The sequence below is a fragment of the Carassius gibelio genome, chromosome B3 (assembly GCF_023724105.1).
Source record: "Carassius gibelio isolate Cgi1373 ecotype wild population from Czech Republic chromosome B3, carGib1.2-hapl.c, whole genome shotgun sequence".
NCBI classification, from domain to species: domain Eukaryota; kingdom Metazoa; phylum Chordata; class Actinopteri; order Cypriniformes; family Cyprinidae; genus Carassius; species Carassius gibelio.
The window spans coordinates 35,396,320-35,540,498 of record NC_068398.1 but is presented as its reverse complement, the minus strand read 5'-3'; the positions used below and the strand labels follow the sequence as shown (position 1 = coordinate 35,540,498).

At 39.1% G+C, this 144,179-nt stretch overlaps 4 protein-coding genes and 1 pseudogene across 8 annotated transcripts in view; 2 read left to right on the top strand and 3 right to left on the bottom strand.

Moving 5' to 3' along the window:
• Positions 1-492: 492 nt before the first annotated feature.
• LOC127953029 (cytolytic toxin-alpha-like) lies at positions 493-5,182 on the bottom strand (annotated as a pseudogene).
• Positions 5,183-28,628: 23,446 nt separating this feature from the next.
• On the bottom strand, positions 28,629-34,344 carry LOC127953444 (uncharacterized). Its single transcript, XM_052552694.1, has 3 exons — positions 32,488-34,344; positions 29,716-29,824; positions 28,629-29,605 (listed from the first exon to the last, which is right to left on the bottom strand). The coding sequence occupies exons 1-3, from the start codon at positions 32,589-32,591 to the stop codon at positions 29,201-29,203; spliced, it is 618 nt and encodes a 205-aa protein (XP_052408654.1). The 5' UTR covers positions 32,592-34,344; the 3' UTR covers positions 28,629-29,200.
• Positions 34,345-49,104: 14,760 nt separating this feature from the next.
• LOC127953380 (gastrula zinc finger protein XlCGF57.1-like) lies at positions 49,105-125,745 on the bottom strand. 5 transcript variants are annotated; one of them, XR_008153153.1, is made up of 3 exons: positions 125,377-125,745; positions 110,900-112,796; positions 49,105-50,155 (listed from the first exon to the last, which is right to left on the bottom strand). XR_008153153.1 is itself a non-coding variant. In XM_052552609.1 (3 exons), the coding sequence occupies exons 1-3, from the start codon at positions 125,564-125,566 to the stop codon at positions 54,108-54,110; spliced, it is 1,683 nt and encodes a 560-aa protein (XP_052408569.1). In that variant the 5' UTR covers positions 125,567-125,745; the 3' UTR covers positions 53,775-54,107. The 5 variants fall into 5 exon arrangements, 4 of the variants coding, with proteins under 4 accessions (XP_052408569.1, XP_052408571.1, XP_052408570.1 ...); XM_052552609.1 differs by lacking the exons at positions 49,105-50,155; positions 110,900-112,796 and adding exons at positions 53,775-54,795; positions 54,880-55,684; XM_052552611.1 differs by lacking the exons at positions 49,105-50,155; positions 110,900-112,796 and adding exons at positions 53,775-54,711; positions 54,880-55,684.
• LOC127953365 (piggyBac transposable element-derived protein 3-like) lies at positions 113,480-116,370 on the top strand. Its single transcript, XM_052552592.1, has 2 exons — positions 113,480-113,648; positions 114,253-116,370. Exons 1-2 carry the CDS (start codon positions 113,517-113,519, stop codon positions 116,086-116,088), a joined length of 1,968 nt encoding a protein of 655 aa, XP_052408552.1. The 5' UTR covers positions 113,480-113,516; the 3' UTR covers positions 116,089-116,370.
• Positions 125,746-134,586: 8,841 nt separating the features above from the next.
• LOC127953420 (uncharacterized) overlaps positions 134,587-144,179 on the top strand; it is a 12,905-nt gene continuing 3,312 nt past the window's right edge. Inside the window, exon 1 of the mRNA XM_052552666.1 lies at positions 134,587-135,501. Within this exon, the coding sequence (XP_052408626.1) occupies positions 134,725-135,501 (777 nt within the window). The 5' untranslated portion in view covers positions 134,587-134,724. The remainder of the gene's footprint in view (positions 135,502-144,179) is intronic.

Sequence of the window (144,179 nt, the reverse complement as noted above, 5' to 3'; positions counted from 1 at the left end):
ATGTATTTGTTTGAGTTTATTAATCCACTTGCAAAGCACTTCAGTTCACCAGTGTTTATTTGCGCTTCAGTTTCATCTGAAATGCAATGCTCTTTGGGTTATTTGAGATACTAATAGTCCTTTTAGATGATCCTTTTTCCAAAACATTGGTGATATTATTAATAACTCAACAGTGTTATTTTTCCTCATCATATATTTCAACAATAGGCATATGTCCTAATTAAAACCATTCTCGTCATGGTTTTGGAAGCATGCAGGTATCTGTATATCTGTAAAATCTTTAAAAAGTAGATTCAACTACAGCTTTGTGCAACATGTGCAGCGACAGTCTGCCATATAGTTCTAGTTCTTTTATTTATAAAGCACATTTAAAACAATCACATGACTGACCAAAGTGCTGTACAACATATTGATCATAGATAAAATAAAATATGCTACAATTAATGCTATGCAACAATTAATTAGCAAATGCTTCAGAAAACAATTGAGTTTTCAGAAGGGATTTAAAAACCGATAAAGATGGAGCAGCTCTAAGGGGTGAACAATCCTGCAGCGGATCAGGTAATGCTTTCCAGACTCCAATTCTTCATATGTGTCAATATGAGGCCATGGTTCCTCAGCTCCAGAATGTGGTTTCACCCGCTTGTATTCCACTCTGTACTGCACTCTGTCTCTAGGTGAAGACTTCTGCAGTTTAAGGTACACAGCTTGGTCCCATACATTTTTCACTATTGGTGGGGGTGGCGGGGTTGGACACAGACTTGAACTGTTTTTCTGTCAGTTTCCCTTTTTCATAGAGATAGATGGAGGAGCCTGCAATGTTGGGATTGGAGATGGCAGAAATAATGAAGTGGATTCTCTTTTCATATTTATTGGCCTCTGCAAACCACCTGAATTGAGACAAGTTCTCTCTTATGTTCATTGAGACACTGTTATCATTGAACCACTTTGTGACAGATTTCACAGAAAACCCAGTATCACTCTCACTGCGTTCATTAAACCACTTTAACCCAGCATCACTCCAGCGGTGTTCATTGAACCACTTTTGAACAGATTTAACAGAAAAAGTTTTACTCTCTTCTAGCTCTTTAAACTTGTCAGATTCAATATACTCCTTCAGGCTTGAAATATATGAGTCTTTATACTTCAGACATGTGAAGGTCAAGCCCACCACTGCATCAACTTCAGGATCAAATAAGGTGGTAGTGAGATCAACTGAGTATTTGATATCGATCCCCTGTAGCATCTTGATGTAAGAACTCAAGATGAGAAGTTCAGACCTTGCATCATTTAACCACGACTTAAGCATATCAGCACTGAATGGGGAGCTCCTGTGGATCTTCAGGATGTCTTCCAGAAATTTTCCTCTTCCATTCCTCTTTGAATAACAGGCAAGACCCTGCCGACTGCTTCTATGAACATTGTCTTGTACATGCAAAATGATTTATTAAATAATTGCAGTCTCTCTTTGATGTCACTGAAAGCATTGACCAATTCACAGGTCATTGTGTGTCCTCTCTGCCTCTCCAAGCTCCTTGATTATATGATCAGCGTCAGAAATCAGACTTGTGGTCATTTTTCTATCGAGCCGAGCTGCTTTGTTCTCTAACAGATGAAGAGGATGGAGCCAGACTTTTATTGGAACCATATTCTGTGGATTCTCCTTCAGCAGAATGCGGAGCTTCTTGTATATCTCAATGGATTCCATGTATGTGGTGGGGTTCTCCTCAAGTAGGACATCCCCATGAAATATGCAGGTGATTTTCTCAGCCTTTTTCTTTTCATGTTCTTTCATACTGCCAGATGCTTCTGCATCAATTGAAAATGAAGGGATGTTCTTGACCATGATATTCAGTTCTCCCTCAATCTCCTGCTTGTTCTCGTCTTCTGAAAATGTCCGATCAAACACCATGAGGGCCTGAGCTCCATACTGTACTGCCGTGACCACATGAGTTGCAGTTTTCTTGTCAAACACCTCAGGGTAGATGAACTGGCCCAGCTGGGACATAGTGAGCTATTCATATTTTGCGGTTTCTCTGTAATACATTGTAACTCTGGACTATTGATTTGAGGATTTGGTGTCATGCAGGAACTTGCCAGATCCTCCCACATCCACAAGCCCCCCCAAGAAACTGGCCTTCAGGGAAGCACTTACACCCAGGAGGTTGGACTTACTAGAGAGAGAATCAGTGCTACTGAACAGCAGATTTGTCTGGGTCTGTTGACGAGTGTCCAAATTTTCACTCAATGATTTCTTATCCCAGAGTGTAACACCTGAAATTAAAAATGGCTTTAAGTGTTATTTTATGTATGAGGGAGTGATGTACTGTTGTAAATGTAAATGCAAATGTGCAGGTATTATAGTTTTGTTTCACAAGGACTGGTCATGATTAAACATTTGGTGAAAAGAAAAAAAGGTATAACACTTTATTTTGATTGTCCACTGTAAACATTCTAGTAACAGTAAGTAACTTTGCAACTATATGTCAACTAGCAGTCATTAGACTGTCTGCTTAATAACTTGCCATGGTATAACAGTAATACTCACTCTCTCAAGAAAGAAACTCGTAGTCTTGAACGCAAATGGAGAAAAAACTAACTTGGAAGTTTTTAGAATTGCATGAAAAAACAGTATGTCCAGCAATAGACAGGCTCTAAAAACTGCTAGGGCAGAGCATATACACAAACTCATAGAAAATAACCAAAACAATCCAAGGTTTTTATTTAGCACAGTGGCTAAATTAACAAATTACCAGACGCCACCTGATTCAAATATTCCACCAACGTTAAATAGTAATGACTTTATGAATTTCTTCACTGATAAAATAGATAACATTAGAAATACAATAGCGAATGTAGATTCTACAGCGTCTAACACTTCAGTTTCATCCATCGCACCCAAAGATAAACTACAGTGCTTTACAACTATAGGACAGGAAGAGCTAAATAAACTTATCACTGTATCTAAACCAACAACATGTTTATTAGATCTGTACCCACTAAATTACTGAAAGAGTTGTTACCTGTAGCCGAAGAACCGCTTCTCAATATCATTAACTCGTTGTTATCTTTAGCTCACGTCCCAAAACCATTCAAGCTGGCGGTTATCAAGCCTCTTTTTAAGAAACCAAAACTAGATCCTAGTGTACTGGCAAATTATAGGCCTATTTCAAATCTTCCATTTATGTCAAATTTTTTTGAAAAAGTTGTGTCTGCTCAATTGAGCACCTTCCTGCATAAAAATTATCTGTATTAAGAATTTCAGTCAGGTTTCAGGCCCCACCATAGCAAAGAAACTGCACTTGTTAAAATTACAAATGACCTGCTCCTTCTGTCAAATCAAGGCTGCATCTCATTTCTAGTCTTACTTGATCTTAGTGCTGTGTTCGACACCATAGACCATGACATACTCATAGATAGATTACAAAACTATACAGGTATTCAAGGGCAGGCTCTAAGATGGTTTAGATCCTAACTGTCCGATCGCTACCATTTTGTTTACTTAAGTGGGGTGTCATCTCATTTATCATCAGTAAAATTTGGAGTGCCACAAGGATCCGTCCTAGGTCCCCTTCTATTTTCAATATACATGTTGCCCCTTGGTAATATTATTAGAAAATACGGAATTAGCTTCCACTGATGATACTCAGCTATATATCTCAACGAGACCAGTTGAAACTTCTCAATTATCTAAGCTAACAGAGTGTGTTAAAAATGTAAAAGATTGGATCACAAATAATTTTCTCCAATTAAATTCGGATAAGACGGAGATATTAATTATTGGACCAAAAAACACTACACAGAACTAGACGGATATACTGTTACTTCCTCTACAGTCAGAAATCTGGGTATCATATTAGACAGCAATTTGTCTTTTGAAAATCATATTTCCAATGTTACAAAAACTGCATTCTTCCATCTTAGAAACATTGCCAAGCTACGAAACATGTTATCTGTTTCTGATGCAGAAAAGCTAGTTCATGCATTCATGACCTCTAGACTGGACTATTGTAATGCACTTCTAGGTGGTTGTCCTGCTTCTTCAACAAACAAGCTACAGGTAGTCCAAAATGCAGCACCTAGAGTCCTTACCAGGTCAAGAAAATATGATCATATTACCCCAATTTTACAGTCTCTGCACTGGCTACCTATTAAGCTCTGTATCAGTTACAAATTATCATTACTTACCTATAAGGCCCTAATTGGTTTAGCTCCTGCGTACCTAACTAGCCTTCTACCACGCTACAACCCATCACACTCCCTAAGGTCACAAAACGCTGGACTTTTGGTAGTTCCTAGGATAGCAAAGTCCACTAAAGGAGGTAGAGCTTTTTCACATTTGGCTCCCAAACTCTGGAAAAGCCTTCCTGATAATGTTCGGGGTTCAGACACACTCTCTCTGTTTAAATCTAGATTAAAAATGCATCTCTTTCGCCAAGCATTCGAATAATGTGTCTCTTAAATTGTGAGTGTAGTTGCATCTGATCAAATGTGCATTTTTATTCATTAGCTTGGGTTAAACTAATTTTACTTTGTTGAATCAGCAGCTATGCTAATGATGTCTCTATTTTGTTTCTATGTTTTGCCACGGGTAGCTAGGATTTACACAAGCTTCAGTCTGGACCCAGAACACCTGAGAAGAGATGATGCTGACCCTCAGAGGACCCCAGATGATGCTAACCCTGAATCACCAAACAGAACTAACAATTATTGCTACATGTTTGACTGCATCATATAACAATTATTAATTAATATTATTAATAATGTTCATCGTCTAGCTGACTACGTCTTGTATACATTTTTTCTACAAATCCTGTCAAACGTGCACAAACTGATAGTCACCACCATAAGCTACTACTAAATATTGTAGAAACATTATTTTCTGTAAAGTTGCTTTGTAACGATTCATATTGAAAAAAGCGCTATACAAATAAACTTTGAATTGAATTGAATTGAATTCTAACACTTTATTTTGATGGGTCCACAACATACAACATACTGACTATGAGAAACTTTGCAAGTATATGTCAACTTATTCTACTAACCCTAAACCTACCCTAACAGTCTACTCTGAGAGTTAGTAGACTTGTAGTTTCAAATGAATGAGAATTAGTTGATATAGATATACCACCTGGCAGTCGTAAAGCATACCAATATACAGAGGTCTTCCCAGGGCTGCCATTTCCATTGTCTTTGATTCTATGGCCATAATAAAAAAGAGAAATAATGTTTTTTAAAAAACATTTTTCAATCTTAATGGTAATGACTAATGTTTAATGCTGTAGAAATCATTATAATAAAAATATCTTCTAGCTCATTGCACAACAAAATGTGTTCAGAGGGAATACAGAATCAAACAAACAATCGTCCAATAAGCACACAAAATCATATAACATTCAAGATATTTTTAATATGAAGACATAATTTTATGTTCAACAAACCATTTAGGATCATATTAAGATTCAAACACAAAAAACTCTGAAACTTAGGCTAGTACTTTCCATGCTACGCTACCAGTGTTATGTTGATAGTGTTATGTTATCTTATGGAAAGATAAACAGTTGTTTTTCTGAAGCTATTACGGTCAAAAACCTTACTCCGAATCAAATGAATGAGTGAATGATTAATTATTAATTGACATCAGCTAACATCTAATGCAATGTAGAAAATCATACACTGATAATACACACTAATGCCAAGGGGAAATTGTCTCTGGAAAGAGGTTTGGTAAAGTGATATTTAATTTTGTTTGTATGTCATACACTGGAGGGCAGGAGTTGGATTCTGTTTACACAGCACTGAACACAAAGTACTGTTCGTTTTGCACAAAACAGCGAAGTGTATGCATGTATGTTCCTTTTCCAGTGTCAAAGTAGGAGTCCTTTTCATAATAGGAATCTCTAGTCACAGAGCTTCACTGTGACAGTCACATTAAAATAATATAGGAGTAATAATAATAATAATAATAATGTGAACATCCAATCCAAAAAGATCTGATCTGTGCAAATTTTGCAGTTGTGTAACTTGTAAAAAGCGTGTTGGTTTTCAGTTGGACAGTGACTAATTATCATGACTAAGTATAACTGAATTTTAGGTTAAAAAAAAGGCAAAAAATCTAAATATTGCCCATGTATCTTCCCCCACTGCTGTAACAATTTGAAATGACAACTAGTTTGCATAGCAATCATCCTAAAATGTTATTTTTATTTTGATTGTCAATACAGATCTTTTCCTCATTTTTATATACTTTTATACAGCATTTTCCTCTTCTTGTTTACACACAGGAAGCTCGCTATCAATAACCTCCCTGTATAATGATGTTACAAAGCCATGCCTCCAAATCACATGAATGCGCTCAGGGAGATCAAAGACTAGTCTAAGTCTCAGACGCATGTCTCGCATTCTGTAACGTTCCACCTGGAAACAAAGATGCCATGACGCCAAACCCCCTCATGAAAGAAGAAAGCCATCACGTTTATGACCGCTTATCAGGATCAACAAAACGCTGGATTTTCAGGTTTCAGGAAATTCAGGTTTTCACCAGCAGTCGTGAAACATTTATATTCAAGGGCCATAGAAAGTGTATTGATTCAGTGTATCTCAGTGTGGTATGGGAAGGGCTCCAGTCAAGACTGCAAAGCCCTGGAGAGGGTTGTGCGCTTAGCTGAGTGCATCTCAGGGTCTGCTCTTTCCTCTCTGCAGGACATTTAACTCTAACGCTGCACAAGCAGAGCTGTAAAAATAATAAACTACTCTAACTACCCTGGTAACTGTCTTTTCACTTTGCTGCCATCTGGTAAGCTCTTCCATAGCCTGATGGCAAAAAACTGTGAGACTTAGGAGGAGCTTCTTGCCCCAGACCTTCAGACTCCTAAACTCAAACTCAGTCTCTTAACTTCTACATTACTTCACTTAATTATCAGCAAGATACTTAATAAACTGATATTGTCACTTGCACACAGGAATATATGCAATTTTTATTTAGTTACTTTTTTATTGCTGCCATGTAAATTCCCTGTACAACCTGTTTGCACATTCTTCTATTGTACATTCCTGCTCATCTTAATATTTATTAAGTCTAAAATGTACTGTCCTGTGCATTTTATCCTTATTTCTTATCTTACTTTTTCCATACCATATTTATATATAATTTCCTTATGTTTGTATTCTGTAATAATTGCACTGTCCATGGAGCAGACCTGACTTACATTCACTGCTGGTCATATGCTCTCCATATAACCATGTATGTGACAAATAAAAATCTTGAACTTTGTCCTCATTTGTAAGCTGCTTTGGATAAAAGCATAAATAAAATGACTAAATATAAATTTAAATACTTAAGTACTTTATTTCCTTCTAAAGACATTGAAGTGAAACACATTCACATTTTGTAACACCATTCGCAACTTACCTTCAGTATTTGTTTCTGTTAGGGATTTTATGAAATCTGTAAATCCAAATCCAGCATTTGCCACAGTAAGGGTTGTCAGCCACATAAATGCACACAGGTAGATGAAGTTTGGTTGCTTCAAGTACATCAAAAGAGCCACCATCTTAGCAAAGCCAGCGAGACCTATTTGAAAAGAAGTCACAGGAGAAAGGTTCCTGAATTTGTGCTACACATGCTGACTAAGTATTTGAAATCTGAGCAGTGAGCTCTTTGGCTACTGATACAGCAGGAGTCAATCAGCTGTAACCTATAGATTATTATGTGATTGCAGATTGATTTAAGGAATTAAGGCTTTGTCATATGCAGGCCCAGCACCAGGATGCACAACATGGGGGCGTTAAATTAATTGAGTAACACTTTGCAATGATTAACTAACACTTTAATACATTAACATTAACTAATGGAACCTTATTGTTAAATGTTACAATTGTTTGTTTTTAAAGCATATACGTTCCCAAAAATTTGGCATCATGGCATGGCAGCCAATACACACGTGGGGAAGTTGTGGCCTTATGGTTAGAGAGTTGGACTACCAATCGTAGGGTTGTGAGTTCGAGTCTTGGGCCAGCAGGAATTGTGGGTGGGGGGAGTGCATGTACAGTGCTCTCTCCACCCTCAATACCACGACTTAGGTGCCTTTGAGCAAGGCACTGAACCCCCAACTGCTCCCTGGGTGCCTAAGCATAAATGGCTGCCCACTGCTCCGGGTGTGTGTTCACAGTTTGTGTGTGTGTTCACTGCTGTGTGTGCACTTTGGATGGGTTAAATGCAGAGCACAAATTCTGAGTATGGGTCACCATACTTGGCTGAATGTCACTTCACTTTTCACATAATTAATAACGGTTTCCTTACCTAAAGCCTAAAGCATTTGGACCAGGCTCGGTTGCAGAATCACATTACTTTGTTACTAATCGAGCATCGCGTTAGTTCAGTCAGGTCATGTTGGTCATGCTTGCATCAGCTGACATTCAGCTGTTCCTGACGTGTACCAATCCAGTCTCGACACCTTTCACCTGCGGTCTATTTAATTGCCATTATTTAGTGCCTCTCCATCGCATTGCTGCTTGCAATTAACTGATCATATCGCTGCTTGCAAATCAAACTGTTGCAGATTGTTTCAGAACATCTGAATTCCGCATCTAAGATAAGTGAATGCTTTTTAATCCATATTGCTGTGTATGTTGCCTGGTGGTTAACATGGTTTTGCATCGGTTGCAGGAACGAAAATGAAGCATATTTGCAGCAGCATTTATACATCTGTGTTCATACACCTGGAGCAATACGCAGCTAGAGCATGCAATCGCTCTAAGGACATGCCGATTAAGCCATGAGAACAGGGTTAAACGAGACCAGCATTCTCGTGCAAGCGTTTCAACGGGGGTTCGCTGTATTTAGCGGCAAAATATCAATGTCACTGGTGTTTATTTCTAAGGTTGAGGTCACATTAACTGTGTTTTAGATGCACGCAGCTTCAAAAGCAGGCATTTATCGCTCTATGGCTTCTATACATTAGGGTTATAAGAACGTGACAAAAATAGCCATGTTTAATTGAATTTTATTTCTTCATCCAGATTTAAAGATTCGGTGGACCACATGAGACATTATCTAATCTGATGCGATGTTTACATGTGCTCCTGCTTCGATTTTGGGACATAAGTGGCAACGATGACATGCAAATTATCAGAGAGAAAAAGCATAAAGAAAAAAAAACGGGGTTGCATTCATATTTTTAATAGCTGCTCGCACTTGCTCGGAATTAACAGACTAATATTGAACCTCTAGTGTTCATTCGTGTGCTCAGTGTTTAAGTGACCATGTTCAAGTCACATGACCAAGGCCATCTTCTATCGTACCACTGGTGTGGTCGGGCCATTAAGTGTATACCCACTTGTTTTGTTGCTTCGCAAAATCTGTAATTTACTATCAGGAATCGTTCCCTTTAATGGTGTACCATACAGTTGAGAAACTAGTGATTCTTTGTTGTAATTGGTGCATTATCAGTTCTGTCATCTCACATTTCCCCGCCCACCATCTACTGAGTGCGCGTGTCCGCTGCAGTGTGAGAACTCCGCTCAAATGCCCTCGGGTGCACCGGGACATTTCTGGTCTGGTTGAGTGAGAGCTGATTGCCGAAGCGAGGGAGTTCTCCCCCACTTTAGGCACCGTTTCTAAATTACACCAAACTGAAAAAAAGTTTGAGGCGCCGCTACGCACTGCATCCGCCGGCTGCATGCAAGAGCAGTCTTCCGCGCAGTGCTGCGTTTGCGCAACAATGTAAAGTGATAAAACGCTCATCCATTCAGATGTTGCACAGAATTATTGATATTGTCTTGTGACCCATGAGAACATTAAAGGTTCTGTAATGTTGCTGGCTGAAAACATCCAGAATAATGTTAATGGCATGAAGAGGAAAACTGGGAAACACCAAGGCTTGTCAGTTCAGCAAGGGGAAATAACTTGAGCCTAAGATCTTCTTTAATTCAGCTCTGAAATGAACTGTATTATATATATATATATATATATGTGTGTGTGTAAAAAAAAAAAAGTCAATTTAAATAGTAAAATAGATGATTCTCTCCAAGTTTTGTTAAAACATGTATCACAAGGGGGGCAGCTTATGAATGCAGAGTGCTAGCAATGAGCTATCTTACAACATTTACAAATGGGTTTATGAATCTGTAATAATTCATACAATAACAGGCAAACTTTGGTCAAGTGTATTCATTGAGCTATTCACTATCATAGGCTGCATACGAAAACTGAAAATGCTGCCTTCGGAGGTCGCATTCCAAGGTAGGAAGGCTTCAAGGAACGTCCGATATCAATGTCCGCTTCATTTCCTGTCTCCTGAGATGACTTCATCTGGCCGGTTTTGAAGGCAGCATAGATGTATCCTTATAAGCCCTATTCGGACGGGACTAGTTTCACAGGGGGTCGTTAGAGAAATTTGCGTTTCACAGACGTACTTGGTGATTTTAATCCCGTCCGAATCTGCCACGTCTGTGTTTTTCTCACACAACCTCTGTGATAATTCCAGAGCAAATTACCTACCGTTTTTTTCAGCAAACTCAGTGATCCTCTGAGAAAACTAATCCCGTCCGAATGCGAATGTCTGTGATTGCCGGTGATATTTTATTTCACAACGCGTTTCCTTGTGTGTTTTGGCCAACGTGAATTACCGTGGATGCTCTTACCGCGCGGATGTTTGATATATTTGCTTAGCGGCAAATAAATAATAATAAAAAAATAATACAAATAATAAAATCAAGAGCAAGATCGCATAAACTGTTAATACCGGTGTTCTGTCGATTTGTCCTACGCTGTCAGATTTTCCTACCTCCCACCAAAACAGTGGGTAGTACAATTCCACAACGAAAATTCTACTGTAAAGTTATGGTTTATTAATGTCTACACCTATCACAACCCTAATCATACCCTTACAGTACTGCAAATACAGTAATTATGTGTTATATTCGCGGTTGTAGCTAAAATGGATACAGTTACAGGAAACCAACAATAAATATTATTTTCTACCAATTAGATTGCGTTTTTATTAAAGTCTACAACTACCCCAGCCCTAAACCTACCCTTACAGTAATGCAGATACATTAAATATCGTTGTTTAGCATGAGACAAAGTACGCGATATTGATGTGCGCGTGCGCAGTAAACCCGCGTAGGAAAATCTGACAGGGTAGGATAAATTTTCAGGACACCTGCTATTGTAATATCAGCATTAGGTAAGATTACTCACGTTCATTTATGTACTCAGTTACATAATGTTTTAAATACATTTAATAAAAAAAAAAAGGAAAACAAGTTAAACTAAAGGAACCACACATTAACATGGTTTTTCTATACTAGCCATTTAGTATTTATTGAGTAATAATACTAAGGCAATCATTCTGAATGAATGCAATGCACGCATACAGAGCGCGTGATCTCTGTGACGCCCAGATGCACAAATCAGACCCTCCCACCTCTGTAATAAACACGGAGATGTTAGTCCCGTCCGAATTGGTACATGAAAATCACAGACGTCAGGTGGTGAGAATCGAAACTCAAACGTAGTTTAGAAAACTAGTCCCGTCCGAATAGTGCTTTAGCTGCCTTTGATATTCCACAATCCCGTGCATTCCATTCTGTGACAGTTAGCCAAAAAATAAAGATGGCATCTGAAAGTTGCGGTCGGTGTTCAGTTTGTGTGTAAATGTATGTTTCTGAACAACGTTTTCCACTTAAGTAATTTCTAGCGAGAAATTAATATTGCAGTAATGAAATATCCACTTAGATATAACCAAAGCTCTCTATATTTTGATGTAGATCATTAAACCATTATTCCGCCTCAGAAACCTGTCCGAATCCGTTGCATGAGGTGCCTTTGGGAAAAAACGCTGCCTGCAAAGTCATTGAATGATTAGACAGCAAGACAGCAAGTCATCTGCCTAAGTTTTCAGATGCAGTCATAGTGTTGTTTCTAAGCTGAAATGCAGTTAATTGTGCTTCACGTATTACATCAGCTTTCTGCTCTGGTCATGAGATTCCAGATTCCATTCTAATGTGTGTTATTGTATAACTGGAGTTTTATTATCTTTGTCCATGATTTCCCAGTCTCTACTGTAATGTCAGTTTCTACTATTCACTGAATGCACAGCGTTGCCGACATCACTTTCCCATTCTGATGACCGACTATTGATGCGATTACTTGGGTACAAGTAATCAGTTAAACATGTTTACATGGCAGGATTTAATTTAGTTCATTTCTAGAAGGTTAACCTACCTCTCAACAGATTACCATTTCAGTTTAGGCATTTTTATTCTGACGGAGGTGTTTCTACGGAGCATTTTCATTCATACTGGATGCCATTCTAAGTTTCCGAAGGGTGTATGCTTCCCCTGCTGGACTACCACCCTCCATTATGCAATCTACAGCATTAATGCATATTATGTGTGCCTCATGCCGCAGCAAGGGGTCGTATGTATCACACGTTTGCTTAAAGGGGGGCTACAATGCTGTTTCATGGATTCAGAGTTGTTCAGTGTTAAAGAGATGGATTTTCATGCTAAACATGGCCAATTCGGATGAGTGGAGAAATCTTATTTCTGGTTGGTACAAGTTTAGGTAGTTTTCGATGATGGGTCTATGATGTAGACGATGATGGAACTCCTTATGAGCATTTCTCTTGGGAAAGAACGCCCATGCACATCTCCCAGAGGAGAGCGAGTCCTCGCCCGTAAACACACTTCATCAGGAAATCGTTGGCAGCGTTGCATAGGATTGTTTGAGAATGTCTCCAAATAAGTGTGTTTTGGATGTGAGGGGAAAGTTTACCACGTTCAGCTTCTCAAAAAACCTAGCATTACATGGACCGTGGATGCAGTTGCTTTTCTGGGGCAGCAATGGAGTGTAGTGTTGTTTTCGTCATTTCAGTGATGAATGTTTTATAAACAAGACCAGGTTGACGCTGGATTTGCACATAATTTGCTATTAAAACATGGAGGAAGACCCCAGTCAGGTAAGTACAACTGCTTCCGATTCTGTCTTTTGTTGGTAATCAGCACATAAGTGAATATATGTTATGGAAAAAACACAAATCAGTATTATAGCTCCGCCCACAACATGCCTACAGGAAGCTGTATTTTTGTTTTGCAGATATGACCAGGCTGGGGACTTTTGGAAATGGGGATTCATACTGCTCTGTGGGTAATCAGGATTGGCACGAGATTTAAGCATTTTTAAGAAACATGCTTGTTGCACATCCTCAGTTGCTTAACTTGGGGTGACGCTTCCCCCTTTGTGATTTTTACAGTATGGTAGATGCATAAAATTGGATGTTTTGGTAGATGCATAAAATTGGTGTTTAGGACAACCTAAACACCTCTGATTAACCATTGATTTGTAGAAATGTCACATACAAACATGTATGTGATTGTGATTGCTGCCCTCTGTGAAAATGTATTGTAAAATCATTTGACGCTTTCCAAAGCAGAAGGGCAGACACACTGGATTGTTTGCCAAATATATGTTGTTATGCTATTATTATGAAGAATACAGATCCTTAACCAGGACTATTATACAAGCTAAACTAATCTCTGGCCCCCCTATCTGGTGCCAGGCCGTGCTGGGACTGGCCTTATGTATGTATAGAGGCTTCTAAAATTGTGTATTTTTGTGAACTACTTTGATTTAACTTTAGTGTGCAATTGTTTTCAGAAACAAAAGAGTTATTAAGTCTGAAAACACTCTTGTTGTTGTTTTCAACAAGGTACTTATTAATTTAATTGACATCAGAGTCTCGGAAGTAAAGATGGGCAAAGACTCTCCAATCTGTAAAATAATGCATAAAAAGACTGGAATACTTTAAAAACTCGTCTCTGTGCGTAAGAGACAAGGCCAAAGACCTTTGTTATATGCCTATTGTCTTCGGCCCCTCAGACAACACTGCATCACTCATTGGCATGACTCTGTCATTGACATTACTAAATGGGCCCAGGAATACTTTCAGAAACCACTTTCAGTAAACACAATCCTCCATTCTAACTAAAGCTCTATCATGCAAAAAGGAAGCCATATGTGAACATGGTCCAGAAGAGCAATTGTGTCCTGTTGTTCAAGGCTCATTTAAAATGGACTGTTTCAAAGCGCAAAAGTATTCTATGGTTGGACATACTGTAGGGCTGGGAATCGATTCCAAAAAGAATAGATTCCGAGGCGTTGGGAATCGAGATTCGATTCCAAAGGTTGGAATCAATTCCATCAAGGGGAATCGACTCCTCATTCAGAGTCTTTTTCAGTTCAACAAAGCTTATCTATAGGAGTCTTTCAAACGGAAGGCTACATCCTACAGAGGCTGCACACATTTAAATTCATGAAAATAAACAGAAAGAAAATGAGTCGGTACCGATCATTTTAATTTTAGGATGTAGCCTTCTGTTTCAGAAGCACAATTCATCAAAGCCATAATTACCACAGTTGTGAGATAAAAGATAATTAAAAATTTTATATAAAAAAAAAAAAAAAAAAAAAATTAAAAGGTTATTTTACGCTGGAACTGACTTGTCCACAATTGAGGGTCTTGATCTTATTACCATCTAAAATACTGTTTTTAAAAACATTTCTATTTGCCAATGATAATTATAAAAGAACACGTCACAAATATTTTGTTTCAGTGTACAGTTGGTTAATATTGTGCAAAGTATACAAAGTAAACTTCATCATTCAGCTGAACTGTGCACAATTATTTTAGACACTTCATGTCATGGGCGTAGGTTTGGTCTCAGCTTTGGTGGGGACACCACCATAACCCCCAGTTACTTGCTAACGTAGCATTCTATCATCCTGGGTAATACTATCGCCAGTTAATACTATTTTCCACAGAATATGCATTTGAAAGCCTGGTCAGTCACTACTGCTAGTTTATTTTTGTGGCTAGCTAGTTATTTTGCCTACTTACACTCTGACTCTGCTTTATGAAAAAGCTTCTTATGTCCCCTTTCTTCTTCTTGGGTGCCTTCTATAAAGTACAAAAAGGGGCAAAAAACACCCCCGGAATATTAAAATGTTTTTACTCTGGCCTTTGTATGTGGCAGAAAGACAGCCCTTGTACCGTCGGCGTTGTCAACATGCGCGCTCACACACACCTCCCGCTCGCTGCTAGTGAAAGCACAAAAGTAGTCCCGCTCCGCGCGTGTAGCCTGTCAGATACCCCCCGCACCAATTAAATTGCGGCGTTTCTTGTACTATCGTCGTCCTGGCCATTAGAATCGATCCAAATAGCAGTGCAAAGATCCAAATAGCAGTTCAAAGGAGCTTGCTAAATATTGGTGGGGACAAATTTGTCATCTCAAAATATTGATATGGACTAGTACCTAGCACCCCCCCCCCCCCCCAAACCTACGCCCATGCTTCATGTCTTATTTAGTTCACGCGATAAATGCATGTCCCTGCTGAGCTGGGCTATGACTAATTTCAAGGGCAAAGCAGATAAAATGTTAAATTTTCAAATATTAAAATTTTTTAGGTTCATATTATAGGAAGGATACATTATACGACCTATCCTGCAGTTATCATGGTGAGATTAGGTTCCTTTAATCTAAAAAAAAACAAGATTTGGAAAAGAATCGAAAACAATATTGAGGAATCAATTCTTGGAATCGATTCCCATCAATTCCAGGACAAGGATTGGAATCGGAATCAATTTCATAAATTGTGGAATCGAACAGCCCTAGTCGGACAACATTCTTGCTGTCATTCTTGAATTGGGTTGTACCCAAAAATTCCAACCAGATAGCTCTGATTATTTTATATTTAACTTGTACTCCGTTAATTGAAAAATATAATTAAATGTGTTTTTCTAATTTGTTCATTATTTTATACATGGGTTAATGACGGGACGCTAATATTTTGTGTCCACATGGTTTAATGAATTTTAAAAGGGTTAAATTTTTTAAATACATTTGCAAGTTACTTGCATACAATTTGCAAAAATGACAATGTAGTGTAATCGTAAAAACTGTTCAAAGTAAATTAACGGGTTTAAGAAAAGGTGAAATTCTCAATAAAACGCCATATCAGCTAGTTTGGCATAATCTTACATTAGACCTGTTTAATAGTAAATAAAGGTAAATGGAGCACCATTGTTCTGAATATTATAATTAATTTGGGGAAATACAGTATGTGACACAAGGCAAATTCCTTAGGAGTCAAGGTGGTGTAACCACCATTCAAGGGGCCATTTTTTAAATATTGTGCAGAAGACCATGTAACAGGAAATTGTTTCACAGAGAAGGACCCCCAAATAATACTAACTGCTGCATGCAAAGGTTATTAACTCTCTGTAAAATGTGAGATAATTTGACATTTTTAAGATATGGTTAGGTATGCTTAGGTGTACATGTCAAATGTTAAGACCCCAGGAATACATTGATAATTATAAATAAAATGAGTGTTAACTTTATTAATTACATTTGAAATGTTCCCAACATGGCCGTGTGCTTACATAGGTGCCCATGATAATGCCTGTCAAAATTGATTTTAAATTGAAATGGCAAATGGTGTAACTTGTTCCTTTTACAAGACTTTCTGTTAGGGGCCAATTTAGTCATATATAAAACTAGTTCTAATGCTGATTAAAGATGTAATATAAACTAACCTACTATTTGTAACTATTTCCAAGTGTTCAATGTTGTTGTTTAAGTGTTTTTCTGAGAAAGTGGTGCTTTAGCCACGACTTAATTAACTAAGCTCTGTAAGCCTAGTATAAAATAATTATGTTAAACAGCATGACTGTTTTTGTTTTATATAATAAACGTTTGGCTTTGATGCATATTTCTATTCCATTCACCTAATATAATGTAATATAATCGTATAATCAGGGGTGCACATTAGTTTTTCAGCCTGCTTCTCATATGAGAACCTGGGCCCAGTTGTTCAAAAGTAATCCAGTGGGATTTCAGATCATGAATTGTATCAAATCATTTTTTTTTTTTTAAGTTTAAAATTGTCCCGCTTACATTTAAAACTTTGTATGGTCTGGCTCCTAACTATCTTTGCAACCTGCTATTTCCCTACTCTCCACCTCATTCATTGCTTTCCTCTGATTCTCATCTTCTCACCGTCCCTCAGTATATTGCCTCTCTTCCATGGCGGGCAGATAGGGTGACCACCCGACCTGCGTAGCGCGTGCGCGCACAACGTTTGAAGCCCAATTCATGCGTCCCGCAAATTGAGACTGTGTCACACATAATCAATGCTTGCTCAAAAAAAAGTTGATGGCTCTATATCCTCGAGCACCAGGCAGCCAAACGAACATTACTTGACAGTTCAGCACGTTACTGCAAGAGCGGGAGCGAGCGAGTTTGAATGACAGATGAAGTTTACATCTTTGTTATTTCTGTTTTAACGGTTTTCCTACATTATTTATATTAAAATATGTTATGTAGGCAATAACTCAGTTTACTATTTGACTAATTTACTGAGGTGGCATCGTTGTTAACTTACAAAAATGATGATAATTTGGTGGATAATTTACATTTTTCCGTTAATAACAGGTAGTGTATTCTCATATAAAATTAACAGTCGCCTGAGGACACTCAACAACCATCTTATCTGAGCTCAAAACACTGCTTGAGCAAGTGTCAAGATACTAAAAGTAATAAATACATAATTATGAACATTTATGTGTGTTTATTATTGTTCTCAGTACATTATTTTAATAGCAATTAATGATTATGAACATAAAAGCATTACAAAAAATATATATATATATATTATTGCTATATACCATCGATGAGACCACAAAGCTGACGCGGGAGGTATGTATAAATGCAATATAAAGTAAAGTAATTAATTAATATAAAGTAAAGTAACTTTCAATAATCTATATTAATAATACAGCCATCAATTGTATGTCCCAATGACCACAGTCCTACTGATGATCTTATAAATCATAAAAGCACATATTTTTCTAAGAATATAGTCAGCATGTTTAGTTTTGCTTATAGCTTCAACTTTACCTGAAGGTTCCTGCTCTGACTCAGAAGCTGAACTGTCCACCCCATATCGTTCAACAGCACTAGTGCTACTGTTGCTTCCTTCATCACCTTCAAAATAAATAAGCATTGTACAGTAGAAATTGAACGCTAGAAACTCTAGAAATGAAAAATCATTTTGGCACTAAAAAAATACTGTATCCCCATATGTAAAACAGTGTGCTAGTTTGTCATTAAGATGCTCTTTTAAAACATCTATCATTACACACACACACACATACATATATATATATATATACAATAGAGTAAAGATACAAATAAAATAAACTGACTTTCAGGTATTTTTTTGGAAGGTCTTGCATTAGTTTTCAGGTACAGAAATTGAATAAAGTAATCATATGTAAAACTGCATAGCATTTTGTACTATAAATGAAAGATAATTCTTCATTAAAGTTAAAAAAGCTTTTTAATCAAGAGCAGTGAGTAATTTCTTTGTTGCTGCTGTTCGATTAATATAAAGACTGTCACTTTAAAAGAATGCACTGATACAGTGTTCGTATTAATATTGAATGATTTGTCCAGGTTTTTTTGTTTTTATTTTCATCGCTGTTGTTGTAATGTCTGGGAAACCAGAATGCGCATCCATCAACAGAAACATACATTAGCTGAACCCTGTTTGTTTTACATGTTATTTATTTAAAACTTATTACAGATGCTTTGTCAGATTTTAGTTGAACAGCGGTCCCAGCGCGTGCGGAACAGTGTGTGCTATACTGAACGGATTGTTTTTTTCAATGAACCGTCCCATCCCTAGCTGGGATTTTGCAGCAATTTGCTGCGTCTGTGGCCAGGGCTTTTCTCCTTTTTATATGTTCCCTATCTGATTTTCCTTTGCGTTTACGCTCAATTTCTTGTGCAATTTTCTAAGATAAAGCCTGCCTCTGGATATAGCCAATTAGGCAGTGCTTCGCTGATGTTTGGTCATGTAGTGGTGTCATTTTCATGTTATCCTCAAAATTCTTATGTTTATCCCTTACGAAAATTAACCATGGTTTTACTACAAATAAAACCAAAAAACCATGGTTACTGTAGTTAAACCATGGTAACCACAAATTAACCATGGTTTTGCTATACTAACCATAGTTTTACCATGGTATTTGTAGTAAATCTGTGGTTTTACAAATGGCAGTCAATACGCCAAAAAACCATGGGTTACTACAGTTTTACTATAATAAAACCATGGTTATTTTTCATAAGGGATTGTAAAGTGTCCTTGAGCTCTGGAAAGGTGCTGTATAAATAAACGTATTATTATTAAAAATATTATCCACCTGACCTCCTATTCTACCATAAGTCCTGTCCTGCACATGACTGGAAGCAGTTTTGAGCACATAAAGCCTGAAAATCTTCAGTCACAATGATCCTTTTTATCTCTGGACAGGAATAGGACTTAATTGAAAACAAGTCAAAGCACACACTGGGTCCTAAACACACATGGTTTGGCCTCTCTCCCTGTGTTCCACCCCCTGGGTTTTTGTTGCCAGATTTTTTCTTTACTGCCAACTGTAAATGCAATACGAGACATGAGTTCACTGTTCAGCTCTCTGATGATTTCTTGTGATCAGATTTTTTTTCTTTACTGTATTTTACAATAGGAGACATGTGTTCACTGCTCATCACTATGATGATTTCTTATTATCAGATTTTTTAACTGTTTTTTTTTTATTACACAAGACATGAGGTTACTGTTCATTATGCTGATGATTTCTTGTTATCAGATATTTTTTTTATTAACTGTATTTTTACAATATGAGACATGAGTTCACTGTGCATAAATAATTCTGATGATTTCTTGTTATCATACATTGTTTTCTAACTATAATTGAAACACTAGTTCCCTGTTCATCTCTGTGATGATTTCTTGTTGCCAGATGCTTTTTTTCAGCATAAAGAAAAAGAAAAAAACTTTAGCTGAACTTGTTGACTGTCATGCTTACAACAGTGGCCTAAGGCTGTAGAAACAACATTGTCAGGTGGTGTAACTGGTTTGTGTCAATTGGTGTAACCAATATTTTTTATAAAATATAGAAATATACTTGGACATTAATGTGAAATAAAATGTAATCATCTAACATAGTCTTTAACAATTTTTTTTACACAATTTTCAAAGATTATTTAAAAAAGCAAATGTATTTTCAACATGTGTCTGGCCTAATATTGCAAAAAAAAAAAAAATTAATGTATTTTTAGAGATAACAACAAAAAAATCTAATTTTGTGTGAAATTTTAAAAGTATTTATTTCTGTGAATACATTTACATGCCATCTAGGTGAATAAAATATTAAATATTTAACTTTCTTTGCCAGTTAAACCATTTGACATTTTCAGGTACATTCAGTCTTAACTTTTGTAAAACAAAATTACATTTTTAAGTTACTTGATGCATGCTTTTAAAACAAGTTGTCAGTAGGATAACGCGGCCCTGCAAAAAACCAAGCTATGAGGTCAAAGACAGGATTGTTGCGAGGCACAGATCTGGACTGAAAAATGCTGATTTTAGTCCAATTTTAGGTTTTCACAAAAATAAGTTCATTACATATTCATCTAGTGATCCCAGTGCTCCAAATAGTAATTAAACATCTAAATTACTTTTATTTGTAAATTTTCTGAGAGGAGTACCTTTTCTCTGTTTGCTTCTCACACTGAATCTCATTCGAAGTGCCTGCATAAAGATGACAATGAAGGCATGTGATCCTGATATATATACATATAAAAAAGTACAGAATTTAAAGAGCACCTATTATGCTATTAAGCCTCTCATCAAAAAACACAACTTGACCACAAAGAACTACTTAATTACAGAATGATCTCAAATCAACCTTTTCTGTCCAAGACACTAGAAAAGGTAGTATCCTCACAATCATATTCCTTCTTAGAATTTTTTTTTATCCGTAAGGATTTCCAGTCAGGATTTATATCATAGTACTGAGACTGCTTTCCTTAGAGTTACAAATGACCTGCTCTTATCATCTGATCATAGTTGTATTTCTCTATTAGTGCTATTGGTCCTTAGTGCTGCATTCGACACTATTGACCAAAACATTCTTTTTCAATCGACTTGAACACTTTGTTGGCATTAATGGAAGTACATTAGCATGGTTTAAATCGTACTAATATGACCGCCATCAATTCATACCAGTTAATGAAGAGGTATCATATCGATCAAAAGTGCAGTATGGAGTACCTCAAGGCTCAGTACTAGGGACGTTACTCTTCACACTTTACATGTTACCCTTGGGAGATATGAAACATGGTGTTAGCGTTCACTGTTATGCTAATGATACTCGGCTCTTTATTTCTTCACGGCCCAGCAAAATATACCAATTTGAAAAACTAATGGAATGCATAGTCGATATAAAAAACCTGGATGACGAGTAATTTCCTACTGCAAAATTCTTAAAAAAAAAAACAAAAAAAAACAGAGGTGTTAACCTAAAAACTCTGCATATAATAACCTAGAACACTGTCTAAGACTTGATGGTTGCTCTGTCAATTCTTTGTCTTCAGTTAGGAACCTAGGTGTGCTATTTGATAGCAATCTTTCCTTAGAAAGCCACGTTACTAGCATTTGGCAAAACTACATTTTCACATCTCAAAAATATATCTTAATTATGACCTATGCCCTCAATGTCAAGTGCAGAAATGTTAATCCATGCATTTATGACCTCAAGGTTAGATTATTGTAATGCTTTATTGGGTGGTTGTTCTGCACGCTTAATAAACAAACTCCAGCTAGTCCGAAATGCAGCAGCAAGAGTTCTTACTAGAACCAGGAAGTATTAGCCCGGTTCTGTAAACTCTGCTCTTGCTTATTACTTTTAAAGCCCTGAATGGTTTAGCACCTCAGTATTTGAACAAGCTCTTGTTACATTATAGTCCTCCACATCTGCTGCGTTCTCAAAACTCTGGCAATTTGATAATACCTAAAATATCAAAATCAACTGCAGGCGGCAGATCCTTTTCCTATTTGGCGCCTAAACTCTGGAATAACTTACCTAACATTGTTCGGGAGGCAGACACACTATTGCAGTTTAAATTTAGATTAAAGATCTTTCTCTTTAACCTATTTTACACATAACATACTAAAACACTTCTAATATCCAAATTCATAAAAGGATTTTTGCATTAATTAGGTAAACCGAAACCGGGAACACTTCCAATAACACCTTGATGTACTTGCTACATCGTTAGAAGAATGGCAGCTACACTAATATTAGTCTGTTTTTCTCTTATTCCAAGGTCACCGTAGCCACCAGATCCAGTCAGTGTCCAGATCAGAGGGTCACTGCAGTCACCCGGATCCAGTACGTATCCAGACCAGATGGTGGATCAGCACCTAGAAAGGACCTTTACATCCCTGAAAGACAGCGGAGACCAGGACAACTAGATGAGCCCCAGATACAGATCCCCTGTAAAGACCTTGTCTCACACGACCACCGGGACAAGACCACAGGAAACAGATGATTCTTCTGCACAATCTGACTTTGCTGCAGCCTGGAATTGAACTACTGGTTTCGTCTGTTCAGAGGAGAACTGACCCCACGACTTAGCCTGGTTTCTCCCAAGGTTTTTTTCTTCATTCTGTCACCGATGGAGTTTTGGTTCCTTGGTTTTAGTATAATGGTCTTCTCATTATAATAGTATGTATATAACAGTCCCGGTCATAGTTAATATTCTGCTTTGTTTTTTGTCCTGCTCGGGCTGTGCGCTGAAGAGATATCACCGTAGTACTACAATGAAGTGCTTAACTCAACCAAATGCATTTTATATCAGGTAAATAATATATCCATGATATATATAAACCGGCTGAAAGGTTTTGAATCACTTGTACGCTACCTGTTCAAAAAAATCCAGTCTCTGCCTGTGTCAGTGTGAGTCTTGGTAAAGTTTTAAATCCCTGCTGCCAAGATGCTCCTCTTTCGGTCACGGATTATGGAAAGTGAAATATAAATCTATACGGGTGGTTGGATTTATTCACGCACTTTAACATTTTAATTTGAAGCTTCTTTCTTTTCAGATTCTTATTCACGTCTTTATCATAATAGGCTTCATATTAACTTATTGGGAGAAAACAGCAAGTTCTATGTGAAATCAGACATTTGAGCTCCCCCATATAGACAGAATGGCACAATCATAACAACCAACAAATATCGAATTGTCGACTATTCGGAGTCACCCCTACTTGACGCAATTTGTTTTTTTTAAAGGGCTATATAAATAAAGGTGATTTGACTTCACTCGTACATATGGGAAGCCAAATGCACTGAAAGTGGGATGAAACGGTGCAATGATACAGAGCTCACGCCGCGCTGACCTGTCACCGAGCCATGTGACCGCGCTTCCAAATGAACAGCATGCGTGAACTAATCTCACAAGTGCGGAGCTGATCAATTCAAATATTTTGAAATACATTTTCATAGCCACATAAACACGGTTAAAATGCAAAGCACCAAAAAGGCCTGAGGCAAATAACTTTAAAAAATAGATGTAATCCACTGTTTAATGGGGAGGCATTCCACGGGGAATGCTTAAAGGGTTAGTTCATCGAAAAATCATAATTATGTTATTAATAACACCCTCATGTCGTTCCAAACCCGTGAGACCTCTGTTTATCTTGGGAACACAGTTTAAGATATTTTAGATTTAGTCCGAGAGCTCTCAGTCGCTCCATTGGAGCTGTGTGTACGGTATAACTGTCCATGTCCAGAAAAGTAAGAAAAACATCAACAAAGTAGTCCATGTGACATGAGAGGGTCAGTTAGAATTTTTTGAAGCATCGAAAATACATTTTGGTCCAAAAATAACAAAAACTACGACTTTATTCATCATTGTCTTCTCTTCCGTGTCTGTTGTGAGAGAGTTCAAAACAAAACAGTTTATCATATCCGGTTTGTGAACGAATCATTCGATGTAACCGGATCTTTTTGAACCAGTTCACCAAATCGAACTGAATCGTTTTAAATGGTTTGCGTCTCCAATATGCATTAATCCAAAAATGACTTAAGCTGTTAACTTTTTAATGTGGCTGACAATCCCTCTGATTTAAAACAAACCAATATCCCGGGGTAATTCATTTACTCAAACAGTACACTGACTGAACTGCTGTGAAGAGAGAACTGAAGATGAACACCGAGCCGAGCCAGATAATGAACAAGAGACTGACTCGTTCACGAGTCAAGAACCGTTTCTGTCAGACGCATCCGATTCGTGAAACGAGGAGCTGATGATACTGCGCATGTGTGATTCAGCGTGAAGCAGACCGACACACAGAGCATCTGAACCGAACTGATTCTGTGCTAATTTTATGATCCCAGGTAAACCGAAGGCTTGAATAAAGGGCAATCATTGCCAATGACGTCATTACGTCGAGTGCAAAAGATTATGTTTTTCTTAGCTTTCTGGACATGGACAGTATACCGTACACACAGTTTCAATGGAGGGACTGAGAGCTCTCGGACTAAATCTAAAATATCTTAAACTGTGTTCCAAAGATAAACAGAGGTCTCACGGGTTTGGAACGACATGAGGGTGAGTTATTAATAACATAATTATGATTTTTCGATGAACTTACCCTTTAAGAGACATTGTTGACACTACAGCTGCTCGAGAGCAGAGGAAATGAAGAACTACAGAAACTATGGCAATCCAGGGTTTAAACACATGATTATTTCCTATTCTTTAAATTTTCAGAGGGCCAGATTTGCACAGATGCTGAGTGCAGCGAGCAAGAGATGTGCTGTGGGGTTACATAATTTATTTTTATTTGTCTACATATTTTTTCTTTATTACAAATCTTGTTTGGTTTATTTTGTATATTTACATGTACAAGTAATTCATATGTAAAATGTGAAACTGCAGTTGTATTCAGAGTCTATAGCATTTTGTAATTATTTGTACAATAATATTTAACTTAAGCTGCTTTGTATCTTTATTATTTAATGCAAAAGTGATTTATTAAAACAGGTTTATGAGAGTCATCTATTTTGTTCTTGATCAAGAACAACTAATGATCAACGAATTGGAGCAGCATCATCTATTAAATAATTTTAAAACGTCAAATCAATTTACAGGTTATAACCGCATCTGTCTCGGATGTAGAGTTGTGAAGATTTATTTTAATGCGGATCCCATAAATAAATGTGTTCTATTACAATTCATATGCAAGCATTTGTGCGGGAAAATTATTAATGCGTATGCTTGATAGGGAGGAGCCCTTGCAATCACTTGAATTTATTCCTGATAATTAAATAACTGATAATAATTGGGGTGCCTCACACACATGAGAAATATGTCTACAGAAAGCTTGAAATGACTACTTTAAAATGAACCAATTTAAAACGCAAACAAATACTCCGATTATGTAATCTGTGAAGGTTATTTTTCTCTCTAAAGGTGCATCTAGTCCACTGTGGAGATGAAAGTCAGCACTGTGAATTTCATTGTGCAGCCGACAAGAAAACATTAGTTTATTAGTGTTCCTGTAGCTCAATTGGTAGTGCATTGTGCTATCAAGCGCAATGTTGGGGGTTTGATTCCCCGGGAACACATGATAGGTAAAAATTGTTTGCCTGAATGCACTGTAAGTTGCTTTGGATAAAAGTGTCTGCTAAATGCATAAATTTAATTTAGTTTTAATTTAATTTATTAATAAATAATTACAATTTCTCCTTTTTTATAATTATTAGGCTATACTTCTGCCTGTGCTTTGTAGCCAGCTTAATGCATGTGCTTGAGCGTGGAATAAATGAAGGTTCATTATGGTTTAGTTGACTTACAATGTGTGTAACTAAAGCAATTACCAATACAACTATGTATCAATGTAACTTACTTTATAATACAATACAAATAAATAAATAAAAATGTATTTCCTCATAAATATGGCTAGTTAATTCATTCAATTCGTTAAAATTATGATCCAAAATTATGAAACCAAAATACCTTTTTTCCACCCTTCAGTTCCAAGTGATTTTTTATAAGTATAATACAAGTGATCACATCTGAATGTTCTGCTGAGCTCTAAACAGCACATTCACACTAACATTACCTGTTAACTTAAATTGATTTAATGATGTGTTACCTGGAGTCTTTGTGTGTTCTTGGGAAGTTCAGAGATGAAATCTTTTGGTAAAGTCTTCAACTGAAGTCTCAAGCTCACTGGATTTCTGTAGTGATATTTATACTCAGAAGAAACTGTCTCTTTGTCCTCATGGACCCAGACTCTGCTGTCCCCTGAGAAGAGATTTTAGATTGGCACATCACAGCATTGTGAACCTTAATTTTAGAGTTTAAAATTAAAACATTAAATTAAACTGACAAGCATTAGTATAAACTGTAAAGCATTTTGTTGTGGGTCTAACATTACATCTCAGACAAGAAACAGATTTAATCATCATCTATCCAGACATTCTCAACATTTAGTTTTATTATAAACAGTTATATTTTCATTTTATTATTCTCACATTTTTATAGTTCAAAAAAAGAAATGATACAATTAATCACGAAAACTGTATTCTTCGTGTTGTTCAAGTTGATGCCATCAAACTATCACATTTGGGTGAACCTGGAACAGCCCATGTGTTGATTGAAATGTACCCCTTCGTTGCCTGAAGGAATGATTTTTGCAAACCAGCAGCTGTCATGACCTGGTTGAGAAGAGGGCTAGACATGTGGATTATTAGATGCTTTGTGATACGGTGATGCCTCATTGCTGATATGTATCTTGACATATGTATCATGACATTATACATCAGAGTTCCTCAAATTCAGTCCTGGAGGTCCGGCGTTCTGCAGAGTTTAGCTCCAGGCCTAGTCAAACAAACCTGAAGAAGTTCCTCAGAGATATTAGACTTCAACTCAAGATTTGAGGAACTATGGCCTGCGTCTAGTATCATGAGATAGCAAACAAAACCTAGCACTAATATAAGCTATACACTATGTGCAATCCTCAAGTACTAAGTACTGTTAAACTGTTACATTAATGTTACATTAATGTTGTATGTTAGTTTTTTTGTTTGGTTTTATATGCTGCAAGTTTAGCTTGGATTTATTTATTTATTTATTGATGGGGGAATTTTCCTATTTACAGTATGTTGCCAACCAGACTGTGCTTTCCACTGATTCTGCCGCATCTGCAATGTGCATTTGCAGTTGTTGACTGCTGAGTAGTGCTTTAACCACAAGTTATCCAACAAACATCACAACATCACGTGTTCTGCATTGTTTAAAATATTAGAGTGGAAGATCAGCACTCTGTGGCGCTTGATGCCGGGTGCATTTTATCGGTATACATATTTTTTCTTCTTTACAAATTTATTTTATTTATTATTATTATTATTATTATTATTATTTAAATCAAGTCAAATAGCCTTCAATTTACCGATTATAACTGCATCTGACTCGGTTATAGAATTGTGAAGATTTATTTTTAATGTTAATCCCATATTGTAACCTAAAAGAAATGAGCTCTTTTACTATTCATATTCAAGTGTGCTGAAAATTATTAATGTGCATGCATGGCAGGGAAGCACCCACGTGATCTTTATTTCTGATAATGAAATAGCTTAAAATTGGGGTGCCTTACATACATGAGAAATATATCTACAGAAAGCTTAAAATGTCTACTTTTAAACTAACCAATTCAAAACAAAAGCAAATACTCTCCGATTATGGGCATCCTGTGGACATGAGAGTCAGCACAGTAAATTTCATCCTGCAGCCGACAAGAAAACATTAGTTTATTAATTAATAATTAAAATGTCTCCTTTTCCACAATTATTAGGGTACTTCTGTGGCAAACTTAATGCAAGTTCTTGAGCTCATTATGGATAAGACTGTTAATTTAGTATAAACGTGTGATTAAAGTGAAGTGACATACATCACTCAGAATTCATGCTCTGCATTTTCCCATCCAAAGTGCACACACACAGCAGTGAATACACACACAGCAGTGAACACACACCCGGAGCAGTGGGCAGCCATTTAAGCTGCAGCTCCCAGGAAGCAGTTGTGGGTTCAGTGCCTTGCTCAGACTCGAACCCACAACCCTAAAGCTGGGGAACAATATTCTGTTAAGGAGGGGGAAGAAATGTAAGGAGAAAAAGGGAAAAAATTAGGAGAAAATAGAAGAAAGGAAATTTTTTGCCTCTAACCTCCGAAGTAATGTTTTAAGCAGTGTATGCTTGCAATAAATTACATAAAAATATATATATATTTTTTTTTTCCTATACATCTATACGGAGGAAAGGTTGATCACAAGGTTGCTAGTTCGAATTCCACTGTTGCCAGAAATTGAAGTTGTTACTTAATTCTGTAAATTGCCATCTTTCAGTAAAACTCACATAAATGATGTCCACATTAATGAAATTAGTTCTGAAATTACAAATGAACATTTTATTAACTCTATATTAATTATTGTTGATATGTTATTCACAGTTCTGAGTTGTTGCGTTTTTAGTATAAATATATTTCTGTTACAGTTATTTTCTAAAAAATTATAGTAAAAAATAGTCAATTTATTTCCGAAAGAATTCTTAAATTTCTCAACATTTTCAGTAAAACATACAAAAAAAAAAAAAAAAGAGTTAATCATGAAAAAACTTTTATTTTTCAACCAGTAATAGACAATTATTGTAATTATAATTTTATAATTGTATTATTTTAGTTATAATGTTGCATATGCAAAAGAACAGAAAACAGCAAAATACACATGAATAATTTTTTTAAATATTCATGACTCTTGTGCATTCTTTGCAAGTGCAAAAGAACAGAAAACAAAACTATATACATACAACTTTTCAAATGTCCATGGCTCTTGTACATTCTTTAAACAAATAAAACTCAAATAAATAAAACTCAAAAAAAAAGGAAAAAGAACTATACACAAATAATTTTTCATATTCATTTTTTTTTTAAATCCTCCAACCATTGCTCCTTTGGCACAGTCTCTACAGAGACAGTTGTCGCTGGGTTTGAGGTCTCTCAGCTGGCGGTGACAAAACCACTGTGGCTGAAGGTTTTTTCCTCTTCCTCTTTGTCTGTGCCTGGCCCTCGGTGCTACTGGCCAGGTGGTATTGGTGAGCTGAGCCACAGCTGCGTGCACATTGGCAGGGAGTAGAGGGTCAGCCGCCATAGACAAGCGGCTAGGCAGTTGCAGCCCTTGCATCAATACTGCACTGTCCTCCCTTTTAACGCTCTTGTTGTGCTACTGAACCAATGTTGTGTGACTCACATCTACCAGCTGCAGGGTGGTCTGCTGCATAACAGAAGCATTGGCCAGAATGCGCTGCCTGATTTTCTTGTTGTCCTCCAACATGAGGACCCACCTGGACACTGTGCTTGTCCCCTTCTTTTTGGGAATCTTATGGATGTTGCAGCGCTTTACAAAAATGGTCTCTATCAGGCGACAACAATCTGGCCACTGGGCAAGTAGGGCTGTGGTGGTGAGAGCGTGCCTCTTCACATTTTCCACCCCTGGAGTGAACTCCTGCCTCTTCTTGGAGGACCTGAACCTCGCTGTGTCCAGCCTGCTCTGGTGTCTGGCATCAAACACCACCTTTTGCTTTTCATAATCAAGCAGGTTCTGCCAAAGAGCAATTGTATTGCTCAACTAGGTAGAGAGAACATATAATACATGGCATATGAGTAAACAAAACATGTGCAAGTGTTAATGTATAACAGGTCAAGGTGGGAAAGTAGAGAAACTTGAATGTTCCTTACCTGCTGGTTGGTGAGGACCAGAGGTCTGGTTCCTAAGCTCCACCAGATACTCCGCCAGGCTGTCGACTCTGTCCATGCCTGGCCCTGGCATACCAGCACTATCCAAAGCCTTGAAAAACAACAACAACCAAAAAAAAAAAAAAAATCCCCAAAATGAGCAACATTATGAGGACGGTTAAGTGGGACAAAAAACAAATACATATATACATATTTCAAGATGTCTTTTTGTTGACAAGCGTCAACTTCAGAAGATACCATTTTCTTAAACGACCTAGTTATAACCGCTAGCTTTGCCTAACCGCTGCACGGTTCTTCTTCGCTGCTCAGAATGCATTGACAACACAGGAAGTTGTGCTGTGTTGCCACAAGCAATCAATGTTTAGAGCAGCGAAGAAGAAATGAAAACGCGTTAGCAGCACTGATCTATATATGACTGGATCGCTCATCGCATTCTAAACTGCCAACAGACAGTGAAGACGCTTCTATATTATAGATCAGTGGTTAGCAGTATGTCCGCTGTTTATCAGTATTTCAGACTGGACCAACCAGACAGTAAAACGGTGACTAGGGATGCCACAAGTACTGGCACTTCACTACCAAGTCGGTGCTGAAAATTAAAAAATGTGATGATACCAGCGTCTCTGTAGAACCGGTAGTAAGTTTGAGTATATTCATTATCCGCAGCTGCGTTCAGTCGCTTCCGTGTTAGTCTAAGCGCAGGGCTCCAGACTGTAGCTGAATAGATTGAGATTGAGGAGTCACGTGCCGATTTGGGTTGATTTGGGAGGGGTCTGAGCCCGGTCGGCCCTGATGGCAGGATACGCTATCTGTTGCCAGGGGCAATGCCTTCAGAACTTCACTGAGGCGCGACTAAACATTTCAGGTAGAGTTGTTCCGATTCCGATACTAGTATCGGAAATATCTCCGATACCACAACAAATTCTGGCATCGGCATCGGCGAGTACATGAACCCATATACCGATCCGATACCATTTTCTTAAAAAATACCTAGTTATGACCGCAAGCTTTGCCTAACTGCTGCACGGTTCTTCTTCGCTGCTCAAAATGCATTGAAAACACAGGAAGTTGTGCTGTGTTGCCACAAGCAACCCCTGTTTAGAGCAGCGAAGAAGAAATGAAAACGCGTTAGCAGCCCTGATCTATATATGACTGGATCACTCATCACATTCTAAACTGCCAAAAGACAGTGAAGCCGCTTCTATATTATAGATCAGTGGTTAGAAGTATGTCTCTGTAGTACCGGTAGTTACAGACTCTCAAGTATATTCAGTACCGGCAGCTGCGTTCAGTCGCTTCCGTGTAAGTCAAAGCGCAGGGCTCCAGACAGTAGCCGAATATATACTAGTGTCTGTGAATATTAAACTGCAAAATACTATTTAAATATTACTCCCGCAAAATCTACATCTCTGTGGGTGACTGGCACAGATGCGCGAGAGCTCGCTGTTTTGTAGTCTCTGCTGTGTGTCATGAGGACACGAACGCATAAACCGTCACTTCATGAGAATTTACCGTTTCATTTGAGAATACTGTCATATCATAAACACAGACACTCAAAGATCTTCATGGCAGCCCATTAAAATAAATGTTTGGTTTACATGAGTAAATTGACAATATATAAAGCTACTGTTGTAGCCTACAGTAATAATAATACGTCTCTATAATAATAATAATTATGCCTAGATGGTTGCTTGTTTTTTACTTGTTTTGTTGTAAAGAGATTATCTGATTAATAGATCTTTTTTTATATTCCTAGACTTATTTGTTGCAGTTTTTTTATACAGTTATATTGTAAAACTTAAATACCTTTTTTAGTTTGCGGTGTTAGATTTTTGGCTGCATTTGAAGTTCTTTTTTGCATATGAAAATAAATAATACTGTCAAATTCATGTTAGATAATAAAAATACTGTAATAAATACAGTAGTTCACCATGTATTTGTTCATGTTTTATTGAGGGATCTGTCTGAAGCACACCATAAAAAGAATTCTAGCAATTTACACAGGGCTAGTAGTATATACAGCTGTATATACAGATACACACCCAGGTATCGGATCAGTACTCGGTATCGGCCGATACCCTGAGCCCAGGTATCGGAATCGGTATCGGGAAGAGAAAAAGGGTATCGGAACATCTCTAATTTCAGGGCGCTTTCATTTTTGCGCATTTATTTTGTCGGCGGAACAGATCGAGACGGATCTACGAATACGCGGAAGAAAAGGAAGAAAGTAGAGCAGTGCAAAAACATAAGGCGAAAGAAAGGGGACCTTACAGGAACAAGCTCAAACCAAGCGCAAAACAGCGGTGTTTGGAGAAGCTCTCAGGCAGCTCCCTGCAGCGGCACGGAGACCTGAACAATTTACCTCAGTGCACACATATGGACATTGGGAATTATACTGTTTACAATGTAAGTCACTTTGCATTCACGCTGTTAATGGCTTTAATCTAACCCGGACATTTACATCTCGCAATCACACATTTAACTACCCTAGCTAACCCAGAACTGGTTTGTCCACTTTGCAGCCCCCAACAAAAAAACCTGGTACAGTATGTGTCATTGGGTTAAAATCAAATTATAACTAAACATACACAGCTTTAGCCTACATCAAAACATGTTGGAAACGTTCGTATACATTGAACATCTCGTTACAATCTAGTGTTCAGCCGCAGTTATTTACTTTGTCATTTTGGTCAAGAAGTGCATTCTAAATACAATGTAATTACAATACGCTAAAACGCATGTGAATAAACTTACTTTGGCCAGTACAACACTGTTTTCTTCACCTGCAGTAGATGGACCCAGCCACAGCAGAAAGCCTCGTAACTTTCCAAAGACTTGTGGCTTTTAAACTCCTGCATTGTGTAGTAACTTTAACTAAAAAATATATAATTCCCAATGCCCATATGTGTGCATGGAGGTAAATGGTCCAGGTCTCTGTGCCGCTTGAGAGCTTCTCCAAATACCGCTGTTTTGCGCTGGGTGTAACTTAAAAAAAAACTGTATTCCATTGTTCCTATGTTTCCCATATGTATCGTGTGAGGTACTGCAGCAGTTTTTAACGCAGCAGTAACTTCCAGGCATGGTAAAACAGTGCAGAATTGCGAGAACCTCCTCTTAACAACACATGTAAACATGTAAACAATCCTGTTTCGCCGATGGTATCCTTCCAACATGGCGGAGACTGTGATATCGAGGGAGGGGCTTTGTGCTATGACGACAACTTCTCATTCTCAATCTAGTGTCTGTGAATATTAAACTGTAAAATACTATTTAAATATTACTCCTGCAAATTTTACATCTCTGTGGGTGACGGGCGCAGGTGCGCGGGAGCTCGCTGTTTTGTAGTCTCTGCCGTGTGTCACTATATGAGGACACAAACGCATATACCGTCACTTCATGAGAATTTAACGTTTCATTTGTGAAAACTGTTCGGTTTAACGTGAGCAAATTGACAATATATTAAGCTACTGTTGTAGCCTACAGTAGATTTAGCTATGTCCATGTAGTAATAATAATAATACATCTCTATTAAAAATAATTATGCCTTGACGGTTCCTTGTTTTTTACTTGTTTTGTTGTAAAGAGATTATCTGATTAATAAATCATTTTTTATATTCCTAAACTTATTTGTTGCAGTTTTTTATACAGTTATATTGTAAAACTAAAATACCATTTTTAGTTTGCGGTGTTAGATTTTTGGCTGCATTTGAAGTTCTTTTTCGCTTAAGAAAATAAATAATACTGTCTAAAAAAAAATTTTTTTGTAATAAATACAGTAGTTCACCATGTATTTGTTCATGTTTTATTAAGGGATAAGTCTGAAGCACACCATAAAATAATTCTAGCAATTTAGCATTTCCCAACAATGAACGTAAAGCAATCGCACAGCTGTGCTTCAAGTGCTTCGTAGGAGTCGCTTTCCGTTTATCAAGCGCTGAAATGTCATCTTATAGATGGTTTCATGGGGCGCATGCGTCTGGCCCTAAGTTAACTTCTGGTCTGTGGTGTGTATATCGGTCTGGCTGCGGTGCCTTCTACAAATGCAGTTAAAGTCAAGGTGATGAGTAGACTGAAGTTGGGCTCAGGTGGTTGTGATGTGGGATGTGTTTCCCATACATTTATTTATTCTTGGAGACTCCCCACGATTTTAAAACTAAATGATTTTCCAAAAGGCTTTGTTGAATAAACATGAGCACGTACTGCACGTTTAATAATAATAATAATTCCTTACATTTATATGTTTAAATATCAAAACGAGACACCGGTGTTTCTATATCACCGAATTTCTGAAGGAAGACTTGCATGTCATATGCCTGATAAAGCAGCATTTGTGAGCTCAGCTCTGCTTTGTTTACAGCTGTTATTTCTTTCATGTTTTATTTTTAATAGTAAATCCCATTTGTTTACCAAAATATAACGTTTGCTTACTTTTCAATATTTAAAAGAAAATCTATGCCTTATGCCTTAATTTGATAAACAGAAAAATTTAAATACACAACAGAATTTCTGAGGGGAAAAAACATTTTATAAGGCTATTTTAAGAAAAATTGAATAATTGCAAATGCTAAAAAAATCAAACATGTGGTGAAGAAAAAATAAAACATTTCATAGGGCCCTAAACATGTAATTTTTTTTTACTCTTAATAAATTGCTGTGAAAATGTATGTTATGATTTAAATTAATTAGACATGCTTTTTGATTAATACAATTAAATTTAACAATTAAAAAGGAGTTGAGAAAAATAAAACAGAAAAAAATGGAATCCAGAAAAATTTAAATGGAAAACAGAATTTGGAAAAATTTAAGTAAAGTAATAAGTAGTGAAGTTACTTTTCAAATGCAGTAACTAGTAAAGTAATCTCATTACAATTTACAGAAGTAAATAGTAACTAACTAATTACATTTTGAGTAACTACCCCGATACTGGTTCAATTATAGTAAACAACTTCAGTTTCAAATGTAAATTAGCAGTACAGAGTATAATACAGTGTCATTAAGTTGTTCTTCAGCAACTGCTGTCGATCTAACTAAATTCTCAATTGTTGTTGAATTTAATTAATAATATTGCTTGTAATCTGTTGCCACAATTTTATTGAGTAGATGTTGGGTTATTATTATTTTTTTTTTACAGAGAAGCGATCGGAACAAAAGAGTCACCACAAATTTAACAGGGCTCGTTTCCCACGGTTGCAAGCAATGACGTTATAAACTATGCTTTTGGGAAACACAGGGCTCGCAAAATTTCAAGATGCCTGGTAGCCCTTCGGGCAGGCTTAATAAACTTCTGGGGCCCGTTCTTCGTACGTCGCTAACTTAGTAAGCTGGATTTGAATGTTGACGATAAGGCATGATCTTGGATCATTTGGTTCTTCGAAGCTCATCCCGGAGCAGCTGTCATAGCAACAGGTCCATAAGCTTAAACCTGCTCGGGAGCAGGCTTATTTCATGTAAACAGGATTAGATCGCTTCTTTTCAACCAGAACTGATACTCAAAATATGTTTGCTACCACCGCTACTTTATTACAAGAGTATCGTACTGATCCAGCGACAATAATTTAAAATAATAATCATTAAAAAAAATATTTAAAAATAACATAAAAATGCTGTGTAGTCCATAACAGCCTACTATAGACACAGCCAGTTTTACTCACTGAAATATTTATTTGTCATAAAATTATTACTTAATAATTGTATTAGAGTCTTACACACATGCTATACAGATAATAGAGTCGTGCATTATTTTGAGTGATGACTGCTATTATAAGAGTGGCTTGATGGAGTGCAGGAGATGCAGATAATATGATATTGAAATGAAATGAATAGAAAATTATCTACATTGAAATAAAAATGTAAAGACTGCTAAACTATTATAAATGGCAAATCTAAATAATTGGAAATCATGAAAAAAAAAATAATAATAAAAAACATGTATCTATTATCTGTTTCATGTATCTATTAACATTTATGAAGTTTTGTTTGCTTGGCCGTTTCCTTATAAAAGTGCAGAAATGTATGTAATTGCAGTGCTCCACTGGATCCAAATTGGGCTTTTTTAAAATGGGGCTTATCACTGCCTGTTTATAAAAATTTGGGACGATCCCAGTGGAAAGTGAAATGTTAATAATTTTGACAACAATAGGACCAAGAAGATCTATTACTTTAACAAACATGGATGTTGGTAATATATCCAATGAGCAAGAAGATGGCTTCATCTTTTTAAGTAAGATCATGAGATCATCTAATGAGATGACAGAAAATTTAGCCCAGGAGCAATTTGGGGTAGCTACCACAATTGGGCTCTCATCAGATGCTTTTACACTAGATTTGATTTCATTCACCTTATTTACGAAATATTTAAAGAAATTATTGCAGTCCTTAATGGTGAAAACAGGCACCAATGGAGTAGAGGGTGAAACAATATTCTGAATAGTATCAGAGACAACTTTTGTCAGGAGAAATGGGCAGGATTCAAATGCGGGTTTACACAAGGCTTTATTTAAAGCAGAGGAGTCAGAGCAGATGAGTCACGTTCACTGGATTACTAGTAGTGACTGGATGAATAGTCGAAGCATATGAATCACAGCTGATGAGTAACGCTCCACGGTAATTCGTCTGACCGCTGAGACCGGAGTGATGAGGACAAGAAGCTTCCAAGAGCTCTGTGCTTTGTAAGAACAGGGGGCAGAGAAATCAGCTAAACACACTGGAGCCTGAGGACAAGATACGACAAAGGTGAGTGCCAAGAACAGCTAGAAGATCCGAGCTATTGAAACGGGTAACAACAGTCTGACAATAGACAGAGAAACACAGGGAATGATAAAGGGAAAAAATTAGAAGAACATAGAAAACAGGTGGCGAGCAATTAAGGTTCACAACACAGAAACAAGGAGGGCGGGGAAAACTCAAACAGGTAGACGCGGTGAGCTGACAAGTGATACAAACACACACACACCAAAAAGGCAGGTGATTAGACCCGAGACCCGACAGTACCCCCCCTCCCAGGAGCGTCACCTGACGCTCTAGGAAGGGCCCTACCTCGATGCCGCCGGAAGTCCTCAATCAACGAGCGGTCCAGAATGTCCCGGGACGGCACCCAGCACCTCTCCTCTGGACCATACCCCTCCCAGTCCACAAGATACTGAAACCCCCTGCCGCGGCGCCGCTCATCGAGTAATCTCTTAACCGTATAGGTAGGAGATCCATCCACAAGACGAGGGGGCGTGGGGGTGGGCCGACTACAAGCAGGATTAAGGGGGGGGAGAGAACACCGGCTTGACCCTGGAAACATGAAACACTGGGTGAACCCGACCAAAAGTTGGAGGGAGCTTGAGCCTGATCGCCACTGGACTAACCACCTTGGTGATGCGGAATGGCCCAATGAATCTGGGTGCCAGCTTACGAGAAGGTGCCCGGAGAGGCAGATCCTTGGTAGAAAGCCAAACCCGCTGACCACACACATAGGCAGGAGAAGAGGACCGGCGACGATCAGCTGCGGTCTTGGTTCGGCCAGAGGTTTGGATCAGAATCCTCCTGACTTTCTCCCAGGTGCGACGGCAGCGCTGGACGAAAGCCAGGGCGGATGGAACCGCTGCGTCGGGTTCCTGTGACGGGAACAGAGGTGGGTTATAACCAACAGAACACTCAAAAGGGGACATACCTGACGCGGCCACCGGAAGAGTGTTATGAGCGTATTCTGCCCAGGAGAGCTGCTGGCACCAGGAACTCGGATTGTTGGATGCTAGACAGCGGAGCATTCTTCCTAGATCCTGGTTGGCCCGCTCACACTGCCCATTGGTCTGGGGATGAAACCCTGAAGACAGACTTGCCGAGGCCCCAATCTGTCTACAAAATTCCCTCCAGAACCGGGAGACGAACTGGGGACCCCATCAGAAACCACATCCACCGGAAACCCATGGAGACGGAAGACGTGGTCCACCACCAGTTGGGCGGTCTCCTGGGCGGAGGGCAGCTTGGGCAGGGGGATAAAATGAACAGCTTTGGAAAAGCGATCCACCACCGTGAGAACAACAGTGTTACCCTTCGACGGAGGAAGCCCAGAGACGAAATCGAGGGCAATGTGTGACCAAGGACGGGAAGGGATAGGGAGAGGGGTTAGCAGACCATCAGGAGGACGATTGACTGGCTTACTTTGGGCACATGTGGGGCAGGCCAACACAAACTGTCTAACATCGGCGGCCATAGTAGGCCACCAGAAACGCTGTCGGATGGCAGACAACGTTCTCCGAATACCTGGATGGCAGACTAACCTGGATGAGTGACCCCACTCAAGGACCTCAGAGCGCAGCGCAGCCGGCACCGGCAATCTGCCCGCCGGGCACTCTCCTGGCACCTGCACCCCTCGACCGGCCTCGTCAACTCGCTGCTCGATACCCCATGAAAGAGCCCCGACCACCACCCCCTCAGGAAGGATGGCCTCGGCCGCAACCTCCCCCCCTGGAGCACCGAACAAACGAGAGAGGGCATCGGGTTTGGTGTTCTTAGAGCCCGGCCGGTACGAGAGGGTGAAGTTGAACCTGGCAAAGAAGAGCGCCCAACGGGCCTGGCGCGAGCTCAGCCTCTTGGCCAAACGGATGTATTCCAGGTTCTTGTGATCCGTCCAGACCAAGAAGGGCTGCACTGACCCCTCCAACCAGTGACGCCACTCACCCAAGGCCAATCGTACCGCCAACAGTTCTCTATTGCCGATGTCGTAGTTACGTTCTGCAGGGCTGAGACGACGAGAGAAGAATGCACAAGGGTGGAGCTTCCCATCATGGAGGGAACGCTGAGATAGAACTGCGCCAACCCCGACGTCTGAAGCATCAACCTCAACAATGAACTGGGCTTCAGGATCTGGAACCAACAGAACAGGTGCAGAGACAAAACGGGACTTTAAAATGTCAAAGGCTACCTGCGCCTCCCGGTTCCATCTGAAGGACACCTTAGTGGAGGTTAAGGCTGTGAGCGGTGCAGCGATCTGACCAAAATTTCTGATGAATAGCTGGTAGAAGTTGGCAAAACCCAGGAATCGCTGCAGAGCCTTCCGGGAGTCAGGGACCGGCCACTGGGCGACAGTTTCAATCTTAGCGGGATCTGGCTTGATCCCCTCCGTAGAAATAATGTGGCCAAGGAACGTAACGGACTCAGCGTGGAATTCGCACTTCTCCGCCTTGACAAACAACTGATTTTCTAGTAACCGCTGGAGAACCCGTCTGACATGCTGGGTGTGTAATTGGAGAGAAGGGGAGAAAATCAAGATATCATCCAAATACACGAAGACAAATTGATTGATCATGTCACCCAACACGCTGTTGACGAGTCCCTGGAAAACGGCTGGAGCATTGGTAAGACCAAACGGAAGAACCAAGTACTCGTAGTGTCCCGAAGGAGTGTTAAACGCCATCTTCCACTCATCCCCCTCCCGAATGCGCGCCAAGTGGTAGGCGTTGCGCAGGTCTAACTTGGTGAAGACGCGAGCTCCCTGTAATAATTCAAAAGCAGAAGACATTAAAGGTAGGGGGTACCTGTTCTTAATAGTAATGTCATTCAAACCTCTGTAATCAATACAGGGGCGCAGGGAGCCGTCCTTCTTCTGAACAAAGAAAAACCCTGCACCAGCGGGAGAGGAGGAATGGCGGATGAGCCCAGCTTGAAGTGACTCACGTATATATTTGTCCATGGCCTCTCTTTCAGGACCCGAAAGGGAATATAAACGACCCTTAGGCGGAGAAGAGCCCGGGAGAAGATCAATGGCACAGTCGTAGGGGCGATGCGGGGGTAGCGAGGTGGCCCGGGCCTTACTGAAGACCGCCCGAAGATCATGGTACTCCACAGGAACACTTGACAGTTCAGAGGGGTCCTCCTGAGGAAGACAAGATACAGAGACAGGAGGAAAAACAGCACCCAAACATGACACGTGACAAGACTGACTCCAGGCTAACACGGAATTGTTGACCCAGTCAATGTGTGGATTGTGTTTCTGTAGCCATGGGTGTCCCAGAATTAAAGGGGCCTTAGGGGAATCAATAATAAACAGCTCAATCAGCTCGCTATGGCTATCAGCAATATGAAGGTTTAACTTGGGGGTGATGTGAGTGATGGTGGTAAGGGGACGGCCAGCTAATGACCATGCTGATACGGGACTAACCAAAGGAATAAGCGGTATTCTCCAACGTTGAGCAGAAGCAGCATCGAGGAAGTTCCCCTCAGCCCCTGAATCCACAAGGGCGAGTCCAGCGTGAGATTGACTCTGGACGGAGAGTTGGAATGGCAGCTGAGTCCGTGCAGCAGGAGAGCTTGAACTAAGAACCGTGCCCACCAGGACGCTCCGCCTCACTGGTGGACCCTGGCCCTTTAACGAACATTGAAGAGCGAAGTGACCTCCCCCGCCGCAGTATAGACACGCCCCCGACGACAGATGCTCCTGCTTCTGTTGTGGTGTAAGCCGTAAACGACCCAACTGCATGGGCTCCTTCTCCGAGGGCTGTCGGCCGGCTGAACTGGCTGAAGAGGACTCTAGGTGGCGCCACGGGGCGGGAGTTTGCCGTTGTTTGCTGCGGTGGCTGAGACGGGCCTCAATAGGGAGCGCGAGACTAATGAGGTTATCCAATTCCCGCGGGAGCTCTATGGCCGCGAGTTCATCCGAAATGGCGAAATCCAACCCCTTAAGAAAACGGGCGCGCAGCGCGCTCTCATTCCAGCCACACGCTGCCGCTAAAGTCTGGAACTGGATGGCGTAATCAGTGACGGAGCTCCTCCCCTGAGTCAGACGCGAAAACTGGGCCGCCGCCTCGTCTCCCTGAACTGAGCGATCAAATAATTTTGCCATTTCTTGACTGAAATCCATGAAGGTTGCACAACAGGAAGCCCGCGATCTCCATACGACAATCCCCCTTCGTGGGCACGGCCCGTAAGAGGTGTAAGGACGTACGCAACTTTGGCCTCTTCATTAGCGTAACGCCGGGGCTGCAGAGCGAACACCAGCAAGCATTGGGAGAGGAACGCTTGACAGGCGTTAGGATCGCCATCATAGACCGGCGGATTGTTGGCATGAGGTTCGGGCTCGTGGGACATACCGGTGTGAAGAACGGACCCGCTCGTTGCCTCTCGCTGAAGACAGTCCACCCGTGCGAGGAGCTCGGAGACCCGGGCAGTGAGAGTGTCCACATTCCGCGCGGTGGTGCCGAGCTGGGTGGCATGCTGTCCTAACAAGACTCCCTGCTGATCGAGAGCCGAGCGGAGTGGATCAGATCCCGCTGAATCCATGATCTGGTCAGACTGTTATGTCAGGAGAAATGGGCAGGATTCAATGCGGGTTTACACAAGGCTTTATTTAAAGCAGAGGAGTCAGAGCAGATGAGTCACGTTCACTGGATTACTCGTAGTGACTGGATGAATAGTCGAAGCATATGAATCACAGCCGATGAGTAACGCTCCACGGTAATTCGTCTGACCGCTGAGACCGGAGTGATGAGGACAGGAAGCTTCCAAGAGCTCTGTGCTTTGTAAGAACAGGGGGCAGAGAAATCAGCTAAACACACTGGAGCCTGAGGACAAGACATGACAAAGGTGAGTGCCAAGAACAGCTAGAAGATCTGAGCTATTGAAACGAGTAACAACAGTCTGACAATAGACAGAGAAACACAGGGAATGATAAAGGGAAAAAATTAGAAGAACATAGAAAACAGGTGGCGAGCAATTAAGGTTCACAACACAGAAACAAGGAGGGCGGGGAAAACTCAAACAGGTAGACGCGGTGAGCTGACAAGTGATACAAACACACACACACCAAAAAGGCAGGTGATTAGACCCGAGACCCGACAACTTTAGGGTTTCTCTTATTCTGGTTTACAAGATTTTAAAAAAAATACTTAGATCTGGCCTGCTTCATCATTTCATTTAGCGAAACAATAAGCTCCTTTAAATGTAGTCTGTGCACTTCCAAGTTAGTGGATTTCCACAAACGCTCTACCTTAGGACATATTCTCCTAGAGGAAGCAATTTCGTCATTTAACCAAGGACAAGGATTTTTAGGAGAAGTTGTTTTGTGCTTTACAGTGATTAACAGGGGGTTCTGCATTAGGTATAATCCTCAAAGAATTTGGGCTGAAAGAAATCTGAAAAATTTTCTATAACTTTTTGATTTATAATACGCCTTTTGGACACCACTGTATGAGCATCACTGACCACATTACAAGACGGCCGTGTTGCAAGGTAAATTTTTTAATGAATATGTGCAATTTGCTTGTTGGTAATAAACATTTAAACTGTTATACATTGTATTTTATGTTGTTGGGTATCACAAAACGGAATATAATACGAAAAAGTAGGTACTATCTTACAGCGGTCTCCTTTCCCCCACAATGCATTGCATCACGTCACGTTGGGGAGAGAATTTACCAAAAGCTGCCTTGAGAGCATTGAGAGTGACGACAGTATTCAGATAGCGCAGAATGCAGATTATAGATAAATAGATAAATACATATATATAGATAGATAGATAGACTAGATACGGTATATAGATAGATAGCGACCCAAACGCACTCGCTTCCCTACAGCACAAGCTTTCTAAGGCAGTTTACATGGGACGGCACCCACACAAGCACCTGTCAAACACAGCGACACACACGCGGCTACTTTTGCAACAACATTTTCACCGGAGCACGAGATAAACGCTTAGAAACGTCCATATAGCTAGCATGATGCCTTTTATTTATAGATGACAAAGACAAAATTTACCAGTTCTACGACACTATGACAAAGGTTACCGGTACTTCTCTGAACTATTACTTCTCTGAACAGTATTATTTGTATGGGCTGTCATTGTTGTTTCGCGTGCTGTGTGAACTCGGAACTCTGAGTGCATCGATCTAGTATGAGACAAGAGTTCACGGGTGCACTTTCATGAAACGCTGGATCATACTAGACTGAGGGCTACCTTTCTTCGACTTCTTCCCAACATGACGTCATCACCGAGTTGCGTAAAAAAAACGTTTATACCAAAAACTTAAAAAATAAGTCTTTAAGCCAATTTTTGAGACATTTTAAAAATGATATACATATCTTGAGTGATTTATGTACCCATTATTTGAAAGTGGTGTTTAACCTGCAACATGGCCTTTAAAGTATATACAGCAATGGTCAGACACATGAATATCCACAACATTAAGGCAGTTTATGTCTAGGGCAAAGGAGAAAACTAGATCTAATGTGTGGCCTTTTTTGTGTGTAGCACCAGAAACATGTTGCTTTAAATTAAAAGAGTTTGTAAGTGTTAAAAACTCAGACACTGCATTACAAAAGGGATCGTCAATGTGGAAATTAAAATCACCAAGAATTAAAACTTTGTCTAATTTAATAATCGTAGATAAAAAAATCAGAAAACTCGTCTAAGAACTTTCGTGCTGGACCAGGAGGTCGGTAGATTAAAATACAATAAAAGAAGTCCGTATTTCCAACCTTTGTCATTTGAAGCTTAAATGAGTTGAAAGGCTCCGACTATGTAAGCCTACAGCGAAAGCAGTTTCTGTGGATGAGTGCGAGGCCGCCTCCTCGCCGCGCAACCCATGGAGTTCCAAGTACGGAGCAGTCCGGTGGACATAGTTCACTTAAATGATAGTATTCCTGTTCCCGCTGCCACATCTCAGTGAGGGCCATGAAATCAAGATTTCCATTTGTGAACAAGTCTCCCAGATAAAGTGCCTTGTTTGATATAGAGCGGGCATTCAGTAAAGCAAACCGGGTTTGCAGCGCGCAATGGACGGGAAGTGCGCGCTTACCAGCGGGACACCTTGGCATAGCCAGAGCATTATCTATTGTGATGGCTCTTGTAACCAGTCTGTAACCAGACGAAGGCACCGCTCGGCTCTGACAGATCTGGACCCGTCGAACCATGATGTTTGACCTCCCTGCTTTCTCTGCCTGGACTGTACACCAGGCCGCGATCCCCTCTTCCTTCTCCTGCCGCGCAGGAGCAGGTACTCCGGTGATGACGTGGCGCATTCCAAAAGTGGGGGGAAATATTCCTTATACCTGTCCCAGGTAACACACACATTTGTCATTTGGTCCTTGATACGAAATAGTGTGTGCCGATCATATTGAATAACAGCAGAGACACAGGATTAAATTGACAGGCTTAATAGGGCATAGTATACCACTAGGCAGAGTGTTCGAGTCGTCAGAGAGGTGGCAAGTGCAATGCCGAACACAGGCACCATCTTGCTATCCCCAGAAGTCTGATGCATTCAGCTATTGTGAAACTCAGGTCTAAAAACTGAAACTGTTGTTGCTGCACTTTACACTTTGGAAAAGTTATATATATATTTTTTAAATATGAGCAGACATACAAGCTGGGATTGGTAATGCTGCACTGTATTCCTAGTTATTTATTTATATTTTTCATTTTATTATAAGATATTGGTTTGAGACAGAGTATTTTATTTATTGGATAACTTTGCAGCCGTATTTTATTTCTTATTCTTTTTTTATCTTATTATAAATTATATTTTATTATTTATTTTATTAAAAAGTATTTAAAATGTGTAAACAAATTGTTAAAAAAGTTTATAGTAAACCAGCAGTTTAATGTTTGCATTTCTTTCCCTTACTGAACCGAAAATGAACCGATCCGTGACTTTAAAACCGAGGTACGTACCGAACCCCTAATTTTATAGCTCCCTCCATTAACAGCATCATCACTTCAGTGCAGAGGACCTTAGCATCATCCGGCTCTACCAAAGCGGGAATCACCCCATGGAAACCCGGTGGTCTTTGTGAGAAACTGCAGTGAGTAGCCGTGTTTTATTATCCCCAACACCCGCTTGGACACTCCGGGGATGGCCTACCAGGCCTCGGCCCACGTGACAAGAGGCTGGATAGTGTCGGATGGCAGGCTGCTGATTAGGGGCCTGAATACTGACTAGTGTGAAAGAGGAAAATTTTTATTTTTGATAATGTGAAATATATGAACTCCAGCGCAACCAGGTTGGCCATAGATCATCCGAGGGCCTGGGCTGTGGCTTTCGTGTTACGCAGGGCCAAGTCCGTGCCGCTGCGGAGGTCATGAAAAGCAGGTTCATTAGGGCTAGACTCATCCAGGGAATGTAGAAGCTTTGCCTGGAACACTTGCAGAATGGCCATGGTGTGCAGTGTTGAAGTGGCTTGGCCCACAGAAGTGTAGTGTCAGATAAGATGTCCTCCAGGGGGGAGAGGGAGAGGTTGGATAAACGACCACTTTGCTGAATCTGAATATAGTGTCTAACTTGATGATATTTGAAGAAACATTTTGAGGGGAGGGAAAATGTATGTTTTAGCTGTTCGAAAGACATGAGTGTATCCCCCTCAAAGTTTTTCGAAAGCTTGAATACCACAGTCAAACCATTGTTTGGTTATGCCATCTTTAAGAGCTGGGGGTAAAAAAAATTATAATAAAATGCAGTGGATCTGAACAAAGTTTTTTCTTAGGTCTATACAAAATTTACAAGTACCAAACGATCAAAGGGTTAGAATTTAATTTCTTTAAGCAATTCAGAGGAACAAAAGGTGTTGCAGCAAGTGCTATACCCTGTACTTTGCTTCCTCTAATTGTTGCCAAGTCGGAAGAGGGGCGCATTTTGATCGCCAAATCCAAATTGAGCGCAGCTGAGCTGCACAATAATACAAATAAAAATTGGGCAACTTTAGTCCACCATTCCAGAATGTCATAAATAGTACACTTTGCTTGACCCATGGTACTTTTCCTTTCCATAAGAACCTCGAAATAATTCTATTAAGCTCCCTAAAAAAGACTTTGGCAAAACAGGGGGGAGTGCCCGAAACAAATATAAGAACTTTGGTAGTATTGTCATCTTGATAGAATTTACCCCACCAATTAATGAAATAGGAAGAGATTTCCACCTATCTATATCCCCTTTTAATCTTTTAAGGCAAAGGGGCATAGTTTAAGTTCTATAACCGAGATAGATCTCTTTATGTTTGTAGTCCTAGATATGTGAATCTATCTATATTACAGGTGAAGGGAAAATTTCTAAGAGGTAATCGAGTAGCAGCTATATTAAGGGGCATTGAGACACTCGACTAAAGGCTCTATTGCTAGTGCGAATGAAAGGGGAGACAGTGGACAACCCTGTCTCGTGCCCCCGTCCAAGGAAAACAGCGTTGAGGTTTCACTATTGAATTATTCACTACATGTCTGAATGAATGCAGTTGGGTGGTTATAAAGCATCTTAACCATTTAAGACCAACAATTCATCTTTTGGAGGACTGAAAGCAGATATAGCCACTCAACTCGGTCAAAGGCCTTTTAGGCGTCTAAAGAAACAGCAATAACCGCAGATAATCCACTTGAAAGGCGGAGAAAATTACATTTAGAAGCCTGTGAACATTGTCAAAAAGGCATCGATTTTGAATAAATCCTGTTTGATCCATATGTACTAATTTTGAAATTATTTTTTCCAATCTTAAGGCAATCTTTTGGCAAACACCTTGTAATCGCAGTTGAGTAATGAAATTGGCCTATATGAGCCACACAGACAACTGCATTTAAAACTGTAATCCAGCAACTCGGCTAAAGCTTGAGGTACTTAATCGGCTCTGCCAGGGGTGAAACATTTCTACCATCCCCTCCATTGAGATATAAGGCATAAAAACAAAAATTAGCAATTCTGGCTCCAACTATCCTGAAACGATGCCAGCGCTCCTCTCGTACCATTTCAATGCAACAGGAGCAGTAACCTGGAAAACCTGGTGGCAGAAGTAGGATATTGAGCGAAGGCGGAGCTCCTCATGCACTTTGGAGGCGTGGCCTTAACTTTGGGATGCAGAGGACATGAATTAATAGTTTTAATTAGTGAATGACTGTATGGTCATTCTTTACAGTCTTAGGCACATTAGCATTTTCACCCCAAAAAAGGGTTTTAAGCCAGGTATTTATATCTTTTACTTTAGCATGTCAGTAGGAAATATCAGTTTACATTTGAAAACATTCATTCTGCCATTCATTTTAACAATAATCTAGTGAGATAGTTGAATGCACAAGCAGTCTAACAACAAACTAAAACTTTTGCACAGTAGTGTATGTATAAAGTACATATAATTAAATTAATTCTATTTAAATAAGTGTAATTAAAGTATGCTTTCATGTGTGTTAAGGGCTGAAGAGAAACTGAAAGACAAGGAGACAAGTCTGCTGCCATTTTCAAATGAAATTTAAGGGGCCTGCTCTGAGGCGAACGTGAATTTGTGTACAGTTTATAGAGCTTAATAATATAGCTCCTCAAAAAAGCCTAGCAACGCCCATGCTTCTTGTGTACATTTCAGAGAACCAGGACAAATATTTCAAACGATTGCTCAGGCATTTAAGAGGCACTGAAATCTGCATTCTTATTCGGTTCAGTGCATACCAGTTCCCTAGGTACTGGTGCCGTTTCGGTACCCAACCCTACTCTTACAGCTGACGACTTTGAAGTTTTCTTCACAAATAAGACAAGAACCATCCGTGACCAGTTCTCCACACTGCAGACTGAGGATAACTCTACAACAACCTTCTCTCCACTCTCAGAGACGGACATTTCCAAACTTATCCTGTCCAATCATCCTACTACTTGTCCACTTGATCTGATCTCCACTCACCTCTTCCAAGCGATTTCTTCTCCAGTCATACCTTCACTTACCCACATTATCAACACCTCTCTTCACTCTGGAACATTTCCCTCAGCATTTAAGCAGGCTCGGTTAAGCCCACTGCTTAAGAAACTTATCTCTTAATCCAGCACTTCTTGAAAACTACAGACCTTCTTCTTTCCTTTCATTGCAAAGACTCTTGAGCAAGCTGTGTTCAACCAGCTCTCAATGTTTCCTCCTGGACAGCAACCAATCTGGCTTCAAAAGTGGCCACACAACTTAGACTGCCCTGCCCTCGGTTACTGAAGCCCTGCAACTGGCAAGGGCAGCTTCAAAATCCTCAGTACTCATCTTGCTGGATCTGTCTGCTGCTTTTGACACTGTTAAATCACCAGATTCTACTGTCCACCCTCATAAAGGTGTACATCTCTGGAACCGCACTCCTGTGGTTTAAGTGCTACCACTCAGATAGATACTTCAGGGTGTCTTGGAGGGGGGGGAAGTTTCTAAGTCACAACAACTTGCTACTGGGGTTCCTCAAGGCTCAGTAATTGGACTACTTCTCTTCTCCATCTACATGACATCAATAGGATCTGTCATTCCAAAGTATGTCTTTGCCTATCACTGTTACACTGCTGATATGCAAGTCTACTTCTCATTCCAACCAGATGACCCGACGGTAGTTGGTTCCAGCTAAACCATTGTTTCTTAACAACTACTCTATAAAGCTGGGTTTGTCAATCATAACTCCTTCCAAGCTTCACAGACCATGTTGCTACAATGACACAGTCCTGCAGATTTGCCTTCTAAAACATTAAGAAGATTAGACCCTTCTGTCAGAGTAAGCCACCCAACTTCTTTTCTAAGCTCTTGTTCTCTCCAGAGTGGACTCTTGTAATGCTCTCCTGGATTTCTTGCATGTACTATCAAGCCACTGCATCGGATCCAGATTGCAGCAGCAAGGGATTGTCTTCAATGAGCCAAAAAAAGCTCACGTTACTCCTCTACTCATCAGGTTACACTGGCTACCAATAGCCACTCGTATCAAACTCAAGGTACTGATGCTTACCTACAAGACGACCACTGGCATGGGACCAACATACCTAAACTCACTAGTTCAATCTTATGTGCCCTCCAGAAGTTTGCAGTCTGCAAGTGAGTGACGACTTGGGGTGCCATCACAAAGAGGTTCAAAATACTCACAGACTAAATCACTCAGTGTGCCCACCCAGCTGGTGGAATGACCTCTCAATCTCAATTTGAACAGCTGAATCTTTTCTTATTTTCAAAATACTTCTAAAGACTGATATTTTTCGCCAACACTTAACCAATTAATACTAGCACTTACCTTTTCTTGTCTATCATATTCTCGAAGAAAAAAAAGAAAAGAAAAAAAAAAACCCTGGCTACGTGTTCTGTGCTAGACTGAGACTTGTCACGGCACTTGTATACTGTTGTTGTTCTATTGTTCTCATTTTAAGTCGCTTTGGATAAAAACGTCTGCTAAATGTTTAAATGTAAACATGCCCCAAAATGACTCGCTGTGAACAGAGCGGTTTTTGATAGGGCAACATTTTTTGTTTTAACACTACAATTGAGAAATTTTAACCAAAGTATGTTATAGACTTTTTATTAAGACCCTAAAGATTCACATCAACTTGTGGAAAATGGGCATCCGATAACCCCCTTTACATTTGTCTTAAAGTCATTTACATGCAAAAGATACTTAGCAAGTTCGGTCCAGTTCATCTTTATTCATTTCCCAAAGGCAATTGGTTTGCAGCAATTAAAGCTGCAGTAGGTAACTTTTGTAAAAATATATTTTTTACATATTTGTTAAACCTGTCATCAGATCTTGACAGTAGAATATGAGACAGATAATCTGTGAAAAAAAAAATCAAGCTCCTCTGGCTCCTCCCAGTGGTCCTATTGCCATTTGCAGAAATACATCGCTCCCATTAAGAAACAACCAATCAGAGCTGCGGTCCGTAACTTTGTGTTAAAAATGTAGAAAAATTTATATAATAAGCGAGTACACCATGAATCATTTTCCAAACCATGTTTTTGGCTTGTCCTGAATCACTAGGGTGCACCTATAATAAGTGTTTATATTCAGACTATTTTAGATTGCTTCAGGGGTACCACGGCGGAGTAACCCAGTACCTTTGTGATTCTTCATAGACATAAACAGAGAGAAGTAGTTCCAGCTACGATGTTCTTCCGCAAGACGCAAGCAGTTCTGTTTATTAACCGCTAGAGCGTCAAGTTACCGACTGCAGCTTTAAATATTTAAAATAAACAATAAAAACACTATACATACAAATAAAACAATCCATTTAATTCCTAATAAGATCTTACCTTATATATTAAAACTTCAAAGTTAAGAGGATAAATGAATATGTAACTGATTTGTCTTTCTAATAGGGGTTTTATAACGAATGCCAGAAGGGAGATGATGAAACTAACAATATGCTCTGGGCTTTCCCCAAAACTTGTCTATGATATAGTCATCTGCTTCCTCCCCATTATTTCACTTCCCTGGTTTACAATCCTCTAAAAGACAATTCTTGTTTTTTTCACATTTAGAGAATTTAACCAGCACAACAGAGAAAATATAACAGTAACTCAATATAGGATCAGTAGAACATGCACATCAATGTTTTGTCAATATGTAAGTTTTTTTTTTATGAAATATCCAAAAACCACTAGAATAGTGTTAAATGTTTCTGAGAATTTTTACATCCAGAGAAATAAACAGTTTTAACTAGTTACCCGGACCATGTCTATAGTGTCAACGTGTCACCTACCAATGACATCACAACCAGGGTTCTAAATTAACTTTTTTGATCACCAGCCAATGTGGCTGGTAACTTTCTAAAGTTACCAGCCAATCAATATTTCCACTAGCCATTTTTTTTTTTCGGTAAAAATAACAAATTATGAGTGCCACTAAATGCATTTGATCATTTTATTAACATTGTTGGCATGAAAAACATCAGTTTATAAACCGTACTCACGAATTCATAAACTGTTACCTTGGTTTAACAAATTGTGCCCACCAGGGCCGTGCACAGACCTTTTGAGGGGCATGTGCTGAAACTGAAAAAGGGCACCCCCCCCCCCCCCCCCTTTTTATATCAAGATTATTTAGTAAGCCTGCATAAAAGGAAGAAATGGTCACATCTTCATGACAAATTCAATAACACAAAATAATAGTCTCAAAAGCTTTAGATTTATTCACGATTAATAACAACCATAATAATAATATTAGATAATTAGATAATATAGATAAACAGGGTTTTAAGGGCTTCTTTAAATCTAATACAACAGCAACCTTCGGTGACCCATGTATCTGGCAAAAAATTTATACTGTGGTGGACCAGGGATGTTGGTCTCTTGAAGGTCTCTTATTCACTACACTTTCCCTAAAATAAGCCTGCAATGAAAAAATAAATAAAAATAGTGTGAAAAGTACAGTTGCAGTGAAAAGCATTTCTGAAGGATCACGTGACACTGAAGAGTACTGAACTGGAGTAATGATGCTGAAAATTCAGCTTTGATCACAAAAATAAAATCACATTTTAAAATATATTCAAATAGAAAACAGTTATTTAAAATTGTAAAAATATTACACAATATTACTGATTTTGCTGTATTTTGGATCAAATAAATGAAGCCTTGGAATGAATCATGAATTACATTCTGCATGATAAAATATAAAGATTTCAGTGATCTTATGTAATTTTTTTTTAAGTTACTACTACATTACTGTAGTAAAACCGTGTTTTACAACATTTTATACAGAGAGTATACAGAGAGTATATCATAACATGATTAGCCTAAATGTTAATAAATTAAGTCTATCAGCAATCATGAATCAAAGAAGAAATTTCTTAGAAATATATGTTATCTAGGTGACGAGGATCGCTCGTCGCTTTGTGTAAGTTCCAGTAGGAAACAGCGGGGGGCGCACCTGTTATGATTTCCCGATGGTAAAAACAAATTATGTTGTTGTATTACTTATCAATATATAGTTTTTGACCAGCGAATGTGTGCAAATGTGATTTTTTTTCTGTCCGTCATTAAAACGGCGACGGTGCCTGCCGCTGCCGGCATCACATTACATTTTCATCTAGGTTACAAACTAGTTTTTTTAGGTATATAGACGGAGCGCTCAGTTTTTCCTGTGGTAAAATGCATTTGGCCAAATTAGCATTTTATAAAAGATGAAATGCAACTGTGTGCACAGGCTATTTAAGTGTTGGCTATGACTAGATGGCAAATGCTAGCCCTCTCTCTCAGGCGACGTCCCACATGTCTCAGTCAGTGAGTCAGTCAGACATCAAATAAATAAAATATGAGCCTTTATAGACAGTGTTTAGTAGTACTTATTCAAACAACAAGATATTTATTTACCCTTCGCAAAACTGTTCAGCTCAGCTGTTGTCTACTGTGCGGCTGCTGTGGAACTTCAGTTGATTCGATGAATATAGAGGGGGCGGAGTTATCAGCTTACTGACAGCTTGAGGATCGAATAAGATTTACACAAGCTCGTTTTAAGAACTTTAATTTGGTAAAACAGACAGACAGGCGTAAAGGGTGACCAATAGCATTGATTAAAAAAAAAAAAAAAAAAAAAACACACCAAAAAAAGGGCACTTCGGAGTGTAAGGGCAAAAAGGGCATGTGCTCTGCACAGGTTGAGCCCTACCTGTGCACGTGCCTGGTGCCCACGAATTTCCAATCCGTGCGCTCAGTTTTTGTAAACCGTACCCTCGGTTTTTGAATCCGTACCCACAAATTCATAATCCGTGCGCACACTTTCGCAATACGTTCCCACGGATCTGTAAACCGTACTCACGGATTCATGCAGCAAGCTCCTGTTAACATACAGTTTTATTGACTATTATTATGTGGAATAGGTTTAATAATAATAATAAAGGAATAATCTTATAATAGCAACTGATTATTATTGTACAATAAACCTGGCATTGTGACTAACTCTGGAGTAAATTTTTCCTGTTTTTTCCTGTTCCTGTTGTAAATTGTTTTGGATAAAAGATTCTTATGCATAACCTGTATAATAATATATAATAATGATAAAAATAAAAATAAAGTTATTTTTATCATTTTAATTTGGCTAAATAAATGATTACAAGAAAATAATTCATGAATTGCTTTATTTTTAAATAAACTTTGACAGTTTTGTAAATGCTTGTCTACAATTCTTTCTTAACATGCATGAAGACTTATTTTTCTGATTTTATTATACTAAGCTCCATCCACCCCACCTGCCGGAGTTAGATGCATGTTTCACTGTTAATGTTTTTAATAAATAATGAGGCCGAAAATAACATTGCATTCAGTTAGAGAGAAAAGGAATGAAAACATAACCGGCATATTATTTGTTTTTTATTGCTTTTTACCCTTATTTTCTTTTTAGCGTTTTTTTTTTTTTGGTCATAAAACACAGGCGGCTGTGTCTTATCCTATTGGTGATTAATATAATAATCACTATTAAAATAAACGCTAAAAAGAAGACTATTTGTGAATGCTGATCGTGGACTCATTGGATACTATGAAAAATAATGTTTAATAAACAGAAATGAATCTGCCGGTGGGGGCGGAGCTACAAATCCGTGTCAGTTTACAAATACAAATCCGAGGGAACGGATTGTGAAAGTGTGCGCACGGATTATGAATTTGTGGGTACAGATTTAAAAAACCGAGGGTACGGTTTACAAAATCTGAGCGCACGGATTGGGAATTCGTGGGCACGGTTTGTTAATCCGTGGGTACAATTTGTTAAACCGAGGGAACAGTTTATGAATTTGTGAGTACGGTTTATAAACTGAGGGGACGGATTGCAAAACCGTCGTCACGGATTGATTTTTTTTTCTCCTACAGGTGACGTGCGGGACTCTCCGTAATATCCTCATCCCCGGCCTCGTTCCTCTTTTCGCCCCCAGAAATCTGTCCCAACCACCGCCACATTTAGTTTAATCTTATTTTTTTTTCTTTAATAGCTAACTCCCTCCTCTTTCAGTTTATGCTCCCTGCTCTGTCTCCATTCATTCTTCTTCCTTGTGTTTTCTGATGGACGCTATTCGTTTCCATGTTTTTTCGCGCTGGTTTCACTGCAAACTGCGTGCAGCCAATGAGCATATGAAACGTCATCACGTAGCATTACAGCACAGTGTTCGTGGGAAATGTAGTAAGTGCTGCCAGGGGGATAAATGACCGAGAACAGAGCCTCATGTCATGCATCACCAGCCAAACTGGCTAGTAAGTTTTAATTAACACCCGCCAAAATGAATTTTAACCCGCATTTGGCGGGTTGGCGGGTGTTAATTTAGAACCCTGGTCACAACGCCTTAATTTTTGGTTTTGTTTTGTAGAAAACATATGAACACCAAAGACACTTTAATATGTTGCATGTTTTAATAGACACAGAGTAGCATTATAACAGAACTTTCAAATGTATCTAGTATGATAAAACAGCGCTGCTTTACTCCACATTCGGATGACTGGAAGGAGCTGACGTGGTCGACTGTGACATAATAAAGCTCCGCTTCTTTCGAGCTGTACTTGTATCAAGTTCTTCAGCGGCATCATTTCGCTTCGACAGCTTTCAGCTTCACCCTGCTTCATTCTATTATGTTAATAAATCATTAGCTCATCCATGAACATGATTTCTGCCCGGGTCCCATCAGATTTCATCGGCTGTGAGGATGAAGACGACTATGATTCCACACTCAACAGCCATTCAGAAAAACTGTGCAAGGCTTTAATGAAGAGTTAGTAACCAAGGGAACCTTGCAGTGTCCTTTCTGTGTCAGTCTTTCCAAACTGAGAGCAGCTGACTTTATCACAGTATGAATTAACATGTGCCTCTTAAGACTTGATTTATGTCTGAAAGTATTTCCACACTGAGAGCAGCTGAAAGACTTTATTCCAGCATGAATTAACATGTGATCCTTAAGATTTCTCTTACATGTAAAACTCTTTCCACACTGAGTGCAGGTGAAAGGCTTTTCTAGAGTGTGAGATACCAAATGATAATCAAGTTGTCCTTTCTTTGTAAATCTCATTCCACACTGAGTGCAAGCGAAAGGCTTTATTCCAGCATGAATTAACATGTGCCTCCTAAGGCTTGCTTTATGTCTGTAAGTGTTTCCACACTGAGAGCAGACGAAAGTCTTTTCTAGAGTGTGAGTTATCAAATGATAATCAAGTTGTCCTTTCTTTGTAAAACTCTTTCCACACTGAGTGCAGGTGAAAGGCTTTTCTAGAGTGTGAGTTACCAAATGATAATCAAGTTGTCCTTTCTTTGTAAAACTCTTTCCACACTGAGTGCAGGTGAAAGGCTTTTCTAGAGTGTGAGTTACCAAATGATAATCAAGTTGTCCTTTCTTTGTAAAACTCTTTCCACACTGAGTGCAGGTGAAAGGCTTTTCTAGAGTGTGAGTTACCAAATGATAATCAAGTTGTCCTTTCTTTGTAAAACTCTTTCCACATTGAGTGCAGGTGAAAGGCTTTATTCCAGTATGAATTAATATGTGGTTCTCAAGGCTTGATTTACGTCTGAAAGTGTTTCCACACTGAGAGCAGCTGAAAGGCTTTACTCCAGCATGAATTAACATGTGGTTCTTAAGACTTGCTTTATGTCTGAAAGTGTTTCCACACCGAGTGCAGCTGAAAGGCTTTATTCCAGCATGAATTAACATGTGATCCTTAAGATTTCTCTTACATGTAAAAGTCTTTGCGCACTGAGAGCAGACGAAAGGCTTTTCTAGAGTGTGAGTTACCAAATGATAATCAAGTTGTCCTTTCTTTGTAAAAATCATTCCACACTGAGAGCAGCTGAAAGGCTTTCTTCCAGCATGAATAAACATGTGCCTCCTAAGGCTTGCTTTATGTGTAAAACTCTTTCCACACTGAGAGCAGCTGAAAGGCTTTTCTAGAGTGTGAGTTACCAAATGATAATCAAGTTGTCCTTTCTGTGTAAAACTCTTTCCACACTGAGTGCCGGTGAAAGGCTTTACTCCAGCATGAATTAACATGTGGTTCTTAAGACTTGCTTTATGTCTGAAAGTGTTTCCACACCGAGTGCAGCTGAAAGACTTTATTCCAGCATGAATTAACATGTGATCCTTAAGATTTCTGTTACATGTGAAAGTGTTTCTGCACTGAGAGCAACTAAAAGGCCTTTTGACTTCTGGTTTTTTAATGCTGCAACATTTTTCTCCATTGACATCACAATCTTTCTGATCCTGATATTTCTCCTCCACCTCATTCAAATCTTGTCTTTCTTCTTTCATTTTCATCAGGCCTAAAATAAAAATGAATGAAAATCAATTGGTATGTTTAAAAAGAAATAATATTAAATATCTGTGCATGTGTTTAGATGAAAATTAGGTCAAAACTGTCGCTTTCTGTAATCTATTTAAATAACATATTACATTCATGCCATTAGGAGAAACAATGTTTAGTTTGGTCACACAGACACACACACAAACACACACAAAAACATTGAACCCTTTTGAAATAAATACAATCTGACAGAACTTGAATAATTACACATCAGAAAACACTGATTACAGAACAGACAAAAAGATAAAATAAACAAGTTTACTTCCATGCTGTGAGAATGCTGTCTGGGATATGTAGCATAAAACAAGTCATAAGGCTCAATTTTTCAATAATTTCAATAATCTATGTATGCATAGGAAAATATTTGGCAGTCATACAGGTATTTGGAATGTATCTGTTATCTAAGTGTGCAAAAACAAAAATCTAAATATTGTAAAAATCACCTTTATGGTCCAAATTAAGTTTGTAAGCACTGCATATTACAAATCAATAATTAAGATTTGATTTACGAAATGTACTAAATATCTTCATGGAACACTGATCTTATTTTTGGCATAAAAGAAGTAATGAATAATTGACGATGGGCCATTGAATTGTTAGAAAATAAATGCACACCAGAGGTGGCGAAGTGGTCATAAAGTTAAGTTTCACCATTACACCTCAGGTGTGCATTATTTTCTAACAATTCAATGGCCTATCGTCAATAATTCCACTTACATGGTTGCCACACCTCAAGACATCGATCAGATGAGATATTTCACAGCATTTGTCTTGTTATTGTAATTAATACTCTTGTGAGTAGGACTAGTTTCTAAGACTGGGTACCGAACTTCGATGCCTTTATGGTATCGAACAAAAAACTTCAATACTACGAAAAATAATTTATCTTTCGGTACCCAATTTCAGTTCCAAAAGCCAAGCGGCCATTTTTGTTTTTGCCAAGTGGCTGTATCTGTGTGAGTTGTAGTTGTTTTTTCTCAAAACGTTTCTGTTTTACATTGCCAAAGAGGTGTAAAGTGTGGCTACACTTTAGAAAAGTGGATGCTGAGTCAGCAAAGTGCAACATGTGCGTTAAGAGTATTAGAACCAAAGCCGGCAATACCACCAATTTAATGAAGCATTTGTTTGGATGAGTGTTTTGCCCTCCCTCCCTGTTTAGTTCTAGTCTACTCCATTGCTTATCTTGAAACATGCCCCCTTTTCACGTCGTCTAAAAAACAATGAGAGAGAGACAGATTTATCCAGTACAACGAATTTCTCTAAGCAGCTGGCCACTGTATACGTTCACTTAAAACATAACCGACTGTGTTTAAGAAAATACTTGCAGAGACAATTATTTTGATATAATTGTGTGTGTATGTGTTCATTCAGAAGTTACGATACGTGAAAGATGAATTCATTCTCTGTACGCGCATTGTCTGAAATGCTGCTCGCAGTGCGTGCTTTGAATGAGTGAGCACAAGCTCAGAATGTGCGCAAATTGTTTAAAACGCTTGAATCAGCAATATTAAAAACAAGTGCAAATGATCAGCTACGATCCGTCACTTCAAGCAAGTGAACAACGCAAAGCAAGTTAGGAATTTTACATCACTATTCACGATAGCCCATCGGACTGGAAAACACAATAGCTCCGGAATGTGGGGCTAACGATTTTGCGAACCTTGCACCTCAGATCAATCCAGTTTGTGAAACACTGGTTTCCACACTGGTTTCGTTAAAAAAAAATATATATTATTTTAAAAGATTGACTCAAAAGAATCATTGTTTCACTAATCGGATCATGAACTTGTATTACCAAGCCAAAGATTATCTATTATTGAACATCTCAAATGAATAAAGACTTCAAGTTCATCTGTAAAGCACATAAAGCAAACGTTTGAGTTTATAAACTTCTATTTCATGCATGATTTGTATGGATCTGTTAACTGAATGCAAAGTTAATAATGTTATTCAATGAGTGTGAAGTGTTACCAGAATTTGTTTTAATTAAGGTGAAAAATAAAAGTTTTGTGTTTAATTTGTGTTGATGTTCAAATGGATTTTAAAACATATGGTATCGAAAAAAATATCGTTAGGAATCAGTATCGAAACTGAGGTATCGAAATTGGCACCGGATCGAAAGATTTTGAACAATACCCAGCCCTACTAGTTTCTCCCCGATCACATCCCGGTTCTAATTCCAAAACTTAATTTTAGACCTTGAGCCGTTGATAGCAGACTAATGCATTTAATAACTAAGCTGATAGAAGGGGGGTGGGGGGAGGACTTGAATTACATCTGAGTCTGTCCATCTCTCAAAAGTGTTTCCCTAATGTCTCTAACGTATGGGGCGGCGTTTATAAAATAAAATGTGTAAGAAAAACTGGTCAGATTTGACTACAAAACTAATTTGTGCTAGATCTACTACATATATACAGGGTTTCTGCAGGCTTTAAACAGTCAAATTTAAGACTTTTTAAGACCTTTTTATGACCATTAGCATTTGAATTTATGACCTACACGAATTACGAAAAATAACTTCAGTCATTAAAATTCCTTTCAAAAGTCTTTTTTATTATTGACTTTCATTGAAAGTAACAAGTTTTATTATTTAAAGAGTTATTCTATTATTTCTTAAGATTAAGAAACTGAAGCCATCGCCTTCTTTTTCTTGAGTATCAAGAACACAGAAACACTTAACAATTGTAACATTATAAAGTAACATTGTAAATTAACAATTATTTTATGGCATTACTTTCCAAAATAACAAGTGTTATTTGTGTTTGTCACAGTATTCAACACCCACAGACAGGGCGTATTTAATTTAATTTGTATGTTCGTTGATTTTTATTTATTTTTGCTATTTACACGTTTACGTTTTTTTTTTCAAGTTTGCAGGTGTCAAGGTACAGAAACTACATAATTAAATGTAAAATAGCACAGGATAATCTTCTATGTAAAAATTAACAATCAAACCAAAATGTATTCAGACACATTGAACATTTCTCACATTATTAGTGTTTATTTGCTATTGCTTCTAAAATGGTTATAAAATATGACAAGAATTTCGAGTTAAACTCTGTCAGAACAAATTCGTCTGGATAATGTCATAACTTTGATAGAAATGTACGTAATGGATTACAATTAGGGCCGGGACTTTAACGCGTTAATTGAGATTAATTAATTACACAAAAAATAACGCGTTAACTAAGATTAATTAATTACAGAAAAAAAAATTCCCGTATTTTTAATAACTTAATTTTGCACCGCGGAACGTTTCTCACTGGATGAGTTTCGGCGGGACCGATTATACTGGAGCACCAACTAGCGTTCGCATATCACCGCAGCAGCACATCCAGCCTCAAGTATCACCTCAACGCAAAACATATAGCAGCTAGTGTGGACTTTACATTTTAAGTTGAACTATGTATTGTTTTGGCCAAGGTTGTTGAGAGTTGGACTTAGTATGTTATGGCCTCTGAAGCAACAGAGAGATGTTTTCTAATAGTCAGTGTTTCCAATGTTCTGAATGTAATTGACAGTATTGTGTTTTACTTAAAAAAAAACACTTTCATAGGTTTCAAGACCTATAAGCTTCCTGAATTTCTGAAATGTTCTATTTCTAAATTGTTTCAAAATATGCTATTGCTACACTTCATTGCAAAAATTGCACTGGTCTGCTAGACTTGGTTGAACAAAAATAAACAATATTTTGTTGCTTAAGCTTATGTATTCAGTCATTATTCAATGGTATACTATAAATCCATGTGAAAATAAATTACTTCTCACTGTTCTCAGGTCAAATATTTATATGCGATTAAAATGCGATTCATTTCGATTAATTAATTACAAAGCCTCTAATTAATTAGATTAATTTTTTTAATCGAGTCCCGGCCCTAATTACAATAAACCAAAACTACAGACAACTGTTATTATGACAATATTTAAACAACTATCAATACTTTGTTGACCAATTACCAAGCAATGCTTCATTTTGTTCAGACTGTGGTTTGAAAAGGTTGCATTAGCAATTCAGAAAAAAGCAATGCATGGTGCTTTATAAGGTGCTGAATAATTTTTGTTCCAATTTTTTATATATATATATATATATATATATATATATATATATATATATATATATATATATATATATATATATATATAAAACATTTATATCTATCAATTTCACTAATAGTTCACTGTATGAAGATTCTTTGGGTATAATATGTCACAGTTTGCTTATACTCTCTTACATAAATGTATTAGTGTCCAGTACCTACTAGTAAAATATGTATATCGAAAATTATATCTGGAGTCTGGATAATTATTGGTTTGACTGTGCATAAATTCTTGTTAAAACTACAAAGTAATGCAGTCAAGAGCAGTGAGTGATTTTTCTTTCATTTTCTTGGATTACCATTACAGTAGCTAAATTAGGCACGGTCACTTTAAGAGACGATAAACGCATCTTTTTCCTCAACTGTTTACTATAACTTAAGAAATAACTGACAAATAACTGAAAAAAAGGTGGGTATTTTAACATATTCTGTATGTATTTGTAGGCACAAGAGCAAAAAGCAAATTCGGTGTACAAACGTTTTTAGACGCCTTTCTCTGCGTGAGCCCTGAACACCTGAACACCGTGGTACTAGGGCTGTGCAAACAATCGAATGCGATTTTCATGCACATCTCATCAGTAAAGACACTCCTGTAATTAGAAGTATATCTCCAGCACATATTCAGTTCAGATCATAGTTGCCAGGTTTTCACAACAAATCCTGCCCAGTTGCTTCTCAAAACTAGTCAAAAACTAGTCAAAATCGCGTTTCCAGGTGGTTCCCCGATAAAAAAAAATGCTTTGTGGGGTTAAATTTTAAGTTTTATGGCATGGTTGCCTTGGTAAAATTCGCATTTTAGGTGCTAAATATCACGTTATTGGTATTGTCGCTTCGACCCGCGGACATGAAAAACAACCACATACTTGACAACATTGGTTAGCATTTACTACACAGAGCCGTAATTCACTGACAACCTGCACTAAATTTTAAAATCGATGGTGATTCTTTGTCGATTTTGAAAGCGATTTTGTGTTAATTGTCGGTAGACTACGGCTCTGTGTAGTAACTGCCACTCCACCTGAACCAGTGTTGCCAAGTCTGCGGTTGTTATCCATGTCCGCGGTTCGAAGCAACCCCAATACCAATAACGTGACATTTAGCCCCTAGATTGCGAATTTTCCCAAGACAACCAGGCCTAACAAAAAAAAAAAACTTCTATTTTAACCCCGGGAAGCATTTTTTTTTATCTGGGAACCTCCTGTATCGCGATTAGTTTTGGACTAGTTTTGAGAAGCAACAGGGCAGGATTTGTTGTGAAAACCTGGCAACCCTGATCTTGTGGAAGATTTTTATTAGTAAGATTTTAATCAATCAAGAATAATCAATGTGAATCAAGCCATTTTTGTTGCTAGTTGTTTTTCCATTATAATCCTATAGGTAATGGAGAGAAAGTTGCCTACACCCTGGAATTTACAGAACTGATGAGAAACATATGGCCAGAAACGGCCTTTCGTTATACAAAAACAAGTAGGGGCCCTCCTCCCTAGGGAGGGATCAAAATTGCATGCATAAGGAAAAGTTTGACTATTTGGAAACGCCCTGTATACGGTATATAATGAGATGCAACTTAGCATTTCGACAGAATTTCTTGCAACAAGCTCTCGACTTTGTTTTGCTTAAAATAAAGTCTTTTCTTCTGAGAGAAAAATCCCTGACTGAGTTTGATCCTTGGGAGAACCGGCAAAATACACCACAATCTGAACACACGTGCTGGAGATAATACTTCTAATTAAAGGAGCGTCTTTACTGATGAGATGTGCATGAAAATCGCATTCGATTTTTTGAACAGCCCTACGTAGGAACTGAATTGGGCTCTTTCACATCCTTTTGTTTGTTCAAAACTGCGATTTGTAGCCTATTTGTTCGTTCATGTGCAGGAGGGACTGTCCGTGATACGCCGCTCTCTCTCTCTCTCTCTGCACCGAACACAGCGCCCGAGTAACCAGCTACTCAGTTCAGCTTTTCCGCTCAGTTCAGCTTGTCGCATCTTGTGTTTGGATGCTTGATAGCGAATGTTAGCGACGGCTTGAGACAGCTACTAAATGCACCATCTCCGAGCCATAGATCGTTAAAGGTACATTTTCCCATTGTGATAGACAGGATGATTTCAATTAAGCGAAGCAGTGACTCAGTATGATACAGAATGTTTGGAATTCACACGGGTTTCTGTGAAAGTCCTGGCAAATCTGTATGCTCAAGTCTGTATGCTGCCGCATGCACCTTGTAGTTCTGGAATGCTGTGATACCAGTGTGATACCACCCAGATTCCTCATACAGAACTACAACAGGCGAAACAAATGAATGCCGTTGCGAGCACATTTTGATGGAAGAACAAATTAATGGACTAGCATATCAATTTAAGACGTGGCTAAATGTTTTTTATGACCTTGTATGGAAAATCCGGACGTTTTTATGACTTTTTATGGCCTTAAATTCTATATGTGTGTGTGTGTGTGTGTGTGTGTGTATGTATATATATATATATATATATATATATATATATATATATATATATATATATATATATATATATATACACACACACACACACACACTGACCTAAAGGTTTATTAGGAACACCATACTAGTACTGTGTTTGACCCCCTTCAGAACTGCCTTAATTCTACGTGGCATTGATTCAACAAGGTGCTGAAAGCATTCTTTAGAAATATTGTCCCATATTGATAGGATAGCATCTTGCAGTTGATGGAGATTTGTGGGATGCACATCCAGGGCACAAAGCTCCCATTCTACCACATCCCAAAGGTGCTATATTGGCTTGAGATCTGGTGACTGTGGGGACTATTTTACTACAGTGAACTCATGTAGGGATGCACCGAAATGAAAATTCTTGGCCGAAACCGAAAACCGAAAAAGAGAAAACCAAGGCCGAAAACCGAAACCGAAACACCGAAATAAATTATGCCAATTATTAGTACCATTGCATTTATTGCTATGACAGTGTACTAACTTTACTAAAATTAAGATATTGCAATTGCATAAATTAATATTAAAGTTTCAAAGATAATTACAATTACATAACTTATAAAAAAACAAACAAACATAAAAATACATAATTACAAATGATGTAAATATTTATTAAACACATTGCAACAATGCACAGTATAAAATAAAATTCAAACTAAAAATTTATCCCACTCATGTGTATATTTAATAATAATGTACAGGCCTACTGGCCTGCAGAAAGGTTTTAAAATGAACAGTTCTCTCATAAAAACAAAGTGCATTTGAAATTTTTCTATGTAGGACTAGAAAGTGGCATTACTTCTCCAGTTGGCAAGACTCTTATCACTTCTGGGGATGGGGAGTTCAGACAGATAACCATCTAGCTGTTGAGCAGTTGAGCTTGTCATCTGCCTGACATTTGAGAAATATTTGAGAGAGTGTATTTAAATAGGGCCAGGGCATAAATAAACATTTTTAGCAAATTAAAGCAGAAATCTAGCAGAAAATCTAGCATATGGCTACAATCTGATATTATGTATGTATATATGTTTGTGTGTGTGTATAAGAACAAAATAGCCAACGTATTATTATTATTTGAGGCACTTTCTTGCAGAATTCCACTGAACATATCAGACAACGATGGTGCATGCCCCTCATCTGGTGCAGAGACCAGTCTTTTTTTCTGCGCTCTGATCTGTCTCCTATGCAGGTGCACGTGCACGTCGCGGTTTCTGTTTGCGTCATCACAACATTTCGGCCGTGTTGTTTCGGTGATAAAAGTCTATCGGCCGAAAACCGAAAAGGCCATTTTCGGCCAAAAATTTTCGGTGGCCGAAATTTCGGTGCATCCCTAAACTCATGGTCATGTTCAAGAAACCAATTTGAAATTATTCGAGCTTTGTGACATGGTGCATTATCCTGCTGGAAGTAGCCATCAGAGGATGGGTACATGGTGGTCATAAAGTGATGGACACGGTCAGAAACAATGCTCAGGTAGGCTGTAGCATTTAAACGATGCCCAACTGGCACTAAGGGGCCTAAAGTGTGGCAAGAAAATTTCCCCCACACCATTACACCACCACCAGCAGCCTGCACAGTGGTAACAAGGCATGATGGATCCATGTTTTCATTCTGTTTACGCCAAATTCTGACTCTACCATCTGAATGTCTCAACAGAAATCGAGACCAGACCAGGCAACATTTTTCCAGTCTTCAACGGTCCAATTTTGGTGAGCTTGTGCAAATTGTAGCCTCTTTTTCCTATTTGTAGTGGAGACCCCATTGGGTTAAAGAGTCAGATAAGCAATCGAAGGGTTGTGAATTCGAGTCTCGGGCCGTCAGGAATTTTAGGTGGGGGCAGTGCATGTACAGTTCTCTCTCCACCCTCAATACCATGACTTAGGTACCCTTGAGCAAGGCACTGAACCCCCAACTGCTCCCCGGGCGCCACAGCATAAATGGCTGCCCACTGCTCTGGGTCTGTGTTCACAGTGTGTGTGTGTGTTCACTGCTCTGTGTGTGTGCACTTTGGATGGGTTAAATGCAGAGCACAAATTCTGAGTATGGGTCACCATACTTGGCTGAATGTCACGTCACTTTTTTTTTTTCCTTCTTTTTTTCCACTTTTTATATGGCGTCAATTGCTTGATTTTTTACCCGAAAAAAAAAAAAAACTCACCATTATTAAATACAGATATTTTATTAACATAACGAATAAAAATACCACCATGGATAGGCTGAAAAAAACAGAAAATCGGCAAACTGTGGAACCAAACAAATAGCCATAGAACGTTTATTGCCCTGCCAATATTAGAACATTTTTACCAATGATACGGTTTGTACTTCAGGGTCACACACACGCGCATCTCGTCAGTAAAGGGGCTCCTAGTATATATCCAACCCGTGCATTTAAGATCAGGATTGTCCGGTTTTCAAAACAAAACCTGCTCAATTGCTTTTCAAAACTAGCATAATCGCGTTTTGTTCCTGGCGATAAATACACTTTTTTTTGCCAGGTTTGCTTTGGTAAAATTTGAATTTTAAGCCGTGTTTCCATCGCAGGAACTTCACCCAGGAACTAGGGACTTTGGCCTGGTGCTCTGTGTGTTTCCACCGCAGGAACCAGGAACTAAATAAAGTTCTGGGTAAAAAAATTCCCCTCAGAAAGTCCCTGCTGGCGAGGTAGTACTTTTTCAAAGTTCCGGAACTTTCGGGGGCGGGACTTTGGGCACCAAACATCCTGATTGGTTGAGTTCAGCAGCATTGTGATTTCAACCACCATTTATTCAGATCAATTTAAAATTATTACTGTTATTGTGTCATGAAATGTAATTTTTTAAGTATTACAGATGAGAATGTAGTGAAACTCAAATCTGTGGTTTATTTATAAAGACAGCGCCTATTAAAAAAAAGCGTTTCCGAGGAGAACAAAAAAAATGAGGTACTGTTATACTGTTTTACTTGCATCCACCGCTAGGTATCAATGCAACCTACAAATGAGGAGGGCTTAATTTGCACCGGAACAAGCTGGATCCGGATCTGGCACCTCCAAAATCCGATCCGGCAACTCATTTTGGCGGATCCCCCCTCCTCCAGGGGCGGCGTTTCCGTATGGCAGACAGAGAATAGCCAGATATGTGCCGTGAAAAATGATCCAAAATTCTTATCTCTTTTATAATTAGTTATTATTACTTTAAAATCAAAGGGTTTTAGAAATATTTAACCAATGATAAGTATTTAAAGGAGCTTGTAAAACATTACACCATTGGATCCTCAAGCTCTGAGCAAAACCTCGTCAGTTCACGCGCCTTCACTCAGATCGACGTGCGCGTAGCCTGGAGAAGACAGATCTCAAGAAAACAATAAATAAAAACAATAAGCAGAGTGATTATTATTAATCGCCTATGCAATTTTTTTGTTTTTGTTGACATTTCTAATCGTAAACACAGCCATGTTGAAGCCTGCAGTAAATGTTTTGCATTATGGCAATCCACTCTGCTTATTGTTTTTCGAAAATGTTGCACTCCTGTTTGTCATTGTACACATAACTTCACGCCAATAAATCATCAGAAATATTGGTCTATACATTTATCTATATTTGGTGTTATTTGCTGTATAAAACTTTAGACATGCAAAATTGATTTTACAATTGATTCAATGAACACTTGTCCCTCAAATCAAACAGGATTTTTTTTTCACAAAAGTGACAACCCAAGAAAGCAAAGTAAACGGTCTCTCATTTGTAGGTTGCATTGATACGTAGCGGTGGATGCAAGTAAAACAGTACCTAATTTTTTTTCTTCTCACCTGAAATTCATGCAATAAACATTTTTCTGACAAAGATTTAAATTTGTTTGTGGTATATATAGCCTGCATCAAAATGAGGTTTGCAATTATGTGCCTGAAGGTGTGGGTTGAAGACCCAGTCAGTGACGTCACGATATGCTAATTTGATAATATGCTAATTTAAAATGATATGCATATCACAATCACAAAAAATTACTTTTTTTTTTTTTTACATTGAAACTTGAAAAAAAAAAGACTGACCTACCGACCCTTTAAAAAAAAAAAAAAAGAAACGTACTGCAACATATTTTTAAAGATGGCCTAATCTAACAGCAATGTTAAATGTTTGGCATAGTCTTTTTTGAGAGGGGAAGAGCACTAACAGCATTTTTTTTTTTTAAATGGCACAAATAGTACCTGGCATTAATAATTAAGACATATTCTATTCATCAATAATTGTTTTATTATTATTAAAAAATATATATAAAAATTAAAGCTGCAAGCAGCGATGAACGGGCCCTCGCAACCGGGCTCACCGGCAGCGAGTGGCTTTAGTTAATAGGTGAACGGTGAGAAATATGCATTTAAACTCATAAATATAAGTAGAATATATCAATGTTTATTCCATATATGTGCCAATCTTCCTGTTGCCAGCAGGTGGCGCTATCATTATAGTGGAATATTGGCCTTCAGATGTGTTCAGGGCAGGACTTTTGTCGAACATGTGAGGTTTGGGGAGGATTGGACATTCTATTCCTGAGTTACAACAACATCCTATTTCATGGCGAAACATCAAAATTTGTCAGGCCGCCATGGACACGCCCTTTAACGAAACCTCAAGATCTCCGCAATTTAACATCGCAAAAGGCTTTAGATTACACTGACCAAGTTTGGTGTTGATCTGAATAAATCTCTAGGAGGAGTTCGTTAAAGTCCAACCCCTGAAAATGGCCAAAACAACACTAATTTTGCAGAGAAAATTCTAAATAACTGACTTCCTGTTGGGATTCGGATTTCGTACCAAGAGACTTTTTCGTAGATATTGGTGTGTTACATGTGTGTACCGATTTTTGTACATGTACGTGAAACATAGCTCGAGGCGCACTCCGTTTAAAGTGTATGCACTCCGTTGAAAGTGTATAGGTGGCGCTATCAAGCCAATTTGCCACACTTGATGGAATATTGGCCTTCAGATCTGTTTAGGCCAGGACACTTATCACACAAGTGAAGTTTGGGCAAAATCTGACATTTTATGCCTGAGTTATAACATCTTTCATTCCCATGGCGAGACATCGAACTTCATCACGGCGCCATGGACACACCTTTTAACAAAAACTCAAGATCTTCACAACTAAACATCACACAGGTCTTTAGATTAGACTGACCACAAAAAAGACATTGATGTCATAAAATTTCTAGGAGTAGTTTGTCGCAGTGTAAAATATGTAACTTCCTGTTGCCAATAGGTGGCGCTATGACTATAAGTGAATATTGGCATGTAGATCTGTTCAGGTCAAGAGTCTTATCCAACATGTGAAGTTTGGGGCAGATTGGACATTGTATGTCTGAGTTACAGCAACTTCCTTTTTCATGGCGAAACATTGAAATTTGTCAGGCCGCCATGGACCCGCCCTTTAACGAAACCTCAAGTCCTTCACAATTTATTATCGCAAAGGGCTTTAGATTACACTGACCAAGTTTGGTGTTGATCTGAATAAATCTCTAGGAGTTCGTTAAAGTACAACCCCTGAAAATGGCAAAAACAACACCAATTTTGAAGGGAAAATTCAAAATAACCGACTTCCTGTTGGGATCCGGATTTTGTTCCAAGAGACTTTTTTGTAGGTATTGGAGTGTTACATGTGTGTACCAATTTTTTTACATGTACGTGAAACATAGCTCGAGGCGCACTCCGTTGAAAGTGTATAGGTGGCGCTATAGAGCAATACTGCCACACCCGGTGGAATATTGGCCTGCAGATCTGTTCAGGCCAGGACTCTTATCACACATGTGAAGTTTGGGGAAGATCGGACATTTTATGCCTGAGTTATAACATCTTTTATTCCCATGGCGAGACATCGAACTTCGTTGCGGCGCCATGAACAAGCCTTTTAACGAAAACTCAAGATCTTCACAACTGAACATCGCACAGGCCTTTAGATTAGACTGACCACAAAAAAAGACATTGATGTCATAAAATTTCTAGGAGTAGTTCGTCGCAGCATAAAATATGTCACTTCCTGTTGCCAATAGGTGACGCTATGACTATAACTGAATATGGGCATGTCAATCTGTTCAGCTTCGGAGTCTCATCAAACATGTGAAGTTTGGGGCAGATTGGTCATTGTATGTCTGAGTTATAGCAACTTCATTTTTCGTGGCGAATCATCGAAATTCACCAGGCCGCCACGGACACGTAGGGGTGTGACGGTTAGTATATAACCGTGAGACCGGCGGTTATAGTTGAACACCGTCATTAGAACTCTATAACCGCCAAAACCGTGTCATTAAAATATTTTTTACAAACATTTTTTATCAAAAATGATTTTCATTTTTTTAGATAGGATCATAAGATTCGCAATATATCGGGAGACATGGTTTTTACCACTTAATGAAGTTTTGTAAATCAGACATGATATTTACCACTTCATTAAATGTTTCTTTGTAGAAAACCTTTCTTAAAAACGGATTTTGTTTTGTAAAAATTTTATCTTAATTTTAATAAATGTTTCATAAACCAATTGCATGTATTTTAATAAATAAGAAGCAAATACAGCAGACAATGATAACCGTGACATGGAAGCACCAGCGCGCCGCGTTCACTTGCACTGCACTGTGAACTAGAGCGCATCTCATCGTAAATGAAACTCAGCGCAGGCCTATGCCTCATACATTAGCATTAAATATCTTTGCTGCATCCTTTCTAGAACAGACAATGGCTTTTTTTGCGGCTCGCATCAGCAAAGCACTGCATCGTCCATAGACCGCAAACCAATCAGCGGATGGCGGGCGGGTGCGGCTTTGAAATTTGCTCAAAAAACGTTGGTGCGGATGATGAGTTTTGTGATGTGGTTGCGGATGAAATAATACCCCATCTGCGTATCTCTATCGATAACAACATTTAACAATACACAAATATTAATTCAATTTTTTTAATTTAGGCGATTAATTTCCCATAGTGACATAGGACTGAGGTGCCGGATCCAATAAAAAATGTTCCGGATCCAACGTCGGAGGTGTTCTGGTTCAAATTAAAACTTAATGAAGAAAGGTAAAGGTAATCTCGTTGCGAAAAAAAATGTTACATCGCCTATATGGGCACATTTCGGGTTTAAACCAGATGGCAACGGAAAACCAGAAAATCTTGATGAGCCTGTGTGCAGAATATGTGGAAAAACGGTATTTGTTACAAATGCCAACACCACTAATCTCCGTAACCATTTGAAGATTAACCACCCTGCGGCCTATGCGGCCCTTGGATTAAGCACTGCTTCTGCTGCCGCTCAACCAATCCACATCTGGCCAGAGGCAGTTGAATATGGCCGAGGCATTTTCCAAGGCGACGAAATATAAAAAAGACAGCGACAAATGGAGAGTACTAACAGATAGTGTGACTCGATATTTGGTAGTAGGAATGGTACCCTTCCGGACGGTGGAAAAAACGTTCATTTAAAGAAATGTTGAATACTTTCGACAAACAGTACGAGTTGCCTGGGAGAAAGTACTTCTCACAAACAGCTGTTCCGGCCTTGTATAGTAAGGTAAAGGATGACGTGCAAAGAGAACTCCAGGAAATCAGTAATTTTGCACTGACAACAGATATGTGGTCAAGCGTGAATATGACCCCATATATGATCCTGACCGTTCACTACATAGCAAAAGACTGGTCACTGAAATCCAAGTGTTTGGAAACAAGCTACACGCCTGAAAGCCACACAGCGGAACACTTGTCCGAATGCCTGCAGTTAGGATTGCACGACTGGGGTCTGGATGAAAAGAAGCTGTCATGTATCACTACCGATAATGGAGCGAACATTGTTGCTGCAGTAAGGCAATTAGGATGGCCGTGGCTAAATTGTTTTGGACATAACTTGCATCTGGCTGTTACCAACGGTGTAAACAGTGAAGCTGCCCGAACCGGCCGAGCTATAGGTCTATGTCGGTCCCTAGTGAGCGTTTTTTCTCAGAGCTGGAAGAAAAAGAAAGAGCTGATAAAGGCACAAACAGAACTTCAACTCCCACAGCACAGCCTTATTCTGGTAAGAATTGTTTTAGCCAATAGTTAACTCTATATTATACTGTTCTATTAATATGCATGCTAAATAAACAGTAATTTTAAGCAATGCTGATATGGGTCTTGCAGATAAGGTTATAATACTAATATAGAGTAGTCTTACTCATTAGATTTTCATTATTATATTCTATTAGTTTTTGCCAGAATTGGTTTTAGATTATTTTTTCATCTGCATATAAATCATAAAGGCAGCAATATGCTATAGCATGGTACTCGTTTTATTTTTTTCTATTACTGTACGTCCTCTTCCAATAATCATATATTTTATTATTTCACAGGATTGTCCGACACGGTGGGGAACAAAACAGAAAATGATAGAGAGAATTTTGGAACAAGAGCAAGCGATCGCACGTGTCCTGGTCTCAGATAGAAAGCACCAGCATCTGATTCTTAAATGGCAAGATAAAGAAGTTTTAACATCGCTTCAAGAATCTCTAAAACCTGTGGCTGACTTCACCGACATTCTCTCTGGGGAACGTTATGTAACAGTTTCTTCAGTAAAGCCTGTCCTGCAACTGTTGACATGCGATCTTTTAAAACCAAACCCCAATGAAACGGATCTGACACAAAATATTAAACGCAAAATGTCCAGCGTACTGGAGGACAAATACAGTGCCCCAGCCACTCAGGAGCTTTTGGCAAAGTCATCTTTCCTTGACCCACGATACAGAGGCAATGGGGGGGATGGATTGGAGGAGACAAAAGATGCACTCCGGGGGGGAACTGTATCAGCTGACGAGGGAAACGGAGGCGGAGTTAGTGGTGCTTCGGAGGCTGCTGCTGCTGGAGATGATTCGGGAGAGGTCTGTGCACCACCCCCTCCCAAGAAGAGAAATCTTGGAGATCTCCTTAATAAACGGAGGTCTGAACTCTCTGCCCCTTTATCGATCGGAGCGCGCGCTGACACGGAGTTAACCCGCTATCTCCAAGAACAACAAATTGATTCTACGGCAGATCCACTAGCATGGTGGCGAGACAATGAAACGCGCTATCCGCTCTTAGCAAAATTGGCATGTAAATACATGTGTATTTGTGCTACAAGCACCGCATCAGAGCGAGTTTTTAGCACTGCGGGGAACATAGCTACCCCTGTCAGATCGTCACTCAAACCGAGTAAAGTGAACATGTTGGTGTTCCTGTCACGGAACTTGGAAGTTGAAAAAGATTAGGAAATTAAAATGTCATTGCACTTTTTTTTTGTTTCCTTTATTTAGTTTAATTAAGGTATTATTAAAACAGTCGTTGTTCGACTTTTTTTCTTTGATAAAGGTATGTAGATTTTATCATTTGTAATTTAGGCCTAGCCTACTCATTCATTTTTATGCTCTTATAGAATTTAAGTAGCCTACTTTTTTAAAAGGTTTTGTTTACTGTGTGTGATTTATTTAAAACAAAGCACGGGCATTGCAAATGTTTTTTTTTTTTTTTACGGATTTGTTCACTGTGTGTGATTCATTTAACGGAAAGCACATTCACTGCTGTTAATTTTAAATAAACGTAAAGCAAGTAGCTAATCAGTGTCTGCTCATTTATTCAAACTAATATCCCCCCCCCCGACGGTTATGTTATGAACCGTCACATTTGACTCACGTCATAACCGTCATCACCAAATCTGAAACCGGCACACCCCTACGGACACGCCCTTCAACGAAAACTCAAGATCTTAGCAATTTAACATCGCAAAGGCCTTTAGATTAGGCATACCAAATTTGGTGTTGATTTGAAGAACTCTCTAGGAGGAGTTCGTTAAAATACAACACATGGAAATGACCAAAATTACACAAAATATGCTCATAATATTAAAATAACCGACTTCCTGTTGGGTTTAGAATTTCGCTCCAAGAGTCTTTTTTGTAGGTATTGGGTGTGTTACATATGTGTGCCAATTTTTGTGCATATACGTGAAACATAGCTGGAAAGCTGTTGATTTCCTTGGTATAGGTGGCGCTGTCGAGCCATTTTGCCACACCCTCTTCTGAATCCTATATCAGACGAAAATTTTCACCAGGTTTGACGCGTGTGCAAAGTTTCATGACTTTTTGAGCATGTTAAAGCCCTCAAAAATGTGATTCATTCGGGAGAAGAAGAAGAAGAAGAATAAACAAAGCAGATACAAGAGGGTCCTCGCACCTCGGGCCCTAAAAATAATAAGATGGAATAAGGGACATAATATTTCTGATGATTTATTGGCGCGAGGTTATGTGCACAATGACAAACATACAAGCCTGTCTAAATGATGAGGGAAAAAACACCAGTGTGGAGGGATGTGTTGATGTGAGTGAGTGCAGGTACAACTGCAGGAGAAATGGCTTGAAGGAGATGAGATGGAATAGGATCAAGCGGGCAAGTTGTAGGGTGATTAGAAAGGATGAGTTTTGATACTTCTGCCTCAGAGATCGAAGAGAAGGATGTAAATGAGTGTAAGGTTGCTGGTGATATGAGTTGGACTGATTGTGGTGTGGAAAGTTGTGCACTAATGTGTTTAATTTCATTAATGAAAAACGTTGCAAAGTCGTCAGCTATTAGAGATGAAGCAGGAGGAGGAGGAGGAGGACAAAGAAGTGAGGAAAATGTTTTAAAAAGCATGCGAGAGTTAGACGAATTGTTAATTTTGTTATGGTAGTATGTCATTTTAGCAGTGGAGACATTAGCAGAGAAGGAAGATAGGAGTGACTGATACATATTAAGGTCCGTAGTATTTTTGGATTTCAAATGAGATCCTTAAAAATTAGGCATTCAAATTAAGAAAAAGCAAATAGTATACACACAAAAATTAAGTACAATTTAGATATACATGTTGTTTTCACTGTATCACAGATAATTATTTTGATTAAACACAAAAAAAATATTTAGTATTAATATTTTTAATTAAATTGAATAATAACATTAAAATAATTAATATGACTTCAGGTATGAATAATAGACATAGACATTTAAGATGAATTACAAAATTCTGCTTTATTGCCAACAAGTCACATTAGCAATGAACATTCACTATTCTCTAAATATTATACTATCCAAGAAAATTGGCCCATTATTGTTTAACATTTACATTATTAACATGTTGTGATAACTATATGTCCCTAACAGGGTGGAACATTTTCAATCTACCCATAATTATTATTTTTGAGTCCCTGAGCTTGACCAATATGCATTCCTAATAGTTAAACATGTTACTATTTTGTTAGAATGCAAAAAAAAAAAAATTATATATATATATATACTTAAAATACTAGCGTAAAATCTAGTTCAGTCTCACATTCTCCGAGTTCAACAGTTTTATGATTCCAAAAAGCAAAAATAAAGTTTAATTAAAATGATAATTAATTTTTAATATCCTCTGTGTCAGTTCGCTCACATTTCCATAAGAATTTCTAAACAATGATTTAGGCTAAGACATTTTAAAGATAGTTAAGGTCTTTTTATTAAATAAAGGAACTTTAGATGTACCACAAATATTCATTAAAGATCAGAATAAACATCTACCTCCTTGTTCCTCGTGTTTTATTCTCCAGGTTTCTGGTTCCTCGTGTTTTATCCTCCAGGTTTCTGGTTCCTCGTGTTTTATCCTCCAGGTTTCTGGTTCACTCGTGTTCTCTTCTCTCTCTTCTTTAACGAACATCATTTTCACAGCAGCAGATCTCATTTCAGATGATACTCCTCCAGATATTGCTTGCTTCAAAACTTAGACACGACTTTTGAGGACAAGAATATTACAGGTATTAAACAAGTATCACAACAAAACAACAGAGAACGGGGTAAAATAAATCTTCTTCTTCTGAGGTTTAAAGGTGTTTGGCGAATAACTGAATGTGTCTTAGCGCCACCTGCTGGACTGGAGTGATAGGCGGCAAGAGGAGGGTAATAAAACGTGACAATTTGTTTTCCTTTGAGAGAAAAAAAAAGTAATTTTGCACAAATAAATGATAAATAAATTACAGACTTGCGTGTTATTTGATCTACACCAGCAGCCTTCGTGAATGATGATTGGTAGAGAAAAATGAGGGAAGTCAATTTTTTCAGTGAAAGTCAGTTGGTTAATGGCCATTCCAACGAATATTTACAATTTGCTTCCAAGATTAAGTTATTTGTTTTTAATCTCTCTCTCTTTTTTTCTTTTTTTTTTAAAGGGCACTTATTAAGTAAAAAAAAATGTTTTAGCTGGAGTTTGGACATAAATGTGTGTGTGTGAACTGTGTGTGTGAACACAACCACCATACATTGATAAAAATCCACCTACTCCTCCCACACCCAATATTTTATCATCTATAAACAGGGGTGTAGGAGCCATGTAATGGGAAAATCATGTGACCTAATGTTTATGGGAGTGTCATTCATTAAGTGGGGTTAAAAACACCTGTGGGGTGTGTGCGGGAGGAAGGGAAGAATGGGGGTGAGTGCTGGAGCACATATTTTGTTGTTTGTACAGGCTTGTACGGTCCTGTACAAATAAAATAACATGTAAGCTTTTAAGGAAACGCGTCACGAAAGTTATTCCTCCACTCAGCTCCTTAGCGGTCTTTGGATTGTTCTTTATGCTCCGCTACAAGGGGGGCACATAATTTTTTCAGCCTGAAAAAAGTGTGTGTGTAGTTTAATTTGTAGAAGACCAACATCCCAGTGAGTCCCGACACACACACATACTCACACAGTCTGGTTACCTAAATTAATAAAACTTTATTTTTTAAAGAAATAAATCACAAAATATTTCTAACATGTTTTAATTTTGCTGTTTTTTATAATTGTATTACTTAAATAAGGATAAAGAATGGCATTGGTATTATTTTTAGTGATAAAGTGTGGGGTTTTTTTATTAGCATATTTTTGTGTTTTGCTTTGGTACCGAAATTGGTACCGAGAACCGTGGATTTTCACTGGTATTGGTACCGAATACTGAAATTTTGGTACCGTGACAAAACGAGTTGCACCTCTCTGGTTGTAGTGTCCTCAGTGCAGTGTTAAACAGGATGGCCTTGTAAGACACACAGGATTCAAAACACATTTGATATATTTTTTAAATATCTGATAAACTTTTGAATGTTTGCAGTTTTTCTTACTAGTCAGATGGTTCATAGTGCCTGGAGAAGTTCTTCAACAAGATGTCCACTCCAACTCTGCTTTGATGATATAGGTGAAATATATTGTGAAAAAAGCATTTTTAGTTATTTAATAATGTTTCTCAGATCACCTGTGTTTCCCATATCTGTATCAGCAGGTCCCATTAGAGGACTTTTTTCTGACACTACTAAAGCCACAATAAATTTTTTTATCAATATTTATCTACTCTACAATGAAAGCAGCGTATAATCAGGAATCATAGAGATGAATTTACTACCTTTTTTACCACCTCCACAATATTTTTTACTACCAACACGACATCAAGCAGCAGCCCTTTCCAACAGAACAACAGGAGACCAGGGTGGGTCAGGGCATTCAAGGATCCCAGACAGTGCAGAACGGGCAGGATTCCAGGGTGGAGCAGAAAACCACCATATCCGTATGGTCAAGACAGAGGCCCACCCGGGAGGCGCAAGGACCGCCACATCCGTGTGGTCGAGACCGAAGTCCCCCAGGCTGGAGCAGAAGACCACCACGTCTGTGTGGTCGAGACCGAAGCCCCCCAGGGTGGAGCAGAAAGCCACCATATCCGTGTGGTCGAGACAGAGGCCCACCCGGGAAGGCGCAGAGGACCACCACATTGGGATTGAATTGACGGGAGAGCAAATCTGGTTGGGCAAGTCTGAAACAGAGAACATGAACAAGTTAATGGTAACCTCCGTGGCCACGACAGGATCAGTCGAGCGCTCAGAGAGTTTGGCTGAGACGTGACGAGGCTCTGGACATTCTGCAGAGGCGAGGAGAGACTCCGGTAGTTCAGCAGTGACATGGGGAGGCTTTGGGGAGAGATTTGAAAATCCACTCCTGTGTCACCATCACCCTCTACTTCACACACACACACACCTGCAACAGCAGCCACGAGTCGCATTGGAGTGACGTCAACTCCCCCTTGGACTGATTGGCTCAGCGCAGCTGTCAATCTAGAACTTGCGGGCCAATGGTGACGCTGAAGCCTACCCTGATTTACATGAAACTCAAATTGCAACTTTTAAAACATGCAAGCGCAGAACGTGGAAACAAGAGCAAAGGGGAAAAAACCACAAGCTCACAAAAAAATTACATATGAGCAGGAAACCTGATTTTGTTTGAGATTTGGAAAATTTTGAATGCATGTTTCAGTTCTGTGCAATAGAATTTTAAATGCGTTTACATTTTAGATGTACGCTTATTATTTTTTCATCCATGACTGCGCTTTTTGTTGTTTAAAAAAAACTGCATGTGTTTTTCGGTTTTGTGCGTTATTATTTTGCTTGTGTTTTTAAATATTTGATCTTTGCTTGTTATTTATTTTTTTGAATGATACCAGTTCCAATTCAAAAGCGGTTGAGGGAATTAAATAGCAGTTTCTATCTTTATGGCAGACATCCCATGTCTCCCAGAAGTTCTGGGACTCTCCCGCATATTGATTGCGGCTCCCTGATGCCCGCAAATTAGCTAAAATTTCCCCGAATCTAGAGCTCCAAACCGTGAAGAGCACACGCAGAAAGGCTGAGGGAGCGAGAGACCTTGCGTGTGTGCTAGTGTGCATGTGTGCCTCAACAAGCGCATGTAAGACAGAGAGCATCCTGATTGGCCTGTTTCGGTAAGTCCACCAATCAATTGTCATTGTGGGCGGGATTTTATCTCTTATGCCCAACCTAATTAATCAGTTAACTGTATCTAGAAACAGGAGTGCCATGGCAGAGGTAGAGTGTCGAAACAAAAATGAAAGTAAAAGACACATTATTTTACTTTACAAGGGGTGGGGGAGGGTGCTGGGGATACCGCCCTGAAATGACCTTTTGCATGTTGGGATGTCTGCTATAGACTAAACTAAAACGGCATGTTGAATAATGTACAACAAAATAATGCTTATAGATCGGTTTATAATTAAACAATTTCATCATAGAGCATGAAGCTGTCAAATGGGCTACTTATTTACCCCAATAACTTTTGGGGATAACTCCCATTTTCATACACAGCACAATTTTACAACACCAGTAACAACAGCCCATGTTCCTCATGAAATGATTGACAAAACACAATGAACAGTGAGTAGGTGAAAGGGACAACACATTAGTCAAGAGAGAATATTTAATAGTTATAGAAGATCATCAAAAAATTAACTAATAAAATTGGTGATGGTAAGTAGATCACCACATCATTTCTGCCTGCATTACACACAAATCAAACATCGTGCAAGTAAAGTGCACACATTTACTACAAATATAATTTCAATGGAAGTATATTAGCTGTTCTATATGTTTTAGTCTTTAGTTTTATTATAACTTAATTAATCTTGACTGATCAAAACTTTGAACAACACGTTACATTTGATACAGAAAGAGAGAGTTAATGTACAGATTTACAGATGACTTAGCTTTAAAAAATTTCTGTTGCGCTTCTGTTTGGGTTGTGAGAGTTGTCGATTTTGGGTCCGTAATATATGATGGATTCTGACTCTATTAAATAGCTTCACCATGTATACAAGAGTGTTTTGCACTTTTCCTTGACACACACAACTTCCCTGCACTCACTGTTGTACACCTCCATGCCGCTATTAAATAGCTTCCTTCCCAGACCAACTGTGTGGATGACTGACCTGATTTTTCTCCTAAAGTTTGACTCCAGGGCTATGATGAAATCTACCAGTTCAGTGCTGGGCACTTTTAGGCCTTTCTCCCCAAAAGTGAGGTCAGTGTATTGTTTTTCTTTCAAAAAAGAGTACCTCAAATCAGGGATAGTGGAAACAGCTGTAGTGAAAAGTGGACATTCATTACTGTCACCAAATTTTCCCACCACCTTACTGCCAATGTAAACAGCCACGTACACCAGCACATTTTCACTGTGTTGAAAGGCAGGCACTGATGACATTGGTGTGTTGCTCAGTACGTCCTCATCTTCAGGAGGGTTGTCAAGCTCCAGGACAGCATTCCTGCTCTAAAAATGATAATAATATTAGCCAAATCTACTGATATAAGTGTGAATATTACACAATTTTTTTTCCACTAGATCTAGTTTTGTTAACCGAAGCAAATTGTTTTTCATAAACCAGTTCTGATTCTGAGTTGTCAAGACCTCATGTTCTTGGAGATAGCTGGTCCTGGCTGAGCCCTTTCCTTGAATTTTGAGATCCTGAGCATTACTAGAGGTAGAAGGCTTGTCCTGGCTGAGGATTCTCTCTGGCTTCTCTGATTTATTGATCAAGGGAAACTCTCTCTCCCTGATCTCAGTGTAATTCATCGTATCTTCTTTATGTATAATAAAATATAAGTAAACATTAATAGTTAATTATAAATGTTAATATATAAAGTAAAAAAAAAAAAAAACATTACTTACCATGGTCTCCATAGCATGGTTTTGTTTGGTGGGGATAACACTGTCTGTGTGTTGAAGGGGGGCCTCTCCCAGCCACCCCACTATCTGCAGCCACTGTAGTCATGTTCTTTCAGGACCATCTCTGTGTCATTGATGAACTGGGGACTCTCCTGGGAGGCATATGCACTGAACTGCAGTAGGAAGGTGTCAAGATCTTGCTCACAGTTGGTCTTTTCAGAGTTGTTGAACATCAGTCCTGTGGCCAACGGCCCGATATTCACATTTAAACTGGAGAGAATCAGGATTGTCACGATTACCGCCACGAGCTGAAACAAACATACACACCACCATGCTAAATACAGTAATTACAATTACAACAATTTTTAATTCCTAAGTGTTTAAAAAAAAGTGTGCCCCAATTCAAACTAATACCAACATTGTAAATTTAGTTTGGTACTGAGAGCATTATATATATACTGTATATATATTTTTTACTGAATACACTTAACCCTTGTGCGTTGTTGAGGACGTTTTCGTCCACTAGGGGGTAAAGTTGAGTCTTATTTTGGCCACAACTCTCTCTGTTTGAGCTAATGGAATGATTTTTGGTGACAAATCTTATTTTGACCCATATTTTGGGAAAATGCTTTGAATTTTTTCAAAAACTCAACGGTACACTCTGGGCAAATTCACTACCCTTTCGAGTTGTTCGTGGATGAAAACATCCACTAAATTAAACTGCTGTAAAAATGTACCAGATAAATATCTTTTTCACATTTTTTTTGCATAAATCTATTAATCAACCTCAGTCCTGATCAAAATTACCAAATGTTTGAAAAAATTCCAAGATTTTAACTTTTTAATTACCAAGTTCATTAATTATGTCACTGATTTTTGAAAAAAAAAAACACACACAAAATTACATATATTCTTTATAAAAAGTGATTGTGGACTGGATATTTTTTTACCTTTTATCACAGTCTTGGGCATGTCAAAGATTAGAAACAAAATTGGCTTTGATGCATTGTTAGTTTTTGTGCAGCATTAGATTAAATTTTTTTCTCCCTAATTAGTTGTTGGTGGCCGTTTTTGCCCCATTGACTTCCATTATAACAACATTTTTTGATTGCAAAGCCATGACACCATATAATCATGCATTCTTGATTGTTTGTGGTTTTCCCTTTTGGGAAGAGGTAATGATTTGGATTTAAAATGATTTTTGGTGACAAATCTTATTTTGACCCATATTTTGGGAAAATGCTTTGAATTTTTTCAAAAACTCAACGGTACACTCTGGGCAAATTCACTACCCTTTCGAGTTGTTCGTGGATGAAAACATCCACTAAATTAAACTGCTGTAAAAATGTACCAGATAAATATCTTTTTCACATTTTTTTTTGCATAAATCTATTAATCAACCTCAGTCCTGATCAAAATTACCAAATGTTTGAAAAAATTCCAAGATTTTAACTTTTTAATTACCAAGTTCATTAATTATGTCACTGATTTTTGAAAAAAAAACACACACAAAATTACATATATTCTTTATAAAAAGTGATTGTGGACTGGATATTTTTTTACCTTTTATCACAGTCTTGGGCATGTCAAAGATTAGAAACAAAATTGGCTTTGATGCATTGTTAGTTTTTGTGCAGCATTAGATTAAATTTTTTTCTCCCTAATTAGTTGTTGGTGGCCGTTTTTGCCCCATTGACTTCCATTATAACAACATTTTTTGATTGCAAAGCCATGACACCATATAATCATGCATTCTTGATTGTTTGTGGTTTTCCCTTTTGGGAAGAGGTAAAAAAATATATTTTTACAGTTGATCACTAGGTGGGACCATTAACCCTTTAGATAGGCCTGTGCAAAAAAAGGCTTAGTTTCTGGCTTGTAAACGGAGTTTTATGGAGTATAACAGCAAATTATAGTGTTTGTGTGTGTGTGCGATTCTTGATTGTTGGTGGTTTTCCCTGTTGGGAAGAGGTAACATTTGTTATTTTTTACAGTTGATCACTAGGTGGGACCATTTACCCTTTAGATAGGCCTGTGCAAAAAAAGGCTTAGTTTCTGGCTTGTATATGGAGTTATATGGAGTATAATAGCAAATGATAGTGTGTGAGAGAGAGAGAGAGAGAGAGAGAGAGAGAGAGAAAGAGAGGGTGTGAGAGAGACCTTTGTGCACTTACCTTGATGTACAGTACCGGTAAAAAAATCCAAATATGCACCTCATGCTCTTAGAACTACATGGAGTAAACAATAAAAAAAGAAGTGTGTTTATGCACATGCTGCCTTTTGATGATGAAAAGTACAGATGGCTTATATGTGAAATGCTCGTCTTTTCTTGATGGTAAAGCCAGTTTAAAACCTTAAAATCCTGTAAAAAAATCTACTTTGCATTAAATTTATGAACATAATGTATTATGAACCAAAATGCAATACCAACTTCAAATAAGCTGCAGCTCGCTGGAGGGGTCACGCTACATAATCATTTCTAGCAGGTGCATAAATACACTTTTGTTTACTCCATGTAGTTCTGAGTGCTGAGGTGTACATTTTGATTTTCTGAAATACATCAAGGTAAGTGCGCAAAGGTTTCTCTCACACACACTCTCTCTCTCTTTCTCACACACACACACATACACACTCAATATAATATGCTGTTATACTCCATATAGCTTCATATACAAGTCAGAAACTAAGCTTTTTTTCACAGACCTATCCAAAGGGATAATGATCCCACCTAGAGATCAACTGTAAAAATAACAAATGTTACCTCTTCCCAACAGGGAAAACCACCAACAATCAAGAATCGCACACACACACAAACACTATAATTTGCTGTTATACTCCATATAACTCCATATACAAGCCAGAAACTAAGCATTTTTTTTGCACAGGCCTATCTAAAGGGTTAATGGTCCCACCTAGTAATCAACTGTAAAAATATATTTTTTTTACCTCTTCCAAAAAGGGAAAACCACAAACAATCAAGAATGCATGATTATATGGTGTCATGGCTTTGCAATCAAAAAATGACGTTATAATGGAAGTCAATGGGGCAAAAACAGCCACCAACAACTAATTAGGGAGAAAAACATTTAATCTAATGCTGCACAAAAACTAACAATGCATCAAAGCCAATGTTGCTACTAATCTTTGACATGCCCAAGACTGTTATAAAAAGTTTAAAAAAAATTCAGCCACAATTACTTTTATATTGAAAATAAGTTATTTTGTGTGTTTTTTCCCCCAAATCAGTGACATCATTTATGAACTTGGCAATTAAAGAGTTAAATTCTTGAATTTTTTTTTAACATTTGGTAGTTTTAATCAGGACTGAAGTTGATTAACAGATTTATGCAAAAAAAATTGAAAAAAATATGAATCTGATACATTTTTACAGGAGTTTAATTGAGTGGATGTTTTCATCCACGAACAACTCGAAAGGGTAGTGATTTTGAACAATGCACAAGGGTTAAATATTAATAAGTGTTTTTTTTTTTTTTTTTTTGAAGAACATCCCCGACTACAAGTAAATAACGTGTAAGGTAAGGTGAATACAATACACTGATATATAGTAGCCTATATATTGAGTACAACATTGATGTTATTTAACTCTAATGGATGAGTATGCATTTTCCAGGCAGGATACATCAGAGAGGGCAGATTTAAGCTTGCGAGAATCCTTGAGGCGCTGGGAGTTGAAGCAGTCAAAGAGGCCATCAAAGTTCTCGCAGAACTTGGCAGCAGCCATGTAGTTTCTCTGTGGTTGACCTTTGAGTTGCTTTATCTGTGCCAGTGTCTTGATTCCTACAGCAACTGTGTGACTCAAGGCCTGTGTAGCTAACTTTACTCTCATGGCGGCAAAAGGAGGGAGATAAACATGCTTCTTTGTGAGATGGCAACACAATCGGATCTCCTGTCTGCTGTCGTAAGCATATAGATCTTCCAGAACAGCCCAGGTGATTTCATCTCCATCCAATGCAAAGCCGCGGTTGAGCCAGTTGTTGCGTATGTTTTTTATCAAATGAGGTGGATCCCACAGGCAAAACACTTTGATATTATCAACCTCAAAGTATGGCTGCTCCTTTGTCACCCCAAGGCGAGCAAGCATTGCAAGATTACCAGCACCCTGGTCACAAATGAAGACTATGCACTCCATTCCAGGCTTCCTCAGCTCACGAATTCCCTCAAGCAGCAATGACTGAAGCCGGGAATGTGGTATGGGCCCACTTGTGAAGCAATATCCAAACAGTTGCTCCCACTTCCAGAAAAGGCCTCTTACATAAAGGCTGAGGCGCACAGTAGTTGGCCACAAATGGACTACGATGACTTTTTCCAAGATCCTCAAAGCCTTTAACTCTATCTGCAGGCTCATCATAATGGACTGCCTGTTTGAGGGACATCTCGTCGGTGATGATGGCACACAGGGGAAGTCGTGGCCTAATGGTTAGAGGGTTGGACTCCCAATCAAAGGGTTGTGAGTTCTAGTCTCGGGCCGGACGGAATTGTGGGTGGGGGGAGTGCATAAACAGTTCTCTCTCCACCTTCAATACCACGACTTAGGTGCCCTTGAGCAAGGCATCGAACCCCCAACTGCTCCCTGGGCGCCGCAGCATAAATGGCTGCCCACTGCTCCGGGTGTGTGCTCACAGTGTGTGTGTGTGTGTGTTCACTGCTCTGTGTGTGTGCATTTCGGATGGGTTAAATGCAGAGCACAAATTCTGAGTATGGGTCACCATACTTGGCTGAATGTCACTTGACTTTCACTTTCATGCCACTTTCATACCTTGTTCCTGGGCGTCATGGTCTCCATTGCCTTCTTTATGGTGGACAGAATGCTTTGATTAAAACCAGGTTTGAAATCAAGAGACTTAATGACCTTCTGCAGTGTGCGGACAGATGGCATCGAAAATACTTTGCAGAGTAGCCGATAACACTTAGGACTGGCATCAGGGATGGAGTGGAGGCTAAACGCACGTAAAAGCCATTTACGCACCTCCCAAAATTCAGAAATATCATTTCCAAAGTGCGTTTATCCATCTCTAAATTGAGTTTATCCACCTCTAAATAGCCTATAGTTCCTATGACATTTTAAACTAGAAAAAAAAGTTTGTTGAGACAAACTTTAAGCATGTTTCTAGCATGACTAGCATGTTTATAGCATGATTAGCATGTTAATAGCATGTTGCTAACATATTGTTATCATGACTAACATGTTGCTAGTATATTTCTAGCATGATTAGCATTTGACTAGCACATTTGCTAACATGTTTCTAGCATGATTAGCATGTCTCTAGCATGATTAGCCTGTTTGCTAGCATGTTTCTAGCATGATAAGCATGTTGCTAACATGCATCTAGCATGTTTCTAGCATGATTAGCATGTTGCTAGCATGTTGTTCACATTTTTCTAACATGACTAGCATGTTGCTAGCATGTTTCTAGCTTGATTATCATGTGACTAGCATGTAGCTAGCATGTTTCTAGCATGATTACCATGTTGTTAACATGTTTCTAGCATGATTACCATGTTTTTAGCATATCGTTAGCATTTTTCTAGCATTATTAGCATGTTGCTAGCATGTCGCTAGCATGTTTCTAGCATGATCCTATCTAATCATGTTAGCAACATGCTAGTCGCAAGCTAGTCATGCTAGAAACATTCTAGCATCATGCTAATCATGCTAAAATTATGCTGGCGACATGGCTAGTCACTTGCTAATTATGTTAGCGACATGCTAGATACCTTGCTAATCATGCTAAGTAAATGCTAGTCACTTGCTAATCATGCTAGCAACTTTGCTAATCATGCTAATGACATGGTGTGACGACTCGTAAGAGAGGAGGAAGCAATTGCAGGTAATTAGAATGGTTGTTTATTGATGGTAGAAAATACAGTGAAACTGAAAGATGAAGGCACAGTCCAGGATGTGGGCAATGGTGACGGAAGGTCTACAGTGGCGTGAGAAGTGCTGGATGGTGAAGTCGGTGGTGACGGTGTAGACGGTCGATGGATGAAACCAGGAAGTGACCGGAACACTAACACGAAGACGACAACACGAACACAATCCAGAACACTAACACGGGAGACGGTAATCCAACAGGGAGACTGCAACATAAGTGAAGATCTGACAACAGACAGAGAGAGAGGTGAGTATATGTAGCTGAGGGGTGATGAGGATCAGCTGGAGCGAGACAATCAACACCCAGGTGACCACAATCAACTAAACGAGCACATGGAGACAACGTAAGTACAAAAACAACCACAAAACATGACACGGAGGAAACACTGGATTTCCTACCGTGACACATGGTAGTCACTTGCTTGTTATGCTACCAATATGTTAATCACTGTCTTTTTTAAACTTCTTAAACTTTTACATCTTTTTAAACTTCACATTTTCAAACTTTTCAAACTTTCTGGTCAGGCTTTCTCAAGCCAATTTAAAGTTTGTCTTGACAAACTTTTTTATCTAGTTATACACATCTGATGGCCTTTTAAACTGGCTGGGGTGGAAATATGCACTGCACACCCTGTAGCTCTGATGGAGCTGCTGGGAGCTTATCCCTGTCAATGAAGCATTCCTCAGGTTCTGCATCCATCTGGCACACCTTCAAAATGTTGTACATAATTTCATTCATTTCACTTTTTGGAGTTGCACCTAACTAACTGTCGGTAACGTTAACGTTAACTTTACTGGAGCTGAAGAAACTTCAACGGGATCATAAATCGGATTATCATAAAGTTGTCAGTGTGGATATTGCACATATGTGCTGTTTTTATGTTTATTAGAGGTTGAATTAAAAATTAAATACTGCCAAACCACCAATACTACCTCTGAATAGGATGTCTACTTCATAAATTGTATGAAAACTATGGAAATATATGGTTCAGATCACTCAAAACATATATGAAAATAGAGGAGCCCTTATATGGTCAGTAAGAAAGCTTGGCTTTCCATCTAGTGAAAAAGTTTTGGTACTATGCCCAAATAAATCTGACTGAAAGCTCATTTTTTGAGATATCAACCTAAAATGTGAAACACAACTTTTTTTTGCTTTCATTTTCTTGCAGTTATGGAGTAAAATATATTTTGTAATATATATATTTTTTAAATAGAATATAAATAATTATATATTTTAATTTGTACATTTTAATAAACTCAAACTTATATAACTTTTTTTCTGTTTCACTTTAATAATTTCACTTCAACAATAACCTAGCAAATGTGTTCTTTAAAACAAGACCAACCATAAGTCTATATTCCAAAGCATTCTTGAATTACAACCATTTTAGTTTGGATAGTGATTTTCATGTTTATGCGAAAAAAGGGTGACAGTTAAAGGGTTAATTTAGTGATAACAGTGAATTAATAAAGCGGTCATTTGCCAGGTCAGGTGTTCATATATCTCTGAAAATATGCGAAAAAGCCCATTTCGAGTCTTGACCCAATTTTGACCAAATACATAACGTTAGCAAACTGTTACTGCGGTCATGGGATAGCTTACATTAACGTTACAGCACCTGTTATCGTTGACGTTAGCTCACTTTAACGTTAATAAAACACTTTTCTATTTTACCTCTCTGAATCTTTGGGGAATCTATGAAATGCTAGTTGCTTGGTTGTACACTGATAGTTGTTACAGTTGATGGCAGAACACTGTTTTCTTTGTTTCCAATTTACAGACATAATGTTGATGCTGCAGTGTATACGGTAGTTCTGCCAACGGTAAAGCCGTTGGTTCAGTCCAAAATGGCGGCAGCGCGATAGCAGTTTTGATTGTTGTCAAAACTGCAACGGAGTTTCCCCTCTTGTTACTTATATACTCTTTGCTGATACACATGACTTTCGTGAACGAGCTGAATGAAGGGATACATGTAGTTCGTGAATGAAATTAACTGGTACATAGTTTATCTTGTTCGTGAACGAAATGAATAAGAGTAAACCGGGTTAGTCTGCCATTTATCATGTCAATTCCGGAAAATGCAAAGCGCAGTTATAGGTACTGTGCACACGTTTTGATATTTAACAACTCTCTGTTTATGTCTATGAAGAATCACAAAGGTAATGGGTTACTCCGCCGCGGTATCCCCGAAGCAATCTAAAATAGTCCAAATATAAACACTTATTATCGGTGCACCCTAGTGATTCAGGACAAGCTAAAAACACGGTTTGGAAAATGGAGTATGGTGTACTCGCTTATTATATAAATTTTTCTACATTTTGAACACAAACAAAGTTACGGACCGCAGCTCTGATTGGTTGATTTCTTACCGGGAGCGGTCCGTAACTGCAAATGGCAATAGGACCACTGGGAGGAGCCAGAGGAGCTTGATTTTTTTCACAGATTTTCTGTCTCATATTCTACTGTCAGGACATAATGACAGGTTTAACAAATATGTAAAAAAAATATATATTTAGGTATGTTACAATGTTTTCACAATAACTTTGATATTGTGAAATATATTTAACTGAAAACTGAATACAAAATACATCACACAATATTTTAACTTTACAGTTCAGTAACAGTGGAGTTGGAAACAACACTATTCATTAAACACTTAATGTATTCAGATGAAAATGTACAATATTAACAAATTCACAAGCAGTGTTTTCAGATCCCCCAGTTACAAGTTTCAAGTTTTAATCAGAACACTAACGTTACAGTGTAGTAAAATAAGTAAAATCTAATTCAGTATTTTTTTATTAAACTAAGTACAATCAAAACCTATCACAAAAGGTCAAAGCATCTCTAGCAGAAGTGACAGTGAAGAATTTCTTACCAATGTTTCAAGAACAAGCTGGATCCTTGATGAATCTACAAGGGGAAAGAAGAAATTGTTTACTGACAAGTTCTTTAAAAAAAGCAGGATTTCATTTTATAACATTTCTTTAAACCAGTGGTTCACAAACTTTTTTATACCAAGGCAAGTACCACTTCAGAAAATATTTGTTATTAAATATTAAGTTCCACCATAATGACCAACATTACATTTCAGCAGCATAGTACTATTCAGCTACAGCTCTACAGTTAAAAAATGAGGCAGTTTTATTCTAATAAGAATATTAATTGTTGTCAGCCACTTTACCATGGTAAATACAGTTTGAACATGTGCTTACATCCAGGTAAATGAAAACTTAAAGTTTAAATTAAAATAAGTTATAACAAAAGTTACATAACTTTACTGTACTTTAACTGTACTTAAATGTAAAAAAAAAAAAAAAAACTTACTCAAAGATTGAATTAAAATGTATTAACATTAATATTTAATTTAGTGATTCCCCTGTGTAACCACTAGAGGGGCCTGACACTGAGAACCACTGCTTTAAACAATCCTAATTCTATGAATTTCTAATGAAATTCATTTTCATTAATATATTAAAATTGTACCGACATTTGCACTTATATGTTTCAGAAAACACTTTGAAACTATTATTAGAATAAAAACATATATAACACACCTAATGCATGGGATTCATATCAGGAAAATGTGATTTCTAAATCTCTAAATGACAGACATTAACACATAACCATACCAGCAACACATTAGGTGAGCATCTAACTTGATCATCTGTGATAAAGCAATGCAAAAATACACACACGGGTATTTATTTATCTTCTGCAGGTTACATGTCCTTTAAGCTACGCATTTGTAAACTCTGGTTATACTTTACTATTTTCAAAAGATAAGAAAGATAGCGATTTTCTTACCACATTTTGCCAGTATGTTTGGAGGTCCTCGCAGAACACATCTGACCCTTCTTGTGGGCACAGTTTTTGTTCTCCATTGACATGTCACGACTCAAATTCGCTCAAAATAAAAAAAAAAAAACAGGCAAACATTAAATAATTAGGGACCGACCGAGCAGTCAGTTATAACAAGCAGCAGCTCACAGTTAGCTGCCTCACTCACAGAAACACGACAATAGACTATGCACGATTACTTTCGCATTGTGTCTCAGCCAGCTCATCTACATCCTGTGCTGTGCCTGTGTGAAGAATTCTGTGGAGACGATGGCAAATTACACTCGGTGTTTACAAGAGCTTCCCGCGATTACGGTGAATGACGTTAATCGTATTGTGAGGCAGTCAGCTGTCACACCCAACAGTACGAAGGAGAAGGGCTTTAAATTATATATTTCGAGCTACATCGACAACTTTGAAGGTGAGTATTCTCTCATTTCATGCTAAATCCGACTAACTTTAGCATTTCCGTTCCTGACCTGTCACACCAGTCTTTGTATTGTTTATATATTTTGTTAAACGTAAATGTATGTTTTACGTGTCTTCCCTTATGCCTAAAGTGCTTGTTTGTGCAGTGTACATACAAATTGTGGAAAACTAATTGTTACTGACTTTGAGTAATTTCTCAGTTTCCAGTAAGGATCAGTTCACAGGAGAAGTCAGCGTGAGGGCGACATGTTTCAGGTCGATGAGGAAGTCAGAGAAGCCCCATAGATTGAGAGTAGGAGAACACAAAAGACAGCTGAACTCTAAATTAAATTTATGTTTTAAACAGAAGTTGTTTGCGGGTTCTACAGCTGTACAAAGATAGGCATAGTCAGTAAATGGGTTCATACGTGCTTCAATTTAATGATAGTAGTAATTACAGTATATGGGTTTAGAATCTATTTACATATAACATTAATTCCTAATTCTTGTTTTTGTTTCATTTAATTATATTCGCAGATTGTATTAAAGGACTCTCGTGCTGTAATACTGTCACAGAGCTGTTGTTCTTGTTGCTGGGACAGCACTGTGCAACCACATTGTTGCACTACTCTACCAAGCAGCCCACTACTCACACATAAGTGCAGTTCCTCCAGTTCACAGCTGTACTGAAATGGAGCAGAGCTGGCACAAACCCAGAACAATGTTAATTTAAATTGAATTTGCATATACAAATTATATAAAAACTGAACTACTGGAAATGCACTAAATTAATAAATGCACTGAGCATCAAAGCTGCGGTAGGTAACTTTTGACGCTCTAGCGGTTAATAAACAGAACTGCTTGTGTCTTGCGGAAGAACATCGTAGCTGGAACTACTTCTCTCTGTTTATGTCTATGAAGAATCACAAAGGTACTGGGTTACTCCGTAAGCCGTGGTACCCCTGAAGCAATCTAAAATAGTCCAAATATAAACACTTATTATAGGTGCACCATAGTGATTCAGGACAAGCCAAAAACTTGGTTTGGAAAATGGATTCATGGTGTACTCGCTTATTATATACTCTTTTCTAAATTTTGAACACAAACAAAGTTACGGACCGCAGCTCTGATTGGTTGTTTCTTAACGGGAGCGATGTATTTCTGCAAATGGCAATAGGACCACTGGGAGGAGCCAGAGGAGCTTGATTTTTTTCACAGATTATCTGTATCATATTCTACTGTCAGGACATAATGACAGGTTTAACAAATATGTAAAAAAATATATTTTTACAAAAGTTACCTACTGCAGCTTTAAGTAGATTTTTTTATTAGCTTTGTAAGTACTATGCATGAACATAAACACTGCTTTTTAGGAAACATACTTTTTCTACATAACTAGTCACTAACTGACACAGCATTTCCGTGGAAAATCTAGTATTACAAATTTTGTTGTAATAATGATTTTATTAATTTTATGCCCCCTGTGTGTTTTCTAGGGAGTCAAGCCTGGTCCTGTCAACAGAATGCTGGTTCTGTCTGCAAGACCGAAAGAGAGGAAGCTTGCTGAGGGGTCAAGGTACAACACAAAAATTCTTCAATGTAGTATTTTACTTATTTTATTTTTTTTACACATTTACACTTCAAAAAGTGTAAACAATAATTAAATCATTGGACGCAAATTGATTTTTGTTGAAAACTTTAACTGTTACAGCAACTATATTATTATATTAGAATTAAGTATTGCAGATAGCCATAAGGAGCAATATTTGCTTCGAAATTGATTTTTAACAGCATTTTAAGGGCATAGTTTTTTTAATTGTATAAAATACACTAACATCTATTCATGTCAAATACTTTAGCTCATACTAAAGAAGATTAATATAAAATGAAACATTTGACAAATTTTAATTTAAAATGAAAAATATGAAAGATTAGACTGATTAAAACTAAGGAAATGTACTTTTTGCTTAATACTTTTATATTTTAATTTCAGGAGTACCCTTTACAAGGGTTTCACCAGTGAGCTGCCTGACCTCTCATTCCTCCAAGTAGCAGTTGCATATAAGGTCTTTGCCAGTGCTGTAGCCCCTTTTGTCAACACTATGGAGATGTCACATGATTATCCTTTGGTTGATTCTGCCTTTGGCAAAGTTCAGTATGGAAGTGTGCTGTCATTCCAGCAGCCAGCAGCAACAACACCCAACATTACTCACCATCAAGATGCCCCACCACCGCCACCTCTGCCACTAGTTGGTCACAGCCTTGACACATCCGTTTGCTTGTTTGTCCATAGTGAACATAGAGAACCACACATGAAGTCACTGGCAGTAAGTTTGGATATGGCACACAAGATAGAGCATGCCACCAAAGAACAGAGTGCATCACTTGATTGGGACTCTGTCCGAAAGCCCCGGGTAACAGCGTCACGTTTTAGGGAGGTTTGTCATGTGCGTGGCCAGAGCTCAGCTGAACACCTGGCTGAAAGAATCTACAAGGGAACTCGCCAGACAGCAGACATGAAGAGAGGTCTTGAAATTGAATCTGCTGCAATTGAGGAATACTGTCTGCTGCGAAAAGTAAACTACCACCCTTGTGGATTCTTAATTCACCCCGATGCACATTGGCTGGGGGCCTCTCCTGATGGGATTATTTTTGACCCTAAAGAGCACCATGTTTTTGGTCTTTTAGAAATCAAATGTCCAAATGTCAAAAGTTACGTGGACTGTCCTTACCTTAAATTTAACAATGGCACACCAGAACTGAAACAACAACATGTATACTATTGGCAAGTTCAAGGACAAATGCTGATCTCAGGATTGGACTGGTGTGATTTTGTCATTTATGCACAGGATGACATGATGGTCCAGCGCATCTACAAAGACCTCAAAATGTTTCTGAACATTCGAGAGAAAGCCAACCATTTCTTTTCTTACTTTTACCTGCCAAGATGCCTACAGATGTAAAAAAAAATAAAAAATAAAAAATAAAATACGGACAATCATTTAATAGTGTTTAAAAAATGTATCAAAGTTTTTTGTATTAACACCAAATCACTGTACAGAAAATGCTTATCAAAGTTATTTATATTTACATGTTTACATTACTGCATTGCAGGCATCACTGTACAATTTTTTTTTATATTTGCAAGTTTACATTACTACATTGCAAATGATCAAAGTTGTATATATTAACATGTTTCTATTTGAACAAAAATAAATCCAAATTCAATCCCCAACCAATGTTATCTCATCTTTAATCCTTGGCCCATGCTTTTAAGGGGCCATTTTGATAATTTACAAGGAGGCAAGCAATGGTGTACAGCTGGTTGATACTCCCTGTGATGGAAAGAGGGATGACTGCGTCGAACAGCTTGTGTTGCTTCACCCTGCGGATGAGATGCTCAACGTGGACCCTTAGCCGAGCAATGGACTGTGTCTCCCTCACTTCATCGGCTGACATCTGTTCCCGATTCGACAGGTAAGCAGGTCTGTAAACTCTGCACGGCACACAGTCATCAACAAGAAAACCTTTGTCGTCCATTATCACCATTACATGTTTCAACAGCAACACAATCCCAGACTGTTTAAAAAGCTCTTTGTCACTGACAGAACCTGCATACAGGGATGACACAAAGGTGATTGCACCATGTGGTGCCATGCCAATTAATCCCTTGAAGGTGCAGTGGGACTTGTAAAGCCCCTTTCACACTGCCATTCCGGCAAATACAGGATTAAAGTGTTCCTGTAATTGTTCCCTGGTCGCTAGATTTGGCACTTTCACACTGCCAGTGATGACCCGGTATATGTGCGTGCTTTCACACACAACCCTTGAAAATCCCGTAACAACACGTGAAATCAGCGCGTGACGTGTAATGTACAAGTCGACAAAGCTTGGCACGTTATACTTTAACTGAAGCAAGCAAACGATCTCGGCGTCAGCGCGGAAAGTGAGGAACTAACTGATCTCTGCTTCATTACAGTTTGCACATATGTTTTCGTTGCGAATGTTGATCTTCCTTCAAAACAGCCGGTAAAAGAGTCGCGCGATAACGCGCGTCATCACTTCGATACGGAATTAGATCTGGCTTTTGTTCACACAAATCCGTATAAAATTCCGGATCGATTACCGCAATGTTACTAGGTCCCCGACCCGGGTTCAATTCGGTAATCAATTCCGGGACGTGGTTGCTTTCACACAGAAGGCGACCAGGCAATGTTACGGGAATATTGCGGGTCCGACGTGCAGTGTGAAAGGGGCTTAAGTGGAGAAGACTTCACTTTGAAGCAGGAGAGAGGATGGAGTTTGGCAACGCAACTCTGTGCAGTAGATCACTTGTGTGACCTGGAACTCATTGGGTAGATGAGCCTTGACTTCCTCCTCAGACATCCAGATGCGGACAGACCCAAGAACGGTGTACAAACGGCTAACAGTAGACTGATGGATGTTGAAACTGTTTTAGTCCAACAGAGAGGTGGACCACGAAGAGGAAGAACTCATCAATGGGCTGCAGAGACTGACCCTGTAAAAATAACAAGATTTGCAATTTATTTACATATAATGTGTTGGCTTCCACTGAAAATGTAAAGTTGAGTTTTCTTCTTCTATTTCTTTATTTACCCATGCACTGCCTGTTGTTCCAGCTTCACTCCTTATTGTAGTTGCTCTTGCTCTTGACACACGAATCATGTTGTGGGATGCAGGCTCAATGAGTTTCCAGAAAGCCATTAAATGGCTGTAAGTCACAAACCTAAGTGAGATGTAGGACATATTTTTTTTACATGAATATAAATCATAAAATCACAAACTAAAATGAATTACTTGAAGGAAAACACACACACACACACACACACACATATAGATGGTTACACTTTATTTTAAGGTGTCATTGTTACAATGTAATTATACAATATTAATAGTAATATTAACGTAACGACACTGTAAAATAGTGTTATCATATATATAATGTATGTGTCTATATATACAGTATATTGTGGAGGCAAAGCACATGGTTACACTGAAAAGACACATTTGTTGCAGTTTACCGTAATAGTAAGTAGCTTTATTGCTAAAACAACTGCATTTGTGTAAGACAACTGTAATTATGTGAAAACGTTCAAGCTTTAGAACATTTGCATTTTCAAAGTAGTCAGCACTGTAGTTAGTAGTCTGCCATTAACAATCAGCAACACCGTTTTCTATGAGTGTCAGTGACCCTTTTTTTTATTTAAGGTAACCAAACATGGATTCAGCAGCCCTCAGGGTAATCTTTGACCACAGGATAGAGAAGCTAACACTGCTATCTGGAATACCAGAGCCCTTGGAAGACTTACACTCAGCTGTCAGGGAGGCTTTCAATATTACAGATGATATCAGTCTTCAGTATATGGATTCAAATTTTGAGGACTTCACTCCACGACTCATATTCGACACAGATCCACCATAAAGGTTGTGACAGTCACACCAATAGTTCTTACTTTGTTTCCATCCAATGAAAGTTTCACTGTGTTATCACAGACCAATCCCTTGATACTACCTCCTCTGCATGTACTACCATACAGGACTCCCATGACATATGAGATTCCTCTGCTAGCACAGTCATCCTGTCTCAGAATAACAATTCCCAGAAAGGAAACAATGGGCAAAATAATCAATCATTCCACACTTCTTTGTGGAGACTGAAATTGTTCTTGAAAGAGCCAGTGAACTTTACAGAAAAGATGGGACAGTGCTAACTACCCTAAAAGTCAAGTCAGACATACTTGAAAAGCCAGCTCAGTCCATTTACACACATAATGCATATCCATCCACTCTGCAGATTCTTTCCGTTGCTGAAGCACTTGTAAAGGCACACCCATGTCTGAAGGATCGAGGGAGCTTTTTAGGCCTTTATGCATGGCATACAAGCATTAAATATAAAATTGCTAACTATCGAACGAAACTCAGAGGTTTTTGCCATTCCTGAGGTAACATGCAATGCTCTAAAATACAAACATCTAGATGACAGGAAGTCTGTGAAAAAATGTTAAAAAGCCAAGAAGAGCTGAAGTCAACTACCTCCCATCTTTCCCAGTAGGTGAAGATGAGAAAACTTTGGAAAAAGAACGAGAAGAGCTGGTGGCAGAATTTAAGAAGAGAAACAATTAAAGGATGGTAAAGGAAAAGATGAACAAAACATTTGCACACTGTTGACATAAAATCATTAATCAATGTCCAAGTGTTCAAACATAAAGGAACGATGGCCAGCCCTGTTTCATTCTTTTCAAGTGAGTTACCAATCATGTTTAGAGTTTAAAAGGAACATAATGTATCTGAAAACCCCTTCCCAAAACATTTTTCTCTCATTCCATATTTCAAGTGATTGCATTTTAACGAATGTGCAGCTCGAAGCTATATTTATATCCTCATTGGACCTTCACACATTCCAAGCTGCTAACACTATTTGGTTTCAAAGGAGGAGCACTTGGAAAAAGACTGAAAACTGAGATGGAACTACTGAAGGTACAGTTTATAATGACGCATGCAAGCCAGTTGGTTTAAAGGTGCCATATGCAGAAATTGAGGTAAAAATATCCATAACATGACCTACACGCATCAAAAGAATGAGAAGAAATAAGGGCGATGATGTCATTAAAAAAATTTCAACTTATAGTGCTGCAGAGATATCAACCTTAATTAGCATTAGCATTACTAGCCCCGGCCCGACAGGTGTCGTAATACCAGTTTCGACCATGGGAGGCGGTATGCGGGCAACATAACCACCAGCCAACCTGCAAAACACGAATAACTCACACGGCTTGTGGGCGTGTACTTGAACCTGATGTCAATCGTGTGGAAAGTACAGCCCACTACTACTTCATTTCAGTTCAGGGAAGAAAGAGAAATGATGTCTCAAGCCCTTGGCAAGAGACCCCTACCACCACCACCCGCTACAGGGAAACAAATATAAGGATCCTAATATTTCGTCCACAACAATATTTAATGAGGTTAACTTATTACTCCTTGTGGTTAGTCTGCACGAGATCAACAAGCTTGTTTGCTTTGCGGCCGCTTTAAATACAAAATAAGCATTCGATCTACGTTACAGCATCTGAGCGCTCACAAATCTTTCTGCAGCATCGTGAGCAGAGCGGCAAGAGCGATTTTTTATGCTCTAGACGCCGGTGGTGTGAACACACATTTAGGCTTCGGCTATGGCTGTAGTGTTGTTGTGAAGGTAGGGGCGGAGCATAGAGACTATGCCGTTTCTCGTTTGTTACTCTAGAGTAGACCAATTCACTTTATTGAGGCATACTGCCCCCATCTGTTATGGAATGTGGAGTATGACTTGATTTTTTTTGCCAAACATTACAGATGGCACCTTTAAGGGTGAGCGGAATTGTTTATTCTTGTTTTTTTCTTTATGATCAGCAGGTAGTACTTCCAAATATACAGTTAAATTAAATATTTAACGTGATAATAATTGGGTTCTCAAACAAAAAATCTTCCAAATGCATGCATTTACAAAATGCATTTACATTATGTTACATTGATTCCTTGAGTTAAATTTATTGGACTTTCAAAGAAAATATTCAACAAGTCATGTTTATTTATATAAATTCAGTGTTGGGGGTAACGGATTACAAGTAACGGATTACAGTAACTATATTACTTTTTTGGGTAACGAAGTAAAGTAACGCATTGCATTAATAATATTGGTAACTACACTACTTTACTAGACTATAGGAACGCGCTTTCCTGCGTTACACATGCCGTGTTTGCCTGTGTGTAAAGTTCTGGGCCGGGTTTCCCGATAACGATTGATCTTATAGTTTCAGAGTTTTTTCTACGAGTAACTTTACGAACGTTCATTATTGTTTGACGTGCATTTCCCAACAATGCACGTAAAGCAATCGCACAGCTGTGCTTCAAGTGCTTCGTAGGAGTCGCTCTCCGTTTGTCAAGTGCTGAAATGTCATCTTACAAGGCTGTTTCATCGGGCGCATACGTCTGGCCCTAAGTTAACTTCTGGTTTGTGTTGTGTATATCGGTCTGGCTGCGGTGCCTTCTACAAACGCAGTTAAAGTTAAGGTGATGAGTAGACTCAAGTTGGGTTCAGGTGGTTGTGATGTGGGGTGTGTTTCCCATACATTTATTTATTCTTGGAGACTTGCCACGATTTTAAAACTAAATGATTTTCCAAAAGGCTTTGTTGAATAAACTTGAGCACGTACTGCACGCTTAATAATAATAATAATTCCTTACATTTATATCTTCAAATATCAAAACGAGACACAGGTGTTTCTATATCACTGTATTTCTGAAGGAACACTTGCATGTCATATGCCCGATAAAGCAGCATTTGTGAGCTCAGCGTTGCTTTGTTTGTGCTTTGTTATGTTTCATTTTTAATAGTAAATCCCATTTGTTTACTAAAAAATAAAGTTTGCTTAATTTTTTTAATATTTAAAAGAAAATTTAAATGAATGTTTTATGCCTTAATTTGATAACTAGAAAAAATGTAAATACACAACAGAATTTATGAGGGGAAAAAACATTTCATAAGGCTATTTTAAGAAAAACATTATATATATATATATATATATATATATAAATATATATATATATATATATATATATATATATATATTTTAAGTTGTTATTTTTTTGCATTTAAATAATTACACATGCTAAATAACATAAATAACATATGGTGAAGAAAAAATATAACATTTCATAGGGCCTAAACATGTCATTTCTTTTTACTTTTAATAAATTGCTGTGAAAATGTATAAGTGTTATGATTTAAATTAATTAGACATGCTTTTTGATTAATACAATTATATTTAACCATTAAAAAGGAGTTGAGAAAATTAAAACAGAAAAATCCAGAAAAATGGAAATGGAAAAAGGATTTGGAAAAATTAAAGTAAAGTAATAAGTAGTGAAGTTACTTTTCAAATGCAGTAACTAGTAAAGTAATCTCATTACAATTTACAGAAGTAACTAGTAACTAGCAACTAATTACATTTTTTGAGTAACTACCCCAATACTGGTTCAATTATAGTATAACAACTTCAGTTTCAAATGTAAATCAGCAGTACAGAGTATAATACTGCTGATTTCAGATTTTCTCTTGTGACCAATATTTAATAGGTTCTGAGGGTGTACTCACACTAGGCACAGTTGCCATGAACCGGACCCGAGTATGATTGTCCCCCCTCCCCCCTCCCCCTCTGGCCTGCACTCACATATAGGGTTTCAGCATTCGTGCCGGAGCACGCTTACGTCATTATGGTGCGACGGTTTCGGGATAAACAGGAAGAACGGCGCTCTATGAACACAATGGAGTGCATCGCTCTGTTTTCTTTGTGGATAATTTTGTGTCGTTTGGTCCACAGCCCTCTCACAGCCTGTTGTTAAACAGATGTGTCGCCTTAGTGGCGCGAAAATTTTCACGTAATCGTGCTACTCGTTTGAGGATGTTTGCAAGGTACCAGCTGAAGTGCAGTAAGGACTTTGCAGTTTTTTAGTTTTTATGCGTTTTGCACCTCTGCCGTAGACCAAAGCGAACCTTTCCCTGCCATGTTGGTTTTGGAGCGTCGCAAAACCGTGACGCAACACGTCCTTTTCCGTGCTCCAGCACGGTTAGCGCTCACACTGCATGCGAACAACGCCCGAGTCCAACTGAACCGTGCCCTGGCCCACCTTTTCCAAGCGGGCCAGGGCCGGCTAATCGAGCCGTGCCCGGGCACGATTCGGAGCACTCGCACTAGTCAAATGAACCGCGCTTTGGTGGTCAAACGCACTCGGGCACGGTTCAAACTGGCTAGTGTGAGTACACCCTGAGTGTCACTGCTGTTTAATTTTGCAGGACAATGAAGACCAGGCAGAAATTGAACAGCTTGTAATGGCAGTAGTTGTGATCAAGACAGGAGCTTCCTGTGGCAATCCAAAGGACATTGGAATTGTTGTTGAGGGGGTTATCCCAGGTGTTCCCAGTGCTTGCTGTGTCCTCCTTGGTTCGACAAATGCACTGAACCTCCATTTTCCCAGGCATCTAAAGTATACCTTTGAGGTCCTTAAGAAACGTTACTTGTAGCTGGATGCTTCAAATCTGTCAAACAGTAACTCAGGTCCAAACTGCTGTCTTAAAATAAGATGGTGGGATCTGTTCTGTGGTTTCATGTTGCCAAACAAAGACCACAGATTTGAACATTTTGTGCCTAGAAAAGGAGAAATGCCAAAAAAAGTTGTTCTGCAAAATTGAGCTGTTCTCATCCCATATGAAAACATGAACAACACATTGATAAAGAATAGTGATGTTAATTTTGTCATTGTGATTGTGACCAAAAAAGCTTCTTCAAGTGACTGTTCATTGGACACTAGAATCAAGTTACTTGTTGTACAACTAGTTGGTAAAACTTCTTACTGCCCTTGAAGGTATTCCCATGGTCTCGCTTTGGCTTGACCTAATGTATGCATTGAGTCTCCATAATCCAGACCTCCAAAAAAAAGGGCACCCAAATGGCTAGCGCCAGCCCTGTCTCCACTGCTAAAATGACATACTACCATAACAAAATTAACAATTCGTCTAACTCTCGGAAGGTTTTTTAAAACATTTTCCTCAATTCTTTGTCCTCCTCCTCCCCCTCCTGCTTCATCTCTTTGCAACGTTTTTCATTAGTAAAATTAAACACATTAGTTCACAATTTTCCACACCACAATCAGTCCAACTCATATCACCAGCAACCTTACACTCATTTACATTCTTCTCTTCACTCTCTGAGGCAGAAGTATCAAAACTCATCCTTTCTGATCACCCTACTACTTGCCCGCTTGATCCTATTCCATCTCATCTCCTTCAAGCCATTTCTCCTGCAGTTGTACCTACACTCACGCACATCATCAACACATCTCTCCACACTGGTGTTTTTCCATCATCATTTAGACAGGCTCGTATAACTCCACTACTTAAGAAACCCACCCTCAACCCATCTCTTCTAGAGAACTAAAGACCAGTTTCCCTTCTTCCTTTCATTGCAAAAAACACTTGAACGAGCCTCTACATTTCTCACACACAACAATCTCCTTGACAGCAATCAATCTGGCTTCAGAAGTGGACATTCAACTGAGATGGCCTTGCTCTCAGTTGTTGAAGCTCTAAGACTGGCAAGAGCAGAATCCAAATCTTCAGTACTTATCCTGCTTGATCTGTTAGCTGCTTTTGACACTGTTAACCACCAGATCCTCCTATCAACCCTACTGGCAAATGTCATCTCAGGAACCACACTTCAATGGTTTGAGTCTTACCTATCAGATAGGTCCTTCAAAGTATCTTGGAGAGGTGAGGTGCCCAAGTCACAACATCTAACTACTGGGGTGCCTCAGGGCTCAGTTCTTGGACCACTTCTCTTCTCTGTCTACATGGCATCATTGGGTTCTGTCATTCAGAAACATCGCTTTTCATACCACTGTTATGCTGATGACACTCAACTCTACCTCTCATTCCATCCTGATTATCCGAATGTCAAGACTTTTTTTCACAACTTTTTTCACAACCACTATATAAGGCAATGGTTTTTCCCTTTGTTGTGTTTTTGTGGTGCTGTCACGCAAGAGATGTCTGCAAATGTTCTAACAAAACGAACGAGCGAGAATCTCAAGAATAGTCTGTGATGGGGGGCTATCTGGATGTGAAAGTAAATGTCTTTCAGGTCCAGCGAGAAGAGCCAGTCCCCGGGGCAAATCTGCGTGAGGATCTGCTTCAATGTCAACATCCTGAACTTCCATCTCATGAGGGAGAGGTTCAGTAGTCTGAGGTCTAAGATGGGTCTGAGAGGTGCTTTGCGTGGAACAACAGTGGGCCCAGGTCGCATAGCAGGCAGGTGAGAGAGCTTTTGGGGTGCTCCGGCAGTAGCAGGACTTTGCCCCTTCCTCTTTCTTCCCCAACGATGGAGGAGGATTTAGAGGGCATTAGGTCCAAAACAATCCTTTGCAGGGTACCCTGACGTCTAGGGTGTTTAGCGCGCTTAGTGGGTTTAGTCTGATAGTCCTGGGGCTACTCGAGGCCAAGCTTGAGAGTTTGAGCAGGAAGTGTGGCATGGCCTGGGACGACTTATGTGCTGCAGTGAAATGCTCTGTGAATCCATCTACGGCCGACCCGAAGACACTGGATGGAGAGACTGGGGCATCGAAAAAGGCCACTTTGTCGCTCTCCTTAATTTCCAGCAGGTTGAGCCAGAGGTGGCACTCAAGCACAACCAGGTTGGCCATAGATCATCCGAGGGCCTGGGCCGTGGATTTCGTGTTACGCAGGGCCAAGTCCGTGGCGCTGCGGAGGTCATGAAAAGCAGGTTCATTAGGGCTAGACTCATCCAGGGAATGTAGAAGCTTTGCCTGGAACACTTGCAGAATGGCCATGGTGTGCAGTGTTGAAGTGGCCCACAGAAGTGTAGTGTCAGATAAGATGTCCTCCAGGGGGGAGTGGGAGAGGTTGGATAAACGACGACCTTGCTGAATCTGAATATAGTGTCTAACTTGATGATATTTGAAGAAACATTTTGAGGGGAGTGTATCCCCCTCATAAAATTTTTCGAAAGTTTGAATACCACAGTCAAACCATAGTTTGGTTATGCCATCTTTAAGAGATGGGGGTAAGAAAAAATTATAATAAAATACAGCGTATCTGAACAAAGTTGGTTTGCATTTCATCTTTTGCCTGAGGTCTATACAAAATTTACAAGTACCAAACGATCAGAGGGTTAGAGTTTAATTTCTTTAAGCAATTCAGAGGAACAAAAGGTTTTGCAGCAAGAGCTATACCCTGTACTTGTGCTTCCTCTAATTGTCGCCAAGCCGGAGGAGGCGCGCATTTTGATCGCCAAATCCAAATTGAGCGCAGCTGAGCTGCACAGTAATACAAATAAAAATTAGGCAACTTTAGTCCACCGTTCCAGAATGTCATAAATAGTGAACTTAGTTTGACCTGTGGTACTTTTCCTTTCCATAAGAACCTCGAAATAATTCTATTAAGCTCCCTAAAAAAGACTTTGGCAAAACAGGGGGGAGTGCCTGAAACAAATATAAGAACTTTGGTAGTATTGTCATCTTGATAGAATTTACCCCACCAATTAATGAAATAGGAAGAGATTTCCACCTAAATCCCCTTCTAAACTTTTAAGCAAAGGAGCATAGTTTTAGTTATATAACCGAGACAGATCTATTTATACTTGTAGTCCTAGATATGTGATCTATCCATATTACAGGTGAAGGGAAAATTTCGAGAGGTAATCGAGTAGCAGCTATATTAAGGGGCATTGAGACACTCGACTAAAGGCTCTATTACTAGTGCGAATGAAAGGAGAGACAGTGGACAACACTGTCTTATGCCCCGGTCCAAGGAAAACAGAGTCGAGGTTTCACTATTGGTCTGAATGAATGCAGTTGGGTGGTTATAAAGCATCTTAACCATATTAATAAATTTAGGACCAAAATTCATCTTTTGAAGGACTGAAAGCAGATATAGCTACTCAACTCGGTCAAAGGCCTTTTCGGCGTCTAAAGAAACCGTAATAACCAGATAATCCACCTGAAAGGCGGAGAAAATTACATTTAGAAGCCTGTGAACATTGTCAAAAAGGCACCGATTTTTTTATAAATCCTGTCTGATCCATATGTACTAATTGTGAAATTACTTTTTCCAATCTTAAGGCAATCTTTTGGCAAACACCTTGTAATCGGAGTTGAGTAATGAAATTGGCCTATATGAGCCACACAGACAACTGCATTTAATATTGTAATCCAGCAACTAAGGATGCAGCAAACCAGTTTACCTGTTAGAGCAGTAACCTGGAACACCTGGTGGCAGAAGTAGGATATTGAGCGAAGGCAGACCATATCATGCACTTCAGAGGCGTGGCCTTAACTTTGGAATGCAGAGGACATTAATTAATATTCAAACAACATGGCAGGGGAGACATCAGTGAAGCCGACAGAGGAATTGGCATTTAAATGTGAGTATGATTTTTAACAAAAAAGGTGGAGGTCTTTCCTAAAAAATGTGACCTTTTAAAATAAAAATTTTACCACTGAGCAGCCTCATTTGTTAGGTAGTTTGAGGCAAAACTTCAAATATTTCAATTGCTTTTAGGGGCAACGAGCAGAAAGGTCAATTAATCAAATTAAGGGGTCAGAATGACCATTTTTTCACAGGGGCCAAAAAGTCAGCCAGCGTGGATTGGAGGTGAGGCCACGACTCTTTCAAAAATTTTCCACGAGGGTCTCTTGTTTATTATAACAATTAGCTGCCACCCTACACAAAGCCCACAATATGGTAACCAGTATAGAAGGCCGTAGTCTTTCACTTTGTGTTTATTTAGTGCCATCATGCAAGATGTCTACACATTTGAACCAAACTTGAGCACTTCAGTATTTTTTTTATGCATGTCCTGATTTTTTGATATATTTTCAGGTGAGGTGAGCTGTCCAAGTCTCAACATCTAACTACTGTGGTGCCTCAGGGCTCAGTTCTTGGACCACTTCTTTTCTCTGTCTACATGGAATGGCATCATTAGGTTCTGTCATTCAGAAACATCACTTTTCATACCACTGCTATGCTGATGACACTCAACTCTACCTCTCATTCCATCCTGATGATCCGACGGTAGCTATTCGCATCTCAGCTTGTCTAACTGACATTTCTTCCTGGATGATGGACCATCACCTTCAGCCCAACCTTGCCAAGACAGAACTGCTTGTGATTCCAGCAAATCCATCATTCCATCACAATTTCACCATCAAGTTAGGCACATCAACCATAACTCCTTCAAAAACAGCTAGAAGCCTTGGAGTTATGATTGATGATCAGCTGACTTTCTCAGACCACATTGCTAAAACTGTCCGATCCTGCAGTTTTGCTTTATTCAACATCAAGAAGATCAAGCCCTTTCTTTTAGAACATGCTGCACAACTCCTTGTTCAAGCTCTTGTTCTGTCCAGGACTATTGCAATGCCCTCTTGGCAGGTCTACCATCCAATTCTATCAAACCTTTACAGAACGCGGCAGCAAAATTAATTTTTAATGAGCCAAAAAGAATACACATCACACCTCTGTTTATCAATTTGCACTGGCTTCCAATAGCTGCTCGCATAAAATTCAAGGCATTGATGTTTGACTACAAAACTACCACTGGCTCTGCACCCATTTACCTAAATTTGTTACTTCAGACTTATGTGCCCTCTAGAAGCTTGCGTTCTGCAAGTGAACGTCGCTTGATTGTGCCATGCCAAAGAAGCACAAAGTCACTTTTACGGACTTTTAAATTAAATGTTCCCTTCTGGTGGAATGAACTCCCCAACTCAATCCGAGCAGCTGAGTCCTTAGCCATCTTCACGAATCAGCTTAAAACACATCTCTTCCATCTTTGTTTGACCCTCTAACTTTAACACTCACTGTAATTATATTCTTAAAACATCTAACTACCTTTCTATGTTTTTGTATTCTATTTTCTTTTCATTTATTATTCAATTGTATATCTATGTGTGTGTGTATGTGCAAAGACCTCTAACTAGCTTGCTCTATTCTTTTTATTATTATTATTCTATCTGTTTTCTTTTTATTTATTCTATTATTTAATAGGGTGAGTGAGAAACCCACTGCTGAAACTTGGTCCTTATTTGTCCTCATGGATTAGATGTTAGGACAGAGGCCCTCAAAAATCCCCCCCGTCTCAACTGCCTCCATCCCTGAGGAAACGGCAGGACCAAGCTCAACAGTGGGTGAATGTAACAAAGATGAGGAGCCAGCACCAACACCAGGTAATAAAAAACGGGGCCGTGAGGATGAGCTGGTGGAGCTACTCCGAGAAGACATCAAATTACTGAGGGAGATGGAGGAGAGAAGAGCCCAAGAGAGTGGAGAGAGAATAGGCCGATTGTTAACCATTTAATCAAGAAGACAAAACCTATTTTAAGACAGTTTGCCAATTAAATAGTCTTATTTCTGTTTATTTTTTTAAGGTAAAAATGAAATGGTCTTTGCATTTATTTTTGTAATTTAATTTATTTGAAATGAGGTTGAGTATTTTTCTTTACTTTTTTGTGTGTGGAAATAAAATGACTCTCCTGTACACCATGTCACCTTATAATTCTTACAAAGCATTCTTAATTTTAATAGAAGCATTCATATTTATTTATGTCTTAAATTGTTACATTAAAACAAATGATTCAAAACATTACTGAAACTACTTAAAAACATAACTTGGGTTTATCTTCTGAAAAACAACATATAGTTGTATATAAAACAGATATAGTATATAAAACGGAACAAAACATTTATTTCAACACCATCATTAAGCTGAGCAGGGAGGCGCTAGTGTAGCTGCTGGACCTGGAAGGGCTGCCAAAATACAGTCCCTGGTAAGGCCTCTTTGCTGGTGGGACATCATCTGGGATGGTCTCCTGAGTGTTTGAGTGAATTTTTCCACTGTCCATGCGTTGTTTACCAACAGGTTTGCAGGGCTGACATAATCAACAGCTGCCATGTCACTAAGATGTTTTCAGAAAGGGAAGAATAAATTAAATTAACTTGCATACTCAAAACAATCTATAAAATATTTTTATGTTCAAAACCGTTTTATGGTCCAATCAACTTTTGTCTTGGGCATCATAGCTTTACAATTGTCTTGCCTGTTACAAATAGTTGTGGTCAGTGGGTACCTCCTCCAGGGTAGACACCTCTGCATACAGCTGGTCACGCCATGGAGCGCTACTGTCTCCAAATCATGCTTCCCCTTCATCCTTTTCCTCAGCCATCCCCTCCCCGTGCTCATCCTCCGGGACCATGATGTCACCAACCCCAAGGCAGATGTTATGGAGGATGTAAAAATAAATCTGTTTATTCTTTTACAGGATTTTTGAAATGTCTTTGCAATTCACTTACATGAGGTACAAAGGTGTGGTGCACCTCCAGCGCTTGCGGGAAGATGGCCCTGAATCTGGCCTTCATCATCCCAAAAGCACGCTCTATAATGGAGCGTGCCCTGGAATGATGGACATTAAAGTGAGTGACATTCCCACACCTTGTACTAGCCACTTATAGGGAGTGATGAGTGTCTGTCGGAGGCATGGATAACCGTCTGCCAGGATAAAGTGCCCTGGAGGAGGGTTAACTGAGATCTTGTAGGTACACTGACCGACTGTGGCAGAGCACTCGTGCATCTTACATTGACCCGGGCCAGCCCACGTAGATGTCAGTGAAGCGGTCCTGATGGTCACATACAGCCTGCAGGATTATAGATGGGAACAGTTTCCTGTTCCTGTAGCACTGACCATAAGGGCCACTTGGTGGCTTGATGCGGACATGACAGCCATCGATTGCTCCAGCAGCTTTCAAGAAAGCTCTGTGTCTTGCCAGCCCTGCAAACCCACGACCAACTGCCTCCCAGTCTTCTGGGGTCTACGGGGAGGTAAATTACTTTGTGGAGAATGGCCACCACCCAGCAACTCGAATTTACCAAAGCCTGCCTTGAGAGCATTGAGAGTGACTAGAGACGAGTGGTAGACGAGAGTATTCAGATTATAGATAAATAGATAAATACATAGATATATATAGATAGATAGACTACATATATAGATAGATAGACAGACAGATAGATAGAGAGATATCGACCAACAGCGACCCAAACGCACTCACTTCCCTACAGCACTAGCTTTCCAACACAGTTTACATGGGACAGCACTGCCCACACAAGCACCTGCCAAACACAGCGAGACACACGCGGCTACGTTTGCAACATAATTTTCACCGGAGGAAGAGATAAACGCTTAGAAACGTCCATATAGCTAGCATGATGCCATCTATTTCTAGATGAAAAAGACAAAGTTTACCAGTACTACAACACTATGACAAAGGTTACCGATACTTATCTGAACTAAAGTCATGATCACTGTGTGTGATATATATATATATGTGTGTGTGTGTGTGTGTGTGTTTGTCGTTATTGTGCACTGCTGCTCGTAAACTAGCTCCAGTGCTCATTGCTGCGATGCTTAATGATAGCAACTCACCAGGACACTTCACCAACTCCACTCATTCTCCTCGGACCATGCATTATAGGCTTTGACGGACATCAGTTCTTGACAATTCCTCATTTGCCCTCTCACGACTGGCTCGATCGAAATTACACGGCTGCGGGCCATCATACATGTTGGCTCTTGCCACCTCTTCCTCATCACAGTCAGTCACGTTCTGATGCTGCGTTCAAACTTTCTAAATGCAAGGAATTGTAACTAGATGATTTATTTTATTGCAACGTTGCATTGACCAAAAATCATTTTTTCAATGTGTACTACTTGCATAAACACTGCATCAGCAGGCAGTATTATTCGTAGGGGCTGTCATCATTGTTTCGCGTGCTGTGTGACCTCGGAACTCGGAGTACATCAATCTAGTACGAGTTCACGGGTGGGAAGTCACGGGTTTGATTGCCGTTCCAGTGCACTTTCCGTGGTTCAGGGTTGGAAAAACGTGGGTTACGTGTTGCCTGGAACGAGGCATCAGACTAGGCTGAGGCTACCTTTCCTCGACCTCTCCCCAACATGATGTATCACAGAGTTAGAGTGGGGCGGGGCCGAGAGACGTGGGAACAAGGAGTGAGGCCGGTGGAATGATTGGGAAATCAGCGACACCTGCGCCCCACCGCCGGTCTCGAGTCCCATGTAGGAGATGGAAGGATATAAAACTGGAGCAACGATACTGAAGGACGAGAGAGGATCAGTCGTCCGTGAGGGACTGATGCGCTGTTTTGTTTGTTTTGTGATTATTAAAGTTTCATTTTGATTGTGCGCCGGTTCCCGCCTCCTTCTTCCCGTTGATTATGGAGATTTTTTTATTACAGTGGTGCCGAAGCCCGGGAGAAGGAGGGACGTGCTGCTGAAGATCCTTCGCCACTGTGGTGAATCTGCTGTGCCATCGAGCTGCAGAGGAGTGTCCCGCCATGGACGCTCGAGGCGGTGGGCTGGAGCAAGTTGCCGGGGACGGGCGAGCTTGCTGCCGGGAGTAGAGGGAGCGAGGAGTAGAGCGCAGTCTCGCAGGGGGGTGCTGGTTGTGGAGTAGAGCGCAGTCTCGAGGGAGAGAGGAAATGACAAGGAACTGGACAGACACAGATATTCTAACAATCTATCGATAAACACACACCTTGTGTCCTCTGTTTATGCTCGAGCTTGCTCGCGCTGCTCCACTGTGGTCTGCGGATTGAAGAGAAACTGAAAGACGAGGAGACGAGTCTGCTGCCATTTTCATATGAAATTTATGGGGCCTGCTCTGAGGCGATTGTAAATTTGTGTACAGTTTATGGATATTAATGCTATAGCTCCTCTAAAAAAGCCTAGCCGCACCCATGCTTCTTATGTACATTTTGGAGAACCAGGACAAATATTACAATCGATCACTCAGGAATTTAAGAGGCACTGAAATCTGCATTCTTATTCGGTTCAGTGCATACCGGTTCCATAGGTACCCAACCCTACTCTTACAGCTGACGACTTTGCAGTTTTCTTCACAAATAAGACAAAAACCATCAGTGACCAATTCTCCATACCGCAGACTGAGGATAACTCCACAATAACCTTCTCTCCATTGTCAGAGATGGACATTTCCAAACTTAACCTGTCCAATCATCCTACTACTTGTCCACTTGATCTGATCTCCACTCACCTCTTCCAAGCGATTTCTTCTCCAGTCATACCTACACTTACTCACATTATCAACACCTCTCTTCACTTTGGAACATTTCCCTCAGCATTTAAGCAGGCTCGGGTAAGCCCACTGCTTAAGAAACTTCTCTCTAAATCCAGCACTTCTTCCTTCCTTTCAACTACAGACCTTCTTCCTTCCTTTCATTGTAAAGACTCTTGAGCAAGCTGTGTTCAACCAGCTCTCGATGTTTCCTCCTGTACAGCAGCCAATCTGGATTCAAAAGCGGCCACTAAACTGTGAATGCCCTGCTCTCGGTAACTGAAGCCCTGTGACTGGCAAGGGCAGCTTCAAAATCCTCAGTACTCATCTTGCTGGATCTGTCTGCTGCTTTTAACACTGTTAATCACCAGACTCTGCTGTCCCCCCTCAGAAATATGGGCATCTCTGGAACCGCACTCCTGTGGTTTAAGTCCTACCACTCAGATAGATAATTCAGGGTGTCTTGGAGGGGGGGGGGGGGGGAGTTTCTAAGTCACAACAACTTGCTACTGGGGTACCTCAAGGCTTAGTACTTGGACCACTTCTCTTCTCCATCTACATGACGTCAATAGGATCTGTCATTCAGAAGGATGTCTTTGCCTATCACTGTTACGCTGATGATATGCAACTCTACTTCTCATTCCAACCAGATGACCCGACAGTAGTTGGCTCCAGCTAAACCATTGTTTCATAACAACTACTCTATAAAGCTGGGTTCGTCAACCATAACTCCTTCCAAGCTTCACAGACCATGTTGCTACAATGACACTGTCCTGCAGATTTGCCTTATACAACATTAGGAAGATTAGACACTTCCTGTCAGAGTAAGCCACCTAACTTCTTTTCTAAGCTCTTGTTCTCTCCAGACTGTACTCTTGTAATGCTCTACTGGATTTCATGGATTTCCCAGATTGCAGCAGCAAGGGCAACCCCTTCAATGAGCCAAAAAAAGCTTGCGTTACTCCTCTCCTCATCAGGTTACACTGGCTACCAGTAGCTACTCATATCAAACACAAGGTACTGATGCTTACCTACAAGACGACCACTGGCACAGCACCAACATACCTAAACTCACTAGTTCAATCTTATGTGCCCTCCAGAAGTTCAAATACCTCCAAAGAGGTTTAAAATACTCACTGACTAAATCACTCACTGTGCCCAAACAGCTGGTGGAATGACCTCTCAATCTCAATTTGAACAGCCGTGTCTTTACTCATTTTCAAAATACTTCTAAGACTAATTTTTCGCCAGCACTTAACCAATTAGTACTAGCACTTACCTTTTCTTGTCGATCATATTCTTTGAGAGAGAAAAAAAAAAACCTGGCTATGTGTTCTGTGCTAGACTGAGACTTGTCACAGCACTTATATACTGTTGTTGTTCTGATTTCTTCTATTGTTCTCATTTGTAAGTTGCTTTGGATAAAAGCGTCTGCTAAATGATTAAATATAAATGTAAACATGCCCCAAAATGACTGGCTGTGAACAGAGCTGTTTTTGATAGGGCTAAAAATTTTGTTGTTTTAACAGTACAATTGAGAAATTTCTACCAAAGTATGTTATAGACGTTTTATTAAGACCCTAAAGAGTCACATCAACTTGTGGAAAATGGGCATACGATAACCTTCTTTACATTTGTCTTAAAGTATAATTTACATGCAAAAGATACTTAGCAAGTTCAGTCCAGTTCATCTTTATTCATTTCCCAAAGGCAATTTGGTTGCAGCAATCCAATGTTTCAAATAAACAATAAAAACACCATACATAAAAATAAAACAACATTTAATTCCTAATAAGATCTTACCTTAAATTTTAACAGCTAAGAGGATAAATTAATGTCTAACTGATTTGTCTTTCTAATAGGGTTTCTATAACGAATGCCAGAAGGGAGATGATGAAACTAACAATATGCTCTGGGCTTTCCCCAAAACTTGTCTATGATATAATTACCTGCTTCCTCCCCATTATTTCACTTCCCTGGTTTACAATCCTCTAAAGACATTTCTTGTTTTTTCACATTTAGAGAATTTAACCAGCACAACAGAGAAAAATATAACAGTAACTCAATATAGGATCAGTAGAACATGCACATCAATGTGTGCTCAATTTAAAAAAAAAATATATATATATATCAAAAAACCACTAGAATAGTGTTTAATGTTTCTGAGAATTTTTACATCCAGAGAAATAAACAGTTTTAACTTGTAACTCGGACCGTGTCTATTATGTCAACGTGTCACCTGCCAATGACGTCATAACCCCTTAATTTTTGGTTTTGTTTTGTATAAAACATATGAACACCATAAGACATTTTAATATGTTGCATGTTTTAATAGACTAGAGTAGCATTACAACAGAACTTTCAAATGTATCTAGTATGATAAAACAGCACTGCTTTATTCCACATTCGGATGACTGCAAGTAGCTGACGTGGTCGACTGTGACATAATAAAGCTCCGCTTCTTTCGAGCTGTACTTGTATCAAGTTCGTTCAGCGGCATCATTTCGCTTCGACAGCTTTCAGCTTCACCCTGCTTCATTCTATTATGTTAATAAATCATTAGCTCATCCAAGAACATGATTTCTGTCCGGGTCCAATCAGATTTCATCGGCTGTGAGGATGAAGACGACTATGATTCCACACTCAACAGCCATTCAGAAAAACTGTGCAAGGCTTTAATGAAGAGTTAGTAACCAAAGGAACCTTGCAGTGTCCTTTCTGTGTCAGTCTTTCCAAACTGAGAGCAGCTGACTTTATCCCTGTATGAATTAACATGTGCCTCTTAAGACTTGCTTTATGTCTGAAAGTATTTCCACACTGAGAGCAGCTGAAAGACTTTATTCCAGCATGAATTAACATGTGATCCTTAAGATTTCTCTTACATGTAAAAGTCTTTGCGCACTGAGAGCAGCTGAAAGGCTTTTCTAGAGTGTGAGATACCAAATGATAATCAAGGTGTCCTTTCTGTGTAAAACTCTTTCCACACTGAGTGCAGGCGAAAGGCTTTATTCCAGCATGAATTAACATGTGATTCTTAAGATTTCTCTTACATGTAAAAGTCTTTCCGCACTGAGAGCAGGCGAAAGGCTTTTCTAGAGTGTGAGTTACCAAATGATAATCAAGGTGTCCTTTCTGTGTAAAACTCTTTCCACACTGAGTGCAGGTGAAAGGCTTTATTCCAGCATGAATTAACATGTGCCTCTTAAGGCTTGCTTTATATCTGAAAGTGTTTCCACACTGAGAGCAGACGAAAGGCTTTTCTAGAGTATGAGTTATCAAATGATAATCAAGTTGTCCTTTCTTTGTAAAACTCTTACCACACTGGGTGCAGGTGAAAGGCTTTATTCCAGCATGAATTAACATGTGATTCTTAAGGCTTGCTTTGTGTGTAAAACTCTTTCCACACTGAGAGCAGACGAAAGGCTTTTCTAGAGTGTGAGTTCCCAAATGATAATTAAGTTGTTCTTTCACTGTAAAACTCTTACCACACTGAGTGCAGGTGAAAGGCTTTACTCCAGCATGAATCAACATGTGGTTCTCAAGGCTTGATTTACGTCTGAAAGTGTTTCCACACTGAGAGCAGCTGAAAGGCTTGATCCCAGTATGAATTAACATGTGGTTCTTAAGGCTTGCTTTATGTCTGAAAGCGGTTCCACACCGAGTGCAGCTGAAAGACTTTATTCCAGCATGAATTAACATGTGATCCTTAAGATTTCTCTTACATGTAAAAGTCTTTCCGCATTGAGAGCAGACGAAAGGCTTTTCTAGAGTGTGAGTTACCAAATGATAATCAAGTTGTCCTTTCTTTGTAAAACTCTTTCCACACTGAGAGCAGCTGAAAGGCTTTACTCCAGCATGAATTAACATATGGTTCTTAAGGGTTGCTTTATGTCTGAAAGTGTTTCCACACCGAGTGCAGCTGAAAGACTTTATTCCAGCATGAATTAACATGTGATCCTTAAGATTTCTGTTACATGTGAAAGTTTTTCTGCACTGAGAGCAACTAAAAGGCCTTTTGACTTCTGTTTTTTTAATGCTGCAAGATTTTTCTCCATTGACATCACAATCTTTCTGATCCTGATATTTCTCCTCCACCTCATTGAGATCTTGTCTTTCTTCTTTCATTTTCATCAGGCCTAAAATAAAAATGAATGAAAATCAATTGGTATGTTTAAAAAGAAATAATATTAAATATCTGTGCATGTGTTTAGATGAAAATTAGGTCAAAACTGTCGCTTTCTGTAATCTATTTAAATAACATATTACATTCATGCCATTAGGAGAAACAATGTTTAGTTTGGTCACACACACACACACACACACACACACACACACACACACACACAAACATAAAACATTGAACCCTTTTGAAATAAATACAATCTGACAGAACTTGAATAATTACACATCAGAAAACACTGATTACAGAACAGACAATAAAATAAAATAAAGTTTACTTCCATGATGTGAGAATGCTGTCTGGGATATGTAGCATAAAACAAGTCATAAGGCTCAATTTTTATAAATTGAGATGTATGCATAATCTATGTATGCATAGGAAAATATTTGGCAGTGATACAGGTATTTGGAATGTATCCTTTATCTAAGTGTGCAAAAACAAAAATCTAAATATTGTGAAAATCACCTTTATGGTCCAAATTAAGTTTGTAAGCACTGCATATTACAAATCAATAATTAATTGAAGTACTGTATTAGACCGCAGTTCTTATCCCTTTAAGGTACTACTCAACCATTTGGTAGACCACACTTTAAGTCACTATATTTCACTGAAAAATATTATATATATATATATTCCACCTGAATGAGCCATCTCTACCGTTTGGTGGAGTTGTGTAATGCTAAACGAATCCACTAGATGGCACTGTGTCTGTGAGCAGCATGCCTTTTCAGTGTTCCTTCAAACCGGAAGTCACACAGCGAAAATTCCCTCATCCTTTGATGACGCAAATTCAGCGGGACTTTTAAAGGTAAGGCTATTTTGTTGACATATTATCATTTCAGATGAGTTGTTAAACAGAGTTATGTAACTTAATTCAACAAAAATAAGTATTATAAGGGTCAAATAATTTTTTCAAAACATGCTCTACCAAACGGTTGAGATGTCATTTTATAGTAGAGACGCTAGCTAATGTTGCTAAAATGAGCTAATGTTGATTAAATTAACTATTTACAATGAACAAAAGGGTTAGTGTTGTAAAAAATATTAATTTAATATTATTCAATTACATATTTGATAAAATATTTTATCAATATACTTTTTTTCACCATTTCTGTACTGTATATGGTAAATATCAAGAATAAAATTGAAGAATTAATACCAATTCTGGTGTTACTATTAATTTCCTAATTTAAAATTGATGAAAAATATTTTATCAGTATAATTTTTTCACCATTTCTGTACTGTATATCGTAAATATCAAGAATAAAATTGAAGAATTAATACCAATTCTGCTGTTACTATTAATTTCCTAATTTAAAATTGACTATGTTTGTGTATTACTATATGACTAGCATTGTAAGAGTACATGATTTGTAATACAAATTGTTTTCTTTATGTTTTCGACATGATAGATGGACGTCAAATCATTTTACAGTTCGAGACCACGCACTTTTCTGGCCCTAGTGCCAGAAAATCCTGAGGACTCAGATGCGGATCGGAGCGATGATGACCCTGTAGAGGATCCAGACTATCTGCCCACACCAGCAGAAGAGGCTTCTTTTGATTCAGTGGATGAGGAGGAGGTTGCCTCAAGTTCATCCTCTAAACCACCATCCAAAAAGAAGAGGAGAATGGGGAAGAACTCCCTGAAAACTGTTTCTTTGGCAGAGCTACAGGACACACCTGAACCATCACCCCCAGATGAAAAGGAAGGCAGAAGAAGATTGTGGCGGCATGAAGACATTGAGACATTCCAGGTTCCAGACTCAAGTTTTAACCACCCTGATGCTGTAAAGACACCCTTTCAGTATTTTAAAATGCTCTTCACAGATGAGATGATTACACATATCTCTGAGCAAACCAATCTCTACGCTGCCCAGGAGCTGGGAGATCCAATCAGCACCAGTCCTGAAGAGATCGAAAAATTCCTGGCAATGCTTCTCTTCATGGGTGTTTTCAGTTTCCCAGCCATCGATGACTACTGGTGCATTGAGTCACGGTTCGGTGTGATAGCCGATATTATGCCAAGGAGAAGATTCAAGCTGTTACGCCGGTACCTTCATTTTAATGACAATCAGCAGTGCGATGGCAGTCCAGACCGGTTCTACAAAATCCGCCCCCTTTTTGACATGCTTCGTCAGCAGTGTCTTCTGATCCCATCCACTTACCAGCACAGTGTGGATGAGGTCATGGTGGCGTATAAAGGCACAAGGGCTGGCTCTCTCCGCCAGTATATTGCCAACAAGCCAGACAAGTGGGGCTTTAAATTGTTCTGCCGGGCCAGCTCATCTGGCATCATTCATGACTTTCTGCTTTATCAGGGGGCATCCACATTCTTCAACGTTGCCCTAACTGAGCAGGAGGAGGCACTGCTTCTAGGGGCCAAACTTGTGACAACACTCTGCAAAACCATCACACTGCCAAGACTTTCAGTCGTCTTCTGTGATAACTTCTTCACCAGTTTCGACTTGGTCCAGAACCTGGAAGAGAACCTGGGCATCAGGTGCATTGGCACTGTCCGACCTAACCGCATGGGTGGAGCAACCTTAAAGACGGACAAAGAGCTGATGAAGGAAGGACGTGGAGCTTTTGACTTCATGTCTGCTGAAGGGCTGCTCGCAGTGAAATGGTTCGATAATAAATGTGTGAGCCTTCTTAGCAGTGCCAGTGGGATCACACCTCTTTCCTCTGTCAAACGGTGGAGCAAAGAGGCCAAAGCAAAGGTCAGTGTTGCGTGCCCTTCACTCATCCTTGCCTACAATCAGCATATGGGAGGCATTGATCTGTCTGATATGCTGGTGCACATGTACAAGACCCCGGCGAAATCCAGGCGATGGTACCTTCCGCTGTTTGGATACATCCTAGACCTCTGCATCTCAAATGCCTGGCTTGTCTACAAGCGGGACTGCAGCTTCCAGAAAGAAACACCGCTGACTCTCAAAAAGTTCCGACTGGCAGTTGCACACACTATGGCTCAAGTCAACAAGCCAGCATCCAAAGTTGGCCGACCTTCATCATCCTCTCCACCACAGATGTGGTCAAAGAAAAAGTCCAATACCCCAAGACCCTCCCACCCACAACCAGATGTACAGTATGATAATTTCGGACATTTGCCACTTCACTCAAACAAGCGGGGGCGATGCAACCTTTGTCCAAAGGGAGTGTCGAGATGGAAGTGCCAGAAATGTAATGTATTCCTGTGCATGAATGGAAAGATGGAATGCTTTGCAGCATACCATCGCAAATGAATGGCCAAAGGCAGCCCTTACTGCACAGTGGAGGCTTTCTTTTTCTCCCACTGACATTAAAAAAAAAAATCTAATCAAATCTTGTGTGAAGTTTTGCACCAGCACAAACACGCATGCACGCACGCACGCGCACACACACGCGCACACACACACACACGTCTGGTCAGCTATCCTTGTGGGGACTCTCCATAGGTGTAATGGTTTTTATACTGTACAGACCGTATTTTCTATCGTCCTTCACCAACCCTACCCCTAAACCTAACCCTCACAGGAAACTTTCTGCATTTTTAGATTTTCAAGAAACTTCATTCTGTGTAATTTATCAGCTTGTTTACCCATGGGGACCTCAATTTAGGTCCCCACCGTGACACAAGTCCCCATGAGTCTGTGTGTATTCAGGTTTAAGTCCCCACCAGAATAGAAAAACAAGTACACGCACACACACACACACACACACACACACACACACACACGATGTGTTTGGAGCCATCAATAGCAGTCATCAGATTTTTTATTAGCCAAGAACTTGCACTTAATATGACTTGTTCTGAATGTTGTTCTTTTATTATGAACAGACATCTCAACCGTTTGGTAGAGGACTGTATCTAAAATACTGTAGGGTCTCATAAAAAAAAAAACTACTGAGTGTTGTTATTCTTATCATAATTGAATAGTAAATGCAAAGAAATAATTTTTCCTTTGCTTTTTTCATAGTGGGTACCTTAAAGGGTTATTCATTCATTAATTATTTTTTGCTTGCATACATCTTCAAATATGCCGTGGAGAATCACAGAAAGTGACAGAATTAGGTTTTATTGTGTACTTTTGTTCTTTCTTTTTTTTATGGCAAGCAAAAATATGTCGAAATTCGAATATCATTTTTATTTATCCAATAATTAGAGCAGAACGAATATTCGAAAGTTCGACTTTCCGTGCACACCACTAGTGATTTTATTGATTTGTGTGCGCATCTCTGCGCAAAAACTGTTCTGTATGTTTATGTTAATTTAATACTGTTTGACTATTGCTATTTGTTGCTAATAAAAGTTGTTAATATTGTTGTGCATGTAATTTTGTTATTGTTTCAGTATTAGTGTTTGTTATTCAGTTTGTGAATGGTTTAGGCACAAGCCAACACTTTGGTGATGCTGTCTCAGCCTTACGTCATCATTTTTTAATTATTCACGGTAATACCGTATACCGAGGTAAAATAAGGAGGAGGTTTGACAGTATCAAAATCTGGATACCGGCCAAGCCTAATGAGTATCGAAAAATTATTTATCTTTCGGTGCCCAATTTCGGTTCCAAAAGCCAAGCAGCCATTTTTGTTTTTGCCAAGCGGCTGTGTCTGTGTGAGCATGTAGCATATGTGCATGTAAGGACCTAAATTCGCTGTGATTGGCTGTCCACCACCACGTGACGTGACGTGACAGGGAGGATTTCTGAAGATACTCGCAGTCACACAACACAAGTGTAGTTGTTTTTTCTCAAAAAGTTTCCGTTTTACATTGCCAAAGAGGTCTAAAGTGTGGCTACACTTTAGAAAAGTGGATGCTGAGTCTGCAAAGTGCAACATGTGCGTTAAGAGTATTAGAACCAAAGCCGGCAATACCACCAATTTAATGAAGCATTTATTTGGATGAGTGTTTTGCCCTCCCTCCTGTTTAGTTCTAGTCTACTCCATTGCTTATCTTGAAACATGCCCCCTTTTCATGTCGTCTAAGAAACAAAGAGAGAGAGACAGATTTATCCAGTACAACAAATTTTTCTAAGCAGCTGGCCACTGTATACGTTCACTTAAAACATAACCAACTGTGTTTACGAAAATACTTGCAGAGACAATTATTTTGATATAATTGTGTGTGTATGTGTTCATTCAGAAGTTACGCTACGCGAAAGATGAATTCATTCTCTGTACGCGCATTGTCTGAAATGCTGCTCGCAGCGCGTGCTTTGAATGAGTGAGCACAAGCTCAGAATGTGCTCGAATTGTTTAAAACGCTTGAATCAGCAATATTTAGAAACAAGTGCAAACGATCAGCTACGATCTGTTTCACCCCTTCAAGCGAGTGAACAACGCAAAGCAAGTTATGAATTTTACATGACTATTCACGATAGCCCATCGGACTGGGAGACACAATATCCCCGGGATGTGCGGCTAACGATTTTGCGAGCCCTGCACCTCAGAACTATCCAGTTTGTGAAACACTGGTTTCCACACTGGTTTCGTTAAACAAAATAAATTATTTTAAAAGATTGACTCAAAAGAATCATTGTTTCACTAATCGGATCATGAACTAGTATTACCAAGCCAAAGATTATCTATTATTGAACATCTCGAATGAATAAAGACTTCAAGTTCATCTGTAAAGCACATAAAGCAATCGCACCCCTTTCCAAATAGCACAACCAGTTGTATTAATAATATTATTCAATGAGTGTTAAGTGTTACCAGAATTTGTTTTAATTAAGGTGAAAAATAAAAGTTTTGTGTTGATGTTGAAATGGATTTATGCATTTAATAACTAAGCTGATAGAAGGGGGGTGGGGGAGGACTTGAATTACATCCGAGTCTGTCCATCTCTCAAAAGTGCTTCCCTAATGTCTCTAACGTATGGGGCGCCGTTTATAAAATAAAATGTGTAAGAAAAACTGGTCAGATTTGACTACAAAACAAATAAATTTGTGCCAGATCTACTACATATATACAGGGTTTCTGCAGGCTTTAAACAGTCAAATTTAAAGACTTTTTAAGACCTTTTTATGACCATTAGCATTTGAATTTATGACCTACACGAATTACGATAAATAACTTCAGTCATTAAAATTCCTTTCAAAAGTCTTTTTTATTATTGACTTTCATTGAAAGTAACAAGTTTTATTATTTAAAGAGTTATTCAATTATTTCTTAAGATTAAGAAACTGAAGCCATCGCCTTCTTTTTCTTGAGTATCAAGAACACAGAAACACTTAACAATTGTAACATTGTAAAGTACCATGTAAATTAACAATTATTTTATGGCATTACTTTCCAAAATAACAAGTGCTATTGGTGTTTGGTCACAGTATTCAACACCCACATTCATGGGGCTAGCGGGGCCCCGCTGAAGGTTGTACCAGTGGGCCCTGTTTGAAATTGTTTAGTTTGTATGTTCGTTCATTTTTATTTATTTTTGCTATTTACACAATGTTTAAGTTTTTATTCAAGTGTGTAGGTGTCAAGGTACAGAAACTGAATAATTAAATGTAAAATAGCACAGGATAATCTTCATTGTAAAAATTAAATAAACAATCAAACCAAAATTTATTCAGACACCTTCAACATTTCTCACATTGTTACAGTTTTGCTATCAAAAATTATATCTGGTGTCTGAATAATTTTTGGTTTGACTGTTAAAACTACAAAGTGATTCAGTCAAGAGCAGTGAGTGATTTTCTTTCTTGGATTAACATTACAGCAGCCAGTAGCTAAATTAGGTGCGGTCCCTTTAAGAGATGATGGACGCATCCAATATAATACACATCCTATTTTTCCTCAACTGTTTACTTTCACTTAAGAAATAACTGACAGTTTTTTCGAGCATAATTTCCAAGGTGGATATTTTTACATATTTTGTATGTATTTGTCGGCACAAGAGCAAAAATAAGCAAATTCGATGTTCAAGTGTTTTGAGACGCCTTTCTCTTCTTTAGCCCTGAACACCAGAACACTGAATTGGGCTCTTTCACATCTATTTGTTTGTTTAAACTGCGATTTGTATTTGTCTGTCAGGTGCAGGAGGGTCTTCGCTGTCCATGATACGCGGCTCTCTCTCTCATCCGCACCGAACACAGCGCGTGAGTAACAAGCTACTCTGTTCAGCTTTTCCGCGTCTTGTGTTTGGATGCTTTAATGTTTAAATCGACAAGCGGTAAGACTTAAAAACATGTGAAAAAGATAAGCTTTCGTGACGACGCACAGCAGTGGCCCATCAACTGTCAAACTGTCCTGAGCATCTTTTTAAGCTGTCCTCAGTCAGTCGGTTATATAAAATATCAAGGTGAAAGTCATCATAGCTCGCTTAGTATAAACCCAGCTCCCAACCCAACTTTGAGAATAGATTAACGGCGATATTTTTTTTAATCGACCGATAAGAGTCTCGCGTTAACTCAGCACGTTAACGCCGATATCGGCCCACTACCACTACTACTAATATATATATATATATATATATATATATATATATATATACACACACACAAACACATATCTATATACACACACACACACACACACACACACTCACCTAAAGGATTATTAGGAACACCACACCAATACTGCATTTAAGATCAGGATTGTCCGGTTTTCAAAACAAAACCTGCTCAATTGCTTCTCAAAACTAGCACAATCGTGTTTCGTTCCGGACGATAAATACACTTTTTTCGCCAGGGTTGCTTTGGTAAAATTGGAATTTTAAGCCATGTTTCCATCGCAGGAACTTTACGCAGGAACTAGGGACTTTGGCCTGGTACTCTGTGTGTTTCCACCGCAGGAACCAGGAACTAAAAGTTCCGGGTAAAAAAATGCCCCTCAGAAAGTCCCTGCTGGCGAGGTAGTACTTTTTCAAAGTTCCGGAACTTTCGGGGGCGGGACTTGGGCACTAAACATCCTGATTGGTTGAGTTCAGCAGCATTGTGATTTCCACCACCATTTATTCGGATCAATTTAAAATTATTACTATTATTGTGTCATGAAATGTAATTTTTAAAGTATTTCAGATGAGAATGTAGTGAAACTCAAATCTGTGGTTTATTTATAAAGACAGCGCTTATTTAAAAATGTGTTCAGTTGAGAAGAAAAAAAACGAGGTACTGTTAAACTGTTTTACTTTCATCCACCGCTATGTATCAATGCAACCTACAAATGAGAAGGGCTTAATTTGTGCCGGAACAAGCTGGATCCGGATCTGGCACCTCCAAAATCCGATCCGGCAACTCATTTTGGCGGATCCCCCCTCCTCCAGAGCCCCTTTCACACTGCACGTCGGACCCGCAATATTCCCGTAACATTGCCTGGTCGCCTTCTGTGTGAAAGCAACCACGTCCCGGAATTGATTACCGAATCGAACCCGGGTCGGGGACATAGTAACATTGCGGTAATCGATCCGGAACGAGCGCTGTGTGAACAAAAGCCAGATCTAATTCGGTATCGAAGTGATGACGCGCGTTATCGCGCGACTTTTTTACCGGCTGTTTTGAAGGAAGATCAACATTCGCGACGAAAACATATGCGCAAACTGTAATGAAGCAGAGATCAGTTAGTTCCTCACTTTCCGCGCTGACACTGAGATCGTTTGCTTGCTTCAGTTTAAGTATAACCTGCCAAGCTTTGTCGACTCGTACATTACACGTCATGCGCTGATGTCACGTGTCGTTACGGGATCTTCAAGGGTTGTGTGTGAAAGCACGCACATATACCGGGTCATCACTGGCAGTGTGAAAGTGCCAAATCTAGCGACCAGGAAACAATTACAGGAACACTTTACCCCTGTATTTGCCGGAATGGCAGTGTGAAAGGGGCTCAGGGGTGGCGTTTCCGTATGGCAGACAGAGAATAGCCAGATATGTGCCGTGAAAAACGATCCAAAATTCATCTCTCTTTTATAATTAGTTATTTTTACTTTAAAATCACAGGGTTTTAGAAATATTTAACCAATGATAGGTATTTAAAGGAGCTTGTAAAACTTTATTACGCCATTGGATCCTCAAGCTCTGAGCGAACCCTTGTCACTTCTCGCGCCTCCACTCAGATTGACGCGTGCGCACAGCCTGGAGGAGACAGATCTCCGCTTATTCGCAAAGCAAGGGTAAATGAGCATTTGTGTAAATGCATTACAGCATTTCTTTACTCAAACACTATGTCTTGTGTAGGGATGCACCGAAATTTCGGCCACCGAAAATTTTCGGCCGAAAATGGCCTTTTCGGTTTTCGGCCGATAGACTTTTATCACCGAAACAACACGGCCGAAATGTTGTGATGACGCAAACAGAAACCGCGACCTGCAAGTGCACCTGCATAGCGAAGACCACGAGCTCCCCGCGACATTCACTTAACACCAGTGAGAACATTCTCTCTCTTCGTATTCCTTTATTCGCAGCACTAAAGCGTCTCCTAACAAAGAGATTAAGACGGACCACGAAGTGAAAACAAAGAAAAGTACAGTCTTATAGAGTCTGTTAGCACACGTCTCACTGAGATCTTGTCGGATCCTCTGCACTTCATCGCGAATGTGCTTGATCCGCGTTATAAAGACCATTACTTGGATGAGGAAATAAGGCAGCACGCATGAGAAATGATCCAGGCGCCGCTGGATGCGGAGAACCCGCGTGGAGACGGAGAAGCGCCAAGCGCAGGAAACAGATCAGAGCGCAGAAAAAAAGACTCGTCTCTGCACCAGATGAGTGGCATGCACCATCGTTGTCTGATATGTTCAGTGGAATTCTGCAAGAAAGTGCCTCAAATAATAATAATACGTTGGCTATTTTGTTCTTTAGGCTACTATATATATATATATATATATACACACACACACACATAATATCAGATTGTAGCCATATTTATGCTAGATTTCTGCTTTAATTTGATAAAAATGTTTATTTATGCCCTGGCCCTATTTAAATACACTCTCTCAAATATTTCTCAAATGTCAGGCAGATGACAAGCTCAACTGCTCAACAGCTAGATGGTTATCTGTCTGAAGTCCCCATCCCCAGAAGTGATAACAGTCTTGCCAACTGGAGAAGTAATGCACTTTCTAGTCCTACAGAGAAAAATTTCAAATGCACTTCACCTAAATGCACTTTGTTTTAATGAGAGAACAGTTCTTTTTAAACCTTTCTGCAGGCCAGTAGGCCAGTACATTATTATTAAATATACACATGAGTGGGATAAATGTTTAGTTTGAATTTTATTTTATACTGTGCATTGTTGCAATGTGCTTAATAAATATTTGCATCATTTGTAATTATGTATTTTTATGTTTTTTTTTTTTTTATAAGTTATGTAATTGTAATTATCTTTGAAACTTTAATATTAATTTATGCAATTGCAATGTCTTAATTTTAGTAAAGTTAGTACACGGTCATAGCAATAAATGCAATGGTACTAATAATTGGCATAATTTCTTTCGGTGTTTCGGTTTCGGTTTTCGGCCTTGGTTTTCTCTTTTTCGGTTTTCGGTTTCGGACAAGAATTTTCATTTCGGTGCATCCCTAGTCTTGTGTGTGTTTAAAGACTGGAGAAGTAGGTTTTTTGACATCTAGCCAATATACCTTTGTACGTTTAAAATATCCTGTGCATAAGTGCCTAATTGTTTTATACCATGAGATTTTGGCCAAGTGTATTAAACAGCAAAAGAAAAAAAAAAAAACTCTATATCCTAACCTGTAATAGGTGATGGCATATAATGCACTGCACTTTCCTCAGATGCGAACAAAACACAGATCTCCTCATTCGCCAGCAAAAGACCTTGTTAAATCTGTTTGAGCTTGTTTTTCATATAACCGGATGTTAATTGCAAGTGTCTGATACAACGCCAACACTGACGACGCGGTGTTGTTTAATTATTGATTTGTTCCACCTATTCTCCCCCCCCCCCCCCCCCCCCAGTATTTTTTAGTAGTGTGTGCCATGAAACGGTTTTATTTGTCAACAACCATCAGACATCATATTGTTTGTATTTGGTTGATTAAACTCAACAACCTATGAAAAAGAACTTATATAATACTCGCGAGGCGGCTTTACACGTGAGCTTTGGATGTGACTGTGAGGGCACATAATACAGCCTTTGGAGCCTTTGGTGAGTACCAAATGGCTTAAAATTCTAAAAAGGTGTGAAAATTATACATTTTTGGGACAATGCAACCCGATTAGTCAAGTGACAGTTCTGTCAGCTGTCCCGATCTAAATGCGAGTGAGTCTTGTATCGCAGCGTGCAGGTCACAGATGAGCTGATGAGAAGCGCGCTCTGAGAGAGTTCATGGATTCAAATGACTCATTTAATCTCATTTAATTTAGACTTTGTGTGGATTTATTTTATTATTCAAACCTACAAGCTATGTTGAATAAATGCCCTGCTTTATTCCGAGACCTCTCAATTGACAAATTAAGCACTGCAAATGAGAGACCGTTTACTTTGCTTTCTTGGGTTGTCACTTTTGTGAAAAAAATCCTTTTTGATTTGAGTGACACATGTTCATTGAATTGATTATAATCGATTTTGCATGTCTAAATAAGTTTTATATGGCAAATAACACCAAATATAGATAAATTCACCGACAACAGGCAGGACGAATGTAAAGACCAATATTTCTGATGATTTATTGGCGTGAAGTTATGCGCACAATGACAAACAGGAGTGCAACATTTTTGAAAAACAACGCGCCTGGTGCGGGTTGAAGACCCGGTCAGTGACATCACGATATGCTAATTTGATAATATGCTAATGTAAAACGATATGCTCATCACCATCAAAAAAAATAATACTTTTTTTTTTTTACATTGAAACTTGAAAAAAAAAAAAGACCGAACTACAGACCCTTTTTTTTTTTCTTTTTTTTATAAATACTCTTACTAATTTAACAGCAACGTTAAATGTTTGGCATACTTTAGTCTTTTTTGTGAGGTGAAGAGCACTAACAGCATATTATTATTTTTTTTAAATGGCACAAATAGTACCTGTCATTAATAATTAAGACATATTCTATTCATCAATAATTGTTTTGTTATTGTTCAAAAAAAAAAAAAAAAAAAAATGTATATATATATATATATATATATATATATATATATATATATATATATATATATATATATATATATATATATATATATATAAAAAATATGGAATAAGGGACATATAAGATCCAAGAAAATTGGCCCATTATTGTTTAACATTCACATTATTAACATGTTGCGATAACTATATGGCACTAACAGGGTGGAACATTTTCAGTCTACCCATAATTATTATTTTTGAGTCGCTGAGCTTGAACAATATGCATTCCTAATAGTTAAACATGTTACTATTTTGTTAGAATGCAAAAAAAAACATAAAAAATTGTTTTTATATATATATATATATATATATATATATATATATATATATATATATATATATATATATATATATATACATAGGCTTTAGGATTTAGGCTAAGACATTTTAATGAAATTTAAGTTCTTAGTATTAAATAAAGGAACTTTAGATGTACCACAAATATTCATTAAAGATCAGAATAAACATCTACCTCCTTGTTCCTCGTGTTTTATTCTCCAGGTTTCTGGTTCCTCGTGTTTTATCCTCCAGGTTTCTGGTTCCTCGTGTTTTATCCTCCAGGTTTCTGGTTCCTCGTGTTTTATCCTCCAGGTTTCTGGTTCACTCATGTTCTCTTCTCTCTCTTCTTTAACGAACATCATTTTCACAGCAGCAGATCTCATTTCAGATGATACTCCTCCAGATATTGCTTGCTTCAAAACTTAGACACGACTTTTGAGGACAAGAATATTACAGGTATTAAACAAGTATCACAACAAAACAACAGAGAACGAGGTAAAATAAATCTTCTTCTTCTGAGGTTTAAAGGTGTTTGGCGAATAACTGAATGTGTCTTAGCGCCACCTGCTGGACTGGAGTGATAGGCGGCAAGAGGAGGGTAATAAAACGTGACAATTTGTTTTCCTTTGAGAAAAAAAAGTAATTTGCACAAATAAATGATAAATAAATTACAGACTTGCGTGTTATTTGATCTACACCAGCAGCCTTCGTGAATGATGATTGGTAGAGAAAAATGAGGGAAGTCAATTTTTTCAGTGAAAATCAGTTGGTTAATGGCCATTCCAACGAATATTTACAATTTGTTTCCAAGATTAAGTTATTTGTTTTTAATCTCTCTCTCTTTTTTTTTTTTAAAGGGCACTTATTAAGTAAAAAAAAAAATGTTTTAGCTGGAGTTTGGACATAAATGTGTGTGTGTGAACTGTGTGTGTGAACACAACCACCATACATTGATAAAAATCCACCTACTCCTCCCACACCCAATATTTTATCATCTATAAACAGGGGTGTAGGAGCCATGTAATGGGAAAATCATGTGACCTAATGTTTATGGGAGTGTCATTCATTAAGTGGGGTTAAAAACACCTGTGGGGTGTGTGAGTGCTGGAGCACATATTTTGTTGTACAGCACGGTCCTGTACAAATAAAACAACATTTAAGCTTTTAAGGAAACGCGTCACGAAAGTTATTCTTCCACTCAGCTCCTTAGCGGTCTTTGGATTGTTCTTTATGCACCGCTACAAGGGGTGCACATAATTTTTTCAGCCTGATTCTCAGGAGATTTGGTTTGGTCCTCACACTGCATGTAGTGTTACCCATTCAATATAATTATAATAAAATGTTATTGCACTTTTAATTTAGTTCTTTAAAATTATATATATATATAATCATAACTTTATTAAGTTGGAAATAGTTTCCGATAGCATGTGATGACAGCAGAGAAGTTTTCTCGCTCAACACAGTGGCATGAATTGTTTTGTTAACTTTGCTGTTATAATGAACACTTTACCGAATTCAAATAACTGTGGCCACTTAGAGGATTAGAATTCCAACACAAATTGTTCCCGTCTTCAGATTTATTAAAGGTGCAATAGTTGTGCTTATTTGTCTTTGTGGTTGTTTGTGTGGTTCTGTAAAGAAAACTATAAGTAAAATATACCCCAAATAAACAGTAGTTCTGATGCACTCACAAGGAATATATGTAAAAAAGCCTTTATTTAAACTTGGCTATCCAATAAAAACATGGCAACATGTTTCGGTCTCTGTGGCCTTCTTCAGTGCAAATTCAAAATGGCAATCTCTAGACCGCATGCTATATATCTCTATGTGGTCACATGACCTAGAAGCACAGGGGCATGTTCAAGTTCAAAATGGTGCACAACGTTTTGCTACGGTTTCCGTGTTGAACGTCATGTTTCCTGGAAACGGCGTGCACCGGTGTGCAACGGGGTTTGAGATGCGTTTTCTCTTGTTTGGTGGGTGTGTCAGAACTGCAGGCCAATCAGCAGCAACATGTATATAAAGCATGCGGTATTAAAGTGAACTCGCACAATGGCTTCAAGGAAAATAATGTATAAATTTGTTCGTTGCAGTTCGGTATACGCAACAACTGAGGATATTAGAAGACATGTTTGTCGTAAGTTTTATTGTAAAAATATAGGATATCAACATAATGACGTAGTTGTTTATATTTTTAGCTTCATTGCAAGTGTATGACATTTGGTATAGAAATAAACAATGGTAATTAAGTGCTTTTCCTAAAAATTAGAAAGAAAATACAGGGTATTAAAACCATATGAACTACAAATAAAGTCAGTTAGTGAGGCTAAATAGATGGCTCCCAAAATTCTTCACAAAGAACACAAAGAATGGCCTTCTCAGCTGCCATAGTTGTAACTCTTGCGTCATCAGAACAGTGTGTTCAACGCATCTCCCTTTCTGTTTAAAAAACGGTGTGCAACGTTTTGTCGGGGCTGAACGCAGCCCAGGTGTTCATCTGCACAGGTATCACCTGACAAGAAGCAATTATGACATGGCAAGAGGTAACCACCCATACACATAGATCGAAATATATTTCAAATAAGTACACTTTTATATATTGAAATATCTTAAATTTAAATAGAAGAAAATACGTTTTTTAAAATGTATATAAATATATTTTAATCTTTTTGCTTTTTAATATTTTCCACATATATTAAAACATATGTAAATATATTTTTATTGGAAAATGTACATATATTTATTTCCCATATATGTAAATACATTTAGGTATCAGACTATGTACATATATTAATTTGCAATATATGTCTACGTATTAATTTCTAATATTTGTTAAAATATTACATTTAAGTACATGTACATTTAAGAGACCGAAAAATTTTAAAATCCCCAGACAATGCAACTTAAAAGCTGACAGTATAAATTCACTTGCAATAATGAGCAGTACATTCAGATGGCATAACACCTACTATAGAAAAACAAGAACTTTATTGATATTGACAAAATAACAGAGTGCACATAAACTGCACGATTAAAACAAATCAAACCAGCAACTTTACTGAAATTGATATTATTAATTTAAAAAAAAAACTTTTTACAGTTGTCTAATAGAGAGGGTGAAGGAAGAACATCCAAACCCTGCCCGATTCCTTCAATTTTTTATCAATTTATATAATGGTGTTTAGTAAAGGCAGTGGCAAAATTAACATGACAATACTTAGATTTTTTTTTTCTTGCAAATGCAAACTGTATCAAAATGTTTGTTTTTTGTAGTGTGTGTGTAGTTTAATTTGTAGAAGAACAACATCCCGGTGAGTCCCGACACACACACACACACTTACTCACACATACCATTGTCTGGTTAGCTATGTAATAGTGCTGTCAAAACACCCGGTACTTCGGTACCAAGTCGGTACTAAAAAAATGAAAATGTGACGGTACCAGGTTTCTTTAAGTATCGGTGGTACTGAGTGCCCGGTCAACCCGGTTCTTGATGCATACAGCGATATGATTTCCGCGAAGCAGAAAACTAGACAGAATCTCAAAATCCAGTCATGAAAATGAAACTTACATTTTAAAACGGACAGTCACGGAATTTGTCAAAGTATAAATTAATCAAATCAAATCTCCATATGGACCAGTATCTGTAAATGTTAAGCCGCAAACGTTGGCTGAAATATGAATCCTGAATGCTGTGTACGTCTCTGTGTGAATGATCGAATGGCAGATACGTGCGGGTTTGTTTACTACATAGACTAAAGCGTGTGATGCTTGCATTAATTTCAGCATCTGCTATCTCAATGAGGACGTAGATACATAAACACCATCACCAGAACTGTTTTGAGTCACTTCACAAGCATTTTACCATTTCATTTGAGTAAAACCAGTGTCAATTTAAAGGTATTCACGGCAACCCGTCAAAATAAAAGTAACTTTTTACATAAAGGCATTGTGCTAGAAATATTACTATTATTTAGTTGAATGTATTTGATACTGTTACTAAAAATCAATAAAACTTTATCTTTTAAAGAAATAAATCACAAAATATTTCTTCCATTTTTTAATTTTAATAGAAAATCCCCTTTATTTACCCCCCCCCCCCCAAAAAAAAACAAACAAACTTGTTTGCTGTTTTTCATAATTGTATTACTTAAATAAGGATAAAGAATGGCATTGGTTTTATTTTTATTGTTAAAGTGTGGGTTTTTTTTATTAGCATATTTTTGTGTTTTGCTTTGGTACCGAAATTGGTACCGAGAACCGTGGATTTTCACTGGTATTGGTACCGAATACTGAAATTTTGGTACCATAACAAAACTAGTTGTACCTCTCTGGTTGTAGTGTCCTCAGTGCAGTGTTAAACAGGATGGCCTTGTAAGACACACAGGATTCAAAACATATTTGATATATTTTTTAAATATCTGATAAACTTTTGAATGTTTGCAGTTTTTCTTACTAGTCAGATGGTTCATAGTGCCTGGAGAAGTTTTTCAACAAAATGTCCACTCCAACTCTGCTTTGATGATAAAGGTGAAACATATTGTGAAAAAAGCATTTTTAGTTATTTAATAAGGTTTCTCAGATCACCTGTATTTTCTATATCTGTATCAGCAGCTCCCATTAGAGGGCTTTTTTCTGACACTACTAAAACCACAATACAATTTTTTTATCAATTTTTATCTACTCTACAATGAAAGCAGGGTATAATCAGGAATCATAGAGATGAATTTACTACATTTTATTACCTTTGTTACCACCTCCACAATATTTTTTACTACCAACACGACATCAAGTAGCAGCCCTTTTTTATGGAAGCAGTTTAGTCTCAAATATAATTCACGCAAAAAACACGATTCACACATGCGTATACAATTTCACATGCATGAAACCTAATTCACGTACACACACAAAAAAAAATATATATTCACAAAAAGCAATTCACAAACTCAAAATAAAATTATATAGTTATAAAATATGTTTCACAAATGCAAAAAACAATTTGTAGATATACAACTGTGCATAAAAACCTTTGAATGTTTAAAATGTACGAGTGTCTGAATGTACGAATCGTCATTTACTACGAATCCACTCGGATTTGTGTGTGTGTGTTTTTGAGACTTTCCTGGCAGATCTTGTTGATTATACCTAAATTTGAGTCTGTCTCTTATACTGACGAGAGTTGATTTAAATTTTGCTACGACAATTTGGTGTCAGAAAGTGGGATTCCTTGGATGTGTCTTCTGGACCTGTGAGCGGACGGTGACTGATCATCCTGAACAATAGAAGTTCAGCCCTCACCCCGATTAGATTTGAGGGAGAAAGGGACCGACCGCGGAGGCCTGGAGGAGACACCACTGGAATCAGGAAAGAACCGGAGTGGCAACAGAGCTCTCGGGTAAGAGACATGGTATTCTAAATTTTGGGTTTTTAGAAATAAGGATTGGAATCTAAATTAGATGAGGGACAAACCATAGCGGTGTGGCCTTCTCTGTGGGAAGCACAATCAAGAGGATGAGGGTATCCGATTGTGAGAATACTGCGGGACAGTTAATAAATTTCTAAGGGGAATTGAAACTGCTGGTGTGATCGTAAATTGAGTTAGAAATTGAGATCAAAGCGATCCAGATATTTCGAAGCCATAAGCTGAGATCATGCTCGAGCGGTTAACATATTTCTAAGAGGGGAAGTGAAACTGTGCGAGTATTGGCTCTCCTGAGTTGGGCAGAGGAAAGTCGGATCCGTTGGAGACGTCTGACAGATTATAGGCGCGCCGAAGAGAATCCCCACAGAGAAGGAAACCAGCAAATATGGGAAAGTCTCAGAGCAAGCTCGCTGTATATGATACACCGGTGTTTAGGCAAATGAAAAAAGTGTATGGCCAAAAATGCATGCAAGATCTGGGGAAATTAATTAAACACCATGGTTTTCCAAAAGAGGGAACATTGAGTGTTAAGAAACAATAACAAGATGGTGGCGCGTCCACATGCAGCGGCTTCTCTCTGTCCCGACAGAACGGTGTTTTCGTGTTTTTTGTCTTGTGAGTCGCCGTGTTTTTGCACGTTGTCGTCGCGTCTACCTGTCTGTAAGCGCAAATACAGTTGCGAGTTTCTGCTCGATGTCGGCAGAACCGCATTTTTACAGTTAAACTCCGCGCAAGCGGAACAGCTGCGGGATCTCGATCTGCTACGGAGGCCTTCACCATCATTGACCCCCACTACTGCATCTCGCCCGCAGCGGAGGCGCCACAAGCGGCGTGAGAGGAAGCAGAAGAGGGGGAAGCGCGGAGGTATCCAGGCTAGGCTAATGGCTAACCCACACAAGCCATCTGTCCCCACCATCGTACTGGCTAACGTACGCTCGTTGGACAATAAACTGGACTACATTCGTTTACTACGCTCAACTCAGAGGACTGTAAGAGACTGTTGTGTTTTTGTGTTCACGGAAACATGGCTCAGCAGCAGCGTTCCAGATGGTGCTATTCAGCTCGACCAGCTGACGTGCTATCGAGCGGACAGAGCTCTGGTCGCGGGAGGAAAAACCCGCGGCGGCGGGCTTTGTGTTTACATCAATGACGCGTGGTGCCGCGATACTGTTGTGATCAGCAAACACTACTCAACCCTGGTGGAGTTTATGATTATTAAGTGCCGGCCGTTCTATCTGCCGAGGGAATATACTGCTATACTGCTCATTTCAGTGTACATTCCCCCATTCAACATCACCAGCAACAGGAACGACGCACTTAATGAACTGTACCAACACATCAGTGAGCAGCAGACAGCACACCCGGATGCTTTTCTCATCATAGCTGGGGATTTCAACCATGCTGACCTTAAGAGTGTGTTTCCAAAAATACACCAGCACATCAACTTTCCAACACGAGGTAATAACATTTTGGACTTTGTTTACACCTCACAGAGAGGAGCTTACAAAGCCCTCCCCCTCCCCACCTCGGAGCCTCAGATCACATCACTGTTATGCTAATGCCTGCATACAGACCGCTCATTAAAGTCGCCAAACCAGTTTACAAACAGATTAAAGTGTGGCCAGAAGGATCATCAGAGATTCTTCAGGACTGCTTCAACACAACTGACTGGGACATGTTTAAACAGGCTGCCACATGCAATAACACCACTGACCTCCAGGAGTACTCAGAGACTGTTACTGCCTACATCAATAAGTGTCTTGATGATGTAACGATCACAAAAACTATCACTGTCCGGGCCAACCAGAAGCCATGGATGACGGGGAAGGTCTACAGACTCCTGAAGACACGGAATGCTGCCTTCAGGGCTGGAGATGAGGTGGGCCTGAGAACAGCTAGGGCCAACCTGTCCCGTGGCATCAGAGAGGCTAAGAGACAGCACTCCAGGAGGATAGCTCATCAATTCAGCGACAGCAGAGACACTAGGAACCTGTGGCAGGGGATACAGACCATTACGGACTACAAGCCCCCACCACGGACCTGTGACAACAACATCTCTCTGCTGAACGAGCTGAACACCTTCTTCACTCGCTTTGAGCAACAAAACAGCACCACTGCACAGAAGACTCCACCTCCTCCCGGCGACCAGGTGATGACTCTGACCCCAGACAGCGTGAGGAGATCCTTCAGCAGGATCAATGCCCGCAAAGCTCTGGGTCCTGACAACATCCCTGGGCGTGTACTGAAAGACTGTGCAGCAGAACTCACTGATGTCTTCACAGACATTTTAAACATCTCACTGAGTCAGGCTGTTGTTCCCACATGCTTTAAAACTACCACTATCATCCCAGTCCGGAAGAAGCCATCTCCATCCTGCTTCAATGACTACCGTCCTGTTGCACTTACCCCCATCCTCATGAAGTGCTTTGAACGGCTAGTCATGCACCACATCAAGTCTGCCCTCCCCCCCTCCCTGGACCCCTTCCAGTTTGCATATCGGTCCAAACGGTCGACGATGATGCCATCTCCACTGCCGTCCACTCAGCACTCACCCATCTGGAAAAAAAGGACTCTTATGTCAGAATGCTGTTCATAGACTTCAGTTCAGCATTCAACACAATCATCCCTCAACAGCTCATCTACAAGCTGAGTCAGCTGGGGCTCAACACTTCGCTGTGCAACTGGCTGTTGACTGGAAGACCTCAGGCAGTACGGGTCGGCAGCAACAGATCCAGCACCATCACACTGAACACTGGGGCCCCCCAAGGATGTGTGCTGAGCCCCCTCCTCTTCACTCTGCTGACCCATGACTGCACACCGTCACACAGCTCCAACCTCTTCATTAAGTTTGCAGATGACACGACGGTGGTGGGTCTCATTAGCAACAAAGATGAGACAAACTACAGGAGTGAGGTGAGCCGCCTGGCTGGGTGGTGCAGTGACAACAATCTCTCTCTGAATGTGGAGAAGACGAAGGAGATTGTTGTAGACTTCAGGAGAGCACACACTCAGCACGTTCCTCTGACCATCAACGGTGTGACTGTGGAGAGAGTGAGCAGCACCAAGTTCCTGGGTGTGCACATCACAGAGGACCTCTCCTGGACTGAAAACACCGCAGCACTGGCCAAGAAATCACAACAGCGTCTCTACTTCCTCCGCAAACTGAGAAGAGCCAGAGCCCCGCCCCCCATCATGTACACATTCTACAGAGGCACCATCGAGAGCATCCTGTCGAGCTGCATCACTGTGTGGTATGGCGCCTGCAACGCGTCCTGCCGAAAGACTCTACAACGCATAGTGAGAGCAGCTGAGAAGATCATTGGAGTCTCTCTACCCTCCCTCCAGGACATTTATGGAACACGTCACACCCGCAAAGCCCTCTGCATCACAGGTGATCCCACCCACCCATCACACAGCTTCTTCAGCCTGCTGCCATCAGGGAGGAGACTGCGGAGTCTCCAGGCCAGGACCAGCAGACTGAAGGACAGCTTCATCCACCAGGCTGTCAGGAAGCTGAACTCCCTCCCGAACCTGCCCCCCCTCCCCTCTTCTTCCCCAGGCACCACTGAACTATGAACTCCCCCCCCCCCCACTAATTATATGATGACATGCACGAGTCACCTGTGCAGCATTGGTCTGCTCACTCACCGCTCACTACCTCATTCGGCATGGAACTACCTCATCAGTCAGTTAAATAACTGCTCTTGGTCACTTGTCACTTTAATCAGACTTAAAATATTTTTAGTAAGTGATTTTTTTCGATTTTCTGTATGTATGTACTGTACATGTGGAAATTGACAATAAAGCAGACTTGAACTTGAACTTGAAATTAAAAGCTGTGAAGGAATCAGTAGAAGAGGGAAGCGAGGGACAGAAAGGTTGTTGTGCGAGGCACATGTGTGAGAAATGTGAAGGAACTGTGAATTGTTGGATAGCGGAAGCAGATAGGAGAGAAAGGAGAACAATGCAGAAGGAATTAGCGGACGGTGACTGATCATCCTGAACAATAGAAGTTCAGCAGCAGGTGATAAATTTTCTACCGAATTAGTCACCTTCTGCCAAGAATTCAGCCCTACCGTGCATGAACTGAGAAGGCTGTTGGCAGTGAAACTGGGGGCTATGAGCTGGCATAAAGTGAGCGGAAAGTTGCAGAAAGAGGACTGTCGGAGAGAACACTGCGAGTGGATGCATCTTAGTAATGCGAGCTACCGAAAGGCCGTTGACGAGCTGGCTGACGGAATAAAAGCAGCATTTCCAGCGCGTGTGGATACAGCAAAGATTGGCAACTGTAGCCAGACCAGAGATGAATGTGTTCAGGACTTTTACCACCGCTTGTACCTGATTTTCAGCAAACACAGCGGGTTGGAGGAACCAGATGAAAGAGGAGATCAAGCTGGCACATGGGAGTGTCACATGCGGAGCTGGTTTTTGAATGGACTGAGACCTGAAATTGCACAAGCAGTAAAGACCAGCTACATAGAGTGGAAAAGTGGACGGCTGTCTGCTGTTTTGGCACACGCTTTGCATGCAGAGGAGATGCAGACGGCGAAGAAGGAAAGAGTTAAAGCCAAGACCAACAGAGAGTGGCAGCTGGCATTTGTGCAAGCCGTGTCGAAGCCGGGGGGCTATTCTGCGCAGCAAAACCAGCAATCGAAATGGGGAAGATGGAAAAGAGGAGGAGGAAGATATCCGAACGAAACTCTGAAAGATGGGGCTGTCGGATCTGCAAGACTGATGAACATGAGATATCGAATTGTACCAGATGCAGACTGTGCAAAAAGGACGGCCATTGGGCGAAGGATTGCCCGGAGAACCGGCGAAATCAACAGGCAGACTGAAGCGAGGGAGACGGAGAGCAGAGAGGAGGGGTCCCGGGCGAGCAACCAACAGTCACAAGTCAGGGAAGTGAAAATTTTCTAACCGCAAACACACACACATACACTAATGTACTTTCTGCTCTCTGCAATGGAGAAAATGCTTGCTTTCCTTTGTGTATATCTGATTCTGTTGAAACGCATCCTGACAAATGTGCTATTATGTTTAAAAGTGAAGCTTTTATGAAAATGCCTAAATATCCTATGCTAGTAGAGGGGATATTGATTGAGTTTTTAGCTGATATATATATATATATATATATATATATATATATATATATATATATATATATATATATATATATATATATATATATAACATATAACACATCTCTTCCATCTTTATTTGACCCTCTAACTTTAACACTCACTATTCTAATTCTATTCTTTAAAAAATCTAACTACCTTTCTAATCTTTTTGTATTCTATTATCTTTTCATTTATTATGCAATTGTATATGTATGTGTGTTTATGTGTAAAGACCTCTAACTAGCTTGCTCTATTCTTTTATTCTTTTTATTTATTATATTAGTTAAAAACCCATCCTACGTGTACTGTGTTAACCAAACTGAGACTTGTTATAGCACTTATATATCATTGCTCTTTTTGTTGTTCTTGATTGCTTCCACTGTCTTCATCTGTAAGTCGCTTTGGATAAAAGCGTCTGCTAAATGAATGAATGTAATGTAAATGTAAATCTATACAGCCATGTGATTTGCAATGCCAACCACAATTAACAGGCGAAATTAATGAGTCAATTTCTGCATCAGGGCACGTAATTTGTGAAAGTTTCACAGTGCCTCTGAATTGTAAACAGAAGGGGGTGAGGTATCGAGTGAGATTCATGCCAAAACCTCACACACACTGAAAATGTGTTTTACTCACGCCCAACGATTCACAAACAAACTCAGTGTGGTTTGCAAATACAAAACATCACTCACAAACTAATGCAGTTTGTTCTGCAAATAAAAAACGTAGCTATCAAACAAATACAGTACGTTTTACATATACAAAGAAACGTATGTCTTCAATGACAAAAATATCCTCCAAGTACAAACTAAAATCTTTCAAATACAAAACAAAATCCTTCAAGTACAAAACAAAAATCCTTCAAGTACAAAACAAAATCCTTCAAGTACAAAACAAAATTCTACAAGTACGAAAAACTGTCACGTGACTTTTGGCACAAAGTTTTCGCCTTGCTGATCCGCACGCAAATGCCTTCAGATCCACACACATGCTAGTAAACCTCTCCACAACAGCAGGTGGCGCTGTTAGCGACTTGCTTGGCGCCGCCACCGACATGGAAACACTAGAGAAGAAGAAACGCTAGCGTGAGGGACGTTTTGAACACGATGAGCGGCTAGCAGGTGAGTTTCCAGTCATTGCTGGTGAAAAATCAGCCTGAAGGGGTTGTTATTCGCTATAACAACCGCCTCGCTATAAATGATCCCACTTATTACATTGCTACCTACAAAATAAATAAATAATTTGACAAAATGTATTGATTTTAAAATCGATTGTATTGCTTCCACTAAAGAAAATAGTCCGTTCCGCGTCCATATCAAGGGTCTGTTTTTCATGGCAAGGGTGTGTTTAGACCTCCAAATCAACCCTGGTCTTCTCCTGCTAGTGTCTAATAGAATATAGAGGCTTTATTCCATGTCAAATCAGTCAGAATCCAGGAAAGTGGTTGCAGCAACATCTCAGATGAAGAGTTTTTCTATATTATATGTGGGTCCCAAAACCAAGGCCTGTAAAAATATTCATATTTTTTGTCAGTCCTTGAGATTGTCATTTTTATAGCATCAAAAACACTATCAGGACCATGTTTGGGCATTAATATCTTAAAATGTTATTCATAGCCTCACCACATTTTGCAGGATGGAAGACCAACATGTTCTTAGTATAACTGAACCAAAGTTTGTACTGTATGTCTATTGAGATTCTACAAGGCCCTAGATTTGGGTAAATAGTAGGGGTGTAACGATACGCGTATTCGTATTGAACCGTTCGGTACGACGCTTTCGGTTCGGTACGCGGTACGCATTATGTATACCGAACGGTTCGTTGGAGTAATTAATTATATTTGGAAAAAAAAAAAAAAAAAGAGAGAGATAGAAATATAATGATATGCGTTCAACAAGGTAGCCCAATAACCCAAACAACGTAACAGGCAACGCCCCTGACACTCCCGAAGAAGAAAAAAAACACCATCTTATATGTTTATGTTAGGCTACTCAGCAGGCGCTCGCTCACTCAGTACGCGCTGAAGGCTCGTTGCAAAATAGCCAATGCGTTTAACAGACTAGAAATGAGAAGATCCCCCAATAACCAACAGGTCTGGTGTTTGGGTGCACTTTGGATTCCCTTTAAGCTATAATGGTGATGGCAAGAGAGTGGTGGATAAAAAAACAACGGTATGTCGCATCTGCAACATGACAGGGTACACCAGCGGGAATACAAAAAAAAAAAAAAAAACACCAGCGGGAATATCTGGGATATATGCGTCAGTACTATCTGGGAAAAGACGAAAAAAAGGAGAAACATGCACGCAGCAAACTATCCCTGCAGCATTTAGACACTATAGCTTACAGGGAATCCAACCCAAACACCAGACCTGTTGGTTATTTTAGGATCTTATATTTCTGGTCTGTTAAATGCATTAGACATTTTGCAACGAGCCTTCAGCGCGTGCTGAGTGAGCGAGCGCCTTACTGTGCGTTCACACCGCCGCCGCCGAGAGCGTCAAAAATCGCTCTGGACGCGCTGCCAACAACGCTGTAGAAAGATTCGTGAGCGCTCTGACGCTCTGACGTAGTTCGAATGATTATCTTGTATTTAAAGGGGCCGCAAAGCAAACAAGCTTGTTGATCTTATATGACTGACCACAAGGTGGGTAACCTTATAAGTTAACCTCATTAAATATTTTAAATGTAAAAGTAAGAAATTGATCGGCGGAAATACCTTTATTGTAGTTATGTTTGCTAACGAAATAAACCAATTAAAAGCCATTTGTGTGGTGTGGCTTTTGTGTTCATGGTAGTCTTATTTCAACATTATAGGAGACATTTACTAGCCTTGGTCTTTATTTAACTTTACCATTAATCTGTGTGCAACCTACATTTCAAACTCTCCTGGTTGAAGTGTAGCTTTAATGCAGTTGGTCAAATCGGTGTTATTTTGAGCAAATGAATTGCATTCCTGCTGAAAATCAAACGTTCTAGCGGGAAAATGTTGCCTATAAATAGTGTTGTGCGCCTTATTAAATTCACATCACGATGGAGGATCAAGTTGTTGCGTTTGGCGTGGGATTGCTCTGCCTGCGGAGAAGACGTCGGAGATCGGTGTGGGTGCATGACATTCTCCAAGCCCGTCAGCAGCTTGGAGAATATCACCGGCTGGTGCAGGAGCTGCGGCTGGACGACGGCAGGTTCCAGCGATATTTCACCTTGGTCCACGCATCATTTTTTTTATTTATGTCCCTGTACGCAAACAGGGACACGTCGTAGATTATTGGGAAACCCGCAACAGCAATGATCAATCTCTCCTCCATTTTGCTTGGGAACTAATGTGGTCGGAACCAAAGTTTACAGGACTGCGTTCTCTGGAATCCTCTCAAGCGGTGGACTTCTACGTTCTGATTGGTTGCTGCCCAACCGCGTCATAGATCATTACCATAAAGTTGCCCTGATTTCAACTCTCCTCGACGCTCTCAACGGCCAAGTCGCGCCGCGCCGCGCCGCTCCTCGCCGCTGCTCGACGCCGGCTCACATTGAAAATGAATGACTTCCGGCCACTTTGACGCTCTCGACGCTGGCGGTGTGAACGCACAGTTAGGGGCCGTTCACATATCGCTCCTAAAAACGCGTGGAAAACGCTAAGTGCGTCTTTCTCCTCCTTTCCAAAGCGCTCGGGCAGAAGCGCTCATGAGGCGTCTGTCTTTGCTAAGCAACAATGACGTGCTCTCTCCATGAGACGCGGAAATTTCAGCGAAGGATAAATGGATTTGCAGCTCTAAAAATCGCTTGCAGTAGGCCTAGCTCTGCTACTAAATTTATTTCAAAATTGCAATCCATATACAACTATGATCAGCTGTTCTTTCATCTTGGCTGAGCTCTCAACCTTGTTACGGGAAAGGATGAAGCTGATTGGTTGGTTCTTGTCACATGACCCGCGGTGCGCTTGCGGCATTCTGAAAAGTTGAGATGTTTTTACATTTTGCTGTATCTAAAACGTATCGAACCGAACCGAACCGTGACATCAGTGTATCGTATCGAACCGAACCGTGAATTTTGTGAACCGTTACACCCCTAGTAAATAGCTAAACCCCTGGTACTGAGGGTATTCTAAACTCATTGTCTGCATCCGTATGATATCAATCATTACATTTTCGTAATCATAATCATGTGTCATTATTTGAGGTCTGTATCACTAATGATATGTAATAATTGATAGCCTGATTGCACTGCAAGTCGCTTTGGATAAAAGCGTCTGCTAAATGCATACATTTAATTTTAATTTAATGGTCATGAAGATATTAAGAATGAACCAAAGTGTAGTTTTTGGTCATTTTACTGGTCATGTTCAGTTAAACCAGTATTTTTGACCTCATACATTTTCCCTCTTTTCCCCTCTCTCTAGGAACTGCTTGCACAAACAATGTTAGAGAGAATCCACACACGGCTCCAGCATATTGTCTGTCAGCAACCCCTTGACCTGGATTACCTTGAATTTGTGTGTTTTCAGGAGGCTGTTCTTTTTAGTTCTGCCTCTAACCAGGTTCTCATCCCAAAAGGCATTTTAGATGCACTCACAGAGCTGCACAAGTTGGTTAAAGGCGCGGTCACACTAGACTTTAAACGTGCAAAATTATTTCGGACACCGCTGCGAATATGGGCGGGAGCAATAAAACGGTCTTTCCTCAATTATCAAAACATGGATTAATATGTGCTTGTACTGTGTCTTTTGCGACGGCGTCGAAAGCGTCTTATTATATTGTACTCTCTGTATCTCTCTCTATATAAATATATACACCCCAAGCAATAAAAATTATAAAACATCCACATTCAAATGTATCATCTGTTCCGGTTGACGCTACAAACCATGCAGATACTTTATTTAATTTTTTATAATCTTTTAAATCTGTATTATATAAAATAGGACGCTGCGCTACAGCTAAAGTTATATAGCGCTTCCTTCACTTTTGAATTTCTCTACAGAGAGGTCACGCAGTGACGTAACGATCTTCTACTGGTCCCACATCTTCACGTGATGCGAATTCGCGAGTCAGAGTTAACCAAACTTGAACTTTGGAACGCAGCGAAATGCGAAATTTTTCGCATGAGCTTGCGTTTCCGGTCTGACGCATTCGCATGCGTATGAATGGAAGTCAATGGAGAGAAAAGTGCAGTGTGACCGCCCTATAAGAAAGAGAAAACCAGGTCCCCATAGTAAAAAAAAAAAGAGAAAGATTGTATTTTTTTTTTTTTTGGTTGTTCCAACCCCCCAGATGTTTTAAGATTGTATTCACACTACAATAAAAAAATAATACAATCTACATGTGTTTGGTTTGAACATTCATTACGACATTAAGAGAGCTGAAAGTCTTAAAGTCCGCTGCTAGCACTGCTTGAGGAAAGCTATTCTTCCTGCTGCCGCTGGCAGTCCTAACACGGGGCATGTCTGCTGGTCTGATTTGATTAAACAGAGAAAAATCAAACATTAGACCACCTCACTGATTTAGAAATATTTATTTGTGTTACTGTAACATGCAGGGGCACTGTTCTGTAAATAAGTGTTCTTTTTGTATTTGTGCTGCATTATCATTGAATCAGGTCCTTTGCTGAGTACATTTTACTGTAAGCCTAGTAAGTGCTGGACATACTCCACAGTAAGTAGGTAGATGTCTGAGCCATGTGATTGGGAGTGTCCCAGGGGATTTATGGCTGCCCTTAGTGCTGCCATTTGTTCATCACTCAGTACATCGTCCATCTCAGGAACAGTGACACCATGGTGTGGCTCATCAGGCAGGCCACTGTCCTCCCAGTCCAAATGTGGTAGGTACAATACCTGCAAAGACATGTAAAGTGTTTATATATGGCAGTGGTTCTCAAACATTTTTACATCAAGGACCCAGACCACATTTGATAACATTTTGTAACAAACTCCAGAAATACAAAATATTAATTCTGAGACTGAATAACATTACTTTCTTTGTCAATGTATGTTCAATGTATGTTCATTGACAAAGAACCCCCCGAACCTTCCTCAAGGACCAGTGCCAAACCCATTGCCAAGTTTATTCTTACTGATTGAATATACTTTAATTAAAATAAAATCTTCACACATACTTCATACATATAGTTCTTTTTAGCAAGGGTTAAGGGTTATTAACAAGCAGGTTATGTCCTAATTTTCAGCTTTAAAAAAAATGCAGCACCCATTGTATGCTGACAGCCTGCTGGTATGATATGGATGCAGAAAATGAGTTTAGAATACCCTCAGTACCAGGGGTTTAGCTATTTACCCAAATCTAGGGCCTTGTAGAATCTCAATAGACATGCAGTACAAACTTTGGTTCAGTTATACTAAAAACATGTTTGTCTTCCATCCTGCAAAGTTTGGTAAGGCTATGAATAACACTTTAAGATATTAATGCCCAAACATGGTTCTCTGATAGTGTTTTTGATGCTATAAAAATGACAATCTCAAGGACTGACAAGAAATATGAATATTTTTACAGGCCTTGGTTTTGGGACCCACATATAATATAGAAAAACTCTTCATCTGAGATGTTGCTGCAACCACTTTCCTGGATTCTGACTGATTTGACATGGAATAAAGCCTCTATATTCTATTAGACACAAGCAGGAGAAGACCAGGGTTGATTTGGAGGTCTAAACACACCCTTGCCCTGAAAAACAGACCCTTGATATGGACGCGGAACGGACTATTTTCTTTAGTGGAAGCAATACAATCGTTTTTAAAATCAATACATTTTGTCAAATTATTTATTTATTTTGTAGGTAGCAATGTAATAAGTGGGATCGTGTATAGAGAGGCGGTTGTTATAGCGAATAACAACCCCTTCAGGCTGATTTTTCACCAGCAATGACTGGAAACTCACCTGCTGGCCGCTCATCGTGTTCAAAACGTCCCTCACTATAGCGTTTCTTCTTCTCTAGTGTTTCCATGTCGGTGGCAGCGCCAAGCAAGTCGCTAACAGCGCCACCTGCTGTTGTGGAGTGCGAATTACATGGCGGTTTACTAGCATGTGTGTGGATCTGAAGGCATTTGCGTGCGGATCAGCAAGGCGAAAACTTTGTGCCAAAAGTCACGTGACAGTTTTTCGTACTTGTAGAATTTTGTTTTGTACTTGAAGGATTTTGTTTTGTACTTGAAGGATTTTGTTTTGTATTTGAAAGATTTTGTTTTGTACTTGAAAGATTTTAGTTTGTACTTGGAAGATATTTTTGTCATTGAAGACATACGTTTCTTTGTTCATCTAAAACATACTGTATTTGTTTGATAGCTACGTTTTTTATTTGCAGAACAAAATGCATTAGTTTGTGAGTGATGTTTTGTATTTGCAAACCACACTGAGTTTGTTTGTGAATCGTTGGGTGTGAGTAAACACATTTTGTGTGTGTGTGAGGTTTTGGCATGAATCTCACTCCATAGTGAGGTGCTGAGGCATGCTTTTCTCTACACCCCTGCATGTCCTGTGCCTTTGATGGGGAGATAATTGTTGTCCAAACTAAATTTGACGTTGACCGCAGACTCTGGGGGTGGCCAAGGGGCAGAGAAAGAGCAGATTTGCTGTCTGCAAGCAGAACCAAAATGGGCATATGAATGGCACATCATAAATTCTGATTGGGATGGAATGATGTATGAACTGGCTAAAGATAGAACAAAACCATTTGATAGAGAAATCATGTTGCCTGACAAATTGCATTGCATGTCACGTTGTAATGCAGCGAGATGACCAGTATGAAAAAGGTCTGAGGGAGGAAAAGGAGAAACTTTACATTTTGAGAAAATGCTTTAGACAGTAAATGTGTGTGCAGTCTCAGTTTGCCTGACAGAAAAACAGCTTCAGTTATACTCAATGGCAGAAGATTCTGTGCCTCAGGGCCCAGATTAGACTTGTTTGTGAAAAATAAACTATGTTTATGCCAAAGACTGGAGACAGATAGGGGAGGGGGTGAAACACAGTGAGAGTCTGGGAGCGTTTATGACTGAGTGCAAGCATGACATTGAAACAGAGAGTGTTGTGGTACCCATTGACAAAAGAAAGAGGGGGAATCATTGCATGACAATCATTTGCGCCTCATTAATACATCCAGCATTAACAAAAGTGCCATCAGAGTTATGGGCAAAACACAAATATGATGTGGGTTTGATTAAAGGATGTGAACCAGTTGTGGTCACCCCAAAATCTGATTATAGACCATGTCAACGTCAATACCCTCTAAAACAAGAGGCAATTCTTGGTATAGAAACAGTGTTTGAGTCATTATTAAAGGAGGGAATAATGGTGCCATGCAATGATTCTCCAGTTCGCACTCCAATTTTACTGTAAAAAAAGATAAGGGATGTGGGTCAGCCCACAGAGTGGCGATTTGTACAGGATTTACAGGCTGTGAACGCTGCTGTCATGCAAAAGAGCTCCATCAGTGCCAAATCCATACACAATTT

Excerpts from the sequence above, each read along its gene's own strand:
- LOC127953380 (XM_052552609.1), bottom strand. The coding sequence starts at position 125,566 with ATGAGATCTGCTGCTGTGAAAATGATGTTCGTTAAAGAAGAGAGAGAA. Across the intron at positions 55,685-125,376 it reads AAAACACGAGGAACAAGGAG|GCCTGATGAAAATGAAAGAA; the intron begins GTAGATGTTTAT and ends TTTTTATTTTAG. Across the intron at positions 54,796-54,879 it reads ACTGGAATAAAGCCTTTCAC|CTGCACTCAGTGTGGAAAGA; the intron begins CTGCACTCAATG and ends AAAGCCTTTCAC.
- LOC127953444 (XM_052552694.1), bottom strand. The coding sequence starts at position 32,591 with ATGCAGGAGTTTAAAAGCCACAAGTCTTTGGAAAGTTACGAGGCTTTC. Across the intron at positions 29,825-32,487 it reads ACAGTGTTGTACTGGCCAAA|GCTTTGGATAGTGCTGGTAT; the intron begins GTAAGTTTATTC and ends TTGTTTTTCAAG. Across the intron at positions 29,606-29,715 it reads TGGTCCTCACCAACCAGCAG|TTGAGCAATACAATTGCTCT; the intron begins GTAAGGAACATT and ends CTCTCTACCTAG.
- LOC127953365 (XM_052552592.1), top strand. The coding sequence starts at position 113,517 with ATGCTAAACGAATCCACTAGATGGCACTGTGTCTGTGAGCAGCATGCC. Across the intron at positions 113,649-114,252 it reads ATTCAGCGGGACTTTTAAAG|ATGGACGTCAAATCATTTTA; the intron begins GTAAGGCTATTT and ends TCGACATGATAG.